Source organism: Tachypleus tridentatus, chromosome 8 (assembly GCF_004210375.1).
Source record: "Tachypleus tridentatus isolate NWPU-2018 chromosome 8, ASM421037v1, whole genome shotgun sequence".
NCBI lineage: Eukaryota > Metazoa > Arthropoda > Merostomata > Xiphosura > Limulidae > Tachypleus > Tachypleus tridentatus.
The window spans coordinates 74,294,043-74,438,221 of NC_134832.1; the positions used below are offsets into that span (position 1 = coordinate 74,294,043).

Below are 144,179 nucleotides of genomic sequence, written 5' to 3' on the forward strand. Positions count from 1 at the left end.
TGATTGAAAAATACGTTTTGACAGGTTTCCAATTGCTGTTATGTTATGTATAAGAATATTTCATTTGTTTCGACTACTTGAATGAAAATGGTGAATTCGACAGATGATGTGTTTTGTTTTGCCAATTTCTCGTTATAGAAGTTATATTAGTTTCTAAATTGAGGAGTAAATTGAAATAATATATTATAAGCATCAACTGCATAGAAAGTGTAATTCTTAAAAACAATCTACATTAAAATGGGAGGGGGAGAACACGCGCGAGTTCTTTCCATAAATGTTTGGACTTTTGTTACCCAAGAGATGGTCCCTTTTCAGATTACCAAATGTGATTGTTTAAATTTCACCTCATATTAGACACTAGTCTTCCAAGCTATAGAGTTTCAAGGGTCGTGCAGCATGGTGCTGTTGACTAAAGTTCATTTCAAGCTTTCCACCTGTCAAGAACTTATAACATGTCAGTTGATATATACATGCCAAATGAAATACGTTTATACTTCAATTACAACGAAGAAACGTAGGAAAGAACTGAACTTTTCTTTGATAGATTGTTTAGGCAGAGTATTCAAGATGAAACCTTGAAGTCTCTGTGTCTCCACAACAGGCAGTTGACGTTCATTCTATGAACTGAACCTTTTTTTTCGTTCATAGACAGTTTAAGAATTATTTTCAAACAAATGTGTTCAGATTATCTGATTTCACATGTCTTTAATCATCTTATATTATCTTTGCTGTATTTTACAATTTCACCTTTTGATTTTTTTTTTGATGGATGATTTGATATGGTGTAATTCATAAAACACTAGTAGTTAGTTGTACTTTCACACTTCTGAGCGTACAACTGCTCAGCGATCGCACTCTAATGGTCGAAAAATAATTTGTCATAGATTACTAACTATTTCAAAAACATCCCTCCTTCTGGAGGATCGCCCTTAAATTCAGCAGTTTTCGATTTGGTCGAAATTTGACCAAGAAATGTGTCAAAATCCTTAAAATTGTACGTTTATTTAACCATTTGACAACACTAAAATTACCAAAAATATACATATTCCACATTTTGTATGCACAACTTTATGTAAATTAGCCGAAATACAGCGGAATAGTTGTGAAAAAAATAAAATTATACTTTTTGTGGCATATTGACCAAATCATAAAATGAGCAAGTCCACTATTTTTGTATGTCAATGTGCAATGTGTATGGCCTATAGAAAAGAATCTTTTTACCAAAATTCATGTCATTTGATTAAATTACGGTCAAGTAATTGACAAAAAAAAAACAATGTCACAGAGGGTAGAAAAAGTGCCCCATGGAAAACGTAGTTAATTTGTTATATTTTTTTTATTAAATAACAGAAAAATATGAAAAACTATAAGCTTTTAGAACTAACTCTAAGATATCTGTTCAAATATGATCTAAAAATCCTAATTTTTAACAGTGGCTTTCGTAAATACCCGAACTTTTCATCAGTTTAGTTACCTTTTTTCATAAAAAGTGTTGTGCATCTGCTGTAGTTTCTTAGCTCTTCATATTCCAATTAACCTACAAAATGATCAAACAAGTTTCTCTGCAATTTGTGGAGTCGTTAAAAGATATCTTAGAAATAAGAGAATTGATGTTATGGAATGGTCAGGTCAATCACCTGATATCAACCTGATTGAGAATTTATGGGCTGTGTTAAACTGATTAACTAAAGATCGCAATCTAAACCCGGAAGATGAACTTTTTTGATGTACTCAAAGAATGATGGCTGTCAATCACTCAGGAATATCTGCGCAAATTCACTGAAAGCATGTCACGTCGATGTGAAGCAGTACCGAAATCCAAGGAAATATCGACTAAATATTAACTTGTAAAACTGTTTTGTTTTTTTTTAGTTTCATTTTTACGTTCAGTTATCGCAGAAAAACTTGTTTGATCATTTTGTAGGCTGATTGGAATAAGAAGATCTAAAGAAACTACAGCAGGTGCACAACACTTTTTATGAAAAAAGGTAACTAAACTGATGAAAAGTTCGGGTATTTACGACAGCCACTGTTAAAAATTAGGACTTTGAAACGTATTTTAACATATCTCGTTGCCTGCTTTCTTAAAACACAGTTTTATGTATACTAAAACTATTATCTAATAAAAACATAAATTAACAACCTTTTCAAGGGGGCAACTTTTTGTCCACCTCTGTACGTTTTTTTATTAGCTGCGACTCGCCTAAAATACTCGAAAAGGGTGAATACAATACTTTCTGTATATAAATGTGTTGAACGCATGAACATATATACTTGTGCCACATTTCATCTTGACTCCCAACCTCCACTGGCACAGCGGTATGTCTGTGGACACACACCGCTATAAACTGAGTTTCGATACCCATTGTGTATCTTTGTGCTTAAATTCCAAATAAACAAACAATCTTGATTGCTGTAAATATATCTGCACATGAGCCAAAAATATACATTTTGGGGTTTTGCCCCTATAAAATTTTTGAATAGGACTAAATATTGAAGAAAAAAGAATGAAAAATGTATCTGGGCGAAGTGGATCAAGATATCTTACCAAGTTTCAAGTTGATCCGTCAAGAAATGACAGAATAGCGATTTATTGAAAAGAGTTTGGAGGAAGAAGAAAAAAAAAGAAAAACAGCACGTCTCAGCCCTCGTGTAGCTTTGCGGGAAATTCAAAACAAACCAAAACAGCTAGTCTCTCTGCGGAGACCTAAATACGAGTTTATAGAGATGCTTAATTGTTTAGTATATGGACGTAACAACCAAAAGTGTGACGTGACGATACAGCGATACATATCATATTGTGAATCCGTGATACGATTGTATCATACATAGTTTGGTTTGAATTTCGCGCAAAGCTACACGAGAGCTATCTACACATTACAAGTCGAGTGCCTTAAACATCTGGCCATCATATATCATCCGAGGCCCGGGATGGCGAGGTGAGTTAAGGCGTTCGACTCGTAATTTGATGGTCGCACGTTTGAATACCGGTTGCATCAAACATGCTCGCCCTTTCAGCCATGGGGGCGTTATAATGTACGATCAATCCCACTATTCGTTGGTAAAAGAGTAGCCCAAAAGTTGGCGGTGGGTGGTGCTGACTAGTTGCCTTCCCTCTAGTCTTATTTTTACGGCTAAATTAGGCATGGCTAGCGCAGATAGACCTCGAGTAGCTTTGCGCGAAATTCAAAATACAAATACATCGTCCGATACGATTTACGTATCTTCACAAAATTTGGAAAGCTTTCTATAAACGAACAAAAACAACAGAACATCCAATAACGTATTTTTGCTACAAATTAATAATTCAGGAGAGGAAGTTGAATATTGAGTATAACATGTTGACTTCATTTCTTTTACCAAAAACATTACATACAAAGTAACATAGATTAACAATAACCAACCAGACAGATAAACTTTATTTTACTTCTCTTGCTAACTGTTAATTAGTTTATCAAACCTGAGAATTTGAAAAAGCATTGTAAAGTGCGAAGTATTAAAATCAGGCATTGTCAGTAATGTAGATAATAAATTACAGACAAACTTTGTAACAAACCGTTGGTAAAGCTTCTGGTATCAACACCTAGACACGTATCGTATCGACTACTGTAAGTCACGTACCTCAAGTAACAATACAGCTCGCGCTCAACTTTCAAAGCTCATGGAGAGTAATTAGTGGTTTGGCAAAAATGTTTCCATTTGTATGTTTAAGTTGATTATTTTAAGAATAGAATTTAAGTGTACATTAAAAAACAAAAACCTTGTGATGATGAGAAACCCACTTGAAGTAAAAATGTATCTCAGAAAATGACCTAAAAAGGTCGAAACATTGTTCTCTGCTTTATTAGTAAACGTATTAATACCCATACCAGCCGTTCTGAGATACAGAAAAAAAAATATCTGTGGTGTATTATAAAATATATTTTATAAAGGCCTTAGTGAGCTTTTTTTTTTTACGAGGTTTCCTTGCATAAGATATTTCGGTAGTATTTATGGTTACTTCAAATTAAATACCACATTTTTTTCTTTCCGTATATATTCATAAAAATATTATGACAGTTAGCACTAAACTTTAAAACAAACACCATTCCTGTTCTTGAGTTATCAAATGACAAGTGTGACAAACACCACCAAATAATATTAGGGCATTATTTTAAATATTTAATTAATATTTTTATTTTCTAAGGACTAAGAAGTTTACAATGCTTATATACAACATTTGAGCATCTGACTTCTGTAGCTGCTCATTTTTGGTATTAGAATTATACACTTAATTAAGTTACAACCGTATGTTTAAAATTTTCACAATTGCTACCAACAAACCGTAGAAAAATATATTTAACAAATCCGAATTAACGTCAGTAACTCATGATTTTTTTTACAGAAGTATAACATTATGAAAAAAGTTATTACATAAATATTTGTTTTCAAATATCAAACAATACAGTTTTTCACGACGATAAAAATATGACCGATCATGGATGTTTAAAATTTATAAACCAGGTTTATTTTCAAATTCACACGTACATTATTTTTAATATAAAATAAATCTTTCTTATCAAGAAGTTAATAAAAGGCTAAGCATACACACAATCGAAATATAGTGTGAATTTTTGAATGATGTTAATGTGGGGAAAAATTACGTATATATGAAAAAGAAAACATCATTTCGCACCAAACATTAATATAAACTACACAAACTCGTACGAAAACTTTAAAACTTACTGTTCTATATAAAATGTCATTTAGGCTGTAGTAAGGCTAATAAGAAATAAAACAGTTTTTTTACCCTAAAGAATGCGTAAACACTGAAGAAAATGTAATAAATACAATGATCAGAATTCCGATTTCAGTATAAAACATATACAAAGCAAATAAACACTAGTTTACTTGTACAGTCTTATGCCAACTTCGCAACATTCATCTGATTCTTTACGTCAAGCTGAACAAGGAAGGCATTTTTATCCTTCCTTCGTTAATTCATTGTATCTGTACAACAAAAACAGGATTAAATATAAAATGTTAATGATCAATAGTTTTGCGTGTTTTCTTATAGCAAAGCCACATCAGGCTATCTGCCGAGTCCACCAAAGGAATTCGAACCCCTTAAACCCATTTGCCTTAACACAGAAACCATTCACAAATTCTGCAAAAAAATACTGAACATTTTACTAAACTTTTTTTTCTAAAGAAATGGCTTTTCAAACGGAAAGTATTGTATGGAATAAAACATTGTTTTTCAGAACCCTGTCTCAAACGTTGAGTAATCAACAGAAACAATAACATTTCCATGTATATTGAATGCTCTAAAAAATCTTTTCGCAGAAATTAATTGCAAAAATATTTCTTCTGTTAAAGAAATATACGTGTACATTCTTGTTGTTGCTGTAATGTTTAGTAAATTAGCTCAATAAATTTCATAGGTCACAAAAGCTTTGTTCTTGGGCAAAATAATACAATATACTACAGACAGTTATTAAACCAATTAGTGGTATTCATATTTTGGAATAAAACATTTTAACACTCAATTTGGCTTTAAATTGCAAAATAAATATTTAGAACAATGATAGACCGAAAGGAGATCTTCAGTACTATCCGAATTTTAAGCATGTTTTGGTTTTATTTACTTTGATTATATTGCCAGATTGTCATTTTCAGCAGGCTCAGTAATCTAAGCCTAACCCTGAGTGGTTAATAACCATACTCCTTCTTCACTCGCTTACGGCACGATCGTCTATCCAAACCTTTAAACTCTCGGCATGCTTTTCGGGCCCTAATGAAATCTGCGCGATAATGGCAACATTTCTCTAGTAATAGTTTGTGATGAAAACATTTAGCAACTCGTAAGGCAACGGTCTTGTATCTCCCAGTAAAAGTTGGATTATGTTCGTAGGTTCCATGGAGTTTCAGCTTAGAACGATACACGTTATTCATGGTTTTATAATCCGCGTGTATGTCGTAATTACAAAACATTCCTCTCTTAGCAACCATCTCTCCAATCTTGCAGCATCGGAGAGCAGTTATACGATTGGTTTGACCCTCACTTTGACCCTTTTCCTTTTTTGAATCCTTGTCAGTTGATCCACCATTAGTTTTTGCTTTCTGATTGATATGTTTCCTCTTTTCAGTGTATTCTGCTGGATTTCGTAAAGCTTCAACAACTGTAAATAATAAATCAATTTCCGTTCTCAGTCGCAACCAAATTAATAAAAACATGTCTTTACTCTTACAATTAGAAACTAAATATTCCAGAAGAAAAAAAAATAAAATCCATCAACCACCTTTTACATATTAACGTTATTCAGTGAACTTGTAAAACACAATTTCACACAAATTAGATAATTATCATAAATATCTCAAATATGACCTGTACCAACATGTTCGAGGATTTTTATAATCTGTAGTTGCGTAATTGTGTACAAAAGTTAATATATTTGTTGGTCATTTTGAAATTTTGTAACGGAGGTCAATAGTGAACGTGTACCACTTTTTTAATGCTTCGCCTTTCTCATCAAGCCCTAACATAATTTTCGTTATACAAGTTTCGACTGAAAACCTACCACGTAGAAACTAGAAAGTTCGAGATAAAATGTTTAGGAAAAAATGCCGCAAAATATCCGAGATGTTACCATTAAAATTTAATTACTGGCAAAACTAGTATTAGTATTTTGGCCTTACACATGCAGCGTCCTTACGAATGCTACTAAAACTCAAATGACATCAAGAAAACATTTGTGTTCAAAGTTAACTTTATGAATGAAAAATAAAACAACAACTAGTAATTAACAGAAAAATTAAATTTCGAATGGCGTGGACTCCAATGAAATCAACTTAAAATTTCCTAATATGCGCTTTCTAGGAAAACGGCCTTCACCTCGAAACCCGACACTACGGTACAAGATAGTATTTTGCAATACGCTGAAGGCCTTGACAACAAAGTATCCTCCCATTTCATACACGCTTTGGATCACTCATTAGTTTGTCTTTTTTTTGTTGTTGTTTGTTTATATGTCATACTGAACATGCTATATTATCCACGTATGTAAACACACACACACACACACACACAGCGATAAACAGATAAAACACACAATGTCACAAATGCTTATACTAATAGTAATATCTACCACGATTGAGATGGTTATATAACCCTCTTTCTTCTCGGCCCAATTTATCTTATCCGTGACAATCTGCATAACTTTCTTGGAGAAGTTAGTTCCTGAGACAAGTTTTATTCGGGCGCATTAAACAAAATTCAAACTGTAACCTCTAATAAATTTATGGACAATTTTTGTACATTTTTAAATATATAAATTGCATAAGAATAAAGACTTACTATTTTTTTGCTAAAAACTACTGTTCTATTACATATTATCCGTTTAGATGTGTAAATATAGCGATGCTACAAATTTTACATTTCGACTGTTACTAATAGTATTAGAGAAACTATTGAATTAACCTAAAACCCATCCATGTCTTAACATATTAATTTAATTCAAAACTTAATACTTCTGATTAGATAGAACTTTACACAAATAATAATATCATGGGCCATATTATAAATACAATAAAGAACTTTTTCATCCTTATAATCGTATTTTTCGATCTGTTTTTATTTTCCTGTTCGTGTAAATATTCCGTAAGTTATGTCATTGTAGCTATGAATCGATACATTTAGATTTAATGTTTAGGTTAGGTTAAACTTTTTATTTATATACATATATATAGTGAACGGCAGTTTCACATAACCATATAATAGATATTATATACATCTGAATGTACAAAACAAATCACACGGACGAATCTTCGCTTTGAATCCATGCGATTAGCTTTCAATTTCTTTCATCCCAAAGTTCTCAAATTATAATTAATATAAAAAAAAAAACTCTTTACTCTATAACATTCACCCAGTAACACTACACGAAATTGTTTCTCTTGCTTTTCTTTTTAATACGGTTACACCAGGGTTTCATGGTTTTGGTCAGGTCGTAAAAATATCTTCAAACAATATTTATAAATCATTCAGTGCAGCTTCTTCAATCCGAAATGCCTTTATTAACAACAAAAACAATCAACTTACTAAATACGATTAATAAAAAATACAAACAATTTGTTCTTTTATTTTATAGTCTTAAGTACAGCAAACACATTGTGACAGAAAGTTAACAACTCAGCGAAAGTAAAAAATTATTGCGATTGTTAAATATTGTGCAAATTCCTGTACTGGAGTTGTGTCAATTACATCATAAACAAATGTAGAAGGGTTTTTATTTTGTTGTTGTTCGTTCGTTTATTTGTTTTAACAATTTCATGACAAGAGATATTTCAAAATTTCGAACTCTTAAACAAAATCTTTTACAGATTACAAAAGGTAATAAAACATACTAATAACAACAGCAAATCCCACAATCGCATGCCTAGAGATGCAATGTTAACAATATTATGACAATAGCAACAGCCAATACCACAGGCACCGCAGTAAACAGCGATATGTTCGAGGGATTCCAATGCTAGAAAGCAGGTTTATGCCTGCAGTGGGCAGAGCACAGATAGCCCATTCTGTAGTTTCATGCGTTACTACAAACAAACAATTATCACACCCACGGGTCCAGTATAACAAATGTTATTAATATACTGATAATAACTGCAAATACCGCGGGTCCGGGATAGCAACGTTACTAATATACTTAAAATACCACAGCACAGAATAAAAATGCTACCGACTAAATGTTCATTTTACCTGTAGTAAATCGAAACAATCAATTGTAATTTTGATGTACATTATACAATTACTCAATTAAATCAATGGGAGTTTTACGTTAAAAAAAACTACATTATATTAACTGATGAAAACGTTTTTGTACAAAATATCATGCAATTATTTTTTTAATATTTCAAACCGATGTTTGAAAACGCTTGTAAGGAATAAAATTGTACCAGACGCATTTCACTATTGTAAATTTACGTAAAATTAGGCTTAAAATATAATGCATCAATGAAATCTTAGGTGTTACAACTCTGTAGATCAAATACGGTAAAGTAAAACGGTAAACAAGTCTTTTAAACAAAATGTAGTTACTACACAACGTATTAAAACATACTAGCGTTACTCTATTAAGGAATTTTAGTATTTTGAACTTAAAGGTAGTGCTAAAAGATATCCCGATAAAGTACTTACCTAAGGATAAGGAAATGCATGTTAAAATCAAGAAGAATAAAACCCTAAATGTAGACATTATGATCAGTATCACTAATTACGTTGTTCTGCCTACAACTGAACTGAGTGTAGCACAAGAATTAGGTCTGCTTTGGTCACCGAACGTATTTACCAGAAACACGACTTTCAGTTCTCACTACCTTCAGAGTTTAATAAACCTAAATATTCACTCAGCTGTTTAAACGTCTTCTACTTCTAACTTAGCAGTAGCTACACATCTTTTGCAGTGCAATGCCCCACGCCTGCACGAAAATGTTCCGTTTCTTGTTTACAAACTTTACGGTTAGCCACAGTTCTTCGTATTTTTATCTCGCAAGTTAACCTATCATGTCACAAATGTGATTGGTTGAGTTCCCCACCCGTTAAGTTTCTATTTACGCGTACTCGATACGAAAGCCCCGCCTCTGTTTCTATGGTAGAATCGTACGTTTGTTACGATACTCGAAACTTTCAGGTCAAGCGAAGGAGAAGGGGAGGATACCAGCTTGATCGAAAAGCGGCCTTGTGACAGATAACTGAAGTTATGAGTATTTGACAAATTCAAAAATACGTAGTTGTAATGCATTCAAATTTTAACTCAACTTATTTACCACGACACAAAACGATTAATCACCAAAAGAACAAGTTTTATTTTAATCATACTATTGTTTGTAAGCTGTTGGACTATGTATTTTAGCCACCTTTGTTTTTCATTTAACATCTCTGCAAAACATCCCCAAAATCAATGTATATATATATATTTGTTAACTTAAAGGAAGGAGTAAATCTCAATAACTTATGGTTACTCTAGCCTGTGGTAAGCAAGGCGTAATCGTTTCTGTTTATAGAAATATACTAATTAAAATATATCAAAATTTGTCACAGGGATTTTATCGAAACAATATGAAATCTTGTATACTGATAATTAGTATACAATCGTGGAAAGCTTACAAAATAAAGAAATGTAGCTGAGCCAAAGGGCAATAAATCACAAATAATACGATAATTTTTACAATCAGATGATTAGACCATTTCTTCAAGGTCAAAGCCACAACAAAAATTATTCATAATCCATATCAATGGAATGAATTTAATAAAACATATATATATATATATATATATAATCAAACAGTTTTGTAAAGTGGTCTTCGAAATAGTCAACTTATGAGAAAAAATAATTACTTATCTGAAATATCTAGAGGCGAAGTGACCAATATTATCATCAACCAGAATATTTATAGCTATAGTAGTTTAATAACACAAAAGATACATCTGAAGTCGTTTCACGCGTTTATCGTAAATATTCATGAAGCTGTTGAGAAGATGCGTCAACATGTGAGATCCAAATCACTCAATTCGTTTTCAAGAACACACAAAAAGTTTCGAAAATCCGATAGAAAATTCTAAACAATTTAAGATGTACAAGGCACCACCTTATAATAGTTAAATTGCAGAATAAGTTTACGTGAGATAAAATTTGCATAAATCTTTCGAGTAAAGAAATAAATATTCAAACAGTTGTTTAAAATGATTAAAATATCATGCAATTATAGTTTAAACACCTTAAATTGTACAAGTATAATCAGTAGTTGCTTGAATTTAAAAGGAATTGTTTTACTGCCTGTTTTGTTTTTTCCAGTCAAGTTTTTGCTTTGGGCATGATGTTCTTTTGATGACGATATTTCAGTCATCATATTCAGTGATATATTGAATGTGAATGCCAATAAGAAATTCGGTTTTCTAATGTTTCTGTGAACATAAAATATATAAATATATATACTTAGAAACTGAAATTGATTTTTCCAAGTTTAATTCCAGACCAAACATTTACTTCAGAAAATAACCCCTTTCCACTGACACTGCGATTTGTCTGTGACTTACAACACTTGAAACTGGGTTTCGATACTAGTGGTGGACAGGGCACAAATAGCCCATTGTGTAGCTTTGTGCTTAAGTACAAATAAACACAAAACAGATCATTCACAATTAATTTTAAATGTGTTGAAACTTAACTGTAAGAAATACTGTGACATAAAAATCAAGGTAACTGTAATTAGCTGTAACATGATTTTAGAAACCAATTTTTAGGCCTATTGGTTTCTAATAGTTCGCCAACATTCGGCGTTTAAATCCTAAGTTTTAAAGAAAACTTTTTGGACGCTGGTCACAAAGATATAGTAATAGTCTTTAATAACTGTAATATTTTAACATTTCAGTTACAGCTAATTTGCCTTTCTTTTCTTACACGTGAATGGGTAATTGATATTTACGACTGTTGCGTACTATGATTTCAAATAGCCTAAAACTGAGTTAGCTTGTAATTTGGATTTTGAAGTTAGTTAAATGTCGATTTGCTACGCACTGTTTTCTTTCTTAATACAAGTATATTTTAATTTACAAACAATAGTACAATTTATAATAAAGGTTATATACAAAAGTTTAAGAAACTTACAAACAATATTGAGTATTCTATTTGATACAGAACTTTCTTGATATCTTATGAAGGGTTCACCTTGAGAGAATTAATTTCCAATTCACAAAGCAACAATTCACTTAACGGGGATCTAGCTAGCTCTTCACTGATCACACGTGAGTATTTCATCGCTGAAGTTGTATAATGTCTTCTGTTGCGTATTATAATTTATCTTGGACGAGTCCCCGATTTAATACATTACGTATTACGATTTGAAATAGCCGGAAATTTTAAGTTTAATTTATAATTTAATTGAATATCGATATGTATCAAATTTATTATATTTGCCAACAAGATTGATACGCAATTTTCTTTCCTAACACAAATATATTTTAATATACAAAAAATACAGTTTATAATGATGGTTATTACATTAGTTAGTACAAATACTTATTTACATACAGATATTTTACAAACTTACAAACAATATTCAGTCTTCTATCTAATCTGGAACTGAATATTTTATCAATGGTCCAGATCCTTAAGGCAAAAATTACTTTTATGTTGATATATAGAAATACTTTACTTGACAGAAATGCTAGCTAGCTCTATTTTTGTTTGGGATAACGTGGTTAATAAGCTTACATTTCACAGAGGAAGATAGATATCTGATGTCCTCGAAGAAATACTAACATCTGAAGTTAAACAGTTTGTAATGTTCGAAATCTATAAAGGCTCCTGGTTAAATATCTAAAGTTCCCGATTAATAATTGTTAGCCACAGCAAAAGCTTCCAAGGTTTATAGTATAACAACTATAGCAAACTGATAATATATACTGTCTCTTGGCTCGTCGAACTGGGTAATTTTCTAAGTGTCAGGTGTGTCTAAAAATTTCAGCTTGCAAAACAACATACATTGTGTATTGCTGATTTTTACACTCAAGAATGTTCTACAACTTTAGTGAATATGCGGGAATTTCGCAATAAATAAGTAATGTACATTTCTAAATAACAATTTAAGTTAAACAAACGTCGGTATTAATATAAATATATAATAGTAAATTCGTCACACAACTGAATAAGTAATTAGTTTTTCCTACTAAATGGGTGATTCACTTTCACAACTAAACATGCAGTTCACTTTTTCAACTACATTAGTAATTTACTCTTACAATTACATTGAAATTTTTTCTTTTACAACTAAATAGATAATTAACTTTTATAACTGAATAGATAATTGATTTTTACAACTAACTTAATAATGTATTTTATAATAATGAGCTATTTTGCGATAAACGGTTTGATTTGTCTGTTTCGAATTTTGCGCAAAACTACTCGAGGGCTGTATGCGCTAGCCGTCCCTAATTTAGCAGTGTAAGACCAGAGAGAAAGCAGCTAGTCATCACCATCCACCGTCAACTATTGGGCTACTCTTTTATCAACGAATAGTGGGATTGACTGTAACATTATAACGCCCGCAACCCTCAGATTACAAGTCGAGTGCCTCAACCACCTAGCTATACTGGGCCGGCGATAAACGGCATTAATAGCTTTAGTAGCATACTTTAATTAATAAGTGAGAAAATTACAATAGCAAAGCTATGTTATGATAGCCACAGAGTCTAACTGAAATATTAAATTATAGATTCTCTGTCTGCTCTTCGTGATTAAAGTTTAGATGGTGTTGGTGAGTAGGTTCTTTCCTTCAATATTTTTCGTATCCTATAAAAGTAGTCTTCCTGGAGTTCAGCTTCATTTTACCAATATCTGGAGACAAAGCTAGATAGAAAATCGGTAATCACTGATACATGATTCAATTGAATGTCTTTGTTGTTGCTTTTTATTTTATTTTTTTTACTGTTCTTTTGTTTGTTGGTTTGCTTATAATTAAACACAAACCTACACAACGGGCTATCAGTGCTCTGCCCACCATGGGTATCAAAACCCGGTGTAACGATTTCAAATTACACCCGTTTTCAAGTTACCCCCCGGTAATATGAAATCGTTTTCAGAGTACTGGGGAAGTAATATGAAATCGATTTTAAATTAGCCCCCTTGATTTCAAATTACCCCCTCTTCTAACGCCAAAATGACAAACATAATGATTGCTTTTAATATTTGTAGTGCGTGTCGAGTACGTATCTAAGTACATGATAATAGACAAAAGGCCTATTGTTTCTTTTGTTAAAATTGATGATTTATATAAGATAAAAGGTATTTTAAGGGCTCGTTCTCGCCGACCACAAGGTCTACATTCTGTCTTCATTCAATATATTGTAATTTATACATATTTTTTTTTTATATTTCTTTATGCGCACTGAAATAAAAATGAGTGATTTATAGCATGAGATATAGAACATGATAAATATTCGAATTTTTACATTATTATTAATGTGTTAATTTTATTTACACACACTAAGTGTGTTAAAAACGTCTAGTATCTTAACAAACCGTTAAAACGAGTCTATTGGGAAGGGAGTAGTTTGAAATCAAGGGGGGTAAGATGAAATCGATTTCAGACTACCCCCGGGGATAACCTGAAATCGAATTTGTCCAACCTCCCGGTAATATGAAAACAAATTCAAATTACCGTGGGGTAACATTTACAGGGGGTAGTTTGAAATCGTTACACCGGTTTATAGCGGTGTGAGTCCTCAAACATTCCGCTGTGCCACTAGGAGGCTTTTACTGTTCTAATGTGGTGATCTAATTTGAATTTTCCCGCTTTCGGTTCTTTTCTCTAGTTGTCTTTCACAAATATATCAAGGACAAAACTCCACAAGACACGTGAAACTCCCCAGATATCAATATTCAATAACAAGCTTCATCTCGCTCTATTGCATGTCTCTCGTTTGGGATCCTAAACATAAATCAAAGTAGATATGTAGGAGTGAACACTGTTACATCCGATGAGTCATTAAAATAACTTGAAAGTGCTGTTTAATTGCTAACATATACTCCTGAGGGCTAGATTTTTTTTAATAAAATAATTTCCACAGGCCTCATATCATTATATAATAAATTAATGTAGATACAAGACAAGTACAAAAATATACATAATGAAAAAAACACGAAAATGGCAAATAATTACGAATTAACTGCAGGAACTTCTCAGGGTTATGAATATAATAAAGAACATGTAATACTATCACTTGTCAAAGAAGCGTAAACAAGTAGAAAGTTAAAAGAAAAAAAAACTGTGATGTTATTTTGGATACATACTACAGGAGTCGTAACTGATTTTATTTTTTTCTAATCTAACTTCTAAAAATATAACAATTTCGTAAAAAGTAGTTTTGCTAAAACGCTCTTCTAATTGTCATTATACAATATATGGTTCTAGAAGGGTGAAAAAACATACATTTTAAACTTTCATCCATAAACAACCCATCAGCAAAACCCAGTGTAAGAATCCGCAACACGAAGAAAGCATTTAGCATATTAGCAATGACGAGAGTGAACGATTACAGAACGCAAGTTTTGAAATGTTTACGTACTGTGTAGGAGAGGAAATATTTACAAAAATCTTTTAACAAATAATTAATGGCTCGTGTCATTGAAGGCAATTTAGCTGACAACTAATTTGACAAGTAATTCATATTGTTTGTTCTATTATGATTGTAGAAAGCAATTAACGCAAAATAACTGTTCTAAGACATGGACAAGATTATAAACTTAAAAAGTAAAGACACTGCAAGCTGTTACACTCAAAGATTAGAGAGATTTTGATAGTGATAACTCCTCAAGAGCCTCACAAATTGGCAAAGTGTACTGCATCGCAGCACGAACTACGATGTTTCAAAACCTTAATAGAATACAAGAGGTATATCTATGTTTACAGACTATACTTTTTATCTCAGAGGTCTATTTGTTAGTGTTTACAGGCTGTGAGTACAGTATTTGTGGTTAACGTCCTGTTGCTTCAAAAGCGCGTCTCACGTTTTGGCAGTATAGATGAACTACAAGAAAGCCAGTCAGATTATGATATTCGACAGCTACCTTTTCTATCAGTTGAAAAGTACAGAGACAGCTTTGTGCAACTAGCTCTTGAGTAGCTTTACGTAAATGTCTGAAACAAACAGTCAACAGTTCGTCTAAACCTTATTCATCAAGGGTGGCCAAACCACGACTCGCGAGCCACATGCGGCTCTTTGACATATAAAGTGGCTCGCAGAAATATGTTGGCTGAGTTCCTTTTTGCATCACAATTAATATAAAAGGTAAATAAAAAAAATTCAAGATTTATAATTATTTATCGGGTATAAACTGATAGTCTACTGGATTAAAATGTAAGTTTAATGTTGATGGTAAGTAAATATATTTAAGAATTTAAATCACAATTTTAATGCTATATTTCAGTCAGGGATTAAAGAAATTTAGGATCAGCAAGGATTACAGAGGAATTGTGCTGGAAATCAGTAATCGTACAAGCCAGTGCTGACAATATTAGTTTTGGTGGGCATGTTTGCGATTGCATGATACTGACGTGTGTGGCCGTGTTGCGGACAGTAAATTAGCGTAGTGTTAGTGTGATACTAGGCGCTGCAGAGTTTGGTTGCGTTGCGGACAGTGAATTAGCGTAGTGTTAGTGTGATACTAGGCGCTGCAGAGTTTGGTTGCGTGCGGACAGTGAATTAGCGTAGTGTTAGTGTGATACTAGGCGCTGCAGAGTTTGGTTGCGTGCGGACAGTGAATTAGCGTAGTGTTAGTGTGATACTAGGCGCTGCAGAGTTTGGTTGCGTTGCGCGTGTTGGAGCTTATTTTTTCTTTTCACTTTAATTTTGTAGAAGTGTCTGTGAAAATTTTGTGAAAGAAGTTGGTGTCATCAAATTGTAAAAAGCAAAAGTATGAAGATGAAAACAGAAATTTTAAGCCAGAGTGAGAGGAAAATTTAGCATTCACCGTTAGAGGTAAACCTTTGTGTCTAATCTGCAATGTGTTACTCAGTCATTACAAAGCCAATAACTTGAAACGCCGTATGAAACAAATCACAAAATCTTTTCGTCTGATTATCCACCAAAATCAGAATTACGGAAAAACAATAAGTTAACTGTGTTAAAATCATCACAACATTCAGTAAGGAAGCTGATACAACGACTGAAGCCAATTTTGTTATATCATGGAATATTGCTCGTGCTAAACGCTCATATCCTGATGACGAATTTAGGAAGAATATAGCTGAAGTTGTTGCAGTGTTAGATTCAAGTAACACAAAACTTCAGCGACTAATAGTACAAACACCAGTTTCACGCCACACTACAGCTAGACATGTCTCCCAGACCAGTGCTGATGTTTCAGGCAAAATTATTTAAAGAATTCCCTTGCATTCACCTTAGCCCTTGACGAATCTACAGACATACAAGACAACCCAAAAATGGTGGTGTTTGTTCGTTATGTTTCCTGTGATATAACTGTGAAAGAAGAAATGTTGGACTTAGTAGCACTAAAAGAAACAACTCAGGGTGTTGACATTAAAAATGCCGATATTTCATTGGATAAACTCGTCAATATCGCAACAGATAAAGCACATGCAGTGGTGGGAAAAATGTAGGATTAATTGTACTTATAAAAAGTGATCTCAGCTTTCCAGAGTTTCTCCCTGTTCATTGCTTTATTCATCGTGAACTCCTGACAGCTAGATACTTCACGTATGAAGATATTATGAAATTCCTTCTTGAAATTTTGAATTTCATGTGATTAAATGGGAAAACCCAAAGACAGTTAAAAAATTTTATTGAAGAACTAGAGCTTGGAGAGAAACCCAGTGATATCTCTTTCTACTGCATTGTGAGGCGGCTGCCAACCAGCAATGTCTTAAATAGGTTTGTGGATCTGTTATAGCCTATTACTACTTTTCTTGAAAAAAAGAAAAGATTCTATCCTCAACTGGGAAATGATGAATGGATGCAAGATCTAATGTTCCTTACTGATATTATGAATCATCTACAAACTCTCAACTTGGCACTCAAGGGAAGGATAAGATTGTATCTGATCTTACTCAGATAGTTTTCAGCTTTCAGAATAAAATAAGACTTTTTCAGTGAGACATATTACCAAGAAACTTCAGTTACTTTCCAAATCTTAAAAGGAGGGTAAATACATTCCCTGATATTGAAATAAAAGACCACAAACTAAAAGAATACAAAGATAAGTTCCTAGGCAGGTTTGAGGATTTGCAGAAGCTGAAGTCCTGCTTTTTCTTTCTTGTAAACCCATTTACGGTTGATGAGATCAATAATGTTGTCCATTCTCGAACCTCTGGTTCATCTGCCGCGGAAATGGAACTAATAGAACTACAGAAAGACCTGGATATAAAGATGATCCATAAATCCCATTCTATAATTGAGTTATGAATTCAAGTTCCAGAAATAAAATATCCTGAACTGAAGAAAACCAGTATGTGACTCATCTCAATTTTCAGCATAACATACTATTGTGAATCACTACTGTGTAAAATGTTTGTGAAGTTGAAGCATTGTGAAATCCTTACAAGCCAACATCCTGACAGAGCTAATTTGTACAGTCGGAATTTCAATAACTCACAACCAAGATGGAAACTCACAAGCCCTCTGCTGGCAGTAAATAGCCTGATAAATGTATCAATGTCTATTTGTGTCAGAAAAATATTATGATAAGACTAAAATTTTGTAAGGTAGTATCTGATTAAAATATCTGTAATTTTATTGTTTTGCATATTTATCTCCATGTTTGACCAAACATTTACTAAAACAAATAAATATCATTAAAAATATCTGTTTTTACCCCTTTTATTTTTATTTTTGGCAGTCTCATTTAATATCAATGAAATGCAAATTTGCATATTTTTTTTAGATGTTTCCATAGTTCATTACCGTGTTAAATACGCTCAATATAGTTAAAACAATAATCAGCCAGGATTTTGAAAACCTTTGGTATATATATATGTGTGTGTGTGTGCACTTCGTGATTATTGAAACTAATAGAAATTAACAGTTTAAAAACTACACACATGAATAAATATTATTACGTGCTTGTATTTCTTAATATTTATAAACAATTTATGTAACAAGATGTGCATGTAACAATAAAAACATATGTGTAATATTTGTTCATGTCTTGTGACTCTCAAACATCTTAAGTTTATTGTGCCTGGCTCTTACGTTAAACAAGTTTGACCATCCCTGTTATACATGAAATTTCACTTCTGAGCAAAAATAAAGTGACGTCCGAAAACAGATTTCGACTTACTCTCAGTGTGGATTCCCAACTAAAATTATTTTGCGATCAAGTCTTGAAAGCGTGTTGAAATATAATAAACAAAGCACAAGGAGGTTTATAACGCAAAAAAAAAAAAAAAACAGTGTCCCTATTGTATAACTTTGTTCTTATAATAACAAAACAAACAGTTACAAACTGCTTAATGTTTGGAAAGGAACTGATTGCGTTGCAAGAAACCTCTCTCAGGACAATAACCAAAGAACATATACGAATGTATTTTTTTCTAATAGCAAAGCCACATCGTGCTATCTGCTATGTCCACCAAGACGAATCGAACCTCTGATTTTAGAATTATAAACCGTAGACTTACAGCTGTTCCATTATAATGAATAATATTTATAAGAAATATTGGTAAAATCTTCCATAGTTTATAAAGATTAACCAACAAGAAAAAGCAAATCAAAATTCTATTTAAAGCGTTTTCCATGATATTTTGCTTCTTTTTCTTTAATGCAAAACTGCACAATGGTTTATTTGTGTTTTGTTTGCAGCGCGGATTCGAATCCCCGTCGCACCAAACATGCTCGCCCTTTTAGCTGTGGAGGCGTTATAATGTGACGGTCAATCCCACTATTCGTTGGTAAAAGAGTAGCTCAAGAGCTGGCGGTGGGTGGCGATGACTAGCTGCCTTCCCTCTAGTCTTACACTGCTAAATTAGGGACCGATAGCGCAGATAGCCCTCGAATAGCTTTGCGTGAAATTCAAAACAAAAACCAAACATTTGTTTGCAGCAAGTGACTGAACCTTAACTTCCTACAACTAACACACTGTGGAATCATTTTCACATCACAAAATATATATTGTAGCATTATACATTTATTTTAGTGCCTACGTTTGTTTCTGTATAGCTTTCTTTTTTTTGCATGTGATATATATTTTGACTATGTATTGCGAAAGTCCCTTCTATTCTCGAAACTTGTAGAGAATTCTTGAAAGTGAGAATCGACAATATTTGTTTACGTGTGTGTGTGTTTTTCCTGATAGCAAAGCCACATCGGGCTATCTGCTCAGCCCACCGAGGGGAATCGAACCCCTGAATTTAGGGTTGTAAATCCGGAGACATACCACTATACTAGCGGGGGGCATTTGTTTACGAAAACGCACTAGAATATTGTTGAAACATCGAGAAACTCGCGTGATTTATATAAAAAGCAGCTAGCGAAAGACAGAAGAAGATTACACTATGTAACAAAATCTTTACTTTTTCTTCTTCCTAGGCAGAAAGTGTTATTTCCCAATTGTTTATGCCTAAAGTAAATGGAAAAGACCTATTTTTCTCTTCAAACTTTGGTTTTGTGACATGGGAAATGAAAGTTTCAAATTTACCCATTTTCCAGAACATTCCATGTAGAGTCAGTGCTGAGTAGCTGATAGAGAATTTTCTCGAAGCTACAAGAATTTTCAAGAACTTTCTATAACAGTGGTTCCCAACTAGTGGTGCGAGATAGCGTTCCAAGGAGTGCGAGATAGCATTTGTTTTGGCCACCTTCACCTTTATTCTTAAATAAATAATTACTATGAGGGGTGCGAAAACATATTAACATTTTAAGGGGGCAAGGCATAAAAAGGTTGGGAACCACTGTTCTAGAATGTTGTAGAACTTACGAGAACTTTCAAGAACCTTTTAGAATTTTCTAGAACTTTCCATAGTAATATATATACAGGGGTTCACGACTCACCACTTCAGTTTAGTTCTAGCTGCCTAAGTGAACACATAGACCTATCCAAGGAGACTTTACCAAGTTTTCCTGTTATCTTTGGTTTTGGGACAGTGGAGACATCGCAGCGCACTACAACAGGAAGCACTGGCCACAACGGACTGAGTTCTATGTGGGGAGGCACAATATCAAGTGTGAGCCACTAGTGGACCTCCAGAAGGTGTTGTTCCCACCATTGCACATAAAATTTGGTCTTATGAAACAATTTGTTACAGATCTTGATAAGAAGTCTGCAGCCTTCAAGTACCTTCGAGACTTTTTCCCTAAGCTGTCTGAGGCAAAGGTCAAAGCGGGTGTCTACGTTGGACCACAAATAAAGAAGATACTGGAGTGCAAAGAATTCTCCAAAAAGCTCAGTAGGAAGGGAAAAAAGCTTGGGGCGGCTTTGTCGCAGTGGTTCGGGGTTTTTGGGCAATCACAAGGCCGAAAATTATTTGGAACTGGTTGAGGCTTTGGTGAAGAACTACGGCAAAATGAGCTGCAGGACGTCCCTTAAAGTTCATATCCTTGACACTCATCTTGGGACCATACTCAGAAGAGCAAGACAAGCGCTTCCACCAAAATATACTGGACTTTGAACGCCGCTACCAAGGAGCATATAACGAAAACATGATGGGAGATTATATTTGGGAGCTAATACGTGAAAGTGATTTACATTACAGTCGCAAATCTCGAAACACTAGTCACTTCTAAACATTTTTGTTTATCTTATATAACTTTAGTATAAATACATGTAAATCTTGATTCATGTTTTATCAAAACCCTATGTAAATGAAAATGTGCAAATTTGCTCATTTTTACATAGAAAATAGGTTAATTTCTAAATTTCATTATCCAGGTCACAAAAGCAAAAATTGAAGGGAATAAAAGCCATTTTTTGTACTTTTACAGCATAAGCAATTAAGAAATAACACATACTATCCAGGAACAGAATACGTATGTGTTACATAGTGTTATTATTGAACAGCTACAGTCAGTACGCTTTAAGCCTTTGAAGCTATAATTGTGATTAACACCTATTAATCGGAAAACTACAGGAATTGACAAAACCTTTAAAGATTTCAAACATTACAAACCATTGAACATTAGTGAATTACCTCTGACGTTGGTATTTTTACGAGAACATTAAACATCATCACAAGGAAAAGTCACCTTGTAAAGGTGTGAGATAAATAAAGCTATCTAGTTTAAGCGAGGTGTGTAGCAATATCAACTCAGAATTAATTTGCTCATCGTGAAACGTGATCGTTGATAAAATATTCAATTCTAGATCAAAAAAAAAAGACTTAGCATAGTTTACAAGTTTGTAAAACTCTTGTATATAAACCATCATTTGTTGTAACTATTAGTAATAACCGTCACTATAAACTGTATTGTTTGTTTGTTTGTATATTAAAATATATTTGAGTCAAAAAAGAATATTATGTGTGTATCAATCTTGTTGGCAGCTGCCATAAGTCTAATACATATCAACATTTAATTAACCTCTAAATTCAAATTCAAATTTCCAGTTACTTGAAATAGTATTACCTAACGTACATAACGTAATGAATCGGAGACTAGTCCGAAATATGTAACAGTATATATATAAGAAAATTTGTAGACACATTTTTCACTTGAACTGATAGCTTTCATTTTAATAATAATGCTACTAGTATTAACCAACAAAATAAAGCAACCCTAATAGCCTCCTGTTGAAAAGTTATTAAAATATCAATCAAGCAGAAACTTTATAATCATTACAGATGATTTGTTCAATAAAGTGTATTCTGTTCATAAACTATTTTTTATTTGTTATCGTGTTTGGTGATTAGATTACAATTATGCATGTTTTGTTTATACTTTTTTATCCCAAATTAGAACTTTGTTTGAGTAGGAGAAGATATTTTCCAAAAGTAACCACCTTATGATAGAGGAATAAAGAACTTGCATAAGACTTGGAGAAGTAGTTTACTGGAGGCAGTGTGCTTTTTTGTTTTCCTCTTGATCCTACAAGAATTTATGACCTAGCCATCAATTTTTAGAGCTGAGCCACAGCTCTAGAGTTTCCATGCTGAGCAGGCTGGATTTTTTCGTGCCCTCGGCAGTCAGGAAAAGCAGACAACTGAGAGTTTCTAGGAAAACATTGACTTGACCGTCTTGAAACTTTGAAGAATGGTCTATAAACATTCCTGCAAAGACAGGAATGTTTTTCCAGATGGCAGTTTTCACATGGTCTGCTTTAATTACAAACTTTTTGTGGTAATGAAACATTTGCATGAAGCACTTTGTGTTCTATCAAAAAACTAAGTTGTACTTGTTCAGACAGTTATCTGTCCGAATACAAGATTTATCCCAGTGTTGATTTGTATCTATGAGCAATGACTATCAGGCTGTCAGCAAGAATGTTACTGACACAACGAGTGTGTGAAGAAGAAGAAACTGAAACTAGAAATATAGCTAATGTTATATTCAGCTGTATTGTGTCCATAAACAAACACAACATTACCAGAGATCATTGGTTAAAGATAACGCGGATATATTTGAAGAAGATCGATGATTCATGACTTGTGGTACAGTTTACTGAAGCATTTTTTTTCCATAAGATTGCTATCTGCATAGAAAATTTTATTTATCTTTTCCACATGTTAAATAGACTTGGGGACGAGTCGTTTAAGTTATGCATCATGCCATTCACCCTGTGTAATATGCCAATTATGTTCGAGAAGTTGGAAAAATTGAATTTGTGGTATTCAATATTGGTGATGTCTTCTCTGTCTTTGATTGTATATTTTAGATAATGCTGTATTAGTGTGTAAAGCATACATGTTTGAAACATAAAGACAGAACTGCGTGTACTTCTGCATAAATGTATGGAATTCCTTGGTCCTATTTCAGACAAGAATGGAATGCTATAATTATATTTAATGCTTCCAAGGCTTATAGTATACTTACTGCAGCTGACAAATAATATGTAAATGCCTCTCGGCGCGTCGACTTCTATACAGTTTAAGGAGAGATTCTCGAATGTTCAATAATATTTAAAAACACACTAGCGTTTTCGTAAAACAAATATTGTTGATTCTTGCTCTCGAGAATTTTTTACAAATTTAGAGAACAGGTGAGACTTATATAATACACATCGAACAACATACATCACATATCAAACTGAGAAAAACGTAGGTATTAAAATAAACATTCAATGTTAAATCTGTTACAATATATTTGTACATGTAACAAATACCGTAATCACCGGCCAATAAAAAAAATCGATCAGCATGTTTAGGTGTTCTAGGTGCATCTGAGTTTTCGGTGACAGTGAGAAAATTGGGTTTGGTTTGTTTTTTTAAATATTGCATAAAGCTGCACAAGGCTTAGCTGCACTAGCCGTCCATAATTTAGCAGTAAAAGACTTGAAGGAAAGTGTTTAATCATCACCATTAACTTTTGGGTTACTCTTTCACCAGCAAACAGTAGGTTTGACCCTTATGGTTGAATGGTCGAACATGTTTGATGAGATAGGGATGCGAACGCGACACCCTCAGGTTGAGAGTCTAGCGCCCTAACCACATGGCTATGCCAAGTCACCATCATTGTATCCCCATTTAGTTAATATATAAACTTTTCAAAATAACTATTTAGTTTCAGTTTATTTTCAATGTAATATAATGAATAGCTCAAGTAAGTCATTCATCTTTCTCTCTCTGGGGCACAGCAGACGTATATTCACTAAATTGATAATTAGAAGTGTTCTACTAGAGAAAAAGCCGGGCCTGGCATGGCCAAGCGCGTAAGACGTGCGACTCGTAATCCGAGGGTCGTGGGTTCGCGCCCGCGTCGCGCTAAACATGCTCGCCCTCCCAGCCGTGGGGGCGTATAATGTGATGGTCAATCCCACTATTCGTTGGTAAAAGAGTAGCCCAAGAGTTGGCGGTGGGTGGTGATGACTAGCTGCCTTCTCTCTAGTCTTACACTGCTAAATTAGGGACGGCTAGCACAGATAGCCCTCGAGTAGCTTTGTGCGAAATTCCAAAACAAAAAACAAACAAGAGAAAAAGCCCCCTACTGGCACAGCGAAATGTCTGCGGACTCATACTGCTAAAACCCTGGTTTCGATATACGCGTGGTGGGCAGAGAATAGGTGTCCCATTGTGTAGCTTTGTGCTTAATTACAAACAAACGGGCAAACAAACAAACTCAGAGAGAAACGCTATCTCATAACATTAAGTAATATACCATTGTATTTTTTATCAGTGCATAAAGTAGTGGTCAGAAGTTGCACAATCTTGCACTTAAATCACAATAGGCAAAAATGATGTGTGCAAGAAAATTATTATGCAAACCTGGCTTTGTTGACGCAATTGTATTTAGGTATTTAAAGTTATATTTGCTCCAAGAGCCGTGTTTGATTTTACTTGTGTAACTTCAAACTTTTAACATTTTCTATCGTTAACAAAATTTTACCTTGGTTTTTAGTAATTTTACCTTATTGTAGACCTCAACATTAAAGAGAACAAGGTTTACTATTTAAAACTTAAGTTTGAAGTTTGTTTTAGTTTTTTAATTTAATTAGCTTACAAATGAGCACTCATTGAATTCATAAAAATATTATAGATTTCTTCATTCTTCTCTCGTTAGTTTAACAAATTCACATTAAAAAATTGCCCTTGTGTTTTTAAAGTGTTAGTATTTTTAACTTTTTTTGTTGTAAGTTGTGCACAGTGGTGGGATTCAAAAAATTTAACAACCGGTTCTCGCTCGCTTTACACATTCCCATTTTTTGCAATGAAAAATGATAACAAAAATATTTTACTGAAATAATTTATTTAGCATTCTTTAAATATTTCCAAATCGCCACTTGATTATTATCAAAATCTTTCTTCCTTACACGTTTGACCCAGTTGTCATCAGCTGAGTGGTTTTTCTTAGCCAGTTTGAGCTGAAGAAGTGGGACCCCACGAATCCAATTAACTGTCACAAGGTTTGCCACATTTTCAACTGTAAGGCATCTTCTTTTATATGAATATATGATATTCATTCTTGAAAACCCTCTTTCTTCCTCTGCGGAACTAAGAGCAACAGTATTGATGATATTTTTATCCTTTTGTACGGTTCTTGGAATCTCATGATTATGACGATTTTGTGGGACATTTTCCACATAGTCACTGAAATCATTAATATTGATTTCGTGATGAAAGAACTTACTGAATTCGCACAAATTTTCTTCGGCGGCTTTCCAAGGGACAACAACTTTATAAATATTCCAAGAATCTGGCTCGAGTACGTTCACCAGTTCATGAATTTTATTGTCATTTTCTTGTGAATTATTTTTTTTATTTTAAGTAATCACAATCCATCAATCATATTTTTATTACTGTTTTCTGTAATTTTTTACTAGGAAGGCCTACATATCCTTGGTTTTCAACAAACTCAATATTCCTAAAGGCGTCAGAGGCAATGGTTTCATCAATTTTCTTTTCAAAGGTTATCCTACTTTCTTTGAGCATTTAAAATACCTTAATGGCCGTTTTTATAGGTTTTAGCTCTTGCTAAATTTAAATTTCTGACTTGAAGAGCATTAGCAAGTAAAGAAATTTTTTGTAGTATATCATTATTGCTAAATTCTCCAAGAAGAATTTGTTCCAAAGACGGATAGCCATTCCTGAATATTTTTTCTCAGTAGAAAAATATTTGTATGATGCTGCATAAGCACGTCATACAGCAAGTGTTCATCTTAGGCTCAATTCAGATTAAATCTCTGATCCACAAACTTTTATTTTCGCTCTAAAATAGTAAAACCTACAAAACAACATCGAGCCTCACGGTTTAACATTAATAGTGTAGAAGTGTACATAGACTACATAATTTTTCAAACTCACCCTCTTTTCTCTGTCAACTCCAAGTATGATATATGACTGAACGAAATGCTCACACAGAAAAATGTAAGCCTACATTTTTCTACGGAAATGCTCTTCTTCCATAGTGGCAGTCGATGCATTGCACATCTAGCATCACAGGGCAAAGAGCCAATAATAATCGGTTCGATGAACACGTGAAATTTTACAAACCGGTGCAAACTGGCTGAATCCCACCACTGGTTGTGCATTTATTTACTGTTTCTTTATTTGCGACAAACTGTGTCAGAGTTTGGAGAAAACAAATCTCACACATTTCGTAATTCGATATTCTCTGAACTTTCAATTTGCTGGCCACAACTGTTTACTCTTAAAGAAGTCGTGCTCTAAAATATCCCACACTACTAAATCCATATTGGTATAATTCAAGTGACAACATATATACTTATTATAATAGATAAAATCAGTCACTTCAAACATAATAATTTTTATGAATGTTTTGAAGATGACACTGCTTCATAAACTAACTTGATAAACACTCAAGTCATACAAAATTGTATACACGCGTGAAGATGTATCACTATACTACCTTGAACTTTCTACCAATCAATTTGAAAATTGTGAGCTCTGATCAAATCAATTAATTGAACCAGGAATTTTACATTTAATTTCAACAACAAAACAAGTAACAAATAACAACAGTAGTGTATAACGTCACTAGCCTTAAACATTTAAGTACCTTAAAAAAGTACTTAGATATTAATAAACCAACATGCATTTGGATCAATCATCAGTATTAATGACAAATTGCACAGTTTACATTTGCAAAGGTCAAAAAGAGGGAAATTTAAAGTATTTTTTTTGCTTCATGTCTTTGTCAGAATCCATAGTTGTTGTTGTTTTCAGTGGTCTCGCGAAGATTTGGATGCTCATTTGAAAAAAATAATCTTAACTTTATCTAAATACTTAGTAAAAATATTTGATTTCTACAACTCCTTCCGCAATTTACTTGTTTTTACATTGTATTCAGACTTTTGCAGAATAGAAGTCAGAGAAGTCAGAAATACTTTGTAATAAATATCCAAATGCTTTAAGAAAAATGAGTTTAACATGAAGTTACCACATGAATACAGCTTGGAATGGATTTCACGACGAACCCAAAGGTTCCTGGAAATTAGAACAGTGTTTCCATATTCTCTGGCCTGTTTGCCATGAGAACAGTGTACAGAATGTTTCAGAATTTCAATTTCAAGTGATCTAAATGAACATTAATCTCGATTTAGATTTAATTGTTCATTATTGAAACGTATCTAACCAGATTGAAAGCTTCTGAAGCCTTTTTTCTAATTCTGCTTCGTCTTCAGTATAGATAGCAACATTATTCATGTACTATACTGTATATAATATGGATTCTATATGGCATTCTGGTAAGCCCCAGAAGCATTTGGAAGTTCAAAGGAAATATTGTAGAACCTGAAACAGTCGCGATGTGGAATTAAGATTGTCAGACTTCAGGATTCTGGGAGTAACTTTATCTTTCAAAATTCTCTATTAACATCTAGCTTTGGAAAAGCCTTTAACCTTTCAACTGTCGCGCCTTTCGTCTAAATGAAATTTATCATAAATGCTTTTATCTTGTAACTTTATCCAAAATTCATGGCTTAGTAATTAAGGTACTCAACTAACAATCTATAGGCCGCGGGTTCAAATACCGTCACCAAAGATATCCGTTCTTTCAGCTGAGGAGGCATTAAAATTTGACTATCAATCCAAGTTTTGATTGTTAAAAAGTAATCAAAGAGTTGGAGTTGGATGGTCTAGAGAAACTGCCTTCATTCTGGTCTACAGCTTTAAAATTAGAGAAGGACAGGGCATCTAGTTTTTGTGTAACTTTGCGTAAAACTAAATAAAATAACATACACCACCAGTGACGTAAAAAGCGGGTTTTTTCAACTCCACCCCCTTTAGAACATATCCCAGTAAAAATGCATAACATTAGGAAGATTACTCCTGGGATAAACAGAAAAGTATATAAAATGTAAAGCAGAGCCCTAAAGTGATCCTTAATTGTTCAAATTTCGAGCAAAGCTAAAGGAGGACTATCTGCACTAGCAGTGTAAGACTAGAAGGAAGGCAGCTAGTCATCACCACCCACCGACAACTCGTAGGCTTCTCTTTCACTAAAAAATAGTGAAATTGACGATCACATTATAACACCTCCACAACTGAAAAGGCGAGCATATTTGTATGAGGAGGATTCAAACCCGCGACCCTCAGATTATGAGTCGAGTACCTTAACCAACTGGCCATGCCGAGCCTCGTGATCCTTAAACCCCAGACTGTAATAGATACATCGGTAACGCACATTTTCTCGCTTCACAAAAGAAAAGAGGAAAAACGTTGCTTCTCTTCCCCTATTTTTAATTTGCCTTCTACATCTGTGAATTGTTCAACACTCAAAGTTATTGAGACCAGAAGCAACTTAGTAATCCGTCTGTCATCATTTTTTAAACTTTATAGTTCTTTATAAAAAAAAATAAACAAACTTAAAAATAGTGCAATGTAATGGACAGTTTTGTACAATCTTTTAGTTTTATAAGTGTAAAAACTCAACATTTGTACAAACAGGCTATAAACTTTAATTGTTAACTTTTCAAGATAGTTAAGTAATGAAATAAATTTTGTTCAGTTGTCATTTACTTTATGTAATAATTATATGATTTATTCAGTGTTAAGTTGAATATTATTATTTACAACACAGACAACAACAAAAATACATTATAAATAATCATTTGGTAAGATATACGCAACAACCAAGTACGCTTGTCAGTTTAACTGGACTTTATAGTAATTTTTCCTTTGGAAATCTGTTTGTTTTGATTTTGAATTTCGCCCAAAGCTATTCGAGGGCTATCTGTCTGCCCTAGCCGTTTCTAATTTAGCAGTGTAAGATTAAAGGAAAAGCAGCTAGTCATCACCACCCACTGCCAACTCTTAGGCTACTCTTTTACCAACGAACAGTGGGATTGGCCGAACATTATAACACCCCCACGGCTGAAAAGGCGAGCATGTTTGATGCGACGGAGATGTAAACCCGCGACCCTCAGATTACGAGTCGCACTTGGCCATGCCGAGGTCCTTTGGAAATCAATGATGTTTAAGTATTTCAAACAAAAGAATATATAATAACCATTTTATTTAATTCCATTTAAATTTTGCTATTTTAATTGACAATTATGCGTGTTGAAACATAAATTTTTAATTTCATTATAAAGCAATACAGCGCTTAAAAACAGGGTATTGGTAAATTCATATAATATTTAATAGTTTTTCTTATTGTCTTGTCAAAAAAATAAACTCGTTACGATTTACAGGCTGTAATTTGTAATTTTCATGTTATAAATTAATGACAGCGATGCAAACCTATATGTATTTAGAAGGATTAAGTAAATTTACAAAGCTACATTTGATTTTGATGTACTGCGTCGATTTTATGATTTAACTAAGTATTTTTCTTCTTACGATTTTTTTTTTTTTAAATAAAGTTTCATTGAAAGTATCAGTTGTCGTTTATATATATATATATATATATATATTTACTACTGTAGTAAGTAGTACATCAACTACTTGAAAGTTAAATAGTGTAGGCTAGGCTTGATGTGTTTTTTTCTTTTTCTTAAATTAATACATCGGGGAACACTTTATAATTTTTAGTTGTTCAAGGCGTATGAAAAGCTGTAATAATATATCAAAGGTTTTACAAGTTTAAATGCAGTGTTGATATTGCTGTTGTTACTTTAAGCGTAACTAGTGTTAGGCCTACACTACTGTCTACATTGTGTTAAAATTTGGACAATGGAAGCTATTGCAAAGTACGATTTTAATGCAACTGCTGACGACGAACTAAGCTTTAAAAAGGGACAGATTTTAAAGGTGGGTCAGAATATTAACGTGATGTTCCTTTCAATGCATATATTTAAAACCTTTTTTTTTTAATGTTATTGTTAGTAATACATTACTATTACTAGTAATACTAATATTATTACTGATTCAAAATGGTTATACTGAAAACAATGTGTTATAAGTTGGCATAATATTTAGTTGGTTTATAGCTTTATAGTTAAATTGGAAAGATGAAAATATAGAATGATCAATAAACAATAAACTCTGTAACAGTTAGTGCCCATAGTAATAAATGTTTCTGCCTCATATAACTTTTGCTTTCAGAATTTTTAGAAACATCTTAGTAACCTTTTTTTTTAATTTTAGATACCCTTCAAGAACTTAATGAGTGAATTTTGTGGTTGTTATTGATGAATAGATTTAACAGATGTATAGGTAATTGGCTTTGTAATAGAAGAAAAGTGTGTTAATATACTTGCATTCTTCTGATTTTAGAGATGTTATTAGTGTTATTTAAGAAGCTGTTTTGGTACCTTTATTTATAAGGTTAATCATTTGGATAACTTCTTGCATAATAACGTTTTTATTTCAACAGTAATAAAGAATGATGCTGTAAATGTCTGATTCTGTATGAAACTTTTATTCAAAAGGATCATGAAAGTCTTAGCAAAAAATTGTTAAAAAACTAGATTTGATATTGAACAATATAAATTTTGACTTACATGTGACATTGTGGTAGTTTGTCTTTCTATTCATACTGTTTTCCATATCTGTTCTACAATAAAAGACTAAAATTACCCAGAATTATGCAAGTAGCATATTATTTCTACAAAAATTGTAAAGTTATTTGTTAACACTGGTGTTATATGTAACTAATCCAATATTTGTCAGGTACTAAATGTTGAAGATGACATGAATTGGTACAGAGCTGAACTAGAAGGAAGGGAAGGACTTATCCCCAGTAACTACATTGAAATGAAGAAACATGAGTAAATAAGTATATAATATTTATATTGTGAGTGCTATGTTATCAGATTGTTTTTATTTTATATAATATAGTTAAACTCTTAAAAAATATCACTTAATCCCAGTATGAATACAATACTCCAGGCATAGATTGGTTCTATTGTAAAGCTCTGGATTTAAGGTTTGGTTCTGTTGTAAAGCTCTGGATCTAAGGGTTAGAGAGCCAGGTTTTAATCTGTATGAAACCCAAAAAATATTCCCCAGATCTTAAGTTGTGATTGCCTTGTAAGAGTGTCAGTCAATCTCATAGTGTGGATGGTAGGGTAATACTGACTGGTTGCTTCCATCTGCTACATAGCTCAAAATTAAGGATAGTGCCTTAATATATATGTAGCCATAAATACAAAATATAGTACTTTTTGCTGTTAGTTTTCTAAACTAAACATAAAAAATACAATTTCTTTTTTTTTATCTAGGTGCAAATAATTAAATGCCATATTTACTAGTAAAGGGTGCAACTTTAAGATTTAATTTGAAGTGGAAAATTTTCCTCTTTTAATTTTCAAAAACACAATGTTATAGGGAAAGTTTACAAAATAATTCTGAATGTAAACTAATGTAAATAAATTTATATTAATAAGTGATATGAAAGAGCAAAGAACATTCACTTCTTAAGTGTTAAATATATTCTGTTAAAATTTCAAGGCTTGAATTTTTAGTTCCTAACTTTATTTCTGTATTATTAATGGGCTATTTTACATCTAAAGTACTTAGTGAAAACTAAAAAATTAGTTAAAAATCAGCAGCTAAAGATAACTACCACACTTGTCTTATTTCATCAAGGTCATATTCCTACCTTTTCAGTATCACTTTCAAATTTTGTTGTGCAGAAGAAAATGAACTTGTGTATTCCATTATAAATCATGGGGCTTTAATGACTGATGAATGAATCTGTTGAAATGTAAAGGCATTAAAGCTTCTTTGCAGTGGCTAATGCTCACAATATTAGGGAAACACTAGAGGAAGAATGCTAGTTGAGCGTAGATTGAAAAAGATTATTGGAAGTATAGACAGTTTGCATATGTACCTCTTCTTAAGGAAACTAGTCACACATCTGAAGTTCGATATTTATTTTTCTGTTAGAAACTAGAACACTTCAATGAGGTTTCTTTTATATAAATTTAAATTTTCCCTGTAAATGGAATTCAACATCATACATGTCCTCTGAAATCATCCACAGCAGTTAGTAACATGGGACAAAATGATTTTCATATATATGCAAAAACGGCTCATTTGGGTTGAGAAAATATTTTACAATGAAGAGCGAACAATGTTTCGACCTTCTTCGGTCATCGTCAGGTTCACAAAGAAAGAGGTAACTGACCGGAAGCTGACCACATGTTTGGAAGGGGTTATGTAACTGAGTGTCGGAATGTAGAGGGCAGTGTTAGATGTTTGAATATATAATTTTATTTATTTTATTATATTAATATAGGTATAAAGGCGTTCCTTTATATTGGTTTATTTTGGGTTTAAGTTGTTGTATAAGTAAGGCTTCTTTAATTTTATTTATATTTTCCAGAAACATGAAAAACAACATCTTAAACGATTTTTTCAAAGAATTTTCTCACAAAACCATCAACATAATTTCACAAAACAGAAAATTAAAAAACAATCTTACAAAAAGAGACATTAATTCCATTAAAAACCTAAAACAAGACAAAAACATAAAAATTCTAAAAACAGATAGAGGTAACGCTATAGTCATAATGAACACGAATGAATACATCCAAAAAATGAAGAACGCCCTATCAGACACGAACAAATTTAAACCAATACACACAAATCCAACAAAGACACAGGAGACGCAACTGAACAAATTACTACTGAAAATGAAAAAAGCCAACACAATTTCACAAACACTTTATTCCTACCTACGTAAAACCGACTCACGCACACCACAAATATACGGCATCCCCAAACCTCATAAACCAGATTGCCCATTATGACCAATAATGTCCACATATGAATCGTTTAATTACAATCTTGGTAAATACATAGCATGGGCATTCTCCAAATATGTAACATCAGCCAGCTCATTCATCAAAGACTCTTTTAATTTCAAGTCTAATCTAAATCAACTTAATCATAAAGCCTTAATGGCCAATTTTGATGTTATATCCCTCTTTACAGAAGTTCCAATCACTGAAGCCTGCAAGATAGCCTTAGAACTCTATATCTGAGACCCAAACCCAACTGTAGACATTCCCAGCAACCAATTAGCAACCCTCATAGAATTCACCACGATAAAGACAAACTTCATGTTCAACAACCACAACTATATACAAACAAATGGCCTAAGCATGGGCAACCCAGTATTACCAGTTCTAGCCAATATTTTTATGACACAAGTTGAAACATAAGCAATTAACACAGCATTACATCCACCACTATACTGGTACAGATATGTAGATGACATGGTTGCGGGATTTAAATCTACAGAACACATACTTAATTTTTCAATCACATTAACTCAAAACATCCCAACATAAACTTCACATGTGAACAGGAAGAAAGCAATTAAATATCATTTCTTAACCTCAAAATTACAAGAACCGACACACAATTCAAAACAGAAATCCACCGAAAAATCACCCATACTGGACTATACATTCCTTGGGACTCAGCACATGAAACAAAACAAAAAACTCAACATACTAAGAAACCAAATAAACACAACCATAAAACTATGCTCACCAGACAAAATTAACGATGAATTAGACAAAATAAAACAACACTTCATCAACATCAATAAGTTTCCTCCACAAACTGTAGAAAACATTATATGCACACACCTAGATAGAAAGCAAAATCAACCAACAAAAGTAAATATATCTCGCGAATCAAAAAATCACGAAACCATATACTGTTGCATACCATATATTCCTGGCATCAGCAGACAAATAACCAACATTTGGCAAAAACTAGTAACAAAATATGACATTCCAGTTAATACCAAATTTATTCAGAAACCAGGCACAAAACTAAGGTCTATACTATGTTAAAACCACACTGACAAACACCACACCAACATTATTTATAAAATACAATGTGATAACTGCCACGACTTCTATATTGGAGAAACAAGTAGAAAAATGGAAACCAGATTCAAAAAACATAAGTCACCTTCACACGTTTTCGTACACTGCAAGTCAAATAAACACAACATAACCATAGAAAACACTCAAATACTAAATAAAGAAACAAACATAAACAAACGCAAAATTAAAGAAGCCTTACTTATACAACAACTTAAACCCAAAATAAATCAATATAAAGGAACGCCTTTATACCTATATTAAATATAATAAAATTATATATTCAAACATCTAACACTGCCTTCTACATTCCGACACTCAGTTACACAACCTCTTCCAAACATGTGGTCAGCTTCCAGTCAGTTACCACTTTCTTTGTGAACCTGACGATGACCAAAGAAGGTCGAAACGTTGTTTGCTCTTCTATGTAAAATATTTTCTCAACCCAAACGAGCCGTTTTTGCATATATATTTCTCTACAAGTGGGTTTTCTCGACATCACTGAAAATGATTTTCAGATTGTTTATTTGAGAGCTTTCTTGAGGTTTCAGAAAAATATGATAATGTTTATTTTAGTGGTATATTTGGTCTCTTGATGCAATTATTATTTTGCCTGTTGTGGTGCCAAGGGTAAAGTACTATAGAAATATTACTGTTAGATAATATGTCCAAAACATTTTGTGAGAGAAAATTATTTATATTTATTTAAACAGAAAAAAACTAAAGATTATGAATAATAACATTTCAGTTGAAAACAAAAATAAAAGTAAATGTATATTGTAAAAGAAGGTTTGTAACCTCTTTAAACTGAAAAAATAATTGACTATCTATGAAAATCTGCCTTAGAAATTATAGACCAGCTACAAGTACTTCTGTGGTGTGAAAACTATTAAGAAACTGGTAAAAAAAACTTACAGTATCATTTAGTGTAACATGCTATCAAAATGAAAATCTACATTGATTCATCAAAGTGAAATTTTGCATTAATGATTATTAATGTTTTTGTTTTGAGAACATTGCTTGTTATCTGGGTGAAAGAAAGTGTAGGATTTTCAAGATTTTGAAAAAGCTTTTGTTAAAGAGTTATGCATAAAATTAACTAAGAAAAGCACATCATAAAGGTTCAGGAGAAAACTAGTTTGGATTGTAGGGCAATTGGGTGGGAGAAAGCAAAAGGTTATTAAGTTCCTCATAGGGTATCTCGGAGGTCAGTGCTTTGGACTTTGCTCTTCCGTACTTACATAAATTATATTAATAAAGGCATTCTTGGTGAAATACCAATGTTTAGTAAAGACATTAAACTCTTTGAGTTTATTTAGCTATATTAAAGATGTTGATGCACAGCAAAATAATTTGTTTCCATTGATAAGTTGAAGAAATATTTGGCAAATAGCATTTAATTGTAATAAGTGTAAGGCAATACTTTTGAGTAACTTAAGTAGAGATTGTGACTGAAGAAAAGAGATGAATAAGTCACTTAAGCCACTAAAGGATTGCTCTGTTGTTAGTGTTAAGAATAATAACATTTTAGGATTCATTCGAAAGACTTATTAATTACAAGTCAAAAGATGTATTACTAGTTGAGCCTCACTTAATAGAACATTTAAAGGCTTGTTCTTATCTAAGGATAAATACTGACTTGTCAGAATAGGTTCAGAAGAAAGCTATTAGGATAGGTTAATATCATTCATATTATTGTGAGAAAAATTATTTTTATTGAAACTTACAAGATTATTCAGGTAAGAAAAGTGTTAACATTGATTTTTCTGATATCTTGTACATTTTAAAGACAAACTTATAGAATACAAGTTGAAGATTTGGAAAATACAAGCTATGTTCTAGATAAGGCAGTTTTATTTCTCTAAGAGAAATGGAATGAATTGCGTTTAGTAGTAACAAAATGTAAAGAAGGGAATTAGTATTGTTCCTGAAAAGTGAAGAGTGGGATTATATTTCTACTTTTCCCAAGGCTAAGTGCACAAGGACAGCATGAAGGACCAAATGGTCTCTTCTTTTACATTTTAAGGCTTCTAGTTGACTTTTCTTTATAATCAATAAAAGAGTAGGCGATCATTGAAGAAAAAAAGTTTCCATGCATCACTAGGTAAGACTATTTTGGTTAGAATGTTGTAAGGGGAGACTGTGGGTTACCCTTATATTCATCAGATAATTAGGCATGTTTTGTAATGATCATAGACATTTTTATGGCTTGGGAAAAGAGCACTTTTGGGATGCGAGAGGAGAAGGTCAGGAGTTTGAACCTAACTAGCCACTTTCCTGTGCAATCATTGATCTGTCTAAGATATTATCTAGCTCTTTAAAAAATTTGTTTTTTGTATGGTCATAAAATAAACCATATTTTATGTTCAAATTTTATCAAATGTATTTGCTAAGTAAATTTAATTTTTTAAAAAATTTTGAAGGTGTTAATGTATTTATGCTTTGAAATATAAGAATCAAACTTGTATATAAAACAAAAGATGATAAAAATTGGAATTGTAAGTCAGAAACCATTGGTTTAGATTTGTAACTTTTGGATAAGACATTATATTGTGATTAGCATGCTCATAGGCTTGTAGTTTGTGGCTTTTTGGCCAGAAAACCTTCTCTGTATATGGTTGCACCACAAGAATGGCATTTTAATGTCAATATTTTGTGAGACAAGAATAACTCTAGAGTTTTATTAGTCTATCATTTCATAATTAATGATGATTTTGCATGAATAGCTCTTTGTGTAGCTTTGCATGAAAATTTGTTAGCAAAGAAATGTATTCTAAAGACAGCTGGTATGAGTATTAAAACTTTAATTAAAATTAAATACAAAAGAATGTTTCAACCTATTTTTTAGGTCATCTTCAGGTTAATGAAGAGTGTTTGCAGCTGACCGTTGCTAGGCCCATCTTAGGGACGAGAGTGTGAAGGGGTATGAGACTCTAGGGTGCATTACACTTAGATATTAGATTATTAATTGATATAAAGGAAAACTTTTATTTCCATACATATGTTTGCCTTTTCAGCCATAGGAGCATTATAATGTGAGAGTCAATCCCACTATTCACTGGTAAAAGCCCAAGAATTGATGGTGGGTGGTGATAACAAGCTGCCTTCCCTCTAGTCTTACACTGCTAAATTAGGGATAACTAGCACAGTTAGCCCTTGTGTAGCTTTGGCTGAAGTTCAAAAACAAAGAAATCTACTTACTTATGAAATGTGTATAAACAATTGGTAATCAGTACTCTTGTACTTAAATACTGATAAGATGCTTGTGTTGATATGGATGTTCTCAAAAATTTACTGCTTTACTTCTGCTGTTCATTCATGATTGCTGGAGATTTATGCCAAATAAGTTTTAAATATTGAGTGCCTATATAGTGGGAATGCATGTATGTTAATCAAGATGAATGAGTTATATACCTGGGAGCAGTATACTTTAAAAAAGTCACATAAGCAATTTTTGGATATTTTTAAATGTGAGTGAATATGATGTGTTAAATAATTTTATTATTGAAACATAAACTGTTTCCAATATATCTTACCTCTTCTTAACAAAAGCTTTCTGAACTCGTACTGCTCTCTATCAGTGCATATTTGTGTAATTTTCACTTCAATCAGTATATTTACATGCAAGTGATAACCCTCCACCAACTGAAATGTGGCATTAACCCAATCGTAGCTAGTTCTCTCTCTAATAATGCAACTGTTAATCACTTCTCAGTTGTCAGTTGTACTGTTAGGATGCATCTGTTTTTGCTTACAAATTTGTGAATGGCCAAGTTTATTTTCTAGATGCATATTGCTTCTTTTGTTTGAGTTTATACTTTTAAATATACACTCACAGTTTCAAGTAGTTATTACTACTACTGCTGTTCCTACTCCAGTGAAATTACTAATCACATTTTCAGAATCAGTCCCACATTTATCTGTTAAAAACATGACTACTATGATCCATAGAAAATTGTCTTTATTACTGCATTCACCACCACCTGAAGAGTATTCTGTGATTCCTGTACCAGATGTGTTTGACAGGATGGATGAGAATTTGGATAGCCTTTTTTCCCCTACTGAATATATTTCTCAGTCACATATTATATTATGGAACTTGTCTCCTGTTTCCTGAGTTTTTACCTCTACCTTCTGGGGAAGTTTCTGATGAATCTCATAGTCTTCTGTTTGCTATCATGGCACAACTTGAATATTTGGTCTCAGTTTTATTGATGTGGCTGATATACTATTTGGATATTTTAAGTTAAGATGCTCTGTTATCTATGATTTGTTTATCTGATTATTCTTTCCAGGATTTGCACATGTCACAGTTCTTCATATTCTCATTGGCTTCTCATTTGTTCCCATCCAATTTCCTTCCCCTGTTCTGAGATCCCATTTCGTGCCAGCAGTTGTCCGAAACAGTTTAAAATTTACTTCACAAATATGCCATTAAACAAGAAGATCCCTCTTGTCCAAGGTTTTATTTTAGTCTGTTTGCCATTCCCAAAATGATAAGAAACTGGCACTAAGTGATTTAGTTATTGTCTCTAAATTTCTTTCTCAATCACAAGTTAACCATTAACTTATACTTAACTCTGTATCCAGTTTCCAATCCAGGCTTGTGGTTAATGAAAGTCATTTTAATAGCTCAAATCATTCCTCCTCAGGTTCTGTTGATAGCCTCATATTGGCCTGCTCAGACATTGCTTCTGCTTCTACAGTGGCTATTTGTGTCACAACCAGTTCCTTTCTCCTTTTCTCCCATGCATCTTTGTCAACCTCAGTACTGTGTGTGTCATCCTTCCATACCCATACTTCATCTTCATGTATAGCTTTTGTCTAGTCCCTTGCCAGATGATCCAGACTTCCCAAGTTTGTTGCCTCCTTGATCTCCTATCCTTTTATGCCTTTATTGTTGAAGGTTTATCAACCTAAGTGGACTACATACTATTCTAGATCTCTGTGCTGGGGTTATCATCTTCTTCAGGCTACCATTCCTCATTTATCATCCTTTTTCACTTGGCTCTATAACAGGGGCCTTTCAGTTTTTTCTGTTGTGGATTATAGGGCAACTCTGTCTTCCACTTTTCAGTTTACCAAACTTGCATCTTTGTTCCAGTCTCCTGTACTATCACAGGACTGTTTCCTATTCTGTGGGTTTCCATTTAGCTCCTTTTACCATTTTACACACTTCCGTTTCTTTATGACTGGTAAGTACTCATTTTCCTTTATAGGGGCACTTTGTTCTTACATTATGGATCTATGGAAAATGATGCCTGAACAGTTATACTTAGTATCAAATCTGCACTGTACATCCTGTGACCATGCTAGATGTCTATAATGTTGGACCACTTCCTACTGCAAACCTTGTGTACAATTCCAGGTGCTACCAGTCATTGGTTACTTGACTTTGTCTGATGGTTTTCTATATATCAGTACCAAATATTGTACTTGAGAAAACATAACACTTCATAAAATCATGTTGCTTGCACTGTTGAGATGGGATGTTTTGTATGACCAATTGCATACATATTTTGTGGTATTTTGCTTCATAAATATATTTGTACCAGACCATAGCCACATGGACTTACGCAAGTAAAACAGACAAGAATCGCTGCCCATCTATGATGCTACATAGTGTTGAGGTTCTTCCTACCATAGACATGATGTACAGTTCTAGATGCCTTCAAGTGTTAGTTGCTTGACTTCATCAGTGTGGTAGCTCTGCATTTTAAAATAGGGTATCACACTCAACCATTGCACTGTCTCTTGTGCTGCAGTTCTCTGGACTCTAATGAGTATTTCCTTCCTTTCTTTTAGTGGAGTATTGCAGTCTTTGCAAGTTAGCATAGCACTTTGCATAGTAAGTTGGTATTGTTAATAAATTACTTAAAAATTTGTATTAAGTTGCCAACCATCTGTAGTGATTTGCATTGTAAAATTGAATTTATATATTAACAAAGGAGCAATAAATACAAACCTTCACCTATTAATGTAGATGTGAAGAGAGTGTAATGTTTAAATATAATCTTTGGGTGAGTTGTGTAATAAATGTCTTGATGTATTTCAGATGGTACTATGGCCGAATTACAAGGGCAGATGCTGAGAAATTATTATTGAATAAGCATGATGGAGCATTTCTCATTAGAGTGAGTGAAAGTTCTCCTGGGGATTTTTCTCTTTCTGTAAAGTAAGTTTTACTTTTTGCTAGTTTACAACTTACAATAATTGGTATTTACATTAAATTTATATCTGTATTTTTCATTGTGTATGTATATTTGTTTTTGTTTGTCTTTTATAATAGTTATATCCAAATATTGTATGTTCCACTTTAATATATTTATGTAACTAGATACAAACACTTTGAGACTTTTATTTCTCTGAAACAAAACCGTTTGTACTTTAGCACTTTTCTAACAATGTCTACAGAACAATCATTCCTTTTAACTGCATCTTTCTTTAAATTGTTTGTATACCAGTCTCATATCCTCAAGGTGTTCAGTCAAAAAAAATAACAAGTCTATTTCTAGTCTTATGTCCAAAGTAACATTGTTTTCTGAAGCTTTGGCTTCAGTATCTGACCAATAAATACTCTGTGAAATAGTCTTGTCAGACTCCTTATAGTCCAGTAAAAAATGTCATGAACTTGGACATTTTACATAACAATTAGATTTTTGTTCTACTTAATTCTGTATGTTATCAGTATTACATGAGAAAAGTTGCATAAATTCATATGTGAGGATGTAATATTTTTGACAAGTCAAAATATATAATTGTGATGTCCTTTGAAACATCAGTTATGTAATTAAGTTTTTGGAACATAGACATGAATTGCCTTTTAAAGCTGATAATCTCTTAAACAGTTTTACTTGGATCCCATTTTTCTAAAATTCTAAGCATAGAGGCATTTGTCTTCATTGTTGGGAAGCAACAAACTAGACTTGAGATTTGTAGACATTTTGTTAATTGGAAAATATCTTTTAAAATTGCTTTGCATATTACATTTAATATTGCATAAAATTACTATTACTGAATATTTACATTAAACATATTTTGTAATAGTTTGTTGCTTTTTTTTTTCCTGGATGTTTAATTTATGATATTTAAATGCATATATGTTTAAACTATGCTTAAAGATGTCCCAATGGTGTTCAACACTTTAAAGTGCTCCGTGATATGCAAGGCAAGTTTTTCCTCTGGGTTGTCAAGTTCAGTTCATTGAATGAACTAGTTGAATACCATCGGTCAGCTTCAGTGAGCCGCTCCCAGGACATTACACTAGTGGACATGCAACCAGAACAGGTTTGTAACTAATTGTAAAAATATTTTTTTATTTAAGACATTTATAGCAAAAAATGATGCAACATATTTCAGAATGAATGCAAGTATTTTTTAATATTTGAAATTACTCATATGACTTTTGAAAAAACTGTATTAAAATGTCTTAATTTGCCATTTCAATGAAACAATATTCAGCAGCATCCCAGATTTGTTCTTGTTTTGTGCTTAAAATCAGTTAATTTCTCTAGTTTTGTCATGAGAGTGACCAAGAAATATTTATAACATAGAAAGCAATTTTTAATTAATTTATTTAAATAAACAACCTCAAGGTAATTGTACAAGCAAGTTTCAGTTAAACTCCTTTATTGTTAAATGTGCAGATCTTTACATACATCTTACATGCATTGTTAATTTATTAAGGTTATGCTTGAATTCTAACTTGAAAATTTCTCCAAATATGCATGTAGGTGAGGAAACTATTTTATTACTGAATATATGTATAAGGATCAAGTATAGTAATTGTATGAGTGCATGTTGAAGAAAAAAGTGCCAAGCTAACTTATAAAACTATTGGATGATATTTAATGTAAACATCATTGAAGATATTAACCTCAATAGAACTGATATTGCTCAGAACTTCATTTCTCATTTGACCTCGGCATAATCTTGTCACCTAACGTAATATGTTTTCATCATATAATTTGTTTTTATAATGTGTAAAATTGGAATAATTTTTACTCACCCCAGCAAGTTTTATGTGTTACTGTAGCTAATTCTACAGTATTTAGCTTCTGATGATGAAGCTAAGATGAAAAAAAAATTAAGAAAATAGATTCAACCTATTCAATTAAACTAAACACTTATTTGATATGGAAATTTTAAAAACAAATAGTCAAAAAAAAATCCAGAAAAAGCTCTAAACAACCAAACAAACTTAAGCTACTCCCCACTTGTCTCAAGATGAACATATCTTGTATTCTCTTTGGTTAAATATATATATAAACTTGTTTACAAGCCATCTAGTGATATCTTTACTGGCAAAATCGTGGTTGTGAATAAATGAGGTATTTATGAAATATACAGTTGCCTTGGTTTCCCTCAATTTTGTAAATATGACGTTTCACCAAGTACTGACAATGTCAAGTATCAGTTGTGTGATTAAGTCAGCTTAATTTTGTCATTCATTGTTGTTGAATAATTTTATAGTAGGTGTGAGAAAAATCTACACCTATCAAATTAATTTAAATTATTTTACCTGATTAATACATTAAGGTGAGTAGATGTAGACTTAAAGAAAATGTTATAATACATAATTTTTTTTTTTTAAAGAAATCATTGAATTCTACCAAAACTTAATGTTTGACAGTTGTTTTGGCTTTTTTCTCTAAACTCCCACATGCAAATTACAGAAGGCATTTTAAATGTGTCTGGTATAGAAAAAAATCAGTAATTTCTCTGCTTAATAAAAACTGTTATATGTTTCTCATGGAGGTTAAAACCAGTTCTTCCTTCATTGTTTATACTTATCCAAGTTTTAATATCAGTTATTATAAATTTTTCTTTTACATGAAGAAATATATGCTAAACAAGTAATTTCATGCATGTTACAAGAGTACAGTTTTAAAGAGAATTATGCAAGTTATATTTTTTTATGTTAGTATGTAATGCACATTTTGTAACCATTGTTGTTGAAAATTATATTTAGTTCATTTCATTGTGTACAGAAATGTTAATGTGGACACTTGTTTTTTCTAGTTCCTGGTCCAAGCTCTTTATGATTTTCAAGCTCAAGAGCCTGGAGAACTGGAGTTTAAAAGAAGTGACATAATCACAGTAATTGATCGTACTGATACACATTGGTGGGAAGGGGAGATGCGCTCAAAGCGAGGATTTTTTCCAGCAACTTATGTTGTTCCTTTCCATGCATAACTGATTCACAAAGTGCTTGTTTTTATGTATTTTCTTGTAGGAATTTTACAGGAAGTTGTTAAAAGACAGAATTGATAAATCTCTTCTTTTATGAACAACAGTGATAGTGATTGTTTTGATCTGTCTGTCTTTCTAGCAAAGTAATTTTGTTGCATATTAAGTTGAAGCCGGTGACAAATGCTTTTAACAATTGTTTCCATGAGGTCCAAACTGGGCAATCAAATGAAGATTGTGTTCACATAAGTGTATTTCATAGTTTAATATTTTAGTTTACTTGTGAGACATGCCAAAAGTTTTAACTCGTTTGATTAACAGCAGTAATAGTGCTTTATGTTGTGAATGATCCAAGTGATGTCTCTTTGATAACTACACAGTGTTTGTCACGTTGTATTGTAATTAACCCATTTCATTCTTCTGTATTTAAATAAATAAGAACAAACAAGATATTCATATGGGACACAGCATTTGCTACACTGTGTAGCTCATAAAGTTGTAGAAGTCAGCTTGTTTTATTTTGTAGTAACAAATTGATTGAATTTAGCTTGCTCAGTTGTATTAATTTTATTCACATTAGCACTATAAGCATTAACCTCAGTCAAACACCTGTAATCATTCTATCATATATTGGAGAAAAAGCTTTTGATATGAAAGTAGACTTGTAGAAATGTTCCAGTTGAGTGTGTAAAGAAGTCTTTGTATTACATAATTGATAGTTATTATTTTAAAAATTGATTGAGTTTTAATACAGTGAATTATGATTTGCCTCTTACACCGTTATTTTATGTAAGTAACTGTGTACACATATTTTGATATCAAAGTGTACTTATTTCATAACAGAAAAGATGTGGTTTATACATTAAGGACCTCTGAAAAACATTATCAAACAACAGTGAGGCCCCAGAAAGAAAATAGAAATATTTTTGGGTTTTTCTTTGATAAATTATTTAGGTAGAGTATTCAACTTGGGTACATTGGAATGGGTAACAACTACCTGTTGTAAAAAGAACACAAGTGTAGAAGATAACGTTTTAAAAACTCTTCTAATGACAAAGGATAGAAGACTTGAACCATTGTATGCTACACTGCATTTACAACAGGCAGTTGCTGTTTATTCCTGTGCTCTTCATATTATAGGGTTGTATTAGTGGAACTTCTTACAAATAATATGAAGTTGGTAGTTTATAGTTAAAATGTATATAGCACAGAGCTAATCAAATCTGAAAGAAGAATTTCTTAATTGTGTCTGTGAAATATAGATTTTGAAATTATGTTGTCTATACTGTAGAATACATACAATAATAATTTAGGCATCACCTTTTAGTTTAATGTTTAGAATCTTATTGGTTTTAAGTATGTTATAAATAAAGTAATGAAGACAAGCATTACATGACTTTTTGAAACTATTATAATTGCATTTTATCTGGTGTTGATTTTCTCAAATTTCACATGTACCAACACTATTTAGTGGAGGTATTTAATGTTCAAAACAATATTGATAATAAATAAAAGGTTATAAATCATCAGATAATACTTCTGTAATTTATGGTTGTATGTACAGTTAAGAAAAACCATTGGTAACTCATTGCTACTCTGAATTTATATTACACATAATTTTTCATTTAATATTATTGATAAGATTTTAGGTTTTGGTGTTGATTAAGTATTACAGTATTTATGCTTCTGGGTGCAGGCATCAGCAAATTTGCATGGGATGTTTGCTAACCTTGTTTTGTGAATATAGGTTACTGTTAACAGAAATAAGATTTAGGGTGCAGAAATTTCATGTGGCATGAACATGAACCTAGAGCTCATATAATATGATTTGTGTATGATATTTGATTTTTAAAAATATTAAATCGCCTTTCTGTCTATGTGTTTCTTTCTCCTATGTAAACTATTTTACTTTTGAGAAATCTTGTTATTTTGCATTTCTTATAAAAAAAAAATCTGTTATTTTATTTACTTTAGTTTCAGTGAGTATGGTGCAATGAAGTGTCCAGTTCCAGTATGAATTTTATAGTTTAATATGTGCTCATTTTATTTTAATTATTCTGGTATGTGATCCTTTTGTAGGTCCTTCAGAAACATTAGAAGAGGCATACAGAGTGCCATAAACCTTAATGTTTTCAAAATGTTAATTTGGTATTTCTAGGTACCTGTTTAGAAAGATCAAAATTTTGATGAAGGAAGATATTGTTTTGTGTAATTATAGGCTATGTTAATAAAAATGGCATTTAGTGTCACTGTAGATAACAATTAAAGCAAATAGGGTTTATGATTTTCATTATTGCAGAATAGTCTAAAAATGCATTGGGGCATTTTGAAAAATAGGTATGGCATGATATTCTTTTTACTTTCTAATGGATTTTGTGTTGAAGAATTTAGTATTTTGTTGACTAAAGTGATATTCCATAAGATTAGAGGTATAGTGATGGAAATTGTTTTTTAAAATAATATATTTGAATGAAAACAGTGCTTTTCATATTGTAGGATACGTTGATGGAAACTGTAATTTGTAAAAATATTGTGTAACTTGGCAGAAGTAGTATTCTATAAGATTGTAAATTTCTTCAGTGGACAGAAAAGATGGCATAATGATCCCAAACTTTTGTAAAGTAGGTTAGAGAAGGTTGTTTCTGCTCTGTAAGGCTGTTTGCCATCGTTGACTTGGTTAATAAAAATTGGAAATGCAGAGTTGTACTAATTATTCCATTTTCATAGCTTAGATATTTTTCAAGCATTTGTATGCAACAAAATATCCCAGTATGATAAAATATATTTAAATGTTTTACTTGTTTATTCTCTGAAAATTGCAGTTAAGGTGCAGTAAATGCAAGATAAAGATAAGTATATCTGTATTTCAAAAATGATACTATTGAACTACTATTGATGACAACTGGATTATATAGACTTAGAATTGGTTTGTCGCCTAAGCCACACAATTAGGTAATATAATAATGCTCCTAATTATCAATGTTTTGTTGGACTTTTATTGCAAGAAAAGGTTTCAATTACCTTACTAAATCTGAATGAATTCGAAGCTAAAACTCTGTACTTTGATCCTTAGGTTTTCTCTCTCCATTTGTTTTACATCACTTTTTTGAAGTATTTCACAAACTATCAGTATTCATTAGAACAAGATTTCCCAGTACTAATCAAAAGTGTTATCTTGTTCACATGAATACAGAATGATACCATTTATCAACCTTAAGCATTTGTAAGGACTAGAAGGTTCCTAATACTAATCAGAACTATGAACTTGTTCACATGAGCTTCAGATGACACAAGCATTTGTAAAAACTAGAAGGTTTCTGATATGGTACATTACCTCCTCTCACACAAATAGCTATTCTCATTCTGTGTTGCCCTCTACATTAAAAAAAAAATTTCATGTCTCCTTCATTGGAAAGGATTCATTCTAATGTGTGTCTCATGCAAATTAATGTATGGCATCCATCCACCAATGAGAGTGCCACACACACAATTGTGTTATACATGTGAGTTTCTCCATTCAGTTGTACCAGATTATCACTTTGAGTTTGGCAGTACTCATGCTTAGATGTTTAAAATTTGTCTTTAGGGTACTTCATTCTTATAACTTAAATCATATACTCCCAAAGTGGTTTTTTTTAATCATTTTCCAGTCTCTTTTTTTTTCTCTCACTCCCACATGCAAGTTTGTATTCACATATCAAACAATTTGTTTGATTTGTTGTTCATCATGAATTCTGAGATTAATATTGTTATAGTGGGTATCACCCCTCCTACAAACACTTTTTGCTGTGGATGGGGATGACCCATTGTTGGATCAACAACCACTTTCTTGGGTTAGCCACCTTATCCTGAACTTGTCCCACTTCCTCAAGAACAAGCTGAACTATTTGGTCTGGTGAATATTTTATTTGTTATGTTCCATGAGCATGTAATGCACATTATTTAGATGGAGTGTTCTACAAGATCACTTGAAGTGTAATTGCTTTATAAATATCTATGAACTTCATATGTAAAACAGGAGGAGATACCTGCCCATTCCTTTTAATAAATAAATTGGTGTGTTCTGCATTTACTAATATGGTTTCTTGGTCACCCATTGCACTGTCTTGGGTTTTGATGTTCCTATGGACTCTTTCCTGTGTTTCACCCCTCGTTTCTTCTAGTGGAGTTTGGTAGTCCTTACCATTTTCCAGTTGCAAATCACTAGAGTGGTGAACCATAGAGGTATTCTCTTGAAAAAATATTACAAAAATGCCATTCAGTGCAGAATAGGGTGGTGGTATTCTGCTGGTGTAAATGAAGTGCTATCCTCTCTGAAGCATATAAAAACCAAAGGAGTTAGACGTTAAATTGCAATTCACCCCTTAGATAAGGATATCTAATTCTAACCTCTCACCCACCACCACCACCATATGGATGTCATTTCTCAGTGGGTGGATTTTGGAATTACAGTAGAATCAATCAACGTAAGTCCTAAAACATGTATTGTGGATGTCTGCTTATCTTCCTGGATAATACTCCATCTGCATTGTAGTTTGAGGTGGAGATGCTTGGGATTGTTTTCATTTATGTTTTCCTTTTTGATCTCCATCTGTGTATCTTATTCTGAGGATGTTATCGTGCTTTGGTTGGTTCCAATCAGTTTCACTGTTGAAGAAGTTGATTTCTTAATGGAGACATCTTTTCAATACCAGTGTTTGGCTTCATGGATTGATATATTTTTTGCTGCTTTTAACATGTTCCCTGTATCAGAGTCAGGGGGTTTGAGATCTCCTTCAGCCTGTTGAGCATGGAAGCTGATTCCCAGTGGCATGGGTTTTGAATGTTCGAGTTGCAAATGTGATCTGTTGCACCTTAATCACTCTACACATTCAGGGACATTTCCATTGTTTTTTCCCACACTTTGGTTTTCCATCCATATGTACCACATCTTTCTCTAATGATCAAAAAGTACACGTGGTGCAGTCTCTCACATGAGATCTTTAAATCTTTCTTGTTTCAAGCTGTGTCATTCAAATGCTTTCAAAGGATATTTCTTTTCTTCCTTTGTACTGGTCTCTCCACCTATTCAATTGGGATTCTAGCTATTTATGTGAGATGAGGTAACATACTGTATTATAACTAATATTCATCATTTATGTAATATGTGTATATCTTGCCTCTCCATATCACAACCTAAAGTGTAACCTGGGAATAACTTAACTTGTTCTTTTATATAACATGGTGGTTAGGCTCAGAAGAAAATGACTGTACATTTGCCTCCAGCTTTGAGCTGGTAGTAACATTAAGCAAGTACTGGCTAAGTTTAATAATATCTATAAATTTTACTCCAATATTTTCTTCTGTTATTCACAGCTCTCTCAAAGGTACAAGTTTGAAAATTTTAATGAGTATGATAAAGGTAAAAATATAAGAACATACTTAAAAACATTGATGATTATTTTGAGAAATTATGCAAGAAATTGAAGTGTGAAAGAAATTACTATAAAGTAAGATTTTCTGCAGGCATAGTTTTTTGATATTTCGGAAAGTGAAAGCTAGAATTTGCTTATAAGTTTTTGATAATAAGATGATTTCAGTTAATCAAATTAATGGGTCTGGTATTAATTAGCAACTGATTGACACATACTTAGTAGTGATATAATTAGAGTAACATTTTTAGAATTAAATTAAATTCATTTATCTGAAATGATATATGCCTTCCCCTCCTCCAAAGGTCTCGTTTGGTTTGGTAAGCCTAATGTTTTTTCAAAGACGAGTATACCTGTGCATAGTTGCTTATTCTCTACAAAATGACAAATTTGTAGATCTGATATGCAAGCCAGGTGTTGTGATTTGTTGCAAGTGAATTAAGAAGGAAACAGAAAAACACTTGTGGTTTGAAGTAAATGAAGGATGATATATTTATGGAAACAAATATGGTTATTTGTCATTATGGGCTATTGCATTATGAAAATACAAATCAAAGGTAATTATAACAAACTATATTTAATTGTCATGTGAAATTAATTCTCATAATTAAACAAAGGTGTAGATGAAATGTTATCACTCAAATGAAATTTTACAAAGTCTTGCATTCTTCAAGGCAACAAATTGCTTTTCTTAAGAAACACAATGAATCTCTTGAAATGTGCCAAAATTGCTTTCACCAAGCACCTTTTCTATGCAGTTAACCTATCAGAAAACAGGAATTAAAATGTAGACATATTTCTGTTCCATATGATGGATACCAACACAATATCAAGCAGGACACAATACAACTATCCCACGAAAAAGCTACAAATTATACCACCTGAGGCTCAGTTTTGCACGCAATTTCAATATGATTTATTATGTTCCAAAATTATGCCTTAAAGAGAAATTTTAGAATTTCATAGATAAGAAATATGTACTATATGAGAGTAAGATATTAGTATTTGTATAATACAGTGTTAAACATGTTGACACTTCATGTTAACACAAAAGGATCATGTAAATATTAGATAATTGATAACTTCATTTTATGTTCTAACACAGAGAACACTGTGGTTGTTTTTAATCTGAATATGCTTTTGTAATGATTAAGTATTATTTCAAAGTTATTACATTCATGCTGATTTTGTTTATGACTGCCCATTACCTTTTACAGATTGTGTTGTATATGTACAAAAATGTGTCAGGATAATATTTTATTGATAGTGATAGAGAAAACTAATACAAAGTACAACTATATTTTTGTATTATTTGTTCATGTTTCATTTACTCATGAATTGATCTCAGTATGTACCTTTGTGGTAGAACTTACTGTTTAATCATAAACAGTTGTTGTAACGTATACTTGCAAAACGTATTTCATCTGATAATAAAAATCATAAACAGGTTTTTATATTTAACTTCTACTAATAAGAATTGTATATGAAATGGATTATGGATTAAGTTGATCATTTATACTTTTCCAAATGTGTGAAAATAGAAACTGTGAATGACTTTTATCCATTGTTTTGGCATTTGTATTTCATGTGTGAATGTATGTTAGTTATAAAGATTTAGTTTATTTTCTGATAGCAAATATTAAAGATGGTGGCCACATTTTTATTCCATCAGTAGTCTTTGGTTGTGTAATTGTTATTATTAGGTAAATGGGTATTGTTAATTCTGATATGATATCTATTCTCACGAAATAGCTTTCTCAATTATACTGCCCTCTGTTGATGCAAGTTTTCAAGGCCACCGCTATTCTCCACTTTCCTTTTCTGCACAGCCACATATAAATGATTATGCAACAATGTGACAAGTAATAGATACCTACACAATATCAAACTGTATTTAAATTAACTTTTAATTGACTGAAATTAACTCTCATTAAGAGAAGGTGTAGATGAAATATTATCACTGAGATGAAATTTTACCAATAAGTCTTGGATCCTTCAAGGCAACAAACTGCCTTTTCAAGAATCGGATACCTTTGCAACTCTCTTGCACAATACAACTATCCCCTTAAAAAGTTACAAAATTGCTATAAACTGTTGAGTAGATCAGCTTTAATAAGGCTTTTTTATTTCATTGACACACTACTTGGCTTTGAGTGATTATGTTTTGTATGAGTATACTAATTGTTAAAAATAAATTACTGTAACTAAGCTTGATGTCAATTTCATTGTACCTCTTCCTACCATGGACCTATGTACAATTCCAGATGCCACCAAGTGTTAGTTTTTTGTTTCAGTTCAGTTGTCATCTGTGCCAAAACAGTTATGTTGCAGGATTAGGTTGTGTACACCATAGAAATAGGGTGTTCCTTAGGACTGCTAATAGTTCTTTCTTCTTGTTTTTTGTTTCATAAGTACATTTGTCCCAGACCATACACTCATGGTCATATATTAGATAGGGATTGCTGCTTTTCTCTGATGCTCTATGGCATTGACTCTTCCTTCTGCAGACCTGATGTACAATTCCAGTAGCCCTGGGTGTTAATTGATTGAATCCATCAGTGTGGTAGATCTGCTTTTTGAAATAGGGTACCACAGTCACTTATTCCACTGTCCCTCACACAGTTCTCCAGACACTTCAAAGTGTTTTTTTCCTCCCTTCTTCTCGTGGAATGTGGGAATGTTTGCTACTTATCAGTTCCTAGCCACTGGGGTGATGGACCCTAAATGCCTGTCATCCTGGATGATGCATCATACTACTCAGTTGAAAAGAGGGCAGGCATCCTGTGGGTGTTATTGGGCTATAGCACTTCCTATCATGAATGTGATTTACAATTCCAAACACTGCAAAGTTTTAGTTGTAGCATTATGCCATATTGATGTCTATATATTTAGCAGATTGCTTTTTCTTCCTCCTTCCCATCCTTCAGATGTACATTCCTAGTGGGTCCTGTGTTTGTTTGAGATGGCACAGTCACAATTGGAATCATGTCAATGACATGATCCCCTTCCTACTTTTAACATGATGTATAATTCTAGATACTGTCAGTATCCTTCCCTCTCCCATGGACTGGATAAAAATTGTCCAGTTTACTTGGTTTTGCACTCCCTTTGCCCAGGGCAAGATTATTTATTAGGCCTAGGGCCTATGAAAACTATTGGTCTGTGAAAACTTTCCTTAAAGGAGGGCCAAAAATTAATAAGCATAAAAACATGAAATACACATTTCACTGTAAAAAACTTTATTACATCTTCAAGTTATACAATATACTTTTGCCTATATGCATAAGTTTGTGTACTCACATTCACATAAATACATTTCTCTAAAAAGTCTTTTTATTCCATAATTTACTTCACACTAAGCCATTTTCAATATAATTCAGTATATTATGGGGTATTAGTATATTATTGATAAAGATGTTAATTTGTACAGCATTTGCATAGCTGCAGCAATGTATAATTAAAAAATCTATTTATCTAGCTTTTGGTTTTAACTTGCTACAGCTGGTAGGCACCTATAAATAGAAGGTGCCTAGGCTCTGTGATTGTCTTTATCCAGCACTGCCTCTTCCATCTGTCTGCTGGATGTTGGTTTTTGACACATCAGATGCTGGTTGTAGCTGGATGCAAAATGTATTCCCACTTGTGTATGACCAAGTATACTCTACTTTGGCCTGGAAGAACCACACCCACTGCCACCACATTTTGGATTGAAGATGCCATCCTTCTGAAGCTTTTTGTGGTGGAAGCAGAAATGGATTTTATCTTCCTTACCAATTTCTGTCTTGAGGTGAAGAGATAGATGAACCTTTGCCTGCTGTAGAACTGTTGTTCAATTTCAGATCGTGCCAGGTATTGAATGAAGTCAAACTGCTACTACAGAGTGTCATACCCTAGCCCCTTAACACCCATGAGTCTCATTTAAAAGGTATGTATTAGGGGATTACTTCATGTTTTTCTGCCTTTTATGCTTGAGGCACAGTCATAAAATAGCAAAGGGTATATATACCTGGATGAGATATGATTCCACACCTCTTTGTGTACTTCCTAAAGGGAAATTTTTTATTTCATTGGCCCTTATCAGCTCAGTGTGAAATCCTAACTATTTTGTCAGAAGAAAAAAATATATTGTAATGCAAGTTAACATTTTCAGGTTAGGAAATCTGTATTCCCGAGGATACTTACCTCTTTTACATTTCCCACCCAGCCTCCCTATTTCCAATGATATGTGATGTAGGTCTACTGACAAGTATGGAAGTGACCAAAAAATGCAAATGTGGAGAGGATGCTGGTTATGATAGGGTTTTGTTATGCTAATACTAGTGAAGAGTTGCTGCATAGTCATTTACATGTAGATATGCAGAAACAGGAGGTGGAAGGCTAACAGTGAGCATTGAAAATTTTTGCCAGTAGAGGACAATACTGATTAGGAAAATATTAATTGCTTTCAGTAAAAGTGTGTACCTTAACCATGAGATTACAAATATGGAAATTGACTGAACAGTTTAAACAGAAACTAATATTCTGTCAAATCTTATAAGTGTATTAATTGTTTGATAATAATGCAGCATGGATGTGTCCACTTAGGTCATGGCAAATTCTCCATTGAAGAGCTGTGCCTACTAAGTGCCACCATACTGCAGTTGTGAATAAAATTTAATCAATATTTATACTTGCTACTGAACAAACTTCGATAGTTTTAATCTGATCTTTAATGATAAAGTTATGCACTTATTACACAGAATATTTTTGTGGTCCACAAAGATTATATATACATAAACATGGTTACAGATCCACTTAATACTTCATAGCATACCTCTGGGAGTGATGTTACATTATAACTTTTTCCAGTAGATTAGTTTTAATAAGGATTTGTCTATTTCATTAACACATTACTTGGCTTTAAGTAATATATGTTTTGCATGAGTATACTAAGTAATTGTTAAAAAGATATTTACTTCAGAAATACATTACTGTTCATTACAGAATATAATATGTAATTCTTTAATGTGAAGTATATTGATTGACATGGTTTAATCTTCATAGTTTAGTTTCTTCTTTACCATCAAACAAATGTTTTAACTATTCAGCAATGTAAAAATATAACCTTTTTCTTATCCATGTTTTTGAATAATTTTAAAATCTGGGAATAATTGCACAATATAAATATACAGGTTAATCATTTTCACAGAGGAATACCTTATATATTCTAGTATCGTACAATCCAGTTTGAGATAATTCTTTTTTTACTGGTATTCAAGATCCACAATATTCACCTTAAACATGGGTTTTTGCAAAAACCCAGATTAGTGCTGCTATAAAATTTCCCAGGTCATCCTTTATCAGTCTCTGACCTGGTGCTTATTAGTTTCAGTTTTTATGCTTTAAAGATAAGCCAGGGTCTTTTCATCAAAATCTACTAGTTCTTGGCAAAACAGACTGTTCTGCAGATTGGGGACATGGCCCATGAGGTATATTGTGCATTGATCATCACTGTTATTTCTGAGAAAAACTTTAAAGTAAATTATGGAGCAGTACATAAGAATTTCTAAGGTAATATATGTTTTAAATGTTGATGTAATTTTAGGAATATTATCTCTACCATTGTGTAGTTAAACACACAGAAAGAAAGAGACTAATTTAGTGACAAATCAAGTATACTGCACTCGTCAGTGACGGTGAATTGTGTAGTGTTCTTAATGAAAAAGCCAGATATAAGAGGATCCAGTAATTGGAGATAACACATTTTCTTCAACTATTTAGAAAAGATTTAAGGTCTAAACTTGATGAATTATGTTTCTACAGTTCAAGTTTTCTTCTCTTTGGGCCAGTGGTAAGTATACAGACTGACCACGTAAAACCTAGGGTTAAAATCTCAGCAGAGAACATAATACATATAGCCCATTATTTAGTTATGCAAAAACAAAACAACAACTTCAGGTGTCACTTGCATGGTGGAAATTAACAACAGGTATTTTCTTTTATTTATCTCTTTGTTGTAACTAAACGTATTTAAAGTACACATAATAATGAAGATGGAAATCAACTGATTCTCAATCCTTTATTCATAGAAAAAAAATTATTTATAAGATGCAGGAATGAAAAAAGACTTTGCTTTAACAGCAGAATCCTACTGATAAGTTAGAACTTTTTGTTAGGTTCTTAGAGAAAGCTAACTAATATTTACAAAAATAAAAAGAAATAAACAAGGAACCTAATTGTTAACATGGCATAATGAAGCAAAACAATGCTTCCATCAACCAAAGTCAGGTTTTCACTCTTTATGGAACAAAGTAATGATGTCTTTAGTAGCAAAACCTTGATAATAGTAAATGAAATATTTGTACAATGTATATTTGTCTCTGTTTTCCTCATTTCTGTATGGAACAATGTTCAACCTGATGTGATAGATCCAATAGCTCCTTAATGTTAGTCAAAATTTCTCTGCCTTTGCACTGTGACTTCATTATTATAAATTAATATCATTCCCTATATCCAATCAAATTAAAGAGCATCTTCAACTGTAAATGTATCATAAAAAAGTTAGATTTATCTATTATAAGACTGAGAAATCACGTCTTGTACCTTTCATTTCTTCTTTTAAAACTTTTTTCCCAGACCAGTCATGTTAATTAACATCATTCCATAATATGAAGAAACAATTACCATTAACAAATGTGACTGGCACAAACTTAAGGTCATTGTACTCTAAAACCGGTTACTACATGATCATCATGTATTAGTACAAAAAATTTATTAAGTTTGGTGAACACTAAATGCTCATCTTTCTAAACTGAAGAAGGAAACACCTGATATACTTTCCCTTCCCTTCAAAGCAGCCATAGCTTTAAACTATCCAAACAGATAAACCAAAATGCAAGCCACTGTGTATCTTGTGGCAGATAAACACACTGTATAGTTCATGCAACCAAATGATATCTTCTTTGCATTGCTTTTAGTTCCTACAGGCACTTAATCTAAGTTGCTGCCTTAACATCCACTACATAACACCTTTCTATAGGTCACACTGAGTGTAATCCTCAAGTTTTGAATCCCAACTCTTTTAGTTTTAGCTAACTTATAAAAATTATTTGAACTCACACTTTTACACCTGAATATAGCTATGTAAGACCAAATTATTTACCATTTTAGTTTTTTCTTACAATTTACATGTTCACAACATTAAATAGTTTGATGTTTTTGAAAAATACTAAAACTGAAACTGTTTTAGCTGAAGATGACTCCTACCCTCCCAAAATTTATATAATCCCACTTAAATTTATTGCCTCTACAACATTCAAAAGCAAAAACCAACTTGTCCAACCATTCTCACTGTTAAATATGATGCATCAACACTACCAATTCCATTCAACTTATCTTTTTGCTATGTTCAAAAAAATTATTTGCTCATGGTGATCTTATCACAAATAACAGTGGTGAATATTATTTTTTGAAACCCACTTTATTTATTTTCAAATAACAGCCACCTTGACCAGAAATCACCACCATAAGAAGCCAACAAAGCAACAACAGTAACGTTTGTATGAGAATGCTCTTAGTGTTAATCATCAATAACTTAAGAATTAAGATTAAACTAGAAGGTAAGTTTGGTGTGAAAGGTATTTTTATTTCATTTTTAGTAGTTTGATATAAAATTATAATTCATTTCTAAAAAATATCCATGCTGTTTGATGTCACTGAGGTAATAATTATGATTAAAGTTTATTAGATTTTGTTTTTAAAGCATTGTTATTACTATTACTACTAATCTGCATTATCGTATTGTAGTGCACTACCTATGTAAACAAATGTTGGAGTAATTTGCTATCATGTGGCATCATGCCATCAGTCAAAAGTTCACACATTTCATCTGCCAATGAAGATAACCATATACAATTAATTATTAAGGATTTGCCCTCTGTTAGTAAATTCTGCCTGAAACTCAAAGAATGTGGTATTGTTTCAATTGTCTTGTTGCACATGCTCAGCAGTACTGTTCCAACCTGAGGGAAGAGTATGAAACAAGTATGTGCTATAAAATATTTCAATACATATTACTTTATTAAAATGCACAAACAAATTTAACAAAAAGTTAAATTTGCAGAAAATTTTGCAAGTTGGTCCTAACTTACTATTTTCTAAGTTGCACAGTATTAAATCAGAGGGCTTGTGATGAGCTAAACTCAGACAACTCCTTATTTAGCTTTGGACTTTTTAAAAAACAAATAATTATACTACCTATATAAAATAAGAAAATACTATGAACCATGTCATGCTCTGTACTACAGACATTATTCTAGTAAATTGATTCTACACAGGCAAATTGTGTAGTAATACATTTTTAAAGAACAAGGTCTTGGACTTTGAATTTGATAATGACAAAGTTCATGAATTAAAGGGTAAAAGCTTAAGATTTTTAATGTTTAATAATAGTACTAACACAAAAAGCAACATGGATCACTTAACTTTTATAATAGCATTATTTTATTTTCCATTTTACTACACCAATAACACATTTCAACTGATGGTATAGTAAATTAGGAATCAACTTAAAAATTATTTAAGCTAATGTAATGTTTTTTTATTAGATTTGTTCAGTGAACATTATTAAAGTTATTGCAATAACCTTGGCAACAGTTTAAAGAAAAGTCAAGTGTACATATACTTTAAAATATTCAGATGTGGTTGATATCTAATATGATAGAGCATAGTTTTTGTCCTTGCCCTTAATCTTTTATATTTAAAAACTAGATGTGCAAAATCCCTCTCAAAACTTTACAATAAGACATTATACTCTGTTAGATAAGGAGACAAAATATTCCAATATGCTGTTGACCATTAACAATAGAGCAACATCTCAGTGGATTGAGCAACACACTTACTACTATTATATCAGGGTCCTCTTTATTAGTCATTCTGTTGACTGTGTTCCTATACATATACACTATATGGCCAAAAGTATGTGAATGCCCATTCTAATTAGTGGGTTCAGCTATTTCAGCCACACCCATTGCTAACAAGTGCATAAAATCAAGCAAACAGCCATGCAATCTCCATAAACAAACACTGGCAGTAGAATGGATCCTACTGAAGAGCTCAGTGACGTTCAACGTGGCACTGTCATAGGATGCCACCTTTCCAACAAGTCACTTCTGTTCATCAAATTTCTGCCTTGCTATAGCTGCCCCAGTTAACTGTAAGTGGTGTTATTATGATGGAAACATTTAGGAGCAACAACACCTCAGCCTCGAAGCAGTAGGCCACACAAGCTCACAGAACAGGACTGCCAAGTGCTGAAGCACATAAAAATCATTTGTCCACAGTTGCAACACTCACTACCGAGTTCCAAACTGCCTTTGGAAGAAATGTCAGACAAGAATTGTTTGTTGGGAGCTTCATGAAATCAGTTTCCATGGCCAAGCAGCTGCACACAAGCCTGAGATCACCACACACAATGCCAAGCATCAGTTGGAGTGGTGTAAAGCACACTGCCATTAGATTCTAGAGCAGTGTAAATTCATTCCCGGAGTGATGAATCATGCTTTACTATCTGGCAGTCTGATGGATGAATCTGGTTTGGCAGATGCCAGGAGAACACTACCTGTCTGAATGCATAGTGCCAACTGTAAAGTTTTGTGCAGGAGGAATAATGGTCTGGGCTAGGCTCTTTAGTTCTAGTGAAGGGTTTGATTTGTTTAGAATTTTGCTCAAAGTTACACAAGGGATATCTGTGCTAGGCATCCCTAATTTAGCAGTGTAAGACTAGAGAGAAGGCAGCTAGTCATCACCACCTACTGCCAACTTTTGGGCTACTCTTTTACCAACAAATTGTGGGATTAACCATCACATTATAATGCCCCCATGGCTTTAAGGGCGAGCATGTTTGGTGTAACAGAAACTCGATCCCATGACCTTCAGATTATGAGTCTAGTGCCTTAACCACCTGGCCATGCCAGGCCTCCAATAAAGGGAAATCTTAATGTTACAGCATACAATGAAATTCTAGAGAATTGCATGCTTCCAACATTGTGGCAACAGTTTGAGGGAAGGCCCTTATTTGTTTCAGCATTACAAGGTCCCTGTGCACAAAACGAGGTCCATAAAGACGTGGTTTGCCAAGGTTGATGTGGAAGAACTTGACTGGCCTGCACGGAGCCCCGACCTCAGCCCCATCGAACACCTTTGGGATCAATTGGAATGCCAACTGCGAGACATGCCTTATCACCTGACATCAGTGCCCGACCTCACTAATGCTGTTATGGCTGAATTAGAGCAACCCCCAAAACTATGTTCCAAAATCTAGTGAAAAGCTTTTCCAGAAGAGTTAAGGCTGTTATAGCAGCAAAGGTAAGACCAACTCCATATTAATACCCATGGTTTTGGAATGAGATGTTCAACAAGCACATATAGGTGCAATTGGTCAGGCATTCACATACTTTTGGCCATGCAGTGTACGTGATCAAATGTGTAACCCAAATTATAATAACCGAATTGCATTATTTTGCATTATAGTATTTGTCTTGATAGAAGACATTAACTAAACATAGAACATTTGCTTGTGAAAATATGAAAAAATATCCCTCATGAAGTTACATTATTTTTCAAACCTTTAACCTCCAGAAATGCAGTCCAGTAAGCTAACCACAAGTCCATGACTAAAATAAACTTTTCTTGTGAATGTTAAAAACTGTAATACAATGTTTATCACTTTGAATGCTACCACATGCATTTAACTGATCATTTTATGAGTATATTTAGTGTCTGTTTGGTTCAGCACAAAGCCACATTAGGCCATCTCATGTGTCAATCGAGGGGTAATCAAATCCCGAATGTTTGTGTTGACAGGAGATAGGGGGACGTATCCACATGAACTACTCATTAGTAAAACTAAGCTTTTGTTGAGAAAATAAGAATTAAACATTATTTAAGATTAAAGAAGGAAACAGTGTTCTGACACTGACAAAAAATATATTTAAAAATAAACTACACAAACAATAACGACATAAAGCACTTCCTCATGACAATCTGTGGTAATATGGTTCAACGGGATAGAAATCTTTTTTTTTTATTGTAAAGGTTAATTAACGACTGCAGGCTATATTTGAGTAAAAGCATCCAAATAAAATCTGAACAAGAGTGATAACTACAGTAATTAAATGGAATAGGAAAAAGCAAAGAAACAGGATAGAAAACCTGGTAGTTTTTTTTTAATCATCCACCACTGCACTTTAAAGAGTCTGTACATTTACTTGTTTAAACACTTTTGGCTTCAAAAGATATTTTGCTAATGTTTGGGCGATGTCAAGGAGCCATATTAGTTTTAGATCGGTGTAAACATCAAAGCAATCTCACAACTAGCATACTGGTATTAGTATTTTGTCTCCAGTTCAAACTCACACACCCAGCATTTTTCTCTCCAAATCTGAGCAAAATAATTGCCACTTAAACAGCAGAAGAAGAAACTGCCAAATGGTGGTCAACTCTCATTCCTGAAAACAGTTACTCAATACATTAACTACAGCTTATAAAACACTCAAGCATATATCCCAGCATACTATACTTTAAGTATTAGTTTCATCCCATACCTACATCTGAAGTAGTTAAAGCACCAACCCAAGTCTCCACAGTTCTTGTAAAGTAATTAAGTAATTAAAACTATTAAGTTTCTACATCTTAAGTAGTTTATCAACCCCAACACATACAGTTAGAGTACCAACTCATCCATTCTGTTCTTACTCTTCCAGAAAAGTCAGGATAAGTTATTTTGTATTTGCCTGAAACACAGGATGGTTTATTTAATAAAAGTTTGTATATTTTATTTTGTTAATGGTTAGTCACAGTTATGATGCTTTCTTATTCTTCAAATTTGAGCAACTTTTAATTCATGTAATGCACTTTAACATACTGATTATTTTTTACTTGGGGTTTCATACTATTAAATAAGTACCATGTTATGTTGAATTAAAACAATTAGAAGATATTCTTAGGACTTTAAAAATTATTTCTTGCAGTAGAAGTTAGTCCAAGATAGAATTAAAATGTAGCTGTGAAAAAGATAAAGATAACTTTAATTAACAGCTTACTTTCTCTGGAAATAACAGTAATGAATAAATTTCCATGCAAGATCAAGATATGACTTATCTTGCAACTTTATATTTATAAATATTGTGAAAACATGATAGATGCATATGATATATGTGCTAATAAAGAAAGTTCATGTTCTAGACAATTAGATATACATGTATCATCAATGAACATAGTTTTGATAATATCGTAGGGTACTAATACCATACATATTACAACAAAATTTTTAGTGGAAGGAGGTAACTAAATAGTGTTATCTTATATGAGATGTATTTGCTTTTTTTTTTAATCACTGATATATAACTACATTTAAACTTTGATATAAAACTGATATCTTTATTCTCTTCCAAATACCTATAGTTTGCAATAATTTCTCAACTGAGTCAATGAGCACTTAACAGTCTGAAGTACCTAGAAGCAACATTGCAAAAACTGCCCCATTTCTTCATTAATGTGATGTTCTTACATATTAAAATGAAAACATTACAACTTCCTATCATGTTCTGTTTTCATTTATTTATTTATTTTTTATCAGAACCTTTTCCATGATCTCAAACTTTCAAATTATTCTGTAAATATTTTCATCAACAGTTGCAAATATTTCATTTTTAGAGTAATTAACAAAACTTTTTTTCTTTAATTTGTAGATAATTTTTTTGAATAAGCAAAACTGTCTACTTATCCAAACATGGTAATGGTAGCTGTTGAAACATTTCCTAACCATGAGTTCACCTGGTTATCAATGTTCATTCACTAGCACGAGGTTAATTTTTTATATATAATTTTTGTTTTAATATTAAGTTTTTTTTATTATTCACTGAAATTTCAATTAAGGCATTTGCATGAGTTACAATGATTTAAACACTATAAGTACATTACCACGCCTGAAAATCACACAGAACATGCAGATTATGCCACTTTTTAATAAATAAATTTTTTACAAGTTCTGAAGTAAATTTCAACCTGGTTTCTACCAGTTTGAACTAAAGAAGAAATATGAACCTTTACTTTACAATTTGAATTCCTTTCATACACAGTCACCACTGAAATAAGATGTGGCCACAAGTACTGACATAATACATAATACAGCTGCTTTGTTGAGCAAACAAGGAATCAAACCCCATGATCGGTCAAGACGGTAAGAAGCACAAGGTGCATCACCCCGAAGTATAGCGGCACCAGGCCCACCGAAGAGCAGGCTGAGATCCATTTAATTTATTTCCCTAAGGTCCAGCCTCTGTCATTCATATTCCAAAATTTGTTTGTGATAGAACAGAAGATACCTGATAAAAATATGAACAATAAACTGTGTTTCATATCATTTTCACTATTAAGGAGTGATAAAATGTTAACTGTAATCCAAGTCTAGTCACAGATTCTATTCAAACTGATATTACATAGGTTTGATTAGCAAGAAATGACAATTGTAGTGAATATAAAAAAATTTAAGACTCTTACATTTATGTTTCAATAACTGTCTCTCCCACCCCTTTTGTTACAATTCATTGAAATGTTATTAACACTGCATGAATGTGTGAGACATGATCCTGTTGTGTCATAATATCAATGTCAGTTATATTATGACAATTTCAATAACAATGGTGATGTGTAACTTCTACAGCATACTGTACATTCAATTTCAATTACCTTTTAAGTGTTACAGTTCAGAATCAAAAACAAAATGAGAATTAATCCATAAACATTATCTACTTAGGGCTAACCTAAACTTCCTAAGCTCACTGAATCTTGTAATATCTTACTGTAATCACACCAAGAGTACCTATCTAAATGATAAAACAATACAATACAATCTTTGTAAGTACAAATGTTTGAAAAGTATATTTAAATAACTATACTGATTACAAAGTTTATTTTTAGTTTCATCCTAATAAGAAAGCTTGCTGTGATTGGAAGGTATTGCTAATTATATTGTTTGGTATAATTTCACATGATTCAAATACTTAGTGTCAAAAGCTGTTTCTTACCCTTCACTGTCCAGCACATCCTGTACTGTTGCTCTTGTGATTAGATGGTCATCACACTTAAACCACTGGTCCCGATGCTGTCTGATGTAGGCTGTATAATGACCAGTCTCTATTGTCCCAATGTGATTAACAACAGCAAAAAGGCAGTACCTGCACAGGAGAAAAATGAATAAAATAAAACTTTATATAAGAAAACTTGCTTGATATTAAGCAAGAACCACAAGAATACCTTATTTCCACTGTCTTGTAACAGAAACAAAAAAATTCATATACTATAGCATAACAGACATAATTAAATAGAACCTACTTTACTATTTCACAGTATGAGACAAAGAACCCATGGAAACCTTCAACTTTTAAGTACAACAGAACATTTACTATGTATTTCACATTATGGAGTCAAGAACCCATGGAAACCAACTTGAAAGTTTCAGATATAGAACAAGATAATCGCTACCCATTTAACATTATGGAGTCAATAACCCATAGAAACTTACTCAAATGTTTCACAACAGAACAGACAGAACCTTTGCTACACCATTACAAGAAAAAGTAACTCTGCTCTCCTGTTTACTAATGTCACAATAACTGCACATTGCTCATATATTATGAAAATCGTTTTTTTCCATGTCAAAGTAATTAAAATTACTATTATTATTAATGAAGTCATATATATAGACACACAACACATTTTAAGCCCATTTTATGTTTGGCTATATTATCCTTCTACTTTCTTTTTAGTTATTGTTTTTGCTCATTCAAACATTTCCATGAGCCAACAAGACTTAATATGAAGACAGCCTACCAATCATGGTTAAATGAAGAATGATTTACTTAAGTGAACCTCATCTTGTTCCATTAAAAACAATTTCGTATCATACTGCATCTTCATAATTCAAATGAATTACAAAATGATAAAGCAAGCTTTAGAAAAGAAAGAATCAGATGAAAGTTGTTCAAACATCTTTTTTTCCACTAACATAACATCAAGCTTACTTCTATCCCTTTATTCTGAGTCTCCACTAAACTTGAAGCCATATTGGCTTACACAGTTGAACACAATAGCAAAAGAGCTTTCATCATATGTTTAGACAAATAACCTATGGTTTCTTGAAGCTGAGGTATAGACAATCCCATCATACTATGAGAACTGAAATTTATAAACTGAAAATTTTTGGAAATTCACAAATATTAATGCTTTAGTTTTTATAGTGCTGAAAATCAATCCATAATTCAAATCTACTACATTTTAAAAATCTTTATGTATAAGATTGAATAAATAAAAATTTTTATCCTGAATAAATCTGAACTTTCAAGTAAAAAAAAAAGTATAGAATAAAGTCTTCAATTCTACTTTATATAATTCTTTTTTAATTAGTGATGTAATTTTTCCCTTGAGGTGCAACAAACTCAATCAAGTGGTAGAGTTAAACAAAAGGATACAAAATTATTTTTGCAACAACTTACTTGTTGTCTGCTATGCTGACACTATTGGTGTACCCATTATCACTAGCTCTACTACTGTTACTAGATTTACCACGTCGAGATGACATAAATGGAGTCATGTCTAAGTACTGAGGAAAGGAGATGAAAGTGGAAATTTTCTTGTGAAACCTTGTAGAGTGCTCAAACCGCTGACAAGAGAACAGATGGTTACTTCAGTAAACAGACTGTTGATTAAAAGCAAACCTTTTGACGATTCCATAAGAGAAGTGATAATAGTATAATCAAAAAATATTTTTGTGCTTATACTAGAATTTTCTTGGATTATTTTTTTAAGGTAAATTATAATATCTATGCAAATAGATATTTCTTTTATTTTAATATTAAAACTATCTTTGTTTATTTTTAGAGGAAAATTACAAACACCAGCTTAGTTTCTGTGCTGCCAAATGCTAGACATTTTTATTTATGTTTCACAAAAAGATCAACAGACAATCGAGATGTTAAACTGCTTCTACAAAGAATATAGTTTCAAGACTAGCTGTTTTAATTAGTTATATGAAACAGCATAAGTGTGGTTACTTACAAAAATATAGAAGTAGCTTCAACTTTGTTTAGGAAAAACTTAAACAATTAATTTAGTTAACCTTCCCATATGAATTTTTCCATTTACTATGCAAAACATTCTTTCTTTAGGTAATGATAAAGTCTATATTATCCTATTCTTCATATCACATACGTAAATAGGATAATACAGACTTTATTGTTACCTAAAAAATGTTTTGCATAGTAAATGGAAAAATTCAAATGTATTTTTTTTATTTAATATACAAAACATTCTTTCTTTAGCTAATGATAAAATCTATATTATTCTATTTTTGTATGTGATATGAAGAATACTTGCATGTAAAATATACTCTTATGTTTGTTTAATTTTTAGAATACAATGGTCTTAAAAGATAAGAGTTCATACAAAGTTGTGCTCCTAATTAAAGTGTAAAAAAAGTTTCAGCCAGTAAAATATCTGAAACATTCTCTGAAGTTCATAGTCATTTAACTTCAATTCATAATTATTTCTAACATAACTGTCACACTTTGGGCAGGGTCAGAATAAGTCATGTTCTCCTTAAGTCAAATATAGAATAATTAAAAAGTCTTCATGTGCAATGCAAAATGATTCAAGTATCATGCAAGTGCAAAAAAAAAAACTAAAACAAAGGTCCTAGTTGTTACACCATTATGCAGTTAGAAATCAGTATTAACTTCACTGTTAAATTTATCTTGTGCAACTTTTATATTTTAAATGTTGCTACCACTAAGATAATTATATGGAAAAAAATAAGAAATAGATAAATCTATAAACCAAACACTTAAAAAAAAAAAAAAAAAAAGACTGCAATGGAAACTGAGTTTTAAAGCTAGGTACAATGTTGTTATAGCTTCTGTACAACTGCTAAAGTGGCACCCATCTTAAACTGGTAATTATTTTCCAAAAAAAATTACCTTTAAATGAAAGCTAGCAACAACTGGCAATTTCTTCATAGTTAACTGTTTGGTGGACTCTTGATAACTCTGACAGCCATTACACTTTATTTTAGCTGAACTTCCCAAGTGTTCAGGGCGTGTGAATCTACAGCACAAAAATATAGAATGCAACATTTATCAACTGGAAGCTCATATCAAAGAAGAAATATACAGAATTAAAATTATTAGAATACACTAATTATACTAATTACCTTAATGAATCAAAGGAGCACAGTTTTTGTGAATTCATTTGAAGATTTGTAAAAACTGTACAGCTAAAAACTACTTTCCTAAAACTAAGAAAGAATTTGATACATCAATATTCCTACAATTTCTTAAGTAGTAATTGCTGGAAATAAAGTATGGAAAATTGTTGCAGGATTGCATAATCTTAGACAATTTTATATCTTTTATGGCAAATTTTAACTGAAGATACACATGTCAAATTTGGAACCATAATAAACATTGCTATGTATAGGTTCACAGAAAAGGAGTAAACACCATTCATTTGAGTATCTATGTGTACATAACTTAAACTTAGCATTTTTATGAAATGTAACTCAACAACTCCATAGTTAAAATTTTTTATTTTTTAAGGCAATTTCACAGCAAACTAATAATTGTTTAAACAATGAGGAGTAATAGTGAAAATGTATAGCACTCCACTGTATAGACAGACATCATGTAGATGTAAAAAAATGGTAGGATTTACTTAATATGAAACCAGAATCAAACTCCTCCCATCAAAGAACTTCAAGTTACAATGACAAGAAGGTAAAAATCTACATTTATGGGAGTCTTAAGCCATCTTTGGTTTGAACTTATTTTTACTTATTAAAGAAACTGTCAAAACTGAAATAAAACCTTGAGAACCAGTTCACCAGTTGCTATTGGATTAAAAATGGTAAATAATAAAGTTGACATTTATGGATCAGCAACATGCTAATATGCTTCCACTTCCACATGTCCATCAGTAACTAAAACATTCCTAAAAGTGGAGGATAGGGAGAGAATCTTAAAATGGCACTCATAAGAAGATAAACACTATACGACTCAATCACAGTAATCATAATTTGTTAAATAACAGTGCAGTAACGAATAAAAGATACGTTTGGATATTTAAAAAAATGTCTACACACTTATTACATTCAACTGTGAAGGGGAAACTTCTGAATCTAATCCATTTTAAATTCTGATAATCTCTTGGAGCAACTCCCATTCCTTTAGAAGATTCTTAGTAATGACATATCTTTGTAGAATTCACAAGATGAATTTACAGAGATCAAATAAAGGCTCTACATTAACTTCTCATTATATAAAAATGAATGGGAAGAGGAATCACTGGTAATAGGACGTGGATGAAAATTGTAACAAATGTTCTACCACAAATATCTATCACAGGTATTCTTCACATAAATGAAGAGTTCTCCAAATATGCACAATGAATTCAATCATTTTTGATATATCATTACTGCCATTAACTAATAGTCCAATGAGAAAAAGAAAATACACCTATTACTTCAGCATTTAAAGGTTTTGTGAGTTTTGTAATAAAACTCTCAGGCAGATAAAACTTAAGAACATCAAACTGAAATACAATTCCTTCAATGATAATATAGTGACGTTTCATGTTAAAAATGAAGTATAAATTGGACAGCTCTTACACAAATATTAAAACAAAGCAAAAAACTGAATAATAAAGCTCTGAGCCAGATGTAAAACTAAACAAGTGCAAAAAGATACAGGTGAAGATATGCACACACATGAATTAATAAAAAAAGGAGAAACTACAAGTTTAAACTGTAATTAGTCTAAAAATACAGAGATAAAAATCATTTGCTTCATAATATCAAATTAAAATATTGCTAAATTTACCTTTCTAAACAGTCAAGTAGAGAAGTTGGTTCCATATCCTCGTTAAGTCCAATATCATTGCCCATGTTCTCTGCAATGAATGCAGAAATTTTAGTACTTTTACAATAAAATTAAACAGAATGTTATCAATGCCTTAACAATATACTTCAGCAGACAACTTCTACATTGTCTAAAAAAATGCTGCAATAAAACATTAAGAAAAAAACAAAAAATTACAAACTATAATGTTATTTTAGGTTTTAAATTTTAACTTCTGCAGTTGCTGTACAAAAAACTGGTTTCCTTCATCTTATACTAGGTATTGAACCTTTCTTAAAACACTACTTAAATATTTATACTTTCCAGATGTCCTTAATTAAGCGAGTCCTTTCAAATATTTTTCATCTTATTAACCAACTGATTAATTGGTTAATTATCCCCCTAATTATTGGAATAAAAATTATACTCTGTCAATAACTACTAACAAGACTATCACAAAGTACGAAAAAACCAAATCTAATAAAACAGTATTGTTATTCACAATGTGTGAATAATTATATCATACAAGGTTATGCAATAACTGCACAATTTGAGTTGAAGGATTTGTTTATAACCTAATGATTTCCACCAGGGCCCAAAGATTTTACTGTACAGTCAACAAAAACATTCTCATGTCAGCCATCTTCTACCCGAAAACTTGGCAAGCAGCCAGTATCATGATACTGACATATGTGGAATTAATATTAACTCAAACCTTGACAAATATTTTCAGGTCTTAGAGTCAGCCCCAAAACTGAAGTCTGGTGTGCCTCACCTAATTTCACTACTGTTTATACTAGGAAATGAGGACTACATATATTTATTTACTTTCACAGCAATGAATGCATGCTAATAATCATGACATTAACAACCACTTGATAGTATTATCTGAACTAACTGCCTATGCTCCCATCTAAGTTTAAACACGTGCACCGATTATTTGAAAAACCAAATTGGCAGAAAATTAGGAACCTGTTGTTCAACCACAGAACTTCATTCCTGATAAAACATGAGGAAGTGCTGAATCAGCCACTAAAATCCTACAAGCAAAGTTTGATTTATAACTCAAATATCACAAAAATAGTTCCAAACTTCCAAGAATCCAGATCTGTTTTAGGTTCGAGTTCTCTTAAGCACAATCCTATGCACAAATAAAATGGGAGAAAATAGGGACCACAATGAAAGCTTTAGTCACCATGGTAACTGGCACCCTAGATTTGTCAAGGTCTGATTTAAATACACAGTGTATCTTCAACACAGCACCTTGTTTGAGTTTAAAGCCAATGACAATATTACATTTACCGAGATATCCATGTCTCTAGAGAAACCATGAGGCATAAGTGCATAACTGTATTTTCATAGGAGATTTGATTGAAACAAGATTTAATGAACCCAAACAATGGTGTTAAAATACAAATTCATGTATTTTTATAACTAACAAAAATATATACATATATATGTTCAATGTCAATACAAATATAACACTTGGTGGGGTACATTCATCATTTTAAATGAAAGAAAGTAAAATATAATGTTCAAAACAAATAGCTCTAATCACTTTTATATGGAGTTTAAACATTACAAAATGTTTACATGATTGATTGTTGTTTGCTGACTCTGTATCAAAATCAGAAAAAAACTAGTATATAGTGCAGATCCATGCCACTTTATTACACGTAAATTTCAAAAATGTCAACATGTCAAAATAATTTTAATTTCAGACTTGAAATATTTTATGCACTACTAAAATTTGTCTTTTAATAATTGCACACCTTTCCTTTGTAAATATCTACTATGTTAAAAATGAAGTATAAATTGGACAGCTCTTACACATACGAGGTCTGTTCAAAAAATACGCGGACTGACGTCATAAAACAAAATGTACTTTATTTAGAAGTTACAGGTCTGGGACCCCTTCAAAGTACTCTCCTTCCCAATGCACACACTTATCCCTACGGTGTTTCCACTTGTTGAAACAGTCCTAGTATGCTTCTTTTGTAATGTCCTCCAGCTGCTTCGTCGCATTTGCCTTAATCTCAGGAATCATCTCAAATCTTCGTCCTTTCAAGGGTCTTTTGAGTTTGGGGAACAAAAAAAAAAAAAATCGAAAGGAGCAAGGTCAGGTGAGTAGGGGGGTGGGGAAGAACAGTGATTGAGTGTTTGGCCAAAAACTCACGAGTTCTGAGGGCTGAATGTCGCAGTAACGCGGTGCATCTTCAATTTTTCGGTCAAAATCTCGTAACAAGATCCAACTGATATCCCACACTCTTCAGCATGCTCCCTGACAGTCAGATGCCGATTTGCCTGCACCAGGGTGTTGATTTTGTCGATGTGTGGGTCGTCAGTTGACGTGGAAGGACGTCCAGGACGCTTATCATCTTCAATGGACTGTCGACCATCCTTAAAACGTTCATGCCACTTGAAACATGCCATACGCTTCATAGCAACATCACCGTAAGCCGTGTTAAGCATAGCAAAAGTTTCAGTTGCAGATTTTCCAAGTTTAACACAAAATTTCACAGCAAGTCATTGCTCCTTCATGCCATTCATTCTGAAATTCGCCAAACGAAAAAAATCGCACTTCATTTAAAACCACATAGCTAATACATAAATGAAGATATCTGCAATCGGGAAATGGCGTCGTAATCAGCTGATCTGTGCGAACCTAGCGACACCAAGCGGATTCCCCTGAAACCAAGTGGAGCCGCACAATTCAAACAGTCCGCGTATTTTTTGAACAGCCCTCGTATATTAAAACAAAACAAAAAACTGAATAATAAAGCTCTGAGCCAGATGGAAAACTAAACAAGTGCAAAAAGATAAACACAGGTTCAGGCCTGTAATTGGTTTTTACTAAATTTTTTAGTTATCAATGCTACTCACAACAGAAAGTGTTTCTCTATATTCTTCAAATCTGAGGCATTGAACAACTAAATAAGTTAGATTTAAACTATTCATGAAAAGATGCATTTCAATTACCACATTCTTCATTAATCAAAAATGCATTAATATCATGCAAACACTCGAGTCAAAGTGCACGTCATGATCTTTCTAAGAATTAGATTCAAAACTTAATTTTAATATCAATGTTTAACAATAAACATGACATTAAAACAGTTTAATAGTATGTGCTAAGTTTAAATTTCTTAATTTTGAAAGGAAATATTTAAATAAATTATCAATCTTGAACTTTGTGATATATCTGGTACTCTGATTTCCCCATCTTAGTTTTGTTTTTTTTAAACATATGCATTTCAGAGTCCAACAAATTAATTACGCATACTATAGACACTGAAAACCCAGAATATGAAAGTTGAACACACGTTTTTTGCTTCATTGAATTACCATAATTTTTGTCACAAATGATGTACCCTTCTATTTTTCAGTCTTTCAAGGTACATCTACAATTCTCTGGGATTTCTACTGGGCACCTTTATAACCAAAATAAAAAGTAGTAGTTTATGCACAATGTGAATCTGATGATTGTCTACTTTGTTTTGGCACTCAAAACCAATAATTTGTATGGGTTGGAATGTGTTGACTAAAATTACTAATTTAAGCAGCAATATAATTTTTAAATTCATTTATAACTTAGCTAAAAACAGTTAATTTATAATAGTTTTTGGTCATTCTATTCTAATGCCTAATATATTTGTGTAATAAAAAGCAATATAAATTTTATGGACAATCAACACACTGAAAAAATAAATATATATGTTCTTAATTACAAATAAACCTATTTATTTAGGTAAGCCTCATATTATTTTATGTTTATTTTTATATATTTTTTAAGAAAAGTTACTAAAATGAAAAACTTCACAAGACCAGTTCAAGCTAACTGCATCTCAAGATTGTAATTTAATCATGTGTTTACACAAAATTTTCCTGTTGCAATAGGGCCTAGAGAGCATGATAAAGTAATAAACAATTACAAATTGAGGCTTTGTTAGATTGATTGGTTAGATGGTTGACATGTTATGATGCAAATCAAGTGAGCTATCTATCTGCACTAAATAACCAGTAAAAAAGCCACAGGTAAACTACAATAAAATGTACAAAGTTAAAAATAAACAATGCCCAAAAATTAGGTAAAATCTAGATTAAAGTACAAGCTTTGTTAGAATAAATAACTTGTTTCTAACAATCTGCAGTCATAATAGAAAACAAAATGGATTCCTTATTTTGTTTCACTGTTTTGCTACATTTGGTGTTAGAGAAGATAAGGTATGAAGTTCTACCAACATACAAATTTTGACGTTAATTTATGTGGTTTTTAGAGGTTATGCAAATGGAATAAGAAAATTGAGAGACGATAACAGGTATTTATATTCTTATGATGAAAAACACCTATCACTCAAACTATATCAATAAAAGCTTTGTAAATTCTAAGACAAATTTTTAGTAAAAAGAATTTATTACAAAAATTTAATGTTTTTCTGTGTACAACAGACTTATAATGTTCACTGAATGCTTATCAATTTTCATGAAGATACACATGCCAAATTTGAAACTATAATAAACATTGCTATGTATAGGTTCACAGAAAAGGAGTAAACACCATTCATTTGAGTATCTATGTGTACATAACTTAAACTTAGCATTTTTATGAAATATAACTCAACAACTCCATAGTTGCTTTCCCTTAAATTCTAAAATGGCAGTCAGTCAAAATAACAAATTAATAATAGTTACCTGTAGAATTATGACCACTCGTGGAAGACTGAAGATGGAGACTAGGTCCAAGATCCAAGGATATGTCCCAGAATGGATCGATGGTTGTGGACACTCCCCTAAAATCACAGCAATAAGTCTTTTGTAACTTACATAAATATTATCAACCTACCCTAAAAGAATTAAACGTACAAATATGTACAATACTGTGATACAGAAGAATTATCATTTATAGTCTTTCACACAGTGTCATGACAAAAGCTTGTCATTTAGCCAGCTATATAAGTACAGTAGACTCATTAAATCTTACCTAATACAAAACACTTCTTCATATTCTTCTAAACAACAGTGAAAATACTTTTTATCCTTCCTCGTACACAAAGGTCACATGTAAAGCCTGTAACCATATCCATCAGCAGAAAGAAAAGGTGAAATTAAACAACGTAGCATCAAGAAACAGCCGAGTACTGCATGCTTTCACACGGTTTTTATTTTGATAAGTAAAACAATAAGTAATATGCTACTATTTCTTAATACAAATATTTCCTAAAATCCAACAACTTACAGTGAATTCCATATGTATATGCTTTAATATAATTTGAATAGTATGTTATTACAAAACTAACTAATGTTTTTTTTCAATAAATGTACCAAGAGACCAACAATCATACTCAGTCCATAAAGTTCACTCATTTCTTGTGGCAGCAGAGTAATAACTACCACCACAATATATTTTACTGAATGTTCAAAATGTTTGTTATTACATAAACATACAAAACCACCAACTTTATGAATTATTACAGAAATGCAAGTAAAAAGTAAATGCTATACAAATGAATTTCAAAGAATATCATTGTTCAAATAAAAATTTTATTTCCTTATTCATGAAAGATGGGGAGAGGTGTGTGTGCTGGTCAGTGACAAATATACCCAACTCTAGCATAGAATGGGTTGTATTTCTGTTTAAGTGAACAGTAAGGTCAAGTTCTTTAGTCCATTATTTTGTTTTGTTACAGAAGTGTTAAGATCTTGGAATTTTCCAAAACATCTGAACATATTATCGTGCTTATCTTCAAGGCTGTAGTCTTAACATTATATTGGTTTTTTTTACATATTAATGAAAGTTTTAAAATTATTTTATTTTTCTATTTTCAAAAACTCAGATTCTTGTAATTTCTAACATCTATAAAAATCAGTTTATCAAACCTAAACTGTCAGAAATGCAGAAACTTCAAACATAAAGCATGATAATCATTATACATTTCTGAACCAAAACTGAATTGTTTTGGTACATTTACAATAAATATATAATCATATAAAAACCTTAACTTGAAAATACTGTAATACATACATATTTTGCAATACACAGCCAGATAATATTTACTCAATGAATTTTGAAAAAGGTTAAGGATTGGATATACAAACCACTTACTATTATTTTTAGCAATTTTGTTTAAATCCTTGAATATAGGCAAGTACCAGAAGATATGAAGCTGGCTAATGCTCCTCCTCTTTATGAGGGAGGTGATAAAATTGTCACAATAATTATATCACAATATCAGTAGTGGTAAACATTGAGAATTTCATAAAAGATGTTTTGCAAAGTCCTTTAACAAAGCTTAAAATTTTCTTGGATAGTCAGCATGGCTTTACTAGAAAAAAATATTTCCCTGCTAATCTTTTTACATTATTTGAAGAAGTTGCTACTTACGCAGGTGAAGATATGGGTGCGAATTTGGTATGTTTAGATTTTTAGAAAGCATCTGACAATGTGCCATATAAAAGAATTGTTAAAAACTTGTATCTGTAGGTATGGGGGATAAATTGGCTCACTGGATAGAAAATGGACTAGATGGAAGAAACAGGGAATGGAGTTCAGTCATACTGGATTAATGTTATGAATAAAGTACCTCAGAGCCTAGTATTAAGACCTTCACTTTTTCTGATTTATATCAATGATAAAGAAGGAATGGTCAATAGATTATTTAAATTTTCTGACAGCATTAAAGTTTCATGTATTATTAGCCAAGAGGAAGAAGGATGATGCTTTATAAATTGATTTTAATGATTTGCTAAGATAAGCCAATAAATGGCAGATGGCTGTTACTTATAACAAATGAAAGGTAATGCACATGGGATATCATAATTTAAATTATGAGTATAATTTCTATGGGAATAATCTTAACATGGTTGTAGGAGATAATCTGGTTGATCATTATCTTGAATATATACTGTTGCTAATAATAGGGCAAATAGGATTTTAAGTTGTATCTAAAGCAATACTGAATGCAAGTTTAAAGAGATTATAATGTCATATTTGGAGTAATCTGTTCAGTCTTAGGACCTCTACCTCAAAAAAGACATTGAACTGTTAGAAAAGGTTCAGAGGAACATTGTAAGGTTGATACCTGGGACAGAAAGGTTACCATATAAAAATAGATTAAAATCTCTGAACTTATTTTCTCCTGAAAAATGAGTTCAGAGGATCTAACTGGTGTGTCTAAGATTGTTAGGGGAATTAAGAGTATTGATGCATCATCATTTTTTATAGTTTACAGTGAGAATGGTAAACTGGAGAACATGTATAAATTTTGGCAAAGTAGAAATCATCAACTAAAACAGCTATACATTTTTAAAGGGTGGACAACCTTTGGAATAGACTGACTTTGGATGTGGCAGATGCAGTAAATTTAAGGGATTTTATGGAAATGTATTCTAAAGATGGCTGGTATGGGTATTAAAACAATGTTTTGACCTTCTTAGATTATCTTCAGGTTGGCAAAGAGTTTGCAACCAACCATTGTCAGGCATGTCTTAGAAACAAGAGTTCTATCTTTTTTGTTTTAGGTTGTGAACTATCAAAAAATGTGGGACACTTGTAAAAAAAACTAAAAATACTTCATCTTAAAATTTTAGATTTCATAGTTGATTAGAAAGTTTCATTTTATATATTCAACCAACAATACATAATAAAATGTCCATCTGAAAATATTTGAGTTTAATTTTGATATTAAAATGTCCATTTGAAAATATTTTTAAGTTTAATTTTGATATTTGATACACAAGTGTGTGATCGATACATGAAAGGTGCTCCACATGCAAGATAGAGGTAAAAGACAAATGTTCTAGATTATGTTCCATGAAAATCTTTATACAAAAGTAACTCTTTTCAGTCAATACCTTGATCTAACCCCAGCAAAAGATCCTACCTGCATGCTTGGCAAACAACATCTGACTGAAGACCCCCTGTAAAGATCTGATCTACAATACAATTACAGTGGTGTGGATTACTACTTGATAAGCCATTTGTACCTTGAAAAGAGAAAAATACACACACAACACTCATGTTACAAACCAGTTTAAACCATAATTCTAAAGTTTTTGTTTTGTTGTTTTTTTGTAATTGTAATTGAAACAAAATTTTAAACACACAAAAAGCTTTATTAGTGACCTTTCAAAATGAACTGAGCATTACCTTTGAATGGGTAGTCATGATGATTTTTGCAAAAACATTCTGGTCAAAATAAATTTATATCTAATATAATTTTTATTCAACAAACAATAAGATATTTTATTTGCATGCACTATTTAAGTATGATAAATGTAAACAATAATGTTAAATAAATAAGCATTTAAATCATTGGAATTATACTGTAACATACACAGAAAATTATTTTTACAACACTGTACAATAATGAAGTAATGCTAACTTGAAATTCTTTGTGGTTTCATTCTTTTAAAAAAGAAATACCAGGAATAGTTTTAAAAGAAACAATTAAAACCCTAAGCATACTGGAACAAATGATTTGAGCTGGTATTTCTTCATTATACCTAAAAGTTTGTTTTTATTTTGTTGAATTTCATATAAAGCTACTTGAAGGCTATCTATGCTAGCCATCCTTAATTTTGAAGTCACAGACTAGAAGGAAAAACAAAGTCAACACCACCCACCACCAACTCTTTGGGTGCTCTTTTACCAATGATTATTGCAACTGACTGCCACATCATAATACATCAATGGCTGGAAAAAATGAACATGTTCAATGACAGAATTCAGATCTGCAACCTACAGATTGCATGTCAAGTACCCTAGCCACCAGACCATGTCAATCCTTTTAATGCAGAAGTTAAATGTAGTTAACTTTCTTCATAAACTTATGTAATACACTTAAACTAGTTGATATATTTTTCATTTATTGTAGTAAATGTATTTGAAGTGTTCATAAAAATGTACAAAATTAAGCCAAACAGGCTAAGAAATAGTTGTAGACTTCATACAAATGCAAATTGAAGGCTAAATGAGAAAATTTTTCTTTCATAAAACATATTACACCACTTGAATGAATGACACAATTCCTATTTAAACTGTAATATGACAACTAAATACAAAGAAAAATTGTTTATCTAAATCAAACCAGTTGAAACAGCCTAAATTGCATAATTAAGCATGTTTTCACCTTTACAATGCCTATGTAACACATCTAGAGTAGCTATGAAGAATTCATGAGCATCCTGTTGCTCATACCCTGCCAGGTGTCGAGCATGGGTCCACACGAGATGAAGAAGCCGATAAGGAATGTGAGGCGTACTTTTTCCTGAGTAGAACTACAGAAAAGCATTTTCACATTCAACAATATTTGTAGTTCATGACTGATAAAACTATGTTTAAGATAATTCCATATACACATGATTAGAACTAAATAATTACTGATTTTTATTTAGACAAAATTAAATTTAAAAAAAGGAAAAATAATGCTCATAATATAAATTAAAATTGTGATATTTAACAAAATATACTTCTATATACCTTAGAACATTTATACGTTTAATAAGTAAATCTAATAACACTTTACCTAGGAAAAATATACTATATTATGTATACTTCTTGCTAACAAAATGCACAAGTCAGTGCCAAAATAAAAGTGCACATACCAAGTGTTAAGGCATTTTACAGAAATGGAAAAATAACAGACTACTTTAAAATGCCAAACAGTTTTACAGAAATAGTACATATAACACTATCAAGTTCAGAAAAATTCAGTAGTACAAGATTTACATAACACCAATTTCAAGTCAGTTGAATGCTGTGGACAAATGAGCTTTCCTACAAGTAAAAACCATTATCCATAAGTCAAAACAGATAGAATCCAGAATCAGATGACAAATACCTAATGTTAGGTGACATTCATAAAAAATTCCAGCACTTATCTCATTCCAGCCCACATTCTCACACTTGCCATTAAAGACCATGCATATGTCATCATCCAACACTGTACAAATCTTTCTAATCAGCAGTTTAAGCAAACTTGGAGATAAAGAAAGATTACCTAAGCTAGCAGAACAAAGCAAGCCAGATTAAAACTGTATATTCAGAAAGGCAAAATAACCTATTCAGACAAGCATATATTAACTGATAAGAAAAGAATGGAAGGATAAAAGTAAAAATATCCTTTGATCATCGCATGATGGTCAAGATAAGAAAAGTTAATACTTTCTCATAGTGAATATTTTATATATATTACGTTTGATTAGATGCCAGATTGTAACCATAGAGCAGTGCATTTCAAACCACTGGAAATCACAAGTAGAAAGTGACACAAAAGTGGACAAACATTCTCCTCTGCCTGAAGAAGTTCAAAAGACAAAACAGCACGTCTTGAATGGTAGGATCATATACATCTTACTTAACCAAATGAACAGAACTTATCTGGTCTGGAATTATGGGTGAGGACATGGAACCTGTGCTCAACCATGGACCAAGGATGGGACCACTTTGCATTCAAAATTATGAGGAGGTAGGTATTTGACCTCCTTCTAAAAACAAGTTAGGAAACCAACAGTGATCAAGAAGGAACCTGCACACCCCAACCAGATAGCTTACTGTCAAATCTGAACTGAAATTATAAACAGACTCGCATGGAGGCTAGTGCCTACCAAACTCTTGGAAGAAACATCCAAAGACTGAAGGAGAGCCCTTAACTTTGCCCTCTTCTCAAAGAGCAGAAAGATTGATTGATTTAGTGTTTTATGGCACAAAGCAGCTAGGCTATCTGTGCCAAAATCCAGTAAAAAGGTAAAAATAAACTAAATGTAGTAAAATACATAAAAGGTAATGAAGGTCAAACAAAACATCATTGAAAAACAGAAAAAGCATAAAACCAATGTTGACACCTAGTCAATGTAATTAACTTTCTTCATAAACTACAGAACCACCATCAGTCACCTGAAGTTGGCCTTTCCAGTCCTGGTTCTGGGTTATGTGTCATAACAGCCATTATCAAAAGGTGATAATTTGCAACAGTGAGAGTGAAATATTCAGTGATGGCATTAATCTTTATAGTGAAAAGTGTGACACTCAAAACACAGCCCTGAGGAACCCCAAGTTCCTGTACAATAGAACGGGAAAGTGTCGAACCCATACGAACTTGGAATCTCCTGTTCATTAAAAAATTTTTAATAAACATGGGTAAATGGCCACGTAATCCACATATATGGAAGTCTCGCAAAATGCCATACGTCTATGTTGTGTCATAAGCCTTCTCAATGTCAAAGAATATTGATACAAGATGTTGTCCTTTGAGAAAGGCTTCTCTGATTGATGTTTCAAGTCGAATTAGGTAATCCATGGTGGAGTGCTGTCATCGAACCTACACAGGGTAGGTGAGAGGAGGTTGTTTGATTTGAGGAACCAAACAAGACAAGCATTAACCATCCTCTCTAAGATCTTAGAGAGACAGCTCATCAAAGCAATTGCACAGTAGTTTGAAGGAATCTTGGGATCTTTCCCAGGCTTAGAGAAAGGTAAGATAATAGCCTGGCACCAGACATCAGGAAAAACATTCTCCTGCCAAATCTGGTTAAAAACAATTAGAAGAATATCAAGAGAAGCAGGAGATAGCACAGCATGTCATAGTGTACATCATCAGGTCCAACATATGTACTGCCAGACCGATGAAGGGCCATTTTCAGTTCCACCAGTGTAAAGGGACAATTACAGTCAGAGAGACAGTCAGTTCGAAAAGAAAGAGGTGAATGCTCTGCCCGAGTCTTGATGGCCAAGAAGGTGGAGGAACAAACAGAAGAGCCAGATACCTGGCAAAAGCTTTCACCTAGAGTATTGGCAATGCTCCAGACATCAGCTACCTCTTGGCCAGAGAGTAAGATCAAGAAGGGGACAGAATTGTAGTGCCCAATGACCTTTCGAATCCTGTCCCATATGACCTTGGAACTGGTAGAAGAAGATATGCTAGTTGTGAACTTAATCCAAGATAGCTTCTGGCTTTGACATCTTACTCACCTAGCATGTGCACAGGTCCATGGGAAAACGATGCGGTTCGAAAGTGTGGGATATCTACAGAAAGTATCCCAGGCCTGTTTTTGAGCCTTCCATGCCAAGTGGAAAGCAAGATTTCACCATGGACGAGGATATCGTGGAAAACGTGTTGAGGTTTTAGGAATACACTGAGCAGTTGCTTGTATAATACAGTCAGTTACCACTGCCACACAGTCGTCTATTGATGGTTGATTCACGATGGCAGGATCAAGTTCTGCGAAAGCAGTGAAAGTGGACCAGTATGCCTGATCCAGCTTCCACCGGGGCACATGGGTCGGGTGGCATCGACCACGGCCAGTCTCTCTCAAAAGTATAGGAAAATGATCACTGCCTAGTGGATTATTGTCAACCCTTCATGAAAAATGGGAGAATAATGAAGGGGATGAAACAGAGATCAATAGTGGTAAATGACTGAATAGGTGCATGAAAATAGGTGGAAGAACCAGTATTGAAAACAAAGACTGATCAGAGAGCATACACTCTACAGAGCAGCCCCTCCTATCAATAACAGCACTTCCCCAGAGGGGATGATGTCCATTAAAATCCCCCAGGATTAGAAAGGGAGACAGCAACTGTTCAACAAGAGCATCTAGGTCTGATTGATCATATGTCAGTAGAGAGAACAAACAGTGATGGTATGACCCAAGGAAACACAGATGGCTACGGCCTCCAAGGGTGTGGTGAGTGACAAAGAGAGGGTGGACACATGCTGATCAACCAATAGTGCCACCCTTCCAAATACTCATCCATCACACAGCTTGTCATTTCTGTACAGAGAAAACTGCTGAATGGTGATTGTATCAGCAGGTTTTAGAAATGTTTCTTGTAAAGAAAGACATACAGGATGGTAGGAAGCAATCAGTGTTTTGATATCATCCAGATTAAAATGTAAACCTCGACAGTTCCATTTTTAATTGTGTAGGCGAATTGGGTGGAGGACCATGCTGTTTACAACCACATCTTTTTTCTTTACTGTCTTTATTCGAGGGAGGTCTATCAGCATCCATGGATCTGTGCTGGGCCAATTGGGCAGGTCTTTGCTGTTGAAAGAAGATTCCAGTGACTGAGGACACGAACGAATGATTGGTTTGAATCTTGTGGTGGGAGAAAAAGATGGATCAGAAGAAATGCCTGTATTTGAAACCACAGGATATGGATCTGGAGGTTTGTTGGAATGTATGGGAGGAACAGAGATGGGTGTAGAAGTCAATTCATCAACCTTTTTAACCATGGAGGTCAAAAGGCTTTTCATTTATTTTGAAAATGATTCTCTTGGAGGCACAGAGAGATCTGTCTGCACTCCCACTGTAGTTGTGGAACGAAGTCCAACAGCATATGTCCGAGATGGAGTGGCAGACAGCAATTTCCGAGCCTCAGGATAACTAATGTTATGAGTCATTTTCAAATGCTGCACCTCTTTTTCCTCCAACCATTTTGGGCAAGAATGAAATTAGGAAGAGTGAGAACCATTGCAGTTGATACAATGTGGGTCCATGTCACACTCTTAGGCATCATGGTCCTTACCACCACAATGAGCACATGTCAGGGAACCATGACATGACGTCTTTGAGTGGCCAAACCTCTGACACTGGAAACATCAGAGAAGGTTTGAAATGTATGGCCATATCCTGCAAATTAGATAACCTGCCTTGATGGTGGAAGGTGCACGTGGTGATGTAAATATCAAAACGAGGATATCTGTCAGCAGTGTAACTCCATCTTTTGCGAGTGGAGATGTGCCTCACTGCAGAAACTACTTGAGTGGAGAGACCAGCAAGAATCTCTGACTCGGGGATGTTCTTCAAATCCCTCTCAACAATAACTCCTCGTGATGAATTCAAGGTAGCATGAGGGGTAACCTCAATAGGTATATCCCAAATTGCCTTTGAATTCAAGAGAGTTCACTGTGTTGGGATATGGATGTTTCAACCAATATGTCTCCAGATCGAAGCTTCTTTACTGACTTTAGAGAGCCAGCAAGACCCTCTAGTCCCTTCTGAATAAAAAAAGAGGGACATTTGCCCTAAAGGTTTTTCTGAAAGATAATGTAATATAAGAAAATGAGGTACATGTGTTACAGATGTTGAAGATTGCTGCTCAGAGTCTTCAAGATGTGGTTGTTTACCTATTGACTGTTTTTTCACTATTCTATTTAAATTTTTTGTAGGAGGATCCATAGGAAAAAAGGAAAATATCGGTACCCACTGACCCCACCCACCATGAAGCCCTACGAGGGGACGCACTACAATGTCATGCAAAGACATTGCAGCAACACCAGGGTTTTGTGAGCACTATACCCAAACACCAGCATCAGACACAATGTCCACAACACCCGTTCAGAACTTCAAACACTGGTACTTGGTTGACTCTAGCCCAAGTGGACCAGCTGATTGACCCAAGGGGGGCCACCCAAAGGCCGCCCGTCTACAGGAATTCAAGGCCAAAGTGGTGTGTTAGGGTTGGATCCCTCAACCACCAGGATCCTCTCCTCCCCTTCATGGGTCGCCATGCACAGCAAACACGTGGGTGGATGTTTATATCCCAGAGGAGGTAAACTGAAAGAACAGAACCTTCCCTGGGAGGTCCCCTCACCATGTACAGGAATCCACACCAAGGGGAGTAGAAAGAACATGCTCAAATGCCCTGAAAGAAAAGCCTCTCTCCACTACCCCAGTGACTGGGAACTGGGAATGGTAAGGACTCCAGAGTTCCACTGGCAGAGCCAGGGAGTTGTAGTACATGTTTGTAGTAATTATAGTGAGAGTGTTTGCTAGTACAGAATTCAAATCAGAAAGCATATCTGACTGTGCAACACCTGCCAGAGAGTGGGATCGAGTGAAAGAGGCCCTGGGAATAAGAGAATACGTAACTGAGGAAGATACTTATCTTTGTTTAAGGTCTAACAGATGTGTTCAAAATAGCTGAAGGGGTGGTCAAAAACATCCAGAAAAGGAAGCTGCCAGAAAATAATAGCAATGATATAGGAAGGTTTTTGTAGTAATCCACGTCTTCAACCGAGCTGTTAATGAGAGAGATGTGGCAAAGCTAGTGATTTGCAACATACAAAATATTCCTCTCCCGTAACAATAATTCATTATAAGCTATGTGAATCAATCTGCAAAGTCACCTCATTAGGGTAATGAAAGGTAGGTCACAGGAAATTGAAGGATCTCAATCAATAAACAATCAATTCCTTATACCTAGAAATAGGTTGGTTGGTTTGGTGTTTTTCGGCGCAAAGCAACTAGGCTATCTGTGCCAAACATCTGATATAAAGTTAAAATTAGAGTAAAATTAGTAAAATTCATAAAAGGAAATTAAAGTAACACAAGCCAAAGTTTAATCTTTGAATTAAAAACATAAACAGCATTAAATCCAATTTTTACATCTAAAAACTACAGTAATACAAGTTGTAAAAAACTTTCTGTAGCATAATTGTAATTATTATAACTCGCCAGGATGACTAACACGTAAGTTCAAAAATCAGCATTAGTCACTTGAAGTTGGCCTTTCCAGTTCTGGTTTTGAGTTATTTGACATTATGGCCATTTTCTAATTTCAACTTGAACTAGATGTCCTTTGATTCTTAAAAGGGAATCAGATTAAAAAAGGTCTAATGTATAAATTAAAAATCTAAATAGCATTAAAATTATCAATGATCTTTAAAAAACTAAAAACATTCTCAAGATGAATAGTGTCACCATCACCAATAACACTTTCTAATGTTACGGATAAACCTTGGGACAAAACATGTTTAAAATGGTGCTGTCCTTGAGAATCATAACAATGGTAAGATGGTAAAATGTGGCTAATTGTGATCTGAGTGTTACACAGACAACACATTCATGCAACAGTCCCAGATAAAAGAAAATGGTGAGTAAAAACTGTGACCAGTGGCACAGTCTAGTTAAAACTTCCTCTCTCCAATCCTTACAGAAGCACGGCAGCCAAAGTCCAATAGAGGGTTTTATTTGGAAAAGCTTTTCACATTACTCACTCCAAGTCAACTGCCAACTAATAGAGAACTGAGCCTTGAATACAGGACCACAGTTCATGTATGGAACAGGCACAGCAGTGAAAGTGCTGAAGCAGACAGATTTATCTGTGGTGTCAGCATGCCTGTTCCCACAAATACCAACATGGCCTCATATCCAGAAAAACTGGATGACATAGAAGCTAAAAAGTACTCAAATTACACTATACTGACTGACTTAGTTTTGTACTGGCTCTGGAATCACTTCATGTTAGTTCCTACCCTGTTCATGCCAATATTCAAAACCGACCAGTCCATTTCTCTTGAGCATGTACTTATATTCAGTTCTGCCATGGTTTGTTGTGGTTTGATGGTTGTGCACAGAGTCACCTGATTTTGAACCATCTGTATAAACAAGAATGGAAAGATGGTTCGAAAGATGCTCAGCAAATAACAGACAGTATTTCCAATCAGGAGTGTCTGCTTTTCTCAGATTACTCAAAGACAGATCACATATGGGGACTGTAATAAGCCATGATAGGATGAGCTGACCAGTGGATACAGCAATGTTATCCAAAGACAGACCCAATTCATCAAACTGCATCTGGATACAAAGGCCAAAAGAAGTAATGGTGGATCGTCTGTTCTGAAAAAGCATGGCCTACCAAGGAAGGAAACAACCCCAGGTGGGATTTTTTTCGAAAGGAAGATGTTTCAAAGTATATAGTAAAAACAGTTGCAAAAAGCAGTGATGCAGAGAAGGTTCATAAAACTGTAAATAAGCTCAGAACTGGGGAAGTGCAGAAAGTCCTGGTTTAGAGCCAAAGTCCCTGATGATGAACAAGGTCCAGTATCTTCAAGGCCAAGGCCCTGGCAAGAGCCATAGACCAGTGATTCATAGTCTAATTTCAATCAAATAAGAGCAAGATATATCTTTAGTATAGAACATTGATCTGCTCCCCAAGCATTGGAAGAGAGAACATAGAGAATGTTCAGTGCTCTTGTACATTTGACCTGAAACTGCTTGATGTGTGGTATAAAGTTAAGCTTAAGGTCAAAGATAAGCCCCAAGAACTTTGTCTCAGGGACCACAGGTAGCACAACTTCACCAATATGGGGTTCAAGATCACAGTGAATACCCTGTTGATGGCAAAAGTGCATGTAAATAGTTTTATGTAAATAGTTAAAACTGTTTGCTGTGATTTACTTCAGTAAACAATTGAGGGTAGTCTGTAGCTGCCACTCAATATACTCAATATATGAAAGTTGTTGACATAAAGCATGTTTGCAAAACTAAGAGGGAGTGTTCAGTGATGGCATTAATCTTTATACCAAAAAGAGTGACACTCAAAACACAGCCCTGAGGAACTCCAAGTTCTTGTGGAAAAGAACAGGAAAGTGTGGAATGTACACGAACTTGGAATCACCTGTCCATTAAAAAAATTCCAATAAAGATGAGCAATTGGACATGTAACCAATATAAATGGAGATCTCACAAAATGCCATACCTCCATGTTGTATCATAAACCTTCTCAATGTCAAAGAATATTGATACAAGATATTGTCATTTGAGAAAGGCTTCTCAAATTGACGTTTCAAGTCGAATCAGGTGGTCCACCATGGAGTGCTGTTGTCGGAACTCACATCGGGTGGGTGAGAGGAAGTTGTTTGATTTGAGAAACCAAACAAGACAAGCATTAACCTTTCTCTCTGAAATCTTACAGAGACAGCTCGTGAAAGCAACTGGACGGTAGTTTGAAGGAATCAAACTACCCACCATGGAGCTCTACAAGTGGATGCAATACAATGCCAAACAAGGACACTACAACAACGCCAGGATTTTATGAGCACTATACCCAAATACCAGCATCAAATACAATGTCCACATCAACTACTGAGGACATCCAACACTGGTACTTGGTTGACCCTAGCCCCAGTGGACCAGCCGACTAACCCAAGGAAGGCCACCCCAAGGCTGCCCATCTACAGGAATTCAAGGCCAAAGTGGTGTGTTAGGGTTGGACCCCTCAACCACCAGGATCCTCTCCTCCCCTTCATAGGTCAGAGGTTCTGTTCTTTCAGTTTACCTCCTCTGGGAGGCCCCCGCACAACATACAGGAATTCACATCGAGGGGCCAAAAGTTGGATTGAAGATAAATACATCAGGACAGTCAAGAGCAAGACAGATCTGAGAAAACTGATCTGTTTAAAGTGATCACAGCTTCCAATCTAGGTCCCATATGCCCAAAATGGAGTCCATCCACTGAGTATCTAAATGTACCTCCTGGCAGCAATAAGCCAAAGCATGCTGTTCTGATAAATGTGAAGAATACAGCATATATGTATATATATATATATATATATATATTCCATATATATGGAAATCTTCCAGCATGAACAGCAATATCAGGAGAAGGAAGAAGAACCAAGTAGTCACTTGCCATCCTTTCTGCCAGCAAGGAAAAAGTAGAGTCAAATGCAATCAGGGATATTCCCAGAACATTACAAACCTGAGTAACCAACTGAAGTAAAAGGACTGGAAGCAGCTGATCAAAATTGTCCTCTGTTGAGACCTAACTAGTGAAAGAAAGAGATGGAAAAAGTGAGTATAAATACTCCCCAGGTGGTCCTTTGTCATTTACAAAATTTACCTCAGAACCCTCCAAACAGACACCTGTGGTTTGCATATATATCTCACCTCAGAACAAATCATGTCATGGACAGCCTTGACTGAGTGACTTTCCCCAATTGTTGACAAATACCAGACAGCAGAGGTGAAAGAGAAAAGGTCTGGTTGGCCTCCATAGTAATAACATTAATGCAGGAATTCATACCTGTCATTATGTTTTTGTTTAAAGTAATCTATTAATATAAATTAAGATATCACAGTAGAAAAACCAACCAAATACAATGTCGCAATACAAATTGTGAATAATAACAATATTTCTGTTTACAGAAACCCATGCATAATGCTTTGTCAATAAAAAGTGATTATATTATCTTCATGAGGTACTTGTATATAGTAAATAGATAGAAGGTGCATTGAAATTGGTGAAAACTTTCACAAATTAGAATTTGTTTGTTTATTTTTTGAATTTCATGCAAAGCTATGCGAAGGCTATTTGTGCTAGCCATCCCTAATTTAGCAGTGTAAGACAAGAGGGAAGGCAGCTAGTCATCACCACCCACCACCAACTCTTGGGCAGCTCTTACCAACGAATATAGCGGGGTTGACTGTCACATTATAATGTCCACACAGCTGAAAGGGCAAGCATGTTTGGTGCGACAGGAATTCAAACCCGCAACCCTTGGATTACGAATCAAATGCCTTAACCCACCTGGCCATGCTGAGCCTTATTAGAATTTGACAAGAGCATTAGAGTGGTGTATAAAAGACAGGAACAAACATGTTCAATGCTCACTGGGCAAAGTGTGGAAACCCTGGAGATTGAGAAATAGTTAAATTATAAGCAGAGGTATGTATGTTTTGGAAACTATCTTTCTTATAAAACACAATAAATAAATGGCATAAATACATAGATGATAATGCACAGGTGGAAAAGATCTAAGCTGAGTCTGAAAATAAAGAGCAAAATGCTAGATTCAAATTTATCTGATATTCTTGAATATAATCTTTTAGACATAACTTGTGGTAATGTTTTTAAAAATAATAATTCTAGTGTAAAAGAGGTTCTCATTAAAGCTTGAAGTGAGTTTTTTCTTTTTCTTTTTTTACAGAAATCCTGTGTTCCTTTAAAAAAACATAAGTACAGGATGAAACAGCAAGTATCAGCCAATAATAGATCAACATTAGGTGACTGCAACATACTCACTACTTTGCACTCTATACAATCTGTGTCTTTATGGAGCCAGCCCTCATACTGTTTTCTGGAGTAAAAGAATTCAGTACCCCTAATATTAAAATTTATTATGAACATTCATGTACTAAACTGACATCCAGTCAGGAGAAAAAAACCACAAGTAATAAAAACATTTTGTACATGTAAAGTGATTTAAGGATGGCAGTGCCAAAAAGAAAACAAATGTAAAAATGATAAATACATTATCCCCTACCTGGCTTTCAATATTAAAATTTAGTGTTATATTGTAATATGCATGCTTGACTTTAACATTATTGCAGTCAGAAATTATATATTCCTGAATATTGATATGCAGTTTATCATGTGATGGTTATGTCAGGATAAGCATTAATATACTTTAAGAGCCTACAGTTTACATAATAGAAAACGTCTTAACTATTACACTCTCTCACTACAAAGTCAGTCATTGTAATATTTTTGTACTTTTGCATTTTATAGCACAATAATTAATTTTAATATTGAAAGTCATGTAGGGATGATTATGTATAACTGTGTCATCCCTACATTCTTGCTTGCATTCTTTTTCAGCACTGCTATCCCTATATCATTTTACATTTACAAAATGCCTATTACTTGTATTAATAAGCAAGACAAATAGCATTTTAATCTATGCACAATTACTTTAATAAACAGCATTGACCAAAGTAAGCTATCAAACCATAATGTTGGTCTGGTAACTGCAGTAACTTTCTGTATTCATACAGAGCAAATACAAATCCTGGTTAGACATTTTCTGTTTGGTAACTTGATAGAAATCAGCCATTTTGATATGCAAGTTAACAGACAACAAACAAAAGAAGCACTCAATTTGCAATAATTCTAAGGTGTAAAATCATAAGTTTGCAGATAGAAAACATGGACTCTTGATTTACATTCAGAGAACATTCCACTTTATTTTAGCTGGAAATGACACTTATCTATTATGAGATGATTACAGCAATTATTTTCTTCCTCACTGGTCAAATGTGTTTAAATTTTTTTACATTCCAAATGTGATATTTTAGAATAAATTGACAATGGGCATTTGTTTATTTCATACCTGGTAGAGATAAATTCAAACAAAAGGTAATGCAAAGAGTTTTAAGCATCCATGCAAAATATCCAATATCAAAATGGAACCAAAACTACTTACTGCTCATAAGACAAAAAACATATGGACTAAACTATATGGAGGAAACTGTTTCTCACAAACTCATGCATTAAGTAGAAAAAGATAGGCAAGTATGTTATTTATATATGAAGTAAGCACAGAAACCAAGGCTACTAGACCTGAAATAAAGAAATTGGGAAAATCCCTCTTTATGAAAAGATCTAAATACCTATGTTAATAATGATAAAAAAATAAAGAATAGAAAACTATGTCATGATTCCACAAGTATAACTACACAAGTTTTACATCAGCAGATTCCATAATATGGAAAACTCAAGAGTACAAGTAATAAATTATAGGTCTATGAAATCAAAATTTTGTTAACTGTGATTAACTGTTTAATGCTCTGGTGTTTTTAAGTCATTGAAACTACTTTTGGAAAGACTAACATTATAGATTAAAGAATTACTGATGACAATTTAGCTACAAGTTCAACTTCTATAAGCAAATGCCATTTATTAACAAAAAAGTAGTTCATTTTATGAAAACAAAATCTTGAAAGATCAATGAGCTTTTTACAATATAAGATTCTTAAATAATTTTTGGTCACAAACAGAATAAAGAAGGAAACTGGAAGATACTGCAAATTACAATATTCATGTTATTTACATTTGATTTAATTCTTCTTTGTTACCTTAACATGACTATACTCTCAAATCTAAGATGGAGTTAAGTTTGAAAAGCAGCAAAATCTAAAATTACTGTTGCCAATCACTATTCTATCAAAGACCATTAACCAAACCAGTGTGTGTGTATTGTACCAAAACAAAAACACTCAACTGCATTCAATAACTGTACAATGTAATGGATGTATTCTTAAAATAAAATTCTTACAGATTTTAGTACCTTATTTTTGTGACAGAATTGACAAGTCCACACATTTCCTGCAGATTTAGGCTCTTTTTTTCACTCTTTTTAATATTTGCTGCTATTTCGTGTTACAATAACTTTTTAACAGAACTACATTGCCTAACCTTGGTTGATTAAGGAGTAGCTTATTTTGAGAGCCCATAGGACTTGTTTCAGTTGCAAAACCTGGCAACTCTGATTGGTTCCCTTACCTCTTGGAACAGCTGTGACATCTCACAGACCAGACACATGGAAGGGTCATCTTGGAAATGACAAACATTGCGGTCAGAAAGAAAATAGTCCCGGAGAAGTGGTGTGTGCATCAAAGCTTGTACAATGCAGTTCATGAAGCATGTGTTCCCTAAGTTGATAAGCCCTCTTAATCCTAATAGAAAAAAATAATTCAAAATATCAGTTTTCTTCACCATAAACAGCTCCTGCTAAACAGTCCACAGGACTATTATATTTCAATTCTCTGTTTACAAAATTGGACAATAAAACTTAATTGGTATTGACTGAATTGTACCGTTTTCTATCAATAACAGTTTTTGGCTAAACTGAGTCATACAGCATACCACTCTAATCAATATGGTAGCCTTTTCAGCCTTGTGTCATCAAAAGGTAGTTCATCAAATGCAATTTAGGACAAGATAATTTGCTAAACTCTTCTTGCTAGTCTGCACTTGCTAATAATTGATATAAAATTTTGTTTTTTCAAATTTTAAAACATATAGGTTTCTCAGTTACAAATATTTCATATCTATAAATTATATAGAAGGTCTGATAAAAAGTTCTAAGTCTTCTTATGTTACAGGTACCAGCAAAAAGGCAGTGAGCTTCACTGAGGTGTGTACAAAGTACAAATAGTGATAAACCCCACAAACAAACCATTTCACCAGACCTTATACCAGTGTTGCAAAAAACATGTTCAAAGACATGACCCTATAATAATGAAAATGGACAGAAAGGAAAAGCAACGTGTGTGCATCATGTTATGTGAAAAATGGTAAAAGAGGAACAAAAATCCTTGAAATGCTAAGAACTGCCTTTGGTGATGACTGCTTAAATAAGGCTGTCATTTGCCAGTGGATAAAATAGTCAAAGATAACCCATGTTCTGGGTGACCGTCAATATCATCCACCGATAAAATAGTTGCTAAGGAAAAAAACAGTTAACCAGGCCTTTTATAAAGAGGTCTTAATTTGCTTGAGGGAGAAAGTTAAAAGAAACCACCACAAGCTGTGAGAGAATGATTATTGATTTCTTCATCATAACAATGCACCTTCACACACTGCTGTGAATGTTCAAAAATTTTGGGGAGAAAAACATTCCTGTGATACCACCCCACCCCCCATATACTCCCAATCTTGCCCCATGTGATTTTTTTATGTTCCTAAAAATCAAAACTAAGATGAAAGACATTTGATGACATTCCAACCATCTATAATAATGTGAAATCAGAACTTAGTCATATAAAAGTTGAAGACTTTCAGCATTGCTTCCAAAAATGGCAGGAACATTGGAACAAGAAAGTAAAAGCTGAGGAAGATTACTTTGAAGGGGATAACATATAATAATGATGTATGTACATTATTCTTTGGAATAAAAGTGAAGTCTTAGAACTTTCTGTTCACACCTCGTACAATATGGTTTTAAAATGTTATACTACTATGCACGTAACATCACTAGTCTAGGCCAATTAAAATTAAAGCACTGAAGTACTAGCAGAAAACAAGATAAAATAATCCACGAGTTTGTCTGTGTATAAAAACAAGAGTTAACTGTGGCTAATGACATGACAAATAATAGCAGGATCTGATTTCAAAAGTATTTATTTCCTGGTAGAATGAAAAGATCAGCAGTGGGCCTTAAATAGCAGCCACCATGACAGACTTGGCGAGGGCTCTTACAATTTCTCAAGAAATTCATTTTATGAATGCTTTGAGCAGAGTGATGGCACATATCAAATAAAAAATTACTAAGATAGTACAGAGAGGTTAAAAAGTGAATATTATTAAACAAATTTCATGTAATTCAATATAAATAGCCTTACAAATTGCAATGGATCAGAAAAACAATAGTTTACAAGAGAAATATACTATAGGAATCCAAATCACAATATTTTTTGTTCATAAACTTTTATGAATTATATTTCTAACTTTCATATCTGGTCATTTTAAACTGAAAATGCTGTAATACAGAGAAGAAAAAACTACAAATCTGTTAAAAATACTTGCTGCTGCCCAACTACTACACACAAAATATTTATATCACTGAAAATACCTCAAACCACAATTATAGAAATTTCTTATATTAATATTTGATAGATTAACCCACAAGTAACTGCACTCCCCTTGTAACAAAGTCAAACACAGTGGTCTCAATATTACCATAATATTAGTTTAGCAGAAATGTGATGATGAAACTGTACAGAATGTAACTTTGAATGTATTAAGTGTATCTTCATGAAATTTGAAAGGCTTTTAAGTTAACATTACAAATCCATTGTACATAAAAAATCTAATTACTCAATAAAGTAACTTTACCGATTCAGTACAAGGCTGTTTTTACATAAAGAATAAAAATACCTTTTCTTCAAGATCTGTTTTCAAATTTCATCTGCACAACATCTAGAACATCCTAAATGATTATGAGTTTTCATTACAACTTCGTATTTTATTTATTTTATCTACCCTAACACCACATACAGGCTTAATCCATTTAACTGACCACTTAACCATGAGATAACAAAAATTGAAAGTTAACATTTTACTAAGCTCAAAATGTAATTCTGGAACACACTTAACTATCCACTGACACTTTAGCTATTCCTTACTCACCTAAATGTTGGTCTTGTTTGCCCCGGTCTTTTACACCCCATATAAATGCCTTCAGAATTATGACAATCTCCACCCAAATCAATGCACCCTCTTTCAAGACTTACACCATTTCAGTCACTAACACCAGCTCTTAGTGAGGAGAAAGGAAGGGAGAGTGAAGCAGATGCAAGTATTAATGGAAATATATATTCAACTTCCAAACAATACCATCTGCTGAAACTTTAGCTAGAATCCTACCCTGAGAAGATGGAGGAGCCAGTGCAAAAATGACCCATACAAAAAGCATTCACATTTATCAAGGGTGTGCCAAGATAGCAATGGTACATGAGTAGGGATGCTGCACTACATCTAGAACAGGTATGCTCTTCACCTGGAACCTTTGTCAAGGATGGAATAGTACATTAGTCATAACTATAGGGCAACACCAACCAGAGAGCCAAGGTTCCACAACTCAGAAATGAAATTAAGAGGTTATTTATCCCTATATCACACACTGGAGGCAAGAATTATTGAATTACAATGCTATTTTTATTTATATGCATTTTTGCATCAGGTACCAACCTGTAGTCAGTGTGATAGGTTCCAAACCATTACAATCGTGAAACGAAAGACAACACCCCAATCTCAGAATGATATGATCAGGTATGTCTTACTCAACCAAAGAAACAGAATTTATCTGGTCTGAAACTACAAATATTTATCCTCACTGCTCAACTGAGTGGGCAAGGACCATTCCACTTGCCCCCAGAATTATAAAAAGAACATGGAACACTGTGCTCAATGAAGAACCTAGGATAGGACCATCCTGCATTCAGAATTATGAGTAAAAACTGGACCTCCTTCTAAGAATAAAACAAGAAACTAACACTGATCAAGGAAAAGGGCCCTGCACACCCCAACCAGATAGCTTAATGTCAAATCTGAACTGGAATTAAAAAGAGATTACTATGGAAGCTCTTGTCACTTCTACCAAAATCTGGCAAGAAATATCGAGGGACCCATTTAAGAGGGCCCTCAACTCTTCCACTCTGGAAGAAAAGCCTCTTGTCCATCACCCAAGTGACTGGAATCTGGGTTTGGTAAGGACTCCCTTGCTCCACTAGTAGAATCTTGGGGAAGTAATGCATACTGGCAAGTCCTGTGGAACAGTGCAAAAGGTGAATCAAGTTTCCTAAATTTTTAAAAACAAACTGAACCCAGTTTATTCAATCCAAAAAATGGAAGGGACAGACAAGGTTCCCTTTTGCTTTACTCATGATATGAGTGGCAGTTCAGTAAAATATGGTAATATTATCTGGTATGGTTTTACAGAATGCCTAATTTCTACAAAGCCTGTTGCAACCAATAGGAAGTGATTGTTAGCAAGGGAGTAGATTGAAAAAAAAAAAAACCGTTTGAGCAACATCCACAACAAAATCAAGTAACAAAAAAAAAGGTAAGATCTTGAAAAGTGCCATATGAGATTGTACATATTGAAGCTGCCACTATAAAACTTCATATTTGACAACTGACGTGAAATGTGGAAGTTGTTGATGCACAGACCTTTTAGGACAGTAAGAGGAAGCTGATAAGTGATGGCACTGATTTCAATACTGAAAAGTGTGACACACAAGACCCAGCTGTGAAGGACTCCAAGTTCCTGTGGGAACAAACTAAAAAGTGTATAAATCACACAAACCTGGAATCACCTGTCGAGTGAAAAAATTCTAAATAAAAACAAGTCATAGAAATGGAGGTCACATAAAATTCCATACCTCCATGTCATGTCATAAGCATTCTGAAAATGACAGAAACTAGATGTTCTTTCTAGAGAAAGGCTTCTCTAATCAATGTTAAGTCAAATTAAAGGGTCCATGGTAGAGCACTGTCGTAAAAACCCACACCGGGTAGGCGAGGAAGTTGTGTGATTCTAAGAACCAATCAAGATGAGTACTGACCATTCTCTCCCAGACTTTACACAGACAGCTTGTCAAAGCAATAGGTCAACAATTTGTTAGAATCTTGAAGTCCTTCCCAGGCTCAAAAAAGGAGTAGCATAATATCCTGGCACAAAGCATCAGGAAAGATGTCATCCTGCCAAATCTGGTTGAAAATATTCAAAAGAATAGAAAGAGAGGTAAAAGATAAATGGTGCTGCATTTCATAACAAATATCGTTTGATCCAAATGATGTACTGTTGGGCCAATAAAGACAATTGTACTCAGAGATACCCATCTCCTGAAAGTGGTGATCTTTCAGCCCAAGTGTTGATGGTAAAGAGCAGTTGGGAAGAAGGCAAAAGAGCTGGAAAGAAAAACTCTCCCCAAGAGTGTTAATGTCAAGAGCACTGTCAACTTCCCAGCTATCAGAGAGCAAGATCAAAAGGGGTTTGGAGGTGTACAATCCACTGACTTTCCAAATCTTGTCCCAATCAACTATAGAATTTGAGATACTGGAGGTGAACTTAATCAAAGATACCTTCTGGCCTTGACACCTGACCTTCTGAGTATGGGCATAAACCTGCTGATAAACAATGTTGTTAGAAAGAGAGGGATGCAATCAGAAGGTCTCTTTCAGGCTAGTTTTTGAGTCTAACATGCCTCCTGACAGGCCAGACTCCACTATGGATGAGAATATCATAGAAAACATGTAGAGGTCAGAAGAATAAAACAAGCTGCTGCCTAGATTATACAGTCAGTCACTGCTTCCACACAGTCATCAACAAAAGTCAGACAGACAAAGGCAGAATCAAGTTCAACAGCATGAAGAAAGAGGGCCAACTCAGCCTGATCCATCTACCACTATGGCACACAGGACAGGTGGCATCAACCACAAGCTTCTTGCAAGATAATGGGAAAATGATCACTGCCATGTGTATCACTCTCCACACTCCAGGGAAAATGAAACCAGAGTGAGGATAAGCAGACTGAGCAGTAAAAGACTGAACAGATACATGAAAGTAAGTGAAAAAACCATCACTGAATAGAGAAAGATTATGATATGATAGCATACTCTCCAGAAAATGACCCCTTCCATCAATGTCAGCACCACCCCAGAGGGGCTATGTCCATTAAAGTCACCCAAGAAAATAATAAGAGATGGCAACTGATTTAAAAGAATGCCAAATTCCAACTGACTGTAAATCTCTCATGGAGGCAGGTAGATAAAATATCATTGGTAGGACTCAAAGAGAGATGAATTGCCACAGCCTCAAGTTGTAGCTAGTGGCATAGAAGTGGATGGCATGTGTTGGGTAACCAACAAAACCACACCAAAATGGGTTTGAATATCACATAGCTTGTCTTTTTTTATACAGGGAAAACTGCTGAAGGGTGACAACATCAACAGAATAGATGAAAGTTTCTGTGAGGAGACACAAACTAAACAATATGAATCGATCAAGGCCTTAAAGTCATCCACGTTGGAACAATCCTCTAGAGTTCCACTGTACCAGTGTTGCCATTGTTATTTAGTAGGGGATGAGGGCAGAGAGCCCTTTGGTTTGCAACTACACTATTTCCTCTTTAGAAGAAAGAGGTTTGTCAATCTACATGGATTCTGCCTGAGGTCAAGTGGGTACACCTCTGTCAGATGAATCTAGTGACTGTGGACACAACCATATAATGGTTTTGCACCTCGGTACAGATGGAGAGGGACCCAAGCACCCACCAGAAAAAGTGGTAGGGACAGAGAAAGGAGGTATAAACCTATCAACTCCCTTTTCCACGGATGAAAACAGAACTCTAAGGATAAGTGGAAAAAGAATCCTCAGGAGGCATGGAAAGGTCTGTATACACACCTACCAAGATGGCAGAGTGAAAAGTGACAGTGTACATCTTTGTTGGCATGGAATACAAAGTTTTCATGCCTCATGATAGCACATGTTAACAGTCCTCAAGCATTTTACCTTTTTTCCTTCATCAATTCGAGACAAGAACAGGAAAGGTGTGAGCCATCACAGTTGATGAAGTGAAGTCCTAGTTACATAAATCTGCCTCGTGGTCTTTGCCACAATAATGGATATAGCACAGAGAGCCACAGTAAAGAAGTCTAAGAATGACCAAACTGCTGGCACTCTAAACACCAGAATGGGTTAGAGATACAGGGCCAAACCTTACAATGTAAATAACCTGCCTTTACAGATACAGAGGGACATGGAGAAGTGAACATCAAAATGAGAAAGTGGATAAGCCAAAGTACCCCATCTTTGCAAGTGTAAGTATATTGCATGGCCAAAACTACTTGACTGAAAAGATTAGTAAGAATCTTTGACTAAGGGAAATATCTTTTAATAAAAAAGATCCCTCTCAGAAATAACTTCGAGATGCATTCAGGGGTGAATGGGAAGTAGCCTGAATAGATAAATCCCCAAAGGTCTTAGAAAAGTTCAATGTGTTCTGGTTTTGATGTTTCAACCAGAATGTTTCCAGATCTTAATTTCTAGACAAAAAGCTAGTGAGCCATTTCAACCCATTCTGAAAATAAAAAAAAAAGATGACACTTGCCCAAGGGACATTTCAGATAGTGAGTGTAAAATACAGATTCAATATACATTATCAATTGTAGCTTGGGACTGAGTTTTAAAGCCCTCTAAACATGGCTGCTTACCAACCAAGGGTTGTTTAACCTTAGCAATGAGTGTGAGAAGCCATGAGAAAAGTTCAGCATCAACTGACCCCACCCACCATGGATGAACGTAATACAGAGCTGAAAGCAAAAGGCTCGACAAATATGCCAAGGTTTTGTGAACACTATACCCAAACACCAGCATCAGACACAAGCTTCTCTGGAAGGTCCCCTCACCATATACAGGCATCTACACTGAAAGGTGACAAAGATTGACCTAATTCTCAGTAACAATTATATAGCCTTAGAAACTGATGTTTTAAAATTCAAATATATATGTTAGAATATAAAATACTGCTGTAACTATAAAATAGAATTTATCTGGCTCTTTCCAAAAGGTTTATAAAATTCCTATACCTGGTCAAGTTGTGCTTCAACAATGGCAAACAAAAAAATATCAAAATATTCGAATTTTATTATATAGCTATCAGTAAATTGAAATTTCTACTTTCTGTTGTTTATAAATAATCAAATAACAAATATCAAAGTTCATGACGATTTTTGAAAGCAAGATGTTCAACACAGCATGTGGCCTTCACTTTAATGCTTTCATCTTCATGAGTCAAAAAGTCAATAAAGGTTGAATGTTTGAATCAGAAATATGTATAGTACATAAAAAAACATGCACATAGTCACAAGATCATACAGGAGAAGAAAATAACAAGATAATAACTTGTATAATATTAAAATCTGAATTATAAACTATATTATACTGCAAAGTTTATTATTTACACCTATTGATAATAATGTTTCATTTAGAATGTAACTCTGTAGAGCATTACAGCATATGCACTTTGACCCTACCCACTTCTAGAAAGTTAACAGGAACAGAATAATCCAATACCTTATTTATGATGTTCAAACACAAAAATTCATTCTTTTCAAATAACTCAGTCTGAATTTTCTATAAATAAACACACACACATAATGAAGATATTAATCATAAAAACACGTACAATATACTTACTAAGAAAATTAAAATTTCATGTTTATACATACCTATATAAGAATTATCACTTATCCTCTTCCTGCGAGGGTTTCTCCTGAGTAAATCTAATTCAAAATTGGTTGGTTCCCATTCATAATACTGCTCTTTGATGCCTGTAAATACAGTATAAACTTGCAGTCATTGAAAGCACTACTATATTTTAAACAAACCTACACATGCTTTTCATCTCTATCCTTATCAGTAACAACATTTGAAACTCTGTAGGTAATTCTATGTGACACATGCATGCTTCATATGCCATATACACTACATGGCCAAAAGTATGTGGACACCTGACTATCACACCCATATGTGCTTGTTGAACATCTCATTCCAAAACCATGGGCATCAATATGGAGTTGGTACACCCTTTGCTGCTATAACAACCTCCACTCTTATCAGATGGCTTTTCACTAGATTTTTGTACATGGCTGTGGGGATTCACTCCTATTCGGCCACAAGAGCATTAATGAGGTCAGGCACTAATTTCAGGCAAGAAGACCTGGCTCGCAGTTGGCATTTCAATTGATCCCAAAGGTATTTGATGGAGTTTAAATCACAGCTCTGTGCAGACCAGTCAAATATTTCCACACCAACCTTGGCAAACAATGTCTTTATGGACCTTGCTTTGTGCATAGGGCCATTGTAAGGCTGAAACAAAAAAGGCCTTCCCCAAACTGCTGCCATGAAGTTGGAAGCACACAATTCTCTAGAATGCCATTGTATACTGTAGCATTAAGAAAATGCCTAGTCCAAACCATTAAAAACAGCTCCAGACCATTATTCCTCCTCCACAAAACTTTACAGTTGGCACTATGCATTCAGGCAGGTAGTGTTCTCCTGGCATCTGCCAAAACCAGATTCTTCTGTCAGACTGCCAGATAATGAAGCGTGATTCATCACTTTAGAGAACATGTTTCCACTGCTCCAGAGCCCAATAGCAGTATGCTTTACACCACTCCAGCCAATGCTCAGTATTGTGCATAGTAATTTTAGGCTTGTGTGCACCTGCTTGGCCACAAAAACCAATTTCATGAAACTCCCAATGAACAGTTCTTGTGTTGACGTTGCTTCCAGAGGCAGTTTGGAACTTGATAGTGAGTGTTGCAACTGTAGGCAGACAATTTTTACACATTTCAGCACTCGGCAGTCCTGTTCTGTAAGCTTGTGTAGCCTACCACTTCAAGGCTGAGTTGTTGTTGCTCCTAAACACTTCCACCACAATAACAGCACCTACAGTTGACTGGGGCAGCTAGAATATGGCAGAAATTTGATGAATTGACTTGTTGAAAAGGTGGCATCCTATGATAGTGCCACATTAAATGTCACTAAGCTCTTCAGAATGACCCATGTTTGTCTATGGAGATTGCATGGCTGTATGCTTGATTTTATGCACCTGTTAGCAATAGGTGTGGTTGAAATAGCTGAACCCACTAATTAGAAGGGGTGTCCACATACTTTTGGCCATGTAGTGTGCTTTCAACTGAGCTTACCTAATTTACCATCACTATACTATGATGTAGACAGTTTTTTTACATTCCAGTGCATCATTTGTGTATGATAAAACTGACTTGAAGCTTTTCTTTCAACAAATTTTACAAAGTCTTAAAATATATCAAATATCTTCAGATAGATCCTGAAACCTGATATACTTTTAAACAAATATTCTAATTTCTTTAAGTACATTATTGAAACTTAATATCATAGTTCTTGATGCCTACACATATAACCAATATATTGAATGTCTCAATTTGTTCACTACAGGTTAACCTTGAAGTATATCCTACTGTAGCCTTCAGAATATCAAAGCTTAATCAAATTTAATTTATCATATTAAATTTTCAAAATCTCTATTTAAAAGGTCATTTTCTTAATACTTATATTAATATTCAGTTATTTTCATTAATCCAAAATTTGTAACAAAAAAATTAATAAAAATATTAAAACATTTAGCTTCAATTCATCTCAGACTAGCAACATCTGTTTTAGTTGTTTAGAAATTAAATCTCACATTTTCTTTTCACAAACTATATTCCATAAATTTCTGACTCGGAGATTATTCCAAGTGAGAAGTGGTATTTGCAGAATTTGTAATTAAAAAAACTGTCACTATTAAATGAGTATTCTATATGAATATTAAACCCTTTTACTAGCACACACTTTAAAAAGTTATTTCCTTGCTTTACACATTTAAAAAAAATAATAGAATTTTTTTTCTAAGTAGTAGTTTGTTATTCTTTCATTTTATAACCTTTTTACTCTAAACTTGTACAGAAATAAAATACTTAATATGAAGTAGAGAAATTCCTTTTCCAGTGAAACAAATCTTTTTAAATTTCCTACTTACAACTGCTAAAATAAGTAAGTGTTTAGTTTCTCACAGATTTATTTCCAACTTTCAATTAAAAAAATTTTCAGTTTTAAAACAGAAATCTAAAAATGTAACAAAGAATACTTTGTTGGTCACCATTATTTAACACCTTACAATCCAGAATCTTGGACTTGAAGAGGTGAAATGATGATAAAAGTCCAAAAAAATGTTGAGATGTATTTCATCAAATTATCTCAACAATAAAATAACTGAAATGTTGAAATGTTAAAATTGCTTTTGAGATATGTTTTTTTAACATTTGTCTTGGATGAAATGATTAACAAAAATTAGAACTGCAAGCCCTAATTTTTCCTTATTTTTATGATCACCATTAAGATGATGGAAATAATTAATTTTCCCACCTGCACAGATATAACTTTCCAGTGAACAAAATTCAACTACAAATCTTTAATTGTTATATTCATTTCAGGCTTATTTTCAGCTCAAATGCTTCAAAAACAGGAAATTTTTGAAAACTAAGGAAGTCAAGAACTATAAAAATCAATCTGAATGTTTTGTTTTTTACAGATTTCAAGTTTTTGAGCCTGACAAAATCATAAATATATCACTTGAAACCTGAGATTATTCTTTTGCAATATATTTGCTGTAAATCTACCTTCCTTCCTTATGAGGTTACACTAGATTGTAAACTTGAAAATTTTCCATTTCAAGAGGTCTAGATTTTATATGGGGCTTTTGTAAGTCGAGAATGGTTTATTGGAATAATTGCCTAGACAATTTTTTGTTTATGTAAACTTTTGTAACTGGATGCCATTGTTCAGACTTAAAAACTTTACTTCTCCCTTAAGTAAATGGAAACACCATCTGGTTTTGAGCACATTATATAAATTAGAGCAAGATAAATAGAATCTATTGTTGATTTTAAATCTCTTTAAAATTTTTATTGCACCATTTCTATCATTAGACCTACTATAGCATGTTTGAAACTGGTTTTTAGGCAGCAATTACATTAGTCATACATAACGGTATAGTATACAGTTATATTATGTGGTGTTTTTATTATATTATAAATCATACATTTATGAACAAAAAAAATCAAACTTTAATAGGTTAATTATCATTTCACATGTTTGAATTTGCTGTTTCAGATATGGTAACTTTTATAGCTTTTTTTTGTAATTCCAAGGTCAGATCTTTAAACAATCAATCCACAGACAGTTTACTACAAGTATTTTTTTTCCATATATACACTAATATCTTGCTAAGAAGGATAAGTGATTTAATGGTAGTTGAACCAACATGTCTTGGTATTATCACAAGTATCTAATTATACATTAATAATACTTGGTTAAGTCATTGAGTCTCACTTTATGGTTGTGAATATTTACCTCTAACATTTTTTACTGCCTTCATTCTAGACTTTACACACTTTTTATGTAATTATTTTTAATATAAAGCTTACAAGATTCAGTATACCAATATTGATTACAGTGCTCTTTAAATGTTGGACAGAAAAAAAAACTAAGAAACTCTTATATCAAGGATCATTAACAGTCATCTTTAGAAAAAAACTAAAAATCTTAGATGCAGCATTTCTCTGTTTGTATGTTTGAGATTACTGGCATAAAAGTTTTTCCAAACTTACTACTTTTGCTCTAATTACTTTAATTCTCTGAAGAAATTTAACTCTAACACAAATGTTTTACTTTCTACTTTTATTTCCTCATTCTAATGGAAAACTTTTTAAAATTAACCATAAATAGAATTTCTTTTCTCCAAGTTGCATGTAATTTAGTTTATTTTCAAGGCAGAAAAAATAATACTCAACAATTTCCAGGAATAGAAGATTACAATCACCTGTAATATTTTCATAATCCATAAAAGAAAGAATGAAAAATGTAAAAATACTTTACTGATCCATCAATTATGTCACAAAAATGGTAAAACTGGATTTTTCACAAACAGATTCCTTTCTTATAAATATATTTAAAAAGTAATAATAAACCTTGTAGATTCCTCTGGTTTGAATACTCACCATTTAACTTAGCTGCCTTCCGCCTGTGTCTTTTTGCTATTGCTTCCAATTCTTTGTCATACACATAATCTCCACATGAGAAACAAAAGACAGCACCATATGATATATCTACAGCTGTAAGAAAAGAAGTCAGCCATTAACATTTTAAGATTTCACAAAATCTAGTAGTCACAGAAGTCCAGTATCAACATAAAACAAATATCTGTGTTAATTAATAAACTTTTGTTACTTGGAACAAGTTTTTCAAATCATACATTATAATACACATTTAGCCACACTATTCTGTCACAAGTGCCTTTTTTTCTAACCTTACTTGACTGGCCAATTTAAAACAATGATTTTTTTAACTACTCATTGCTGAGATAAAAAATAACTCAAATGGAGTTATACTAACAAAACTATACCTAATTTCTGTTCGCCTAACACTTTGTACAGATAAAACGAGGAAGTGTGACAATAAAATCAGTATTACATTTGCATTAAACATTGAAGTCAAAAGTTAATTCCTTTATAAATACTATCAAATATCACTGATAAAAATGATGATTATTCATAAAACGTTTCAGCCTCAGTTCTCTACTAAAAGTTGGTTTCTACTTGTTTGGATATATGAGCAAGTTGTTAATATTATAAACTCTACACTCATGTCTGTTTAAATAGGAATAAAATGTAAAACGAAAAACAAAAAGCCTAACATTATCTAAGAAAATTCTAATTTTTTTTTTCAAATTACAAAGATATAAATATATCTACAGCTCAAAACAGTATCACTGTTCATTTAATTATATTTTTACCCAAGAATGGATTACAACACAAAGCTTACATTTTTAAATTATCAAATTAGAACTTGTGCATTAATATACCCCAAAGTGAAAATATTTGTTATAACTTTTATTTATATTTTCTAGAAAATGTTTTTCTTCTTACTTTATATAACATGATTTTAAAAACTTATCACTAATCATAAACTTCATCTTTTACGTAAGATACAGTTCTTTGACAAATATCAAGAGCCTTAAAAAGAAACTTTATATCAAAATAATAATTACCATGCAACTAAAAAGACAAAAACCTCTTTCCATATTATAGGAAATCTTTCTTAAAAACAAAAAAAGAGGTTAAATTAATCAGCTTAGTATTAGAAAAAATAATTATTTGAGAAAACAGAGCCATATCTCAAGAATAATTATCATATGAAACATTTAAACTGTTATTTTTTGCAAGTTTTTAAGATGTTAGAAACATATATGGCAATAATGTGACAAACAAAAATATAAGTTTTGTTGATTTCTAAACTAGAATACAAATTATACAAAATGTTTTTCAAGTTAGATTGTTCCTAATCAGAAATATGTTACCAATTTTTATTCAGAGAATACGTACCTAAATTATGTTTTTTACTGAGTGCATGTTCACGAATATGTTTTCCATCATAGCAACCAAAATATACACAGTATAGACAGGCATGTAACCGAGAAGTGTGACGACAACAAGTGTGACAGAAACAAGTCTGAGCCTAAAAACAAGTAAAAAAAGAATATTCCATCAAAACTGAAATACTCTAAAAATATACATTTTCTTTTTATAACCAAAGTTTAAGAATTTGATCACACTGTAGGCTAAAATGCTTTGCAGTGCTTCATAAAGTCAATATACACAATTAAAAAAAAAAAAAAAACCACAGGCAATATGCTTATGTACATTAATCTTACATCACAAATGTGTTCAACCTGATTTTCACTGTTATGGAAGTCAAAATATAAAAACAAAAAAGATGAAATTAAATTGGAAGTACACAATATGTAAAAACAATGCTTAGTATCTTTCTGATCTTGGAATTGTAAACAAGGATAAAGATGTTTAATGCATGTGGAAAATTTAAGAAAAGGTTGTTTGAAATATTTTAACATTATATTTGTAACCTCATGATTTCAAACCATTTTGGGAAATTTTTCTATTACTATCATAAATATGATATACTATATCACTTCTATAAAAAGAAAAATTTCTAACCAGCTTAAATGTTTTTAATAAAATAATTGTTAGTAACAGAATTAGGCCCACAGTGACTCAGTAGTAAGCTCAAGGGCAGGGGTCAGCAACTTCTTTCCACACAGGGACTAGAGGCCATAACTGTGAAAGGATGAAGGGCTACATTTAGCTACAAACTTCAATTCTTTTTTAGAACCACAGCAGGCTGAGTGGATGTGATATTTTGTTTGGGGGACTGAGGGCGAGATTCATCCCATGGGTCGTAAATTGTCGACCCCCTGCTCTAGAGTTTAAAATGTTAAAATTGTAGGGTTGTGATTCCTGTAAAGGGCACGACAAAGATAACTCATTGTCGAGCCTTCTTTCTAACAAACAGTATTTGATGAATGAGGTATACTTCCTAAAAAAGAAAAGTTATATCTACTCCTATTTAATTAAACATGGTTATAGACTATCCAATTCTTAATGTGAAACAGCACTGAATACCTTTAAGTTTTTATTCAGTCAACTTTATGACTCCAAGATTATATTCATTCTGCACATCATGAACATACAAATAACAAGTATACAATATACAGATGCACAGGTAGGTAGATAGATAGGTGTGTGTGCAATCATACCTTCAGTAATTTTTCTAAGAATGAGGCCAATAATGATTATCATGTTCATAGAAGTTACAGCATGCTTATGAACACAGTAAGACAGAAGTTCACTTATCTGACCTTAACTGTAAATCTAATATTCAAATTAAAAGTAATGCAATCATGTAGAATGTATCTATTCAAATAAATTATTTCTATTGTAATTTACCATAAAAATGCTATTTCCTGAATAACAATCAGTCAAAATGTTTATAATTTACCTGTATAGACATAAAAACATACATCTTAATCTTTCCAACATTGTTGATTCTCAAGCTTTTGTAAAATATGTCACAATTACCTCTTATTGTATAGAAAGCTGAAATCTGGTCTACAAGTTACACAAAAATGTTCCAGTGAGAACATAGTAATTTAATGTTACTTCTGCTAGTAAAATGAGAGTTCACAAATACTCATTTATAGTAAACATATGTCAATAAGTACAAGTTGCTGAGGAATAAATGTTTATACAGTATGTTACAAGGGCTTTTATATTATTATAATTCTCATTTTTATTATCAGTTTCATTGTAGCAATGACTATCTTTATAGATTCATAAAATTATGTCAGCAAACAAAGTATTTTTTGCCATTTTTCTTTAGCACACTGCAATCAATATCAATAGCTTGTAAAAACAAGGTCTTCTATAGATGTTTACAATAATTTATTAACAGAACTGTACATGCAAGTCAACATGCATCTAAGTATCCAAAATTGAATATCCATTTTTTGCTGATGTTTGTTTAATCCACAATTTCTCTTAAACACTTTCACATCAACAGTTTCAAATCAGAAATTATTTTAAGAACAATTCATACACAGTTCAGTTTACCTGTTGTTTGAAATACACTAGTAAAACTTTCACAATTTTCCATTTTACCAGCATTATAAATTTTGTTAATTAGCCATAAGATTTAATTCAATCATATTTGAAATTTTTAGATGACTAAAAAATGTAATGCAAGGTTTAAAAGTGTATACTATTTATTCAAATTTAATCAATTCAATAAAAATTGAAACTTCTATAATTCTCAAACAAGAGAGAAAATTTTAAAAATTAATGATTTTCACATTTCAAGAGGAGAAACTAATTTTTTTTATCAAATTCATTCTGTACACCTATTAAAATTTAAACTGTACAATTTCTTGTACATTGTTCATTGACGTACAACCTAAAATTTCCAATTTCGTTTTGTTGAATTAATGTTAACAGTAACATAATGCCACATTGAATACACAAACTATGGTAATCAATGCACCATTAATTTTCAATAGACAGGCATGAGTAATGCAACTAATGGCCACTACAGGCTGAGGCAACTATGACTGCCCTAAACTAACAAGTCATTAATTGCATATGTAGGCCATTACTATTATATCTAATAACTAAGTAGGTCTTCAGCTTTTACTCTGTTATTATAACTAATGCAGAAAGCTACACATTACTATAACGTAATACTTTATGAGAACCTAAGTTACATTTTCTCCTTACCTTACCATATACGCCACTGAAACATAAAAGCAAGCTAACTACAGGAATACAATATCTTGTATAAAAAATATGAAACCTAAAATCTGACAAAATATGAACATTACACCAGACCTGTAAACATTCTTCTTACTAAGTTTGGTCCAACCTCATTTAAAAATAAGAAACAGTTACACACGATCAATAACTTTACATTTAATCTACACATTCAAAAATTTTTTCAAAATATGCCTCAAGATTTTGCACACTTTACATTACCAAAAGTTTGTTCATAGTAATGATAAACTTCTCCTGAGATCAAAAGTTCTTTAAATAAATTTCAAAACTCTGCTCTTTCACCATTTTCAAACATTCAGCCAAAGGCACGAGTCTTATCAAACATAAATCATTTGCATTCTTAAATTATTTCCAGCACAATATCCACTTAAGTTTATATTATTCACATGCACATTAATTCACAAAAATCAATTTCATTCTACATTTTTAAGGCTATGAAATATACATATACCTGTTCAAAATCTAGTCAAGTTTGCTGCACACTGTCATGTTTAAATATGGTAAAAAAAAACTGACTGTTTCTTGTTGAATTTCTCACAAAGCTACTTCAGTTACATACTCTATTCATCCCTAATTTAAAAGTTTTAAACTAGAGAGAAGACAACTGGTCAACACCATCCATCACAAACTCTTGGGCTACTCTAATCAGAAAGTGAGATTGACCATCACATATAACATCACCATGGTTAAAAGGACAAACATATTTCGTGATGAGATTACAATCCATGACTCACAAATCACAAGATAAGCATCTTAACCACCAGGGCATGAAAGAATCCCAAAATTTTCAAAAACTACAGTGCAAATAAAAGGGTATTAGTTTCATATACATTCAAACACTTTTCACACAAAATATTTTATTTCAAAATAAGGAAAAAAATCTTTTGAGAAATATAGGTATATGTAAAATGTTTTCTTGTACATTTAAAAACTTGAGACAAAAGCAAAATGAGTCACAGATTACAACAATTATTGATCCAGCCACTGTTAGCCTTGAAACTTTAAATATGACAGCTTGTACATGATGTATAAAAGTGTACATTGAAAATGTTTTTATCTGTCATCTAAAAGTCTTTGTATGCCTTGCTAAGCAAGTTACAGCATGCATTGATTACATCCCAACAAAACAAGGTCTTCCCAATTTTTTCAAGTTGATATTTATTTTATGTACAAAAATATATAACAAGTATACAAGTTACTCTTGGTCCCTCAGGCTTGTGTGTGTCTGAGACACTGATCCAGTTTCTATCCCTAAAATGAAAGTTCACCATAATTTACTTTTATAAGTAGCATAACCAAAGTAAGGTCAAGTAAGGTGGCACAGTTGCTTACAGCTTTTAAAAATAATTTTCACACAACAAATTCATGACCACAGAACAACTATGTATTGCGTTCAATACTAACATTTACAGATAAACAATGTTTGTCTGAGATATTCACAAAAATTCTGAACATTGCCTAACTCTTCAAACTCTAATAAAAATTTCAGTTCTAATACAACTTAGTTTGCAAAGATATTTGTAAAAAAGTAAAATTAGTGATTAACACACTGTCACAATATCTTGTCTGAGTCTGCAGATGATTTCTAAACAATGATAATTTTTTTTTTCTGTAGTTGCTACTTCTTCATAATCACACACTTAAAATTCAACAAAAAGAAAGTACATGTATCTACACGTTAAATTGGCATTACATGTCCTTAAAGTACTTTGTTATACCATTTTTCAAGCCAAAATAATCTTACATTAATTTTTTCAGAAGCCACCAGTAATTTTTACAACAGTCAAGTGGTTACACTATTACAAACCATAAACACAGATCTATAATGTCTATTGTGCATAATCTTTTCTAGTACTCATCAGTGTGTAAAGCTCTATAAAAATAATATGATCAGTGAATGGTGATAACTATCAACTTAATCTAATATATATATATAGCATGTTCAAAGATAATTGTTGGGCAACATTAAATACACTTACTGTGAAATTTCAATTTGAACTTAGAAAAATGCATTTTACTGTGAGCTTTTTGAATGTCATGAATGCAAGCCTTAATGATAAACTGCATATAAGAAATACTGATGTCACTGACAACCATCTCCAATTCCAATAAACTGTATTGAGTGAAGGTTTTATGGAAAGGATTTTGTTTAGCATCAATGATAAGCAGAATGAATTGTTCAATAACAAGACTTTTGTTTATCATCAAAATGCATTATCATAAACTTTAGAAAAAAAAAAGTCCAGACTAAAATCAAAATAACGTACAAGTTTTGATGTGGAAGAACTTGTCAAAAATCTAATGTATCACCAGTTCAGTCACGTTTCACAAAAATTCAGTGAGATGGAAGAGCAAATGATCAGAAGTTAGCAAGGAGTGAAAAAATTGCAAGGTAAAGCAGACCTTACAACTCCCTGGTTGTGATTCAAGTCAAGAACTGTCAGAGCACAAATTATTCATTTGAAAAACAAAACTAACTAGTTTGTAAACAGTAACTGAACAAACTCAGCTAATAAAGTTTTCTATCACTCCAACCTAGAACTACAACAACATAGAACTGAAAACAAAATATTAATCTGTAAGAAAACAAAGGTGACATTGAAACACATTTTACAACTATTTGTTGATGACTGTTTTATATCACTGTACTTTTACAAGACTGTTGAAGTTTCATAAAAATGATGCATCATTTTGAAAGTATACAGTTTTATTTTTCACACAGTTTCCATTTACTGTTGTATATGGTAAGGTTATACAATAGTGAATTGTTAGAGAATAAAGAGAAATTGCTTGAGTGGTACATGATTTAAAAAAATAGCTATGGAACAAAGAAAAATGAGAAGCTACTTAAATTTACATGCTTAAAATTGTTAAGACTTGTACAAATGGCTTACAAAAGATATTTCAGTGGTGTAATAGGGCTATCAATGAGAACCTGAATGTCAGGGGTAACAAGCTGTAAAAGAGATTATGATTTCTTCTTCAGCAAAATTATATATGTTACAAACCTTTGAAATGCTTTTCTTTATTGTATGATATTGCTGCCAGAGCAAGTTTATTTAAAATTTTGTTTGATAGATGTATGAATGCAAAATTTTACATCTTTCAGAACTGAAATAAATTAAGTATATACTGTGAAGTGCTGCAAGTCTTACTTTGTTGAATCATTCTTTCAACTACATTACTTTCTTGGTTTGAATGTCCTTGGTGCAATACATTACATGCATTACCTTAGCCAAAGTTCTTCCACCTTCTAGTTGATTTAATACACAAGTGCCAGGGAAACTTCATAAGCTCTGCTTTCCTGCAAATGACTAGATTTCTTTGTTTGCAGTTGCAATATCAAAATACATTCCTCATGATCATGGGAGGACAAGTAAAAATGTATCCAGAAGATACTATTTCAATGAACTAACAGTTTTCTGTTATCCATCTATTCATCATCTGTGTTTACAAAATTTTTGTTGAATAATCTTTACAAGAGTAATTATGATGGCATAAATATTAAAGTTATTTTAACACCAAGAAGCAGATGACTCAGTTATTCTACACTAACTCAGTCAATGCTACCACTTTAATTGCCTTTGATTTTGTTTAAAATTGATAAAACTAAATCCATATAAAAAAAGTTATGAAAAATTGCAAGAGTATCAAGTATTAACAAAACAACTCCCATTGAAATACAAGAGAGAGAGAAAGAAAAGTTTTTTGAAGTCTCAAATATGCTGAAATAACCCCAAACAGATCAGTTTATGTTTACTGATAAACAATTTTATTATTGATGGCATTATGTTGTTTGTACTAAAATTAATACCAGTCCTCAAATTACATAAATTATGCTTCAGATTCACACAATCAAAAAATAAAGATGTATGGATCATTATCCATTAGCAATGAAGGATTATCTATAACCAGCTAAAAATTATCTTTAGCTAATGTGGCTCAAGTGATTATATATCTGTAATGGTTGTATAGCTCAATCAAATATATACATATCAGTATTGTTAGTGTTTAAAAACATTTATACAATAGTTTAGAATTAGATTATCAATTTGTACTTATTCAAATGCACATACTGAGCTTAAGATGAAAATACAAGTTTAGGACTTCAAAGAAACAGGTGAAGCTCCAGCTAAAACGTTATTTTTCTTAGTGGGTGCTTAACTCATGAAAGTTAATTAGTTCCCATAAACAGTACTGAGGGGAATCAATGATTTCATAAAAAATAAAGTATGGATTTAATTTTTACCTTTATTTTCTTGGGGATTATGTACATAAAGTCTTCAAGAACCAAACAGTCGACTGTTGTCCTTACATAAATAAACCTGAATTTCTATATACTAATTTACAAAATAGTTTAGTTTTTTTATGAAACTAAACTGATAAAGTAAAAACTGGTGATAAAAGATTAAAATTTATAATTGCAAAATGGCATAATACTAAATGTACATGTTTTATCTTAATACTAAGAGTATTTCAGAATTTCATTCTCTTAGACCACAGACACGTAATGGTTAGTTAATCTTTTAACTAGGTATATAACAATATTTCATCTTGATTCCTAAATATCTGACATGTTACTGATGTTCTCAAAATCCCCTACATTTAGGAGAATGTAACTGAAATATTTACAGTCATCACAATTATGAGTGTTTGTGTAATAAACATTTCTGTCAAATAGTAATTGAAACTGACATTAAGCCTAGAACAGATTGTAACACCAGAAGAGTTGTGAAAATACCCATGCATCTATTTCTCTATGGACCTGTAGCATAACTTACATAATTTGGGAATTTGTATTAATTTAAATATAAGTTATATAATGCCACCAATAATAAAACTGTTAACCAGTAATCATAAACTGATCTATTTGGCATTATTTCTGCAAATACATGTACAATTATAAAAGTGCTTTATTTGAAGATATTAATCTTTACTTTTAATAATTATCCTTTCTTTGTTATACTGATTTAACTAAAATTTCATACTTCCAAATACTATACAAAATCTACCAACTGATTGGTAAATACAAAGACAAGGTACATACCAATTAAAAAATTATTTAATCTGCATAATTCTTACTAATCTATCATCAGTTACAGATTAGCCATAAAAATCACAATTTCACTCATTTGTTTTAATATTTCACAGACTACAGCTTATAAACATATGTATCCGTATCCCAGTGTGGCTGCTGCTGTTTTAAAACAGAAAAACAAACCTACTGTTCATTTCACTGCAAAATTCAGCATTTGCTTATGATATACAACAGTCATTCTTGATAACAAATTTACCAAATCAAAACTTTATTTGTACATGTTATTACACATACAAGTTTCCTTAAAACTGCCTGACTATTTTAACTATATTTTGTGCTGGGTAACAGGTCAACTGTCAAGTAATAAATGGGGCACCCCTTTACAGTTTACAACTGTAGTTAACTAATTTTATTATATCAATCTCCTCTCTTCAACTCCTAGCAAAATAAAACAGAATATGACCGATAACGAATAAGACTTCTCAAATGCATAAAATAAATCAAAGTTAAAAAATAAATTTAAGAAATGTTTCTTCATATAGATATTATAATTTAAGTGTTTCTACAAAGCATTATTTCCTTCAAAATGATTTACAAATTTACCGATATAGAGTTAATACACATAGTCAGTAATACTTAACTAGTTTTATATAATTTCAAAACTTGTTTACAAATATTTAAATAGTATTAATCTATTACAAATGTTTACACCACAATTTGTCTACAAAAACTAATCCCAATAATGAAATGAACATCATAGTAAAAAGCTAATACTATAGCTACACAATATTTAAGTTAGATGAGCAATTCAAAGAGCAAATTATCTGAACTAATTACTATTGGATAAGTATTTTAAACAAATGATTTTTAATTTACTCATAAGGTATTAATTCTGTAATAATGTATTAAACACTATCTGTTCATCAATAAAGTACAATTTCATGTATAGCATACCTAAGTCAATTCATGATTGCAAAGTTACTTTTACAAGATTACATACTTTAGTATCTCTATATTATAAATTATTTTAAACATTTAAATCAGTCATGTCCTTCAAAACATGTATCAAAAAACATGTACATTCTGACAGCTGATTTACTGTGAGAACCCATTTTATATATTGTTTGAATTATATTTATCTTCAGCTCTAAAACTTCAACAAACTCGAAAATATATAAAACTGAAAGACAGCCTGGTGAAAAGTCGTATCGAGAAGTTACCTTTACTTTTAAGTTAAATCGCCAGAGTACCAGTGACGGCTTTATTAACTCTAAGATGGCGTTGGATTAGCAAAGGAAACTTCAAAAATATATATTTTAAACAAAACTAGATCTATAGACTAAAGCGTGTCTTAAAGAAATACAATAGAAAGCCAGTGTATTATGTGTGTCGAACTACTGTACTGAGTCGTAAGAACAAGAACCATCATCGGTCAACGCTCGGAAAACCGCATTGCGCCTGATTTTCTGCTTAGTCTCTTCGAGAACACGGCGTCAGCTTATGTTACTTGTCGGAACCTACCGGTAGAGTGCTCGCCTACCTTCTTTTTTCGCGCTTCTTCTGTAATCCCGGCAATAAAATAAGCATGTAAAACACGGTAAGACTGGGTTCCTTTGGCTGATTTGAAACTTGCTAAATGAGCACAGCCATGAACACTCATACTCTGAGTCTTAGGGTTTCACACTTCTCGTGTTAACTACATCAGTTGTTCGATTTTCAACAATGAGAAGCGCAATAACGCAATGCGCAGATAAAGAACTTCGGAAATACGAACTTCTAAAACGACTTAACAGAACTATGATAAGCAAAAAACAAATTAAATTAGTATCTCTGAGGTTATATTTTTGAATTAATTCAATCCACGATTTTAGGTAAATATTCAAAAGTAAAAACAAGAGCACTAGCTATGAGAAAACTCTATAAACGTGTTGATCATTTATAAAACTATTATCAGAATAATTATGGATGGAATAGTCGGTAAACGTGCTTTTAAAACTTTGACAGGTTTTTATTTTAAACGCTCCGTTGTTAATCAAAAAGTTAAATAATGGGTTATCTGTTTTCTGCCAAACGCAGATATAGAACGCTGAACTTTATCGTTATAAGCTCACAGCCTTATCACTAGGTAATCGGAAGCTTGGAGTTTTGTACGACCTCATGTAAAATACAAATCAAAATTGAAATTATTCATAGATTTCATCCCAAGTTCTAAGTTAACAATAATAACGAAAACTACGAAAGTGTCCATAAAACATGGACATTTAGTACACGTGCGAATTCATTGATTACTTAGTAAGTTAATATATTTTACTGCTAGAAACACGATCTTATAATTTTAGCTAAGCATACTTCCAAATCTTGAGATTTTCCTACAAACGCCACAAGCTTTAAGTCAAAAAGACTTCGCAATGCAAGCATTTCATTCATCTATCATCATTTTGAACAATAGTAAGCACCACCAAACGTAAGATCTGTTTTCATCTGGTTTATTTTGGAATGAATGGCATTTTCCTATGAAAGGTAATCTGCTGCTTTCATTGACAAAAAACAAAGTGCATAAAACGTTCTTGAGTATTGATAATATACTGTTTATATGTTTATTAAAGTAATGAATATATGGGGTGAGCCGGCGAGCTCTACTCATACTAATAATATTCATCAAGTGAAGCAAACAGGGTTCAACCTAAAGAGGGGCCCGATCAGCTTTAGCTGACTGTTAAGTCCGCCCCTGGACAATTGAGGCTAAATAAATCACCAGGACCCCCCAGAAATGTACAAAAAGTACCAGGTAGCACAAGACTATTAGAAAGGGAGATGTAAAAGAACAAGATTTTTTCATGCACCTTTGGTTTTAGCAGAGGTCCAAATCAGAATTTGTTCATCTTCATTCTACCTAAAAAACTACTGAAAATCTGTTGTACTGCTTTTTACTCCCAACATTTTAATCAACTCAGTAACAAACACGAGTTCTCGGGTTGATGCTAAATCAAAACGACGTTTGCGAGTAGCTCACATCTCAATAATAAAGGCTTGTAAGCCGATATTTCAAGTTTTCTGTTTGGTAGAGCACAAGTTTTCAAACTGCGTGCATAATCTTCCTTATTAACCTTAATGTTCGAATTTCTATCATTTAACTGCAACAATGGTGCTAATACAACTGTTCATTAACACGAAACTTCAAAACTATGCAAAAATAGTTGTCTTTTGCGAGTTTCTTTCCCTCTGTAGGATCGCAGTTAGTCGATGGACTTTTTACTACTCTAAAATATAAGAATCAATTCCCCGAGGTGGTCATAGTAGACAGCCTGACATAACTTTGTTAAAAACACTCACGGTTATTTTAAAAGAATGATTATTTAACACAAAATACTAAACAAGTACAATAAAGTACTGAAAACTTGCTATAGAAAATTAAAATCAATAAAATAAACTGTGAGATCAGAAACAGTCTCATACACTATACATGTTTTGATGTATCAATGCGTTATCTTCAAGAGTGTGGTGTTTTATACAATGTAGCCTTGTACTTATACAACTACTAGAAAACTAATTTACATATTAAAAAATTCTTGCCGTCTACTGACAAGATGCTCCCCAATGGCTCAGCGGTATATCTGCCGACTTCCCACGCTAAAAACCAGGTTTCGATATCAGTGGTGGGCAAACCGCAGATAACCAATTGTGGAGCTTTGTGCTTAATTCAAAACAACAATTACTGATAACAAGTCCATCATCCTTATTTAGTAACTTTTATTAAATATTAATTATATATTAAACATTTTATATTTCACTATTTTAATGTATTCACATATATTCATATTAATTTTAAAATAAAAGTTTTCCCGTTGGATTGTATCTCCAGTTTCACCGATGTGTTGTGCTAAAGGTGAAATAGTAATATTATTGTTTTTAAAATTTCTTTTGTGTTTATTAATTCTGAATTTTATTTTTTAGTCTGTTCTTTGTACATTATTTTACTATACATTATGTTTTCTAGATTTTATAAATATATATACCAAATTTTTCCATTAAATCAATTTTATCTTTAACTGTATTAAGAATTTCGTTAGCTTTGTTTATCAATTTATATACCGTATTTTTTTTTATTATTTGGCAGAATAGGTCTGATATAAATGATAGTCCTTGACAATCCACTTGTTTCTGAAGTTTCTATGCCATGTTATTTTTGAGATACTAAAACTTTAGTATCATTTCAATGTTCAATGATTACTTGGACTTTAAACTTTTGTCAATAAATGTGAAGCTGGAAACGACATAGAAGAAAGACAAGGTTTATCATCTCATTTAACAAGAGCGTCACCAGACGATAGAAACCACTTTTTGAGACCGCAAAGAAATATTAATTCCACGAGCAGTCATATCTACTTCCAGGTTTAACAATAAACTAGGTAACTAACTATAACACATTCAAACGTACTAAAGCTGAACGGCAAGCGGTCTCGTTCCTCAGTACATTCTACACATATTGAAACAGTCCACTTTATAATAAGGCAGAAAATAGTTATTAAACAATTATTTACATAAGTATAATTATGCCATACACATAATATTAATTAAAGAATAAGTTGATAGTATTTAATTAATTTCTAAAACATGCATCAATATTTATTTTAACATAACTTATTCCTGATAAAATTGTTATCGGTTAATTCACATTCTCTCACAGATATTTTTATTTTGCGTAGCAATTATAACATGTTATACAATATATAGTGAAAAGATTATAAACATGGCACAGGAGAAATATATAATAATAACTTATCTTAAAACGTTTCAATTCTTTAATTAAAGTAAGCACATTTATCAAAGGTAGACTCTTCAAACATTGATAATAGTTTTTAGATATGATGACACGAATGAAGTTACAAATTAAAAATTTTAAAAATATATAAAATTAATGAGCAAAGAGGCAAAATTATATACAGACTTAATTTTTTAAATAAAAAAGTAGTTAAGTAGAAATATTTCAAACAATATTTCGCTGTGTAAAAAGAAATTACGAACTGTACAATTCAACAAGTATTCAAATGTTCACTCAATGGAATATTGCGTGTTGATAGATCTCGAATTGTTATCGGTTAATTCACATTGTCGTACAGATTTTTTGATTTTTTTTTTGCGTAGCAGTTGTAACATGTTATTCAATATTAAGATTTTCAGATTAAAGCTCATTTTAGTATTAACATTGAAGGCCTTTCCTGATATATATACATGTACTTATATCTAATAAGATGCTCCATGAACAAGAACGAATCATTCTAAGAAAAACAAGTCTCACTAATAAAATTCCTGCGGCAACTATATATACATCTAAATTGCTTCTTAGAAAGGTTCTGTTTTTTGGGTTTTTTTCCAGGTTAGTCTGAGCGTTTTCTCTTTCTTTTTCATTTCTATGATCTCCAGTTGCACAGCCGTGTGTCTGAGGGCTTACAGTGCTAGAAACAAGGTTTCGATACCCGTGGTAGTTAGAAAACAGTCACTCATTATGCAGCTTTGTGCTTAACTTCAAACAAACTAGATCTGACTCAATTATATGGTTATTCTAGACGTGTATTAGAAATGTCCGATCTCAATCGGTCTATATAATTGACAAGACCTTAAGATACTACATTTTCCGGTTAGTATGATGATACAGATTGTTTCCATTACATCTGTAAGTGCTGCCTCCTCTCTAATTTCTTTTTTTCTTCAGTCTGCCAATATCCACTATTCTAAACAATCGGATCAGTGAAAAATCCAATATTTTATCTAGGAAAGGGATTCGACGAGTTTTAGTTTAACACATTTGAGGAAGCTAAACATCACAGGAGTGAAGGAAGAGACCTTCTATCGTTTCATTTAGAGGATCAGTGCAATCCTCAGTCGTTAATGCATTTAGAATAACTAGAAGACTATGTATAGGAAGTCGTGGAATATAATAAACAAACTGCCCGCTAGTCTGTCTGCCTCATTGTACTCAGTGGTAATCTTGGGGACTTATATGATAAAAATCAGAGTTCGATTCCCTCTGTGAGTACAGCGGAAGTAGCTGACAGTGTAGGTTTGCACTTAGACACAAACAAATTTATGACACTACACCCTTCTTACCATAATCCACTTTAAAATACATTAATTCACCTCTCCTCTTCAACACAATAGGTAATGTTCAAGTTCAAGAACTTAATTTGATCACTTATTATCTGTTTGTTTATTTTTGAATTTCGTGCAAAGCTACACGAGCGCTATCTGCGCTAGCCATATCTAATTTAGCAGTGTAAAATTGGAGGGAATGCAGCTAGTCATTACCATCCATCGCCAACTCTTGGGCTACTCTTTAACCAAGGAATAGTAGAATTGACTGTTACATTTTAACGCCTTCACGGCTGAAAGGGTGAGCCTGTTTGGTATTAAAGAAAGTTGAGCCCTTGACCCTCAGATTACGAGTCGAACGCCTAACCCACCTGGCCATGCTGGGCTCACTTATTATTACATTATAGTTTCTAACTTTTTAATTAGCAACTGATTCCTTTATCACAAAAGGTATGTATCTAGAAGGCTACTATGCCAGGCCCAATTCGAGGTCACACCAAATATGCTCGCCCTTTCAGCTGGGATACGTTATAAACTTATGATCAATCCCACTATTCGCTGGTAAAAGAGTAGCCCAAGAGTTGGCGGTGGGTGGTAATGACTAGCTGCCTTCTCTCTATACTGCAAAATTAAGGACGGTTAACAAAAAAAGTAAACGAGTGAAAATACTAAAACGCATTTGACCTCCGTACGAGTCAGTAAACGTGAAAACTGTTCAAGAATTTTGATAATGTAATATAAAAAACAATAATATTGTAAAGTAGCATGGCTTGTTCTGGTATAAGTAAGTTTTTGTAAATTTGATGGTCAAGTAATTTTCGTCGTTGGTCTATGTATTACGTTATTTTCAGAATTAAAAGTGAGCTCCAACTCTCCAGTTGGCTCAGGTGTAAGAGTGAAGGATTATAACGCTGAAAACTGGGATTCAATAACCTAGCGTGTACAACACAGATAGTCTCCTGCATAGCTTTGTGTTTAATAACAAACAGTCAGTAGGAATGCCAATGTAAGACTGAATCGAAGGTAAATAGTGATTAGAGGCAGGGGCGTATATCCAGGGGGGATGGGTGGGATACAACCCCCTTCATTTTAGGTGGAGAGTATGGTGCATACAATCATCCCCCCCCCTACAGTTTGGTCTGTTGAGTTGTTTTATTGCATTACAGGCCTACAAACCGTGTGTTTGTTCTTGTGATTCTCGTGTTCTTACCAATCGAATTACATAATTAGGCCTAGATGTAGGCTTTTTCAGAAACCGAAATGTACATATTTAATATAGGCGTGCTTCTAAGCTTTTCGATCTAAGCGATAGTTCGTAAGTATCAGTCAGTAGGCCTAAGCATACATGCAAGGCTTGCAAGTACTGTCACAGAATTTACCTACGTCTTGTACGTAGTGTAAGAATAAGTAAAATTTTCATCACAACAGATTGAACAGAGCATGAAATTCGAAAATATTACTCTCAAGCGTAAACTCCTGTGATCTAGATCTGGCAGGCCATTTGTAGCGTGTAGCTGCATCAATCGTATGTGTATATTGTGCGGTTTTCCTACGCCATTTGTTCTTATGCATGTCTACCCGGTTTTATTGTCGAACACCTTACTCTCCTCAGCTGCCGAAGTCGCTGACCATAGTGTACGTTTAGTGTACAGGTAACGACAGGCTCGGGCTGCTCGAATCCAGACGCACCCTACATCACCTCCCTCTGCTCCCTTTAGTCTGAGCCTCGATTTTACAACACGGCTCATTAGACCTGTGTTTGTGGCCCTCATTAATCCATGAAATTTCAGATTATCACCGCCCTCTAATAAAGTGCTGGTGCTTTATGGTAAAAGAACAATATATTATCTTATCATATATAGTAAAAATATTGTATTTTCTTGTATAATTAGAACACAAAAGAAGCAATTTCAACGGCCTGAAGCCTCTACTCCGAATTGTATTGCTAGTTTTTGTTTAGGTATTTTTATTTAATAGACGTGCTTATAGACATTATATCACAACGTGTTTGCCTTTTGATGAGCTTTAACAGGAATATAATATATTTGTGATTGTTTAAGTATTTTTTGAGAAACTTGCAATTACTTGTGTTGTAACTAGCACACATTATTGTCCCAGCGATGCCCAAGCGGTCAGTCGGCTCAGTAGTCACTGTGAGGTTCGCGCGTTTAACTTAAATACATTGTACAGTTCAGTCTTACTTCCATTCTGTTCTATCTTCGTTCGTTGTACGTTAAAGTTTTTCAATAAAGACTGTATTTTAGCCTGTTGAGTCATCTGGGAAACAGATTCCAATTATGACAAGCGAGCGTCTGAAACTTTCCGATATTAGACAGTTCTGCAAGCCAGTTACTGGTACTACAAGTGACAATACAGATGCAGATAATCCAACAACCTCAAGCATAGGAATAAAAACTTGTCTTACAGAGGAAATACCATGTTCATCAAAGGACGAGTTTGGAAATGCTTGTGCAACTATTGCACATCATGAACCACCAGATAGTTATGAAACAAGTTTGTTCAGTAATGAAAAATCTGACACTCCACAGATACAGTGTGAAAAGCCATATCATCCAGACGCACATCTAATACCACGACAGAAAGCAAAATCTCAAAATATCAACTTCCAGGGGAAGTGGTTTGATGAGTTCCTATAGCTGCAGACTCAAAAAGACATATGCTTTCATTGTGCCAAGGCGGAAAATAGAAGCTTTTTTTACAGATAACTTGGAGAGGCCAGTGGAGTATACCTTCATATCCACCGTTTTTTGCAACTGGAAAAAGTCAAAACAGAAATTCAACGAACACCAATCCTCCTCTCAGCACAGATTCGCTATATCTCCAGAAGGTTCACTTGATGTAACTCCAGTGACTGTCCAGCTACATGATGGAAAAAAGAAGCAGCAGGAAGAATGCAAAAGAAGTCTAGCCAAAATATCCAGAAGTTTACGTTTCTTACTGCGTATAGGCTTAGCATTACGTGTACATACTGGAAGATCCTGAGTTGATGGCCTACTTTTCAAAGAAAACCACATTCACATCACCCCAGGCTCAGAATGAAATAACCAGCGTTCAGCCATCAAATACTTAGGAACATAGCACACGAAGTGCAACAAAGTAAAATCTTTGCTTTTATGGTTGATGGCACTCAAGATGTTACAGGTGCCGAATAGGAAGCAATATGTGTACGATACGTAGATGAGAACCTTGACGTCCATGAGACATTTCTTGGTTTGTACAGTGTTTCCAATACAACTGGTGAAACAATATACTCGACTATACTTGATGTTCTGACTAGACTCAATTTACCACTGTGAGAATTAAGAGCACAAACTTATGATGGAGCCGCTAACATGAGTGTTGCGTACAGTGGATGCCAGGCAAAAATAAAAGAGAAGCGACGGTCAGATTTGTTTTTTTTTACTGCGGAGCACACAAGGCTAATTTAATAATGCAGCATGCAGTTGAAGCTTGTGAATGTGTTCGAGATTCTATCCAATGGGTACATGAACTTGGTGTCTTGCTTCAGAGGTCAGGCAAATACAAGACAATCTTTGGAAATATTGTATCGTCAGACAGCCACAACGGTCCAGTTAAATACATCCGCCCACTGTGTCCAACACGCTGGTTGTGCCGCCTATCTGCAATTACATGTGCTAATGATCACTACAGTGACATTGTTGAGTGTTTGTCTGAATTAGCAAATGAAAAATCAGATGTAGCAGTGAAAGCACGAGGTCTGCTCGACAGATTTGACAAAAGAAAGACAGTTTTAGGAATGTTGATGCCTCAGCATCCATTAGCTGCATTAGAGGAACTAAACCGTGCATTCCAAGCAAAATCAGCGACAGTATCTGGCATGATTGAAGCATCTGCAATGACAGTTAAGCAATTGCGGGTATTGTGAACAGAGGAAAATTACAGGATATTTGATGAAGCTGAGAAAAAGGTAACTTCCCTAGATCTGGTGCCGATTGAACTACCATGAATTCGCAGACCCCCCAGAAGGATCAAAGGTGATGCCTCAGCACACCATTCTGCAACAGCTAGAGATTACTACAGAAGCCAATATTTTGAATTTGTGGACACAGTCATAGAACATCTGACCACTAGATTCAATGCAGACAACAATGACTTGAGGCAATATCTGGCACTTGAGAAAATGATCACATCTGGCAAGATTGACAACTCGGTTATAAACTTCTATCCAGAAATCTCTGCACAACGGCTCGAGTTTCAGTTGCACATGTTCAAAGGAACAACAAAGCAGCATTTCTGAAAGGTGCGAAGGATGATTACTATAAAATGCATGAAACAAACCAGCAGATGTTTAGTAAAGTGTTTCTTCTCATGAAAATTTTGCTTGCATGTTCAGTATCCAGCTGCGAATGTGAACGCAGCTTTTCTGCATTAAAACGTTTGAAGATGTGATTGAGGTCAACTATGCCTCAGTGCCGCCTCAACCATGTGGCAGTTTGTCACACTCACAAAGATGAGGTCGACAAGATAAATAAATATAGAAGAGCGTATGAAAGAATTCACAAACACATCATCACAAAGGAGGTCTACGTTTGGGAGCATGTAGACTAGAGGGCTAAACGAATCTTACTTCAATGAAAAGTATGAATAATTATGTGCTACATTGTATTGATGTTTAATTTTCACGAGTTTGCAAATACATTTTAATTATTTTTATCAAACAACATGAACAGTTTTTCAGTTGATATAAACTTATCAAGGGTAATTACTAATTTTATTAATATTTGAAAACGTATTTCATGCAATGAAAGTTATTAGTAACCTTGTCAAGTATAATGGCCATCTTTTATACTATGCAGTGTGCAGGAATAAATTCATGTGTCAGTTAATTTGTGACACATTTGTCTTTATTCAATTAACATTTTGAAAACTGTTCACAACACCTCACTTATACAAACCAACATGGAAACCTTGAAGTATCGTGGCAACAAGATTACTCTGTGACTGCATGTTTACAGCTTTCAGGTTCACGTAATCAGAGATTACCAATTTTTAAATTGAACAGTTCACATAAGTGGTTGCAAAAATCATCCCCCCCCATCGGGTGTGAAAAACCTAGTCCCCTGATTAGAGGTAGTGACTGTATAACCAACTAAAGAATAAATAAACTCAGAAAATCAGTGTACAATGTAGTGAGAAAAGAAGGAGATTTAATCACCCTTTATCAGAACGATGTTCCAGGTGACGTGCTTCCTTCATCACCGATCGTGCTCGATCTGGTATCCGTGATTAAACACTGGTGTCACTATTTTTACCCTAACAAGTTCCTGAAATGATGGCGTTTTAGAACGCATATCTTAACAAATTTTCCAAATAAATTATTCGCGTTTCCTTTTCAAATGTATTTGTAAGCTATTTTTCAACCTCAACTAAATCTAGTTGAAGGTTTTCTTTACACTTCTGAAAGTAAGTTAGATAGTTGAAAATAACGACTATATTCTGCTTCACACTTAAAGTGGAATAATATCCATGTGAGAACTGGTAGTAAATATTCGTTTCTTTAAAGTATAAAAGGTTTTGTAACACCAATAAAGGTAAGTTGTTGGAGCATGTCATCAGGATTAGTATATTAAAATGATTATAGCATATAAAAGTTGTTTCATTGTCCACAACTATTATATTCTTGAGATTATAACATTTTTAAAGAATACGTAAACTGAACGTATTCACACATTTCTTTCAAATGATAACTTAGGAATTCTACTTAGATTTGTATTTCCTAGTTAAATTTTAGCTTAAAAACATTTGTATTTCTTCATCTTTTAGACGCAGTGTAGTATTTGTGCGGTTTCTTCACTGTTACAAGCTCCCCAGTGGCAGAGCGGTATGTTTGCGGACTCACCGTTCTAGTAACCTGGTTTTGATACTCGTGGTGGGCAGAGCACAGAAAGCCCATTATGCTTAATTTCAAACAAACAATCATTGTTTCAAATTTGTGAAACGCACCATACTATATGTAGTACATGACGGATATTGATTTTCTCTATTCATTTATAAGCACCTCCCACGATGTTTCAGAAGTATGTCGCCGGGCTTATGACACAAAACATCAGATTTTAATATTGGGATGGGAAGAGCACGCGTAGCCCATTGGAAAGCTTTGTATTAAACAGCAAACAAATAAATAAAAATATCTTATAAGCTCTAAGAGTAGTAAAGACCGACGTAGCCCTATGTTTAACGTATCTCCATTGTGAATACAAGGTACCATCGTTCGCGCCCTCTACCCATAAAAATGCTTTTTGAGGCAAATCCCACCATTCAGTCAGATAGGAGCTGTTCAAGACTTGGCTGTGAATGTTATCAAGAGCTGCTCTTCCTCTAGTCTGTCAAATCAAAATTAGGTACGACCATGTACCGATAGCTCCTTGTGTAACTTTTCGCAAGAAATCATAAACTATTAAATAAAATATAGAGATAATTCTTGCGTCAGAGGTTTATTTCGGTATGTTTAGTGCTGCAGTTGATACTACGGTGAATTTACTCATTTATATTTAGTTAAATTTTAATTTATATTCATGCCATACAAGACATCATATTTTATCTCCACCAATATGTGTAAGGTAATTTGTTCTCTTTTGGAATAATTTGTGTACTGATGGTTGGATTTCCCCAAAGGTACAGCACTTGGGTGACTGTTTCTGATCGCAGCCACAATTTAGTTGTTGTTGGGTTTTTTTTCATTTGATCCCGATATTCTTCTAAAGAGTTAAGTTTTCATTATCTTTGTGTTTTAGAAATATGTGTAGGTCAAGGTGTCTAATTCTAAATCCCATATTGTTCGGATGGTCAGAAGCATCAAAATCGAGGGTGCCTGGAATGCTGTAGCACCCTCACTTTTGCATATTTGACTTATATAACAATTGTAAATTATATTATTATATTAATTTTTGGAGGGCATGTCTCCAGACCACCCCTTCCTAGGTTCAGCTGCTATTTTACAGCTGCTTATGCTTTCAGTCTGTCATTGTAAAATCTCCTTGTTTAGCCAAGCACCCCTACTTTGTAACTCTTTCCTACACGACTGCAGAAGGTTGAAATATGCAAAAGACATTCTTCTTACATCTTTCTCTCTTTTCTGTCTCACAGAATTAGTTTGTTCTCTTGTATCGTACTTATAATTTGTTTCTAACAAAATGATAAATTGTTATAATTTCTTGATGTAAAATAATTTCTATTGGAATTCATTTTTACACACATAATGGACCGCCTGCAGCGTGTATATTTTCTTTAGTTGGTAGAAGTCGCGTTGACTTGTTTGTTTCAGTGCAAAGCTACACAAGATCTATCTTTACTACCTTCATCATTGGGAATGGAATCCCGTAGTTTAGAGTTCGAAATCCGTAACCATACTGTTAACCAACTGATGTAACTGATCAAAGTTCTACATGTAGTATATTTAGCATCTAATACACAGATTTATATACACAGATGTCGTTCACAGTCGAATGAAGCGAATTCAAAACCCTTTTTTTCATATTAAAAAGTAAGTGCATACATATAAGCATAAAATTAAATACATACAAATAATACACATCAAACAGAGAAAAAGTGTGCACTCGAGAGGGACTTGGCATGAAAAATATTAGTTACTTTTATAATAAATAACACGGAGTCTTTAGTGTGTGTTCAATCAATTACTTACTGCAACTGTTGCATTTGTAGTTTCTTACTTTTGTAAAGAACTTGTTTTTAATGGACATTCAGAGAGAATTCCATTTAACTAAAGGTATTCTGATATACACCATAAATAGTGATCCGGAGGAAGATAGGAACAATTTTTAAATCGATAGGTCCAGGTAATTTACTTTAGCATGTTCCGTTTTCGATAAATACTGAAGTGAATTTAATTATAGTTTTTAGAAAAGTTTGAATTGGGCACAAAGCTACTCGAGGGCTATCTGTGCTAGCCGTCCCTAATTTAGCAGTGTAAGACTAGAGGGAAGGCAGCTAGTCATCACCACCCACCGCCAACTCTTGGGCTACTCTTTTACCAACGAATAGTGGGATTGACCGTAACATTATAACGCCCCCACGGCTGAAAGGGCGAGCATGTTTGGCGCGACCGGGATGCGAACCCGCGACCCTTAGATTACGAGTCGCACGCCTTAACACGCTTTGCCATGCCGGGCCAAAAAGGAGTAAATATACTAATAGTTAATTAAGTTAATATAACGAAATGATGCACATTTTCAATTAAGCCAGTTATCATCAATAGATGTAACCCTTGATAAAGGTGTAAAACCGAAGCGTTGGAATATACATAAAATAATAAAGGTTATTTTATTTACATCTAATATATTTCAATCTGCACTACGTACATTTTAGGTGGGCCTTTTTAGTGTGTGTGTATGTGGTTTGGTTACTTGTAAACGAGTATTGTCGAAATATAACTTTTACTTGTCTTTTCAATATAACACATTTCAAAAAGAACACGAAGGCAATTAAAAATTCAGAAAAAAATAAACAGTATAAGATACTCTTATTGGGCAACATTTCAACTAAACAAAACTTCGTCTAATAAAAGTTTATTTCTCATGTGATAATATTTCGCGATATTATTTCGCATTTTATTTTATTTTTCCGGAGAGATAACATCCAAAGCCTTAACTTTCGGATACGACAGCTCTACAGCGTAGATTTTGTTCGTTTAATCCTTTAATAAAAGGCTGTTATAAGTCGACAGCAAAAGCTTCAAATAAATATTGTATATTTTGAATTTTATGAAGCATGTTTTGCCTTAGTGTTTTTATTTGTTTACATTTCTCTATGTATCCACACTCAGTGTTAGCTTGCCTTTACAATAACGTATACGTTATAGATGAAAGTTCTATTCGCTTCATCTTATCTGGAATGCTCAGATTGTATTTATTTTCTGACAAGGAAAACGTTATTACTCAGAAAATTCAAGTGTACAGTTTTTTGGTTTTTTTAACACAAAGCAATACAATAAGCAAAATGAACTCTGTCCACCTCGGGGTGAGGGATAAAAGCTGGAATTTTATCATTGTAACTTATAAGACATGCATGTTTTTTGTTTGTTTTTTAAATTAAGCACAAAGTACAAAATGGACTACCTGTACTCTACCCACCACGGGTATCGAAACTCAAATTCTAGCGTTGTAAGTCCGCAGACATTTTGCTGTACCACTAGGGAGCACAATGTGTATGAAAACTATGTGTTATAATAGTATAATATGACTATTCAGACGATATTAAAGAAGATAAAAATTTAAAAGCAAAACAAGAAATATTAAATATTAAAACAATATAGATTTTTTTAAAATTCCTCAAATATTTAAGTCATTTTCTATAAAATAACATCCCAGAAAAATTCTGAGAAAAACAGATAAAGGATGGAGATATTATTTATTATTTCATTTATTTTGGCAATAAATCTAAAAGTTGAATAATATTTAACGAAGGTTTCTTAACTGCACATGTAACCACAAGTCAATACATATCGTATCCATTAATCTAAACTGGACTAGTCAAGTAATAAAACTAAAATATTATAACATCAAAAAATTACAAAATAAACAACTAGCAATCAAAACATAAAATACTTCAGAACATAGGATATGATAATCTGAAAAGTACTTGACATGACACATGGGCTAAACGGCTAGGTCAACGACACTAAGTTCCATTTAGAACTACTGACTACAGAGAGAGTACGTAGCCCTCTGAAACGTCGCTTATAAAGTTTCAACCAATTATAGCGAGCTAAATAGCTGCTAGCCCAGCATGGCCAAGGGGTTAGGGCACTCGAATCCTCTTCATACCACCTTTTCAGCCGTGGGGGCGTTATAATATATCGGTCAATCTCACTATTCGTTGGTAAAAGAGTAGCCTAGGCATTAGCGGTGGGTGGTGATGTAAAGCTGCTTCTCCTTTAATCTTACACTGCTAAATTAGGAACGGCTAGCGCAGAATAGCTCTCATATGGGTTTGCGCGAAATTCAAAAATAAATAAACAATAAACAGTAGCCACTGATGATGAATGGATCAGTACATAAACAACTAGGCCCGTCCAGCCCAACTTCACAACTAAAAATATTCAAATATTAACAAATAAAAATCACAATGAAAAACTAAGACACAAATAAAGTGTAAAAAACGGTTTACATCTAAACTCTGTTATCTTTTAGCTCTCTCTTTTATTTCTTTAACTTTTTGGTCAGTATTACAACTTCCTATCTTTCAGCTCTCTCTTTCCTTTCTTTCACTTCTGGCCCGGAAACCAAATACTGATATAATAAACAATATAAAGGAATGAAAAACAACAAGAAGAGAATATATGACAACAGATGACCCACAAACAGAAACACAATTAAGTAGGTTTAGAAACAAAGTTACAAATGACAATAAGCTACTAAAATCACAAAAACTGGACACCTTCTGTGCACAAATGAACTCAAAAATAGATCCCCAAAAGAGATTTCTGAATCCATATTAAAAAAAAAAAACTTAATTAAAACGACTGTCATCACCTACCCTACACTTAAACACATTAATAAACTAGTGTCCCCCTCTAGTGGCAAAGCAGTATATCTGCGGATTTACAACACTAGAAACTTGATTTCGATACCCATGGTGAGCAAAGCATAGCTAGCACATTGTGTAGCTTTGTGCTTAATTATAAACAAACAAATAAATTAGCATACAAGAATAAACATAAAGAGCGCGCTTATTAACGAACAAATAAAAAAGACATTCAAAGAACCAAACGACTCAAACATGAACAACTACTTCATTAACATCGTGATAATTGTATCCCAATCAGACCACGTGGTTAGGACGCTCAGCTCGCAATCTGTGAGACGTGCGTTCATATTCCCATCCCATTAAATATGCTCCCGCATTCAACTTTTGGGGCATTATAATGTGTCGGCCAATCCCTCTATTCGTTGATAAAAAAGTATCCAACGAGTTGGCGGTGGACAGTGATGAATACCTGCAATATCTCTAGTCTTATACTCCTAAATTAGAAACGACTAGCACGAATAACCCTCGTGTAGCTTTGCGCGAAATTCAAACCGAACAAACAAAAATTGTGCTTCTTGGTTAGGTGGAAGAGGTCGACGAAACCTGACCCTCCCAGGTATACAAACACAAATACTCAAATAATCATAAAAGAGAGAGAGCTTCTAGGTCAACGTTCTATCTTTTTAACAAATGTACATAATTCTCTGGATGATAAAATGAAAATCATAAAACAAAAATATTTTACTCTATTTTTCAATCCTTCACTCAACCCCAGAGGTATAGATGTAAGTCTCAAGTTTTATAACGCTGAATATCGGGTTTCGATATCTGTGATGAGCATAAAACAGATACCCTAACGCTTAATGACGAGAAACCCACTTGAAATAAAAATGTATCTCAGAACGGTTGGTATGGATATTAACACTAATTGATAAGGAGAGAACACTCATACCAGCCGTTCTGAGATACAGATACCCTAATGTGTAACTTTGCACTTAACAACTAATGAACTTCTGTTTTTTTATCTTCTTCGATCTTTGTTTCGAAACTGGACAGACATAGACGATTTCCGTTTTCCGTGATCGCGGAAGTCAGCCTTACATATTTTTATAAACTGGGCCCACATTGGCTCAGCGGAAAGTCTTCGAGCTTACAACACTAAAAACCGGGATTCGATACCCGTAGAGGACAGCATACACATAGCCTATTGTTGAGTATTTTGTGCTTAATTCCAAACAACCTATGCCAGCTGTGCATGTGCCGAGACGCATATGTGAGAGAAGTCAAGATGGCCACCGTGAAATTGCATGCTAGCAGTCCGGTGAGAAGAAAATCAACTATAAAAAACAAAACATATCTACAAATTCATGTTATATATATTGAAGTCATTATTTTTAATGTTTAATTTTAAAACTGAAATTTAAATTTTTTTACCCCTATTTGAAATGGGGCGCCTCTCCGAACTAATTTCCCGGAACTGCAATTCTCAAGCTGATTTTCCTGTTCACAATTAGACATTGTTGTTCTGTATGATTTATTATTTATGTTTTTTAAATAATTGTTAAAAACGTTAAACGTCCGAAAATACTAAGAAAGATTACTAAATAACTTCAAAAGGCCTAGCATGGCCAGGTAGTTAAGGCACTCGACTCGTAATCCGAGGGTCGCGGGTTCCAATCCTCGTCACACCAAACATGCTCGCTCTTTCAGCCGTGGGTGCGTTATAATGTTACAGTAAATCCCACTATTCGTTGGTAAAAGAGTAGCCCAAGAGTTGGCGGTGTGTGGTGATGACTAGCTGCATTCCCTCTAGACTTACACTGCTAAATGAGGGACGACTAGCGCAGGTAGCCATCGTGTAGCTTTGCGCGAAATTCAAAACAAACCAAACCAAATAGCTTCAGTAATTAAAACAAAAGCTAGTTTGTTAAAGGCACTTAAGCAGATTAACCACAATTATTTTTTTCTTTTCGTAAAATAATGTGTAACATTAAACAAGAAACTATTATTTTTGGGATTCAGTGGACTATACCTAGGAATAATTGTTCTTGACAATTAAGTCATAATGCTTTAGACGTGTTGTAGAGACTGGCGTGTTGAGACTATAAATTAAGATGATTTGTGACTCGTGGCCCCTTGCCACAAAAGATGCGCAACGCACGTTGGAGCCATGGTTACGCTACAACAGACAACGATACCCCCTCATAGCTGGTGGTAGGCGCTGAGGAATTGTTACTTTTTTTCTAGTCTATTGCTTCGTCAAAACTAAAGACGACTATACGAAAAAAGCCTTTGTTTAGATTTGAATGAAAATTTTGAAACAAGAAACTCGTAGTAATTATTTTTTATTCAATAGAACTTTTGTGAATGGCGGAATGGATTTTTACTTTGTACATAGTAGCCCCTACAGAAATATTTTCAGAAAGGGTGAGCAAAATACGTATGTAGGGGATCAGAATTTACTTAACCACGCTGTTTCTAGAACAGGGAAGAATTAACATATAGTGATATATATACATATATATAAACCATTCAATCACAACGGAGTTTAAATTATCCTTCTGTTATCATTCTACTACACTGTGTGCTTGGGCATGTTTTTGAATTTCGCGCAAAGCTACACGAAGAATATCTGCGCTAGCCGTTTCCAATTCAGCAGTGTGAAGCTAGAGGGAAAGCTGCTAGTCATCACCACCCACCGCCAACTCTTTGGCTACTCTTTTACCAACGAATAGTGGAATGGATCGTATCTTGATAACGTCCCCAAGGCTGAAAGGGCGAGCATATTTGGTGTGACAGAGGTTCGAACCCACGACTCTCAGATTACGAGTCGAGCTCCCTAACCACCTGGCAATGATGGGCCCATGTGCTTGTGCTATAGGGGTGATGTAAATGTCATTGCTACTATTTTGTTTACATTGCTTTTGAAGGATTGATATTAACTATCCAAACATTTGCTTTCTTTGTGAAAAGTTTTCTTTAACTGTATATGAAAAGTATAGTAGAACGTTGTTCAAAAAAGTGGTTAAATTCCTTTCGCTCCACTTATTAATTTTTTTGGGCCATCCATCTATAGTACAAAGTGTACCTTTTCTTGGAGATTATATATGTAAAGTCGAATATATTATGTGAAGGTAGAGAGCAATATTTTTCACTGGAGATTCAGGTGATACTTTGATCATAAATCCTCCCTTATTTTCTGATGAAAATGATCAACATTTATGTAGATAACGCGCGCGCTATCAGTAGAATAGCGTTATAGTTTATTGCACATAATGCTATATTTCATAAACCTGGACACTTCAGACAAACTTTTGCTTTTCTTTTTTTACAGAGGTTTCTGGAAGCTCCATAAACAAATCTCCTTCGTAAATACACTAATTCGCATTGTTTTTTGGCATAACTAAATATTGTTTCATTGTATTTTCTATTGTGTTCAATCTGTTTTACACAACTCAGCAATAATCAGGGATTTCATATTTATTTCTGCAAAATAATTTTTACTTCAACATTCTTTTATTCTGTGATTCGTACTCAATCCCACGCAAGCTTTAGTTTGAATTTCGCGCAAAACTAGGCGTCCCTAAATTAGCAGTGTAAGACTAGAGGAAAGACAGCTAGTCATCATCATCCGCCGTCAACTCTTGGGCTACTACTTTACCAAAGAATAGTGGGATTAACCCTAACACCATAACGCCACCAAAAGCAAGCTTATTTGGTGTGAGAGGGATTCGAACCCACGACTCTCGAATTGCGAGTCGAGAGCCCTAACCAACTGGCCATGCCAGACCAATTACGCGTAACACAACGAAATATGCCTGAGATGTTTGTTCTTTACTTATAGGTTGCCACTCCTTTTCTAATTGCTGTTCTAAACACTGTTCTCTTTAAATTTTGTTTTTATATACTGTTTTCATATCAAATATAACTGATGGAATGAAGACCTAAATTAATATACATGCATTTAGACATGTTTTATTTAATTTACGTTTATTTTTTTCGTTTCGAATTTCGGTCTCAATATCTATACATCCATAATGAGCGAAACAAGATACATAGCAGAATCCAAACACTTTCAAGAAATTCAAATAACATAATGTAGGTTTTATGTATTTTATTTTTCTTTAAATTCTATTATAAATCACAGGTTTAAACAATATACTTTGTTCTTTGCACATATGAGAACCGACAACTTTTTAATTCCTGATTTGAAGAAGTCAACTTCCCGTGTTAAATCTCACTCTGCTTTACTGCTATCTCTTAATAACATGCTTTCTATTCAGAAAATATCTTTAAATATTTTGAGATATTTTAGTCTAGGTGTTGAATTATAATTAAAAACTAATATAGAGAGGTGATTAAATTGTATTAAAATGGTTTTAGAGCCTCGTCCCGCTATTACATTCCGTTTCGCCACATCTTTTTGTGCTCCTTCTGATGACTGTGCATCGTGATAATACTGCAGTGTAGCTTCCATTACGAAATGCTCTGCTATACTGCTGTCATGTCTGCATCCCGTCCTCCTTTGTTCATGCTTTACATAACCTATCTAGTGTATAAAAATGAGGGCTTTTCAGCACCCGTGTAAATTGTTTGATAGTACATAAATCCATAAGTTCTGTGAACAGAAACTTGACTGATGCGTCTTCATATGGAATAGCACGAACAATAGATTCTTAGTGTATAGAGTAGTTGAACAGGAGGCATGAATGGAAGTCTTATCTTGGTAAACCTATGACATGTTGACCTCATTTTCAGATAGATATCCTTCTAGATTATGTTGCGTGCTATTTCTTTGGCACTTCAACATCTTTTGCCATTGACTTTCGTGTTTGTGGACACTCACTTGTTACAAGACGTAGCATTTGTTTACCACGGCTGAGCTTAAAATTATTACATAATTCTTTTGTAAATGGTCCTGGTGCCTCCAGTTTATCCATTTTTTTATTTTCTAATGCCATTCAGTACAAGATGAACAGTCTTTATTACAATACTAAGTATACTGTATGTACTTCCCTTTACTAATATGGAACTGTCGCTTTTATTGGATTTTCTCAGCTGCTTGTTCTTCAATATTCTATTGTACAAATTGTATAACTCAAATTTCCTTAGTTCACAAGAAACTGCATTTACCCTGAGCAACTAACACTACTCACGTAACTTCATTCTCATTTAAAAACACAGGTACGGTAATAACTTCCGAACTAAATATCATCTGTACTATCTAAAGGATACTGTTGCCAATACTTTGGTACATCGTGAAGTATTACATCAGTATCCTACCAGACAGAACATGTATTGGCTACCTGAGAATAACAAAGTTACAAAGGCAGTTATAATGAAATAAGCTAAATGACTTTCTTGAGCATCTCAGCCACGTACTAAGTTAAACGTAAACATAAATAGAATAAATACTATAATGATACAAGATAGAAATACATGAAGTATTAACATGCCAATCTTTGCTTTGCTTTTTTTCAGGTTATTCCTAAGGTCGACAATTAATCTGAACTTTGAACCAACAACTTTAACAAATATATTCTCAAGACAGCTGGTATGAAAATTAAAACTTTAATTCAAATAAAGTACCAAACAACGTTTCGACCTTCTTAGTTAACCTGAAGATGATCTAAGAAGATCGAAATGTTGTTCTGTACTTTATTTTAATTAAGGTTTTAATTTTCATACCAGCTGTCTTGAGAATACATTTTTACTTCAAGTGGGTTTTTCGTCATTACGAACCTTTAACAAATAAAATGAAATACAAAAGTTTTACTAATACACCATTAAACAAAGAAATATATCAAAATACAAAAAATATATACTTTTTAACGAAGAAATTGCAATACATGATGAAAATATTTTAACATAGAAAGGTAATACCTGATTAAAACCTTTTGGTAAAGAAACTACAGAATGAATAAAAATAATTTTTTAACACAGATGCAAACAAATACAGAGAAAACCTTTAACAATGATAATCAATACGTGAAATCCTTTAATATCACATATTAATAAAACACAAAAGAAAAGCCCTTTAAAATAATGACAGAAAGCAATCAATACTGAAAACAAAATAAGCCAAGAACCACAATATATATTGATCAAAAATACACTGACATCACAAAACCAAACTCTTAATACGAGTTTCTGTAAATTAATACCATTATTTTTCGTAATGATTTTTTAAAGGCATACGAAGCAAGTACAAAACAACACTAATATGGTCTTCTAAGCAAGAACATGAAACGTTGAAATACAACAAAAATAAAACTAACCCTTTACGAAATGTACATATATTAAAACAGATCCATCAACAGCCAAACAAAAATTAAATCTGTAAAATTTGAAATACAAAACAAAAACTAGAGGGACACTCAGAAAAGCGCATACCTTTGACATGCAGCGTTATTCGATTCTTAAAAAATACAAAAATATGTCCATAGATTCGTCGTTATCAACTGACATATTTTTGGAGAACAGTGAGAAATAATATTCTATTTAAGTCCACCAAGTTTCACCAAAATACGATAATTCTGACTGAATTATAGAGCAAAAATAGTGTGAAAAATCGGTACCCGTGTTAACAGATAGGGATTTTGAAATATTTTGTGACTTTGACCTTTAACCGCAACACTTCAAAAACTAACCACTTCTAAGTTTAGTCATAGCCCAAATGTATATAAAATTTTGTCCAAGTTCATTCAGCTGTTTTCTAGAAACCTTGCTGACATACACACACACATAAATGAATGAAACATAACCTTCGTCCACCTTCGGGAGCGGATGTAATAACATGGAATAAAACACTTTTCCCTACAATGCACTGATCTCATAGTTAAAACTTTTTGAATATATCAAGTCATTCCATAAGTAATGTTCGAAGATTTAATATAGAAAGTGCATCGTCATTTCTGTCGTTGTAGAAGGCTTTAATGACTAAAATACGTAGTAGAACGTATATAACAATGTTCAGACAAAGAAGAGAAACTAACTCAACTCTACTTTTTCAAATCATTAATCAAATAAATCCTCATGAACATTAATGTGTCTGAGGAGCACATTAGGCATATAATGCTTTATGAGTTTAAAAAAGGCAATAGTGGAGAAAAAACTACACGAAACATTCAAGGTGTTTATGGTGAGGAGTGTCTCAATGAAAGAAAATGTCGAAGGTGGTTTCAGAAGTTCAAATCAGGTGACTACAGTTTACGTGATGCGCCATGTTCAGGTCGTCCTGTTCAGTTTAATGATGATTTGTTGCTGACTGTACTTGATGAAGATTGTGCTGTAACAGTCGAAGAACTAGCACAGAAGCTTAATTCAATCCATTCAGCAGTTCGCCATCATCTGTAACAGCTTGTAAAGGTGTCAAAACTTGGAAAATAGGTCCCCCAGGATTTGACAGTAGCTAACCTTAGAGCAAGAGAAGACATTTGCCCTTCTCTGCACTCTCGTGAACGTAACTCACTTTTTTGGACAGGTTAGTGACTGGAGATGAAAAATGGATGTTTTATAAAAATGTTAAGCGTCGCAGACAATGGCTCAGTACAGGTAAACTGGCTAAAGCACAACCCAAAATGTACCTCCCCCTAGGAAAGTCTCGTTAAACGTTTGGTGGGATATTGTTGGTGTGATCCATTTTGAGTTGCTGCCACTCAACGTAATGATGACACAAGACTTCTATTGTCAACAGTTAGAACGCTTGAATATTGCACTGAAAGAAAAGAGGCCTGCTATGATCAGTCGTAAAGGTGTTGTGTTACACCAGGATAATGCACGGCCCCATACAGCAAGGATCACATTTGCAAAGATTGAAGAGCTAGACTGGGAAAACTTCCACATCTTCCTTATTCTCCAGACCTTGTTCCATCTGATTATCATCTATTCCGAAGTTTGCAGAACTATCTTGATGGCAAAGGGCTTGGAACACATGAAGATATCAAACCTACTCTCTCTACATTCTTTTTCTCCAAACCCCAAGAATTTTATAAAACTGGTATTAAGAAGTTTGTGAATCGTTGGCAGGAATCAGTTAATAATAATGGAACATACATTATTGATTAAATAACATTAAAATCGTTTGAAATCCTTTCTCTTTTCCTGAAACCAAAATCGGACTTTATTTAAGGAATTACCTGATATAAAAAAAAAATATAAACGGTACTTTGACATACAGACAAATACATACAATAATATACAAAATAAATACATGTTAGGGTCAGATTATTAACATCACGTACGTATCCATTTGCATGATGCTACGCAAGAAAATGTTCTTCAGCTTTGTCTGATGTCATTGTAATCCATGGTTGTTTCAGCAGTTTGCCTTTCAACTGAGAGGTTCACCATTCCTTCGTGGTCTACTTACTTCCCCATTCAGTGTTTGTAATCTTACTTGCTAGTGAGATATCTCCTATTAAAAAGACATTCACCCACCAATGGCACCTTGAGTCTCTGTTTCAGGTACCTTCAACCAAGGCTGGAATTTGGTTGATTTGGTTGAAATAAATCTGGAAATTTTAGACACACTGCCCCACCCAGTCTCAGACTCACCAGATGTCACACCCCATTGCAATCCTCAGTAATCCATATTTTAAAAGGTTGGTTCTCAGAGAAGAATTATGGGCAACCATTTTTGGTGCACCACATATTAACAGTTTTTCATCCTGAATTATTGATAGCAGCAAGACAGAAGTCATGAATCTTTGCAGCATTGACAAAAGTCCTACATTCAAGACAGACTTCTCCACGATTAAACAACCATCTCCCCTCAATGGCTGACTCTTTCTCTTAGTTGTAAGTCTTTATAGCGGTAAGAGATACATTTTTCTTAACTATGAAACTTTCTTAAACTTATATCACACAACAGCGGTAAAAGGCAATAAAGATGTGAGCAGAAAACACAAAACTGCGTTATAAGATATCCTGTGGTCAAGGCATCAAATTTTTCTCATACTTAAATATATATATATATAGTGGTGCATTCAGATAAAAGTGAATTCACCTTAGATCAACAATGTAAGTCCACAGGAAAAAGAGATTTAAAATATTTGTTATAATGTAATTCTGATTTTGTCTAACTTTGGATGCGTTTGAGAAAGAAAAGACTGAACACAATGCAAATATCGTTATTTACACTCAAAACACAATCAAAATAAAATGCATAGGATAAAGAACAGTGCTTTAACTGTATAGTTGACTCACTGTACTTTTCTGTCAACTTATAAATATTATTAATAAGAATTATTTAATGTTACACTTACAGGTTAATCTTTATGTGAGAATGTACAAAGAGAGGACTTAAACTTCACTTACTAAAGTGTGGGTTTGAGCTTGAGAGAGATCACAGCACCATATTGTTGCAACACTGTTCTTTAGCTGAGCAGGTTCTTTTAAACTACTGGGGGAGAAATGCTTCAAAGTCCAGTACATGTAACAATACCAAATTAGTTTATTTCTTCCTTAGTGTTTCTATAAGCTCGTACACTGTCATAACTTGTATCCCTAAATTTACAAATGATATTCAAATGGAAACACCTCACTAACGGTACTACTACTGGCATAAAAATAAATCTACTTGTGCCGTTTCATGGTTGTTGTTGTTTTTCGTTGTATGATGGAAAGCAATTACGCTCTCTGTGCCAAACAACCAATACAAAATAAAATAACAGCAAAAGTATTATCAAGAGTAAAATGAAATTAAGTTAAAACAAAATCAGATAAAACTTAAACAGAATTAAAAACATTTGTACAGTGGACAGTATGATCATTAACAATTACACTGCCCAACGTCAGGGGTAAATCCATGGTAAAAAGTGTCTAAAATAGTACCGTCGCTCACGGTCGTAACGAAGGCACGACAGTAAAATGTGGGCTACTGAGACTTGAGTGTCACACAGACCACACATTGGTGCATCAGTCCCTGATTAACGAAAATGATGAGTTAAAAAACTGTGATCAATGCATAACCTAATTAGGACAACTTCCTCCTTTTAATTCTTAAAGAAATAAGACGGCCAAAGAGCAACAGAAGGTTTGATCTGAAAAAAGCTTGTTATCATGTTTATCACTCCAAGTCGACTGCCAACTGACATGGAGCCGAGCCTTGAATACAGGATCGTAGCCAATGTGTGGAACAGGCATGGCAGTGATAGCACCAGAGCAAACAGACTAAGCTACGATGTCAACGAGCTCGTTCATATGAATACCGACGCGGCCTGATATACAGAAAAACTGGATAGAAGTAGGTGATAAAGGGAAATTGGTCAGTTCGTTTTGAATATCGACAAGAACAGGGTGAGAATTAACGTGAAGTGATTTCATGGCCAGTAGAGAGCTAAACAAGTCGGTATAAATAGTACAGTTCGTGTACTGCATAGCTTATACATGATCCAGGGCAAAAGAAGTGGCGTACAATTCGGCAGTGAACGCAGAAACTGTAGAGACAATACGATTCTGTGTGCAACAATTGAACCAAAACAAACGATAGCAGAGTCAAAAGAGTCATTTGATTTTAAACCTCCTTATAAATGGGAATGAAATGATGGTTCAAAAGATGTTCATTAAATAAAAGATGGTACTTTAAATCGAGAGTATCGGCCTTCTTCAGATGACTCAAAGAAAGGTCACACTAGGAAATAATAATAAGCTATATTGAAATGGGCTGATCTGTGTAAACAGCAACATCACCAAGAACAGACCCAGTTCATCCAGCTGCACTTGGATACGAAGGACAAAAGAAACAATGACAGACCGTTTATTCTGAAAAAAGCATGGCCCAGTGTAGAAGGAAAGCACTACTCCAGGTGAGATGCTGTGGTAATGATCAAAGTTTTGAAGCATACAGTAAAAACAGTTGTAAACAGCAGAGCTGTAAAGAAGGTTCATGAGGCTCGGTGTACAAACTCTGGACTGGAGAAGTGTAGAAAGCCCCCATGCAGAGCTAAAGTCCCAGATGATGTACGGGGTCCAACATCTTCAAAACCGAGATTATGACATAACCATAGACCAGAGATCCATAGTCCAGTTTCAATTGAATGAGGGCATGATAGATCTTTAGTATAAAACACTCAAGAGGTGGAAGAGAGAATGTTCATTGCCCTTGTACACTTGATGCATAGCTGCTTGATGTGTGGAATTAAGTCCAACTTACAGCGAAATATAAGACCCAAGAACATTGCTTCGGGGTCTACAGAAAGCACAATCTCACCAAGACGAAACTCGGGATAGGGGTGAAAACGCCGTTGGAGGTAAAAGTGCATGTAAATGGTTTTAGAGAAATAAAAGGTAAAACCGTTTGCTGTGGTCCACTTCAGTAAAGGATTAAGTGCAGTCTATAGCTGTTAATCAATAAGTCTCATGCTTGACGACTAAACTGAGATGTGGAAGTCGTGAACATGAAGTCTGTTTGCAATTTTAGGAAAAAGTTGTCTAGTAATGGCATTAATCTTTGTAATGAAAAGTGTGACAATCAAAATACAGCCCTGATGAACTCTAAGTTCCTATGGGAAAAAACGGGAAAATGTCGAACCAACAAAAGCTTGCAGTTGCTAGTCTATTAAAAAATGTTTAATAAAAATACGCAAATGGCCATGCAACTTATATGAGTCGATGTCTCGCTGGATGCCATGCCTCCATGTAGTATCATAAGCCTTCTCAAGGTTAAAAAAATACCAGAAACACGGTGTTGTCACTTAAGAAATGCTTCCCTGATTGACGTTTCAAGTCCAATCGGGTGGTCCACTGTCATCAAAACCCATACTGGATGGGCGAGAAGATGTTTGATTTAAGGAACCAAACAAGACCAGCATTAACAATCCTCTCTTAGATCTTACAGAAAAAGCTCGTCAAAATAATTGGATGATAGTTTCAAGAAATCTTGGGATGCTTTCCAGGCTTAGAAAATGGAGGACAATAGCCCAGCACCAAGCATCAAGAAAAGCATTCTCCTGCCAGATTCAGTTAAAACCAACCAGAAGAATAGCAAAAGAGGCAAGAGAGAGATGACACAGCATTTCGTAGCGAATATCATCAGGTCCAACTTATGTACTGCCAGACCAATGAAAAGCAAGCTTGAGTTCCACCAGTGTACTGTTTGGTTGGTTTTGAATTTCGCTCAAAGCTACACGAAGGCTATCTGCGCTATCCGTATCTAATTTTATAGTGTAAGACATCACCACCCACCGCCAATTCTTGGGCGACTCTTTTACCAACGAATAGTGGGATTGGCCATCACATTATAATGCTCCCACGGTTGAAAGGGCGAGAATGTTTGGTGTAATGGCGATTCGAATTCGCGGCCCTCGGATTACAAGTAGAGTGCCTTAACCACCTGACCATGCCAGCCCTCCACCAGTGTAAAGGAGCGATTATAGTCATAGAGACAATCAGTACAAAAGAAAAGATGCAATCACTGTGCCCGAGTCTTGATGGTTAAAAAGTTTGGAGGTGAAGCAGAAGTGCTAGATGCACGAGAAAAGCTTTCCCCGAGAGTATCGCGGATGCTCTGGGTATCAGCAACAGAGAGTGTCAGTATCAGAGACCAAGATCGAAAGGGAGGCAGAAGTATAATTCCGTATTTTGTTCCATATGATTTTGGAACTGTTGGTAGAAGAGATGCTAGTTTTCTTAGTTCAATTTTCCTTCTGGCTTTGACGCCTTACATACTAAGCGTATGCATGGGCCTACTGAAAATAAATGCAGCTTAAAAGTATGGGATACCTACGAAAGGTATCCCAAGCCCGTTTTTGATCTTTCCATGTCATGTGGCAGATATGATTCCACAATGGATGAGGATACCATGGTAAATGTGTCGAGGTTTTAAGGAAAACTGTACTAAAAAATTGACGAAAGATGACTGCATTCACAAGTTTCAGAAACGTTTCCTGTAAGGAGAGACACACAAGATGATAAGAATAATTCAAATCCTTAATGTCTTCTATATTCGAACGAAAATCCAGATAGTTCCACTGTATCAAAGTGGTCATTTTTATTAAGATGAAGGAGAACTGGACAGAGAGCCATTATGTTTCTGACCACGTTTTTTTCTTTATTGGAAGAAGGTCTCTTGATTTCCATGGATCCTGCCCTGGGTCGAGTAGACAGTTCTCTATTTGTGGACGAATATTACAGCGACTGAAAGCGTGGACGAATAGTCGTTCGGCATCTCGAGGATGGAAAAAAAGATAGACTCGAGGAAACGCCCAAACAAAGAGCCAAATAAAGTGTACCCGGGAGCCACAGGAAGGAGTATCGGGGACAAAGATGGTAGTATTCATAGACTCGTCAACTCTTTTAACCATGGAGGCAAAATACTCTTCAGATGCTTTGCAAACGACTCTTTTTGGAAACACAGAGAACTCTGTCTGCACTTTCATTGTAGTAGTAGAATGGAAAGCATCAGCACGTGCCAGAGATGGAGTGGGAGATAATAACTTCCAAGCCAATGAGTAGGATATATTGTTCACAGTCTTCAAACGTTGACCTCTTTCTCCTCCTCAACGTAGAGCAAGAACGAGAGAAAGAGGGATGTGAACCACTAAAGTTAACACAGCGTGTTCCAGTTTGCATTCGTAGGCGTCGTAACCTTTGCCACCATAACGAGCACATGTTAAAGAACCACAACATGATGTCTCCAAGTAATCGAACCTCTGACACGGGAAATATCTGAGAGGGTTGGGAATGTATGGCTGTACCTTACAGTTCAAAAGCCTGCCCTGACTATTGCAAGTGGATGTGGTGATGTAAACGTCAAAATCAGAACATTAGTAGGCAGTATAATTCCATTCTGTGAGTAAAGATTCGGTGCATCACAGAAACGTCTTGGCTGGAAAAACCAACGAGGATCTCTGACTGGTGAATCTTCTTCAGTCACTCTCAACAATAACTAATCTTGAGAAATTTAGGGTAGCATAGAGAGTAACCTTAATAGGTATAGCTCCAAAGCTATTCAAATTCAGGAGGAGTTTAGTGTGTTCTGGTGAGGATGTTTCTACCAAAATGTCTCCAGAGTGTAACTTTCTTACTGATTTGGGGAAACCAGCAAGCCTCTTTAATCCCTTTTGAATAAGAAAGAGAGACATCTGCACTGAAAATTTCTCAGGTAATGAGTGCAAAATAAAAAAATCTATGTACAGAAACTGACTGTGATTGTTGAACAGTCATCTATTTATGGCATTTTACTAATTATTGCTTTTTCTCAATTTTATTTATTTTTTATTCATGAATGGCAGTATCCATTATAAAGTAAGAACATTTCAGTGCCCACTGTCCCCCTCCACCGCACAGCCCTATGAGGAGACACATTGCAATGCCAAACAAAGACACTACAACAACTCCAGGGTTTCATGAGCACTATACCCAAACACCAGCATCAGACACAATGTCCACAACATTTGTTGAAAACGTCCAGTGCTGGTACTTGGTTGATCATAACCCAAACGGACCAGCGAACAGAAATTAAAGAATAAATCAGTGTGATAGAGTTGGATCATTTATGTACCACCAGGATCCTTTCCTTCCCTTCACGAGTCGCCACGCACGGCAAACACGAGGGCGGATGTCCAGATCCCAATGGAGGTAAATTGAAAGTACAGAATCTTCTCTGTGAGGTTCCCTCATCGTGTACAGGAATCCACCTCGAGGGGACAAAAAGTTAAAGAACAGAATACTAGCCTCTGGGTATTACATATTGTACTTTTGAAGAAAAAGAGTATTTACAAGGCTCTACGTAGATTTTTGTAAGATGACTGAAATCACAAAGACGAATCCCTACCCCAAAGGATTGACTTAATCTGGATACATTATCTAAATGGCTTTCAAGAATGGATATTTGTAAGTGCAAGCCAATAAAACAAGTAGAGAGAAGATATTCTTTACTTTAAAAAATGGATTGTACCAATTTGTCATGTTATTTCGTTGGTTAGGTAATGCATTTGTAACATTTAAATATTTAATGAAGCATGCTTTGACTGAACTAGAACGTTATACTCATCCACTTGGATGACATAATTAGACATGGAAGAACCATCAATAAATATAATGGGTTAATAAAAATTGTGGATCATTTGAGGAAAGATAACTTTAGGTTGAGTCCCATAAAAATTGAATTGTTCCATTAACAGGTATGTTTCCCTGGAATAAATAGCCAGCAGAGAGGTAGTGTCTACAGATTCATCAAACTCTGACTTTATACACAATTGGTCTACACCAAAGAACCTGTGTAAAGTGAGAGTATTTCTTGGAATGTGCTCTTATGATTGTAATTTTGTAAATTCCTTCTCTGTCATTGTTCGTCTTCTATACTAGTTGTGTAAGAAAAAAGTAAGTTTTGTTGGACTACTGATTGCAAACAAGCATTCAACAAACTGAAGAAGGGACTGACCACCACTTTTATATTAATGTATACAACTCTTTGAGATCCACTCATATTAGATACAAATTACAGTAAATTTTGGAATAGGAGTAGTTCTGTTACAAGTGCAACATGAAAAATAACATGTTGCTGCTTGCTTTTGCAATGCAATGAAAGATGCAGAAAGAGGTACTGTAAAACTAAAAAAAAAAAGATATTAAGTGTTGTTCAAGCCCTCATTTATTCCTATTAATATCTATACGGCTAAATGTTTATATTTTGTACAAAGAATATAGCATTGAAGTGACTGGTGAATTTTAACAAGCAAGATTGCTCCAAATACTCTAAGAGTATATAACTTGGAACCATAGAAATTTTGATTAATTATCCCAAAAACTGTGTTCTGCATATCGCGTACATTA

General features: G+C 33.5%; 3 protein-coding genes across 3 annotated transcripts; 1 reads left to right on the forward strand and 2 right to left on the reverse strand.

The window, feature by feature from the left end:
• Positions 1-4,151: 4,151 nt before the first annotated feature.
• Positions 4,152-9,569, reverse strand: LOC143222682 (uncharacterized). Its single transcript, XM_076449514.1, has 2 exons — positions 9,179-9,569; positions 4,152-6,161 (listed from the first exon to the last, which is right to left on the reverse strand). The coding sequence occupies exons 1-2, from the start codon at positions 9,234-9,236 to the stop codon at positions 5,692-5,694; spliced, it is 528 nt and encodes a 175-aa protein (XP_076305629.1). The 5' UTR covers positions 9,237-9,569; the 3' UTR covers positions 4,152-5,691.
• Positions 9,570-30,016: 20,447 nt separating this feature from the next.
• Positions 30,017-46,272, forward strand: LOC143222684 (growth factor receptor-bound protein 2-like). The gene is made up of 5 exons (XM_076449516.1): positions 30,017-30,351; positions 31,213-31,310; positions 40,441-40,560; positions 41,507-41,672; positions 43,407-46,272. Exons 1-5 carry the CDS (start codon positions 30,274-30,276, stop codon positions 43,578-43,580), a joined length of 636 nt encoding a protein of 211 aa, XP_076305631.1. The 5' UTR covers positions 30,017-30,273; the 3' UTR covers positions 43,581-46,272.
• A 15,290-nt stretch (positions 46,273-61,562) lies between these two features.
• Positions 61,563-113,535, reverse strand: not (ubiquitin carboxyl-terminal hydrolase nonstop). Its single transcript, XM_076449515.1, has 13 exons — positions 113,326-113,535; positions 103,952-104,084; positions 102,569-102,682; positions 98,213-98,314; positions 89,981-90,153; positions 77,040-77,187; positions 75,792-75,894; positions 72,604-72,701; positions 67,894-67,963; positions 65,998-66,124; positions 64,519-64,685; positions 63,052-63,201; positions 61,563-62,349 (listed from the first exon to the last, which is right to left on the reverse strand). The coding sequence occupies exons 1-13, from the start codon at positions 113,443-113,445 to the stop codon at positions 62,307-62,309; spliced, it is 1,548 nt and encodes a 515-aa protein (XP_076305630.1). The 5' UTR covers positions 113,446-113,535; the 3' UTR covers positions 61,563-62,306.
• Between the last annotated feature and the right edge of the window lie 30,644 nt (positions 113,536-144,179).

What these genes read in the sequence shown, in the direction of transcription:
- LOC143222682 (XM_076449514.1), bottom strand. Translation starts at nt 9,236, where the DNA reads ATGTCTACATTTAGGGTTTTATTCTTCTTGATTTTAACATGCATTTCC. An exon ending in ATGCATTTCCTTATCCTTAG is followed by an intron (nt 6,162 to 9,178) that starts GTAAGTACTTTA and finishes TATTATTTACAG; the next exon opens with TTGTTGAAGCTTTACGAAAT.
- LOC143222684 (XM_076449516.1), top strand. Translation starts at nt 30,274, where the DNA reads ATGGAAGCTATTGCAAAGTACGATTTTAATGCAACTGCTGACGACGAA. An exon ending in AAAAGGGACAGATTTTAAAG is followed by an intron (nt 30,352 to 31,212) that starts GTGGGTCAGAAT and finishes AATATTTGTCAG; the next exon opens with GTACTAAATGTTGAAGATGA. An exon ending in ATTGAAATGAAGAAACATGA is followed by an intron (nt 31,311 to 40,440) that starts GTAAATAAGTAT and finishes GATGTATTTCAG; the next exon opens with ATGGTACTATGGCCGAATTA.
- not (XM_076449515.1), bottom strand. Translation starts at nt 113,445, where the DNA reads ATGAGTGTTCATGGCTGTGCTCATTTAGCAAGTTTCAAATCAGCCAAA. An exon ending in GAGTGGTCATAATTCTACAG is followed by an intron (nt 67,964 to 72,603) that starts GTAACTATTATT and finishes CATTCATTGCAG; the next exon opens with AGAACATGGGCAATGATATT. An exon ending in TTGCTAGCTTTCATTTAAAG is followed by an intron (nt 64,686 to 65,997) that starts GTAATTTTTTTT and finishes TTCTCTTGTCAG; the next exon opens with CGGTTTGAGCACTCTACAAG.